This window comes from Salminus brasiliensis, chromosome 23 (assembly GCF_030463535.1).
Source record: "Salminus brasiliensis chromosome 23, fSalBra1.hap2, whole genome shotgun sequence".
In the NCBI taxonomy this organism is placed as follows: Eukaryota; Metazoa; Chordata; class Actinopteri; order Characiformes; family Bryconidae; genus Salminus; species Salminus brasiliensis.
Genome location: NC_132900.1, coordinates 7781788 through 7925966, shown reverse-complemented (window position 1 = coordinate 7925966; position 144179 = coordinate 7781788). Strand labels below are relative to the sequence as shown.

Here is a 144179-nt window from a genome sequence, read left to right as displayed (position 1 = left end):
TGAATGGACCAACAGAAATGCTCCAAATTGACATTGAAGTGCAAAAAAGTCCATTGAAAGTTAGAATGTTTTCGTTCTTTGGTAAAGTTGTATTTTGGAGATACAAGGTTTTCCATGTGACAATGGCAATATATGTGGGAGGATTTAATATAAGAACATTATTTGAGAGAACATTTAGAAGCATTAGATTAATCAGATGCCTGAGAAATAATTTATTAAACAGAAATTAAAAGTATGTTTTATAAATGAAGGCCCTGGTTTCTCTCAGCAGCGCTCTGAACGTTCTAAAGGTTTTGTTAGGACAGTGAGGACATGCAGTTGATATTGATAGACAAAGTGCCTTTTTATTTCAAACATTTGATCCACTTCTGCACCACAGATCACAAACCTACAAGAACAGCATACATATAACATAACTCAGACCTAATGACCATTTCTGGCAGTTAAAGATCTTCGACTCTTCAAAGGTAAACCAGGAGAAGCACTAGACATGGATAAATGGAGGTTCTAATTTAAGCAGCTGCATAGGGAACACGGATTTACCTCTGGATGTAACCTCTGCATTGAGGTTGTGGGGTTACAGTCAATTACAGCGGAGCGCCCAAGTGTGACTGGCTGCCCCGTTTAAAGCACTCAAAGCAAATGGTATTGCTAAGAAACCATGAATTCAGACACATACTGATACTCCCTTTGCCTGAGGGCTAGAGAACTTTAGCTTGTTGATTCAGAGAGGAGGATCTGAGAGACATTTATGGTGCTGACATGGACTACAATGCAGTTGCAGTTCTCAATGCAGTTCCCTAAAGAACCTTTCAGCAGATTCTTCTTTTTCACATGGCCATTTTTGCAATTGATTAATGTGTACAGAACCTTTTTAAAAGTTTTTTAAAGAACTTAACATAAGACTAAGGGAACCTTAACCAGGATCTCTGACCAGTCTTATTAATAAAGGGCCGGTGTGGTTGCATGTGATTCCATTCAAACAATGGTTCAGTAGACCAGAGTCTTACCACAGGATTTAAAGGTTGATTCAAACAACAGTAATAATAAATGGCTGACACACTATGTAGTGCCCTATTTCTGTAAAAGGTAGCTATTCTGAATGCCACTTGACACCAACTGATTAATCAAGTGGAATCAGATGTGCTCTGGCTTGGTTGGAATTAAAAAAACCTGGAGCCTATTTTAATGCAGATGTTTGGTTTTGGATATACGGTCAGGTGGAGTTATGGGGTTGTGAGTAAGTAAGTTGTGGCTACAACTTAGTCAGATGCAGGAGTGAGATAAATAAGTCACGGCTACGACTTAGTTAGATGTGGAAACAAGCTAATGTGAACGATGTTGTGTTATGTTGTGGCCACAACATAATCCTGTTTTACTTTCTTGGGAATGATTTATGTTAGTAGTATCGGCAGAAGCACTGAGAAGCAACACTGAATGCACCCACACCCACAGTGCATTCATAATAAGCATAGGCTCCAAAAAAAGCCCAACAAAACCGAGTGTACGCCGCTACCAACCTCCTCATTTGAATCAGTATTTAGTGTTTTGTATGAAAATCTAGCTTCACCATTGAATGGTACAGTCAGTTATTCTGCTGGGCAGGATTTTCTAAAACCCCACCAATTTTACAGTGGAGAAAAGTGGCTTAGCGCCAGTGTTCTTCTGGACGCTAACTGCCTAAGGCCTGCAGTGACGCTGCGTCAGATCAAGATGTCTTTGCACATCTTTGCCCAAACCCTGATGGGTGGAAGTAAGATCACGGACATGCGAGTGAATGATGTGTATGTTGGATTGAATTAGGCCGGAGTGGTTTGTACAGTAAAGCCAGCATTAGATTAAGAATCGCGGTGTTAATCTAGTCTCAAGTGATTTGTTTTAACTGAACGTAACATGTGGGCTCAGCCTGCCAGTGAGGCTTAATGCTGAAGGTTGTGTAGCGAGGATGGGCATCTGATTCACTTTGATTAATTTCATGCTGAGTGACTTCATTAGATTGACAATAATCTTCCTCCTCTCTCCCCCCCTCCCTATTCACTCTCCTGTCTGTCGCCTTCTTCCTGTCTGCCTTTATTCTCCTTTAGGTCACCTATCGCAGTCAGAGTAAACAGCATGATTGATTTGTCTGAGAGCAGAGTGACAGAGAGCGAGAGGGAGGGAGGTAGAGAGAGAGAGAGAGAGAGGAAGACTGCATGATCAGATAAAGACAGACTTGTAAACATGATTACGTGCATCCAGAAACAGCATCTTGAAATGTCAGGTCTGAATCACACACAAGTCGCCAGCACTGAACAGCAAGGTGCAGAGAAGATAAGGTAAACGGACAGAAATATACAGACAGCTGATCAGTAATAAGGAGGCGGGCTGTGTTTTGTCCTCAGTTTAGCTTCATTTTATCCTGTGAGGCTCCCATTTTAACCCTTTCCCTACAGATACAGAGAAAACAGAGCCTATATTAGTGTGAGCTGCTGGATGAAGGTAATGTAAATGAAAAGCTTTATATAACTTAAAAAGAAAACGCCATCCAGGTGTATATCCCTTTCTACCTCTCTAGCCATAACCAGCTTATGACCAGCTTTCCATGGTAGCTGGTTTCGGACGGTCTAAGCCGGTTATAGATGGTCAAGGTCGTTGAAAAGCTGGTCATCCAGGTGAAAACACACCTTATGCTGGTAAGCTAGCTGGATAACCAGTTCATGACCAGTCTAGTGTATGTTGCATTTGATTTTGGTAATGATTGGTCATGATTGGCGTGGTCATGCTCGTCATACTGGTCGATAAGTGTGGAGCTTGGTGATGCTGGCCATGCTGATCGACGAGAAAGGTCATGCTGGTTGATTAGCTTGGTCATGGTGGTCAACCAGCTTGATGATGCTGGTCACGCTGGTCAACCAGCTTGGTGCTTCATTTTACTCCCTAAACAAATGCCCCGTCCAGGTGTTCAGCCTCCTTGTGGTCTTCAGGGCTTGTTACTGTAAACCGGCTGTGGTAGTGCTTAGCGTTTAAGTGGCTTCCTAATAGCAGCCCAAATATAGTGATTAGCTTGGTAAAGCTAGTGGTAGATCTAAGTGCTTGATACGTGTGGTGTATTCACATTTAGCAACACCATCTACTCCTCTAGATAGGCTTTACATTAGATGTTGGAACATTGCTGTGAGGATTTGATCACATTTAGTCATGAGAGCATTAGTTAGATCAGTCTTTGATGTACCTAAAACACCAAAAAGGTACTAGATGGCACTCCATCACTTTGACAACTGGCATGTTAAGTGTACTAACCAGATAGGCCAACGTAGCAATGTTTCCTAGCAATGCTAAAGATACCACCTCTCGGCCCTCAAGGACACCATAGGGAATGTGTTGTCATGGCAAATTCAAAAGAGGTGAGTTTTATATTATGTGCACTGTACCAGATAAGAAAAGGGTTACAACATTAAATGTTGGAACATTGCTGTGAGAATTTGATTTGGTTCAGCCACAAGAGCATTACTATGGTCAAGTACCGATGTATGTGAAATGCTATTTCAACTAATCCCAAAAGTACTGAATGAAGCTCCATACATGAACAAGCTGTGAACCTCTCACCAACACCACTGCACTCGGACACTTTACTATTGATACTCTATATTTCACTGCTATGGACAACATCACTAAGTCACTTTATTCAACAGGAAGAGACATAAACATACATATTTATATTTAGCTCCACTCTCTTTCAGACTATACCTGTCTCATAAATGTACATATCAAAGAATTTCTACAGATCCCTCCTGTCTTTGTATATTCTGTATTTTGTGTATATTTTGTTCGTATTTTGTATTTATTTAATATAATTTTTATATAACTTTATTTTAATATGTCTAGTATGTAAATAGTTTTGTCCTCCTGTAGAGCATCAACCTGAGCCTCACCACAAGCATTTCAATGCATAAATGTCCTGACATGTTGTGCAAATGACAAATAAACCTGAAACATGCATACATACACACAGATTAGCCATAACATTTGTACTGGTGAACGATTTATCTTTATTATTATCTTCATCTAAAGTGGAATCAAGAGGTGGATACAGTAGCCAACAGGTGAACAGTCAGTTCTTGAAGGTGATGTGTTATTAAAAGCAGAAAAAAATGGGCAAGCAAAATAATCTGAGCTACTTTGACAAGAGCCAAATTGTGACAGATGACTGTAGGGTCAGAATTTCTTCAAAGCATCTGGGTTTTTCTGGTATGCAGTGGTCAGTTCTTACCAAAAGTGGGCAGAGAAAAGACAACCAGTTAACCAGCGACAGGGTCATGGGCACCATAGACTTACTAATGTGATCCATTGAGGCCCCACCTCACAGCTTTTAGGACTTAAATGATCTGCTAGAGCTTGCCAGATACCACAGGACAGGAATGTGTCTGCAAGTTGTGCTTGGCATGAGCGTTCTCCACTAGAACAGTATTCAGTGCTCACACTGGCTAATGGTATAATGCTGAACACTAAAGTGTCCAGTGATATGTAACACAAAGACATAATGACACAATGTCTCTATGAGGATTTTTCATCAGATCGTGCATGTCAAAGGGGGCCTGATCCAAAAGCTTTGCATACAAGCTCAGGAAAGGCTTGTGAGGTGACTAGCTTGTAACATCAGACATGGTTTTGATCTGGCCTTGCTTTCAGAATGAACCATTTTTCAACTTTCAGCTATAGTAAATGAACACTGTAAAATATGACTGAACCCCGGTGATTTAACTGTGTAATAATAAAGGCTTACTCAATAGGAAGCAAGGGTTTATGGGAAATCCTTTCTGGCTGCACGCTGGAACAGTTCTGCGGTGAGCTGAGTGGAGCTGCAGCTGATGGGAAACACAAACACTCACACGCTCTCAAGATGACCCACAGCGTGCCCATAACTCATCTTTATGTGATGTGAGCCTGGCATGCTTTATTTAGAGGAAGAATCTGGACATTTTCAGCTGGATTACGTCTCTGGCATTCCTTGCCCTCAGCTGCAGCAGTGGGAGATTTGATGCTGGCCGGGCAGCAAGCTACTTTAGGCCCTTTTCTTACTTTTACAACTGTTGTCACAAAGCAGCTTTAAATAATTAGTAATTAGTAAAAGACAGAAAAAAAGAATTAACGTAAGAAGACATGAAGGATCAAAGACCCCCAGTGAGCAGCCTACGGCGACAGAGGCAAGGAAAAACTCCCTCAGAGCTGGAGGAATAAACCTTGGGAGGAACCAAGACTCACAAGGGGGATTCATCTGCCTCTGGTCAGAACTATAACTAATTATTGATAAAAGTTACCAAACCATCTAAACTATTGAACTGCTCTGTTCATAATCATAATATATTAATCATGTTGTAATCATGAAACCGAAATATTCTGATTATTTTCTGATATTTACCTGTGGATTTTGAATTTGAATGTGGAAAATAAAGAACTTTCTAGGAACTTCCAGAAAACTTGACAGATTGGACATTCTAAAAATCAAAACTTTCAGACCGTTCATGTAACGTTCATGTAACGTTCTACTAAACACACATTTCCACCTGGTTAAGCCCACTCGTCAGTTCTTCAGTTCCTAATTGCAGTTTTCTCAAAATTAGCATCAATTTCATAGACCCAAAAATAGAACCCTGCAGGACGCCACAAAATATACTAAACTTTTAGCAAATAATTCATAGTAGGTTCTGCAAGGATTCTGCTAGGAAGAGTTCGGATTAAAATACCCCTATAGAATAATGAACCTAGGGTGAAAAGTGTTAAACCATTTTGTAGCAAATTTAATGCATTATAAGAAAAGGACAGTTTGTGCAATACAGTATATTTAGAACTATAATAAATACACTCACATACACACTGTATTATAAATGGACAAGGACTGCTTTGCACATCAGCAAAATATATTTTTAAATGTTATATACATTATATATGTATATGTATGTTCAATGTATATATATATATATATATATATATATATATATATATATATATATATATAATAGTATGATATAGTATATATTATATTATAATTATTATTTTCATGTAATAATACATAACACTACACTACTATTTAAATTACAACTGATTTTGTGATTTATATGTAATAGAAATGGTTATGATATATAACATGTTTTTATATGAGAAGACTAATGTTGTGATTCCAGTACAACTATAAAATGCCTGTGTGATTGTGGTGTATGTATGATTGTATTTTTTGTTTATTAGAATACTGTGTTTTGTAACATCCATTGTTTTGTATCATCCAGATTTTGTTGTGGTTTTTATTATGAGAAGACTGGTGCTTTATATACTGGATATGAATTGTTTTTTAAGGAGAATATTGTTTATGTGATTGGTATACTATACTCCTACAGAAGGTGTTTTAAGGTTGTTATTTTTTTACTTGAAAAATAATTTTTAGATGCTTAAATCTTAAATCTGTCCGGTTAAATATTTCTTTGCAACCTTTTGTAGATGGTTCTATATAAAACCTTCAAAATGATTCTGTACAGCACCAAAAAATGGTCCACTATCCTTATAAGCCACAGAACCTTTTCTAACCCATTTCTGCTAGGAGTGCACTTTGTAGACAACAACATTCCTATGGGTTATATAATGTTGAAGCTTTGCAGTCATTTCAGTCTGTGTCCTCTTTCACATTTCCATGACAAACCTGAGAATAACACTGTCATTATTTGGCATAGTTCTGATGTACTGAATATGTAATCAGAACAGACAGGGACATGGAAATGTTCCTGAATCTTCCAGAATCCTGTTCTTACTGACAGAGATAGAGAAAGGTGTAGGGTTGAGTCCCTTGTTCTTCCTTCCCCTATCCGCTTCTCTCCACCCTCATCCAGGATCAGAGGGAGGCAGAGAGCTGTGCTGTTCAGAGAAGGAGAGAGAGAGAGAGTGAGAGAGGGGGAGAGAGAGAGAGTGAGAGCACAAATGCACCCCAGGCTAACTCCTCATCACAGTCAATTTGATTTTCAAAGACTCCGATGATGGCTTGGCCTCGGTTTGCCATGGCTGCAACACTCCTCTTTTGCATACGATCAGTCTGTTGCCATGGCAGCGGCGGGGAGCTTTGCTGCCGCTCGGCGGAGAATCAGAGCGGGAGGAAGTGCGACCCTTCCAAAGAGGAGCAGGGGCCCGCACGTCTGCATCTGTTACCATGGCGTCGGGGAGGCGGGAGGAGCGCTGGAGAATCAAAGGGGAGGAGAATCTGAGAGGATTGTGCTTCAGTTCACTCCGCACCACACTGGAGTTTACACACCATCACTTACACAACACTTCACACACCTCTATGTGTAGAGATGTAGCATTTGTGTTCACACTGGATACCCAGCACTGGGCCCTCCGCACAGCTACTCGTATCTTCAGGAATAGGCAAGACCCAATTTAAAGCCCCTGTTATTCAGATGTTACAGTGCTGAAATGGAAGGCTGCTACGCTACATCTGACGCTACAGCTAAACAGATTTTCTGCTCACATGGTAAAACAGTTTTATCCAAGATTTACTGCTGACTATATCCCCAACATAGGCCTACACCACAATACACACTTCAGAGAATCAGAGATAACGGGTCTAAAGAGTGTTCTTTGACTACAGGGTCCTGCAAAAATGTGCCATACCCGGCTCCGACGCACCAGCCTGCAGATGCCAGTGACGGCCGGCACCGCAGTAAAGCAATGCGGGGGGAGAACGCCATTTACCCACCCTGGAGAGAGGCTCGGCTGCCAATGGCTGGCAGCATGATCAGGATTCAAACCAGTATCGTGTATAGTGACAGCGCCTCCGTCCGCTGGACCACCCGGAGCCCTGAGAAAGTGCTTTTGCCGCCGTCTTTCGGGTGCCAGTTTAAACGCTGCTTGCTTATTTCTTGCTTGCTTACTGATTGGCAACTAGATACATACTTCGCAAAGTGACATCTTACATAAATAATAGTACGTTTTGGCCACTGCATAGTAAGGCATGGGAACAAGATAATTAAGTTATGGCCACTACTTACAAAGATGTGGGAACAAGATAATTAGTACTAAGTAAGACTACTAAGTAAGAATACTTAGTAAGACGTGGGAACAACATCATTAAGTTATGGTCACAACTTTGTAAGATGTAGGAACAAGATTATTAAGTTGTGGCCACTACTTAGTAAGACGTGGGAACAAGATTTTGTCTTACAGCCAAGTTGTGGCCATGGCTTATCTCATAATTATTTCATTCCCGTTCCTTACTTAGTGGTGGCCACACTTTACTAAGACTCCCACAGTTCTTATTAGGCACAGTAGATGAGATCTTTAAGTTTCGAACTTTTGTATTTATTCCTTTTTTGTTTGTTCATCAAGTCCCAAATCTTGATCACTGACATCGGATTGACAGAGTCTTTATACAACACATCAAATGTAAATATATAGCAGTTGTTTACACATTTTCATCAAATGATAAGGATCAAATCAATATCTTTTCACCTTAGCACCTAACCTAACGTTCTGCAGAAGCTGTCTTTGATGTATCGACTGGACAAGCCACTGTACAAAAGGTTGGGCAGGCCAGTTTACTCTAATTCAGCACTTAAGGTCAGACACAAGGTGAAACTTGCATAAAGATGACATGGGGATAAATTATCACGTTTAGCGCATGTTTAAATCCGCCTTGCTCCCTTGTGATTTCCCTGTTGTTTATGAGTGTAGAGGAAAAGCACTGAGCCAGCATAACCAAATGACTATTTGGAGCTGAGCCAACGTGTTCCCATTGCAACAAGGTGAAGACAGAGTCTTGTATACCTCTGAAACACCCAGCATGGCTAAAGTCCAACACTGTTGGGCCTGTGGAATGAACCTTTGGCTGGCGGCAGTGACCATGGGTGCCATGTGTCCTCCCAGTAGGCTGTAAGAACAGGTGAACTCAATGAGCAAGACAATAGTAGTTTTAATGGCTCACTAAGCCTGTGTAAACACCATTTTGCTAATTGAACCAGAGGCAGGCTATTAGACTGAAATTTATGACTGACAACTCCCTGTAAATCTCCATTTTGCTCGCTCCGTTAGCACTCGTATAAGAGAATTAAACAGCAGGGTGTGAGTACATGTTATGCTGGGTTCACACTAGGCAGTACTGATCAGTACAAGGCCTCTGAGATCTGCCTTATATCCATACTGCTAACTAGAAAGCTTAGCTAGCAAGCTAAACTAGGGAAAAACATCAATGACAGTCACTACAATAACATTTAGCAGTCCTTTGTCCATAACAGTGATTATACATAAATCCAATATACATAATATAGTGCAGTGCAAGCGTATTGGTCCAATTATCATGAACAGTTGCGGTCAATAAAAAAGGACAGGGACAGAATACTCAAATCAGTCATTAAACCAGGTGAACCAAATATTTAAATATATATATATCAATTGTCCACTTTGTAGTGCTATAATTCCAGACTCTAGTCCAGGACCCCACGAGACCACCACAGAGCAGGTAGTATTTGTATGATGGGTCATTCTCAGCACTGCAGTGACACTGACTGCTGTGTGTTAGTGTGTGTTGTGCTGGTACAAGTGGATCATATAAAGCAGTACTGCTGGAGTTTTTAAACACTGTGTCCACTCCCTGTCCACTCCTATCTAGTTGGTCGTCTTTGTAGCTGTAAAGTCAGAGACAGAAGCTCATCTGTTGCTGCACTTGTGATGTTTGTGTTGGCCATCCTTCAGCAGTGGTCACAGAAGGCTGCCCACAGGATGCTGTTGAGCTGGATATTTCTAGTTGGTGGACTATTCTTAGTGCAGCAGCACTGCTGTGTGATCCACACGTACCAGCGCAACACACACTACTAACACGCCACCACCATGTCAGTCAGTGTCACAGCAGTGCTGAGTATGACCCACCACCTAAATAATGTGCTCTGTGTGGTCAGTCCTGTGGGGTCCTGAGCATTGACGAACAGGGTGAAAGGATACTAACAGAGTATGCAGAGAAACAGAGGGACTACAGTCTGGAGTTATAGAACTACAAAGTGCTCCTATATGGTAATTGGAGCTGATATAATGGGCTGGGTTCATTCCAAACCAGAGGTGCTCATAATATTCTGATATGGCCGTGTAATTTGCCCACACTGCAGTGCAGTGCAGTGAACTTCAGACATCTCAAATGGATCAAAGCCAAGAAAGAAAACCATGAATAATTTGAACACACCTAATTAGTTTACAGTGAGTTTTGCCTAATGAGCGTCCTCATTTCAGAAGAATTGTTGCACACTAGTTTTTCACTCTTATGTGCGGCGATGCTCTCTTTTACAGATTAAGACAATCTCCTGTTTTGACATGACTATACTAATAATCATTATTGCCACATTCTGCGTCATATCCATAAACACTTGTTTACTTGTAAGCATACACAAAAAATGTCTGCAGATAAAGATATACTGCTATTGAGCCATTTACACAAGAACAATGCAGCTCTGTCCTGAGATGAGCAAAGGTTAATTTGTTTAGCGAGTGTCTAGCTGATAAGGCAAATGAGTTTGGGAGTTTAGTGGCCCGGTTCATTCCCAGACACTGATTAACACATTTGCATGTGAATAGCGTAATCATTTTGAGGACGTTTTAGATGAGACCTGTCCAGAAAAGGATGATGCCCATAACAAAGGCCACTAAGACTATATTGAGATGTCATTCTGTGGGGGGCGCAACTAATTGGAAACACATTTAGGAGACAAAATCATCTCTATTAACATTTATGACAATGTTAAGTAATCTAGTTGCATTTATTAATCACAAAACAACTGTACACACACATGCCCTGTGGCTGTTCAGCTAATGCAACATCTAAAGTGCTTCTGTCCACAGTGTTGAGCCACATTACCGCTGATATGAAGGATGGGATGGCTAAACATCCATATAGACAGCATCTAATTTCTGTTCTTTTAATTGCCTGGTTTGTTAGTACACCGCAGCTCATTCTTTTCCAATTACACTAGTCTTGCATTACTGCTTGGAGAAAAACCACACACACAGCTCACCCAGACTGTGCCAGTTGTGTCTTGCAGTGTGGTAGATAAATTAATCAGAACATACTGACCTTATTGAACAAACTTTACCCACTATGGAGAGAAACCACAGGTGCTTGTTACCTGTTGTTTACGCCTGTCTAGACAGCTGGAGATAAACTAGATTCCTGTAGCCCCTAGAATTAAGATATAGTTTACAGAAAGAGAGGTACAGAAAGAAAAGTCCACTATTCGTAGAAATAGTGGTCCAGACCACTAGAGAGCAAGCTGAGGGGGAGAGTGGAGAAAAATAGTCTGTAAGCGCTTGAGGTGAAACCGCTGAGAGGAACCAAGACTGACAAGGAAAAACTCCCTACAAGCCTGAGGAAGAAACACTGAGAAGAACCAAGACTCATGAGGAGAAACCCCCTAGGAGCCTGAGGAAGAAACACTGAGAAGAACCAAGACTCATGAGGAGAAACCCCCTAGGAGCCTGAGGAAGAAACACTGAGAACCAAGACTCATGAGGAGAAACCACCCTAGGAGCCTGAGGAAGAAACACTGAGAACCAAGACTCATTAGGAGAAACCCCCTAGGAGCCTGAGGAAGAAACACTGAGAACCAAGACTCATTAGGAGAAACCACCCTAGGAGCCTGAGGAAGAAACACTGAGAACCAAGACTCATTAGGAGAAACCACCCTAGGAGCCTGAGGAAGAAACACTGAGAACCAAGACTCATTAGGAGAAACCACCCTAGGAGCCTGAGGAAGAAACACTGAGAGGAAGCAAGACTCAGAAGCCTACTCTTGCTAGCAACACGTTGTGCTATGCATTTGGGCTAACTGTGCTGGGTTTAAACTAACAGTATGTACCATGTACCATCATACCGTCCAGCATTAGGTTAAGGTGTAGGTTCAGATAATAAAATGACACTGGTTGCTTTGTAACATTTTCTGTTCGAATCGTTTGATTTCTGCATGTCTGGGTTGCGTCTGTACGTTCGTTTTGAGCATTTGTTTGATGGCCTAAATTTTATTGTACGAATCCTGAAACATCTCTTAGTCACATGTACAAATTCCTCTTGAGACCATGCTGAGTCTTGACCCTCTCAATACAGAACCTGAAATGAATGCAAATGTAATCCATGATGTAACTGAGTATAATTATTGGTTTGCAATGTAAGCATTGATTGTTTACTCATATTTCTCAGAAAAGGTCCTATAGGCAGATAGATTGCTTTGGTATGAAACCTGGTCAATAGGCTGCCTATATAGGCCAGATATGGTATGCATGTCCCTTACAGAACAGGCACATTTACTTTCATGTGAAATGATTGCAAAAACACAAGTTCAAAATAGCCCAGTGCTAATTAGCAATTAGCAATGAGTCTACCTGTACCAAAAAAAGCAGCAGACAAGAGGGAGGGGACGCAATCATGTACCAACAGGCCTGCCACTGCATCTCCTCTAGCTCCTGGGTGCTGTGAGGTAATTCAGTGTAAGGTAGTGTCCTACAGTACTGTAAATAGGTTGAATCCCAGATCTCCTAACCACATTTTCATATCCATCTCAAACGTCTGTCATGATTTAGCTGGCTTCATGGCTGCCAATTCCTGCATTCTTGCATAGATTACCATCCATTACCAACCATTAGTTCATACTGAGGAGGTGAGGTTTCAGGACATACATCCCAAAGTGTTATAGCATCTCCACAGATCTTAATCCTAACTTCCTCTTGTGTTGTCTTGTGAAGGTCCACCATCATCAGCACCGCTGTGCAACAGCTGTGTTCTCAGTGCCGGAGGCCCCCTGCAGGCCCCTGAGGGCACTATGGCCACTGCTGCACACGCATGGCTTACCTGGTAGGTAATGCCACCTGACTGCAGTTGTAGGGACACCGGCCCCCCCATCAGCCACACAGAGCCTTGCAGATTTCCATGCATAAGTGACCGTCTGCTCAGGTCCTGGCAGGCTGCCTGACGTCCCTATTTTACCCTTCTCCCTGCCCTCAGTGCACTTCTCCCAGCACATCTAGACACAGCATTCTTACAAGCAGCTTTTATTCTGTGGTCACTAGAGGTTACTAACCATTGAATGGATATGCCATTATAAATACATGCAGTATATGGACAAAATATTGGGACACTGCATTTGTTGTAGTGTGTGTACTGCCCAGGGAAGACTTTCTACTAGGTCCTGGAGCATTGCTGTGAGGATTTGATTGCATGCAGCGACAACAGCATTAGAGAGGTCAGGATGTCGGATGATCACCACCCCACCTCATCCCAACTCCCCAACTCATCCCAAAAGTATTGTGTGGCGCACCAACATCATTCTAGACAACACAGTTTCATTGCTCATCACCTCAGTACTGGGGGGCTTTATACCCCTCTAGCTCACACGCGGCATTAGGCATGGTTCAAATAGGTTCATGTTTATCTTCTCCAGAGAGTCCCATTCTATTGCCAGTGCTCCTTTACATGAACTAGACAAGCTGCGTGTGTGCATTTGCACATCTGTGTCTGTAGCTGAATGCATTCATTAGCTGGCGCTGTATTGCTAATGTCTGGCATGACTGCGTCAGTCTTCTGTGAGAGCTAGGCTTGCTCTGTCTGGCTGTGTCCTTGTTTGTGGCCCACTAGAGAGAGGTCTCCATGCACCCGGTGGAGCCGTGGAGGGAGGACATGTATTGAAGACAGATGTGGAAGCAGTTTGAGCGAGCTGAGTGGAGTGAGATGTAGGATGTTGATGTTAGATGGGAATCAATCCAAGCCCCGAATCCCACCAGCGTGCTTACAATCTCATAAGCACTTTGTGTTATTCCATTCCTTTTCATGTCCTTCATGGCAAATTAATGCAGTTTGATTTCATTCCACTGGAGAGGACCTGCATGGCTCCATGAATTAATTACACGTTGCAAGTGATGATAACCAATGAAGGCTGTTGGAACAGGCTTTATAGCAAGAAGAAGACAGCCCCTTCCTCCCTTTTATCACACATGTGCCCATTTCTGATTGGCATCAGCTAAACTGACAGCGTTTGGAACGTTACTGCTGAGCATTTTATATTAAAGAGCGGCGCTCTCCTGCACTTATGGCTTCAAACGCTTGTGTTCGTATTGATTTGACGGTGGCCTACATTATTGAAAATGTGAATTCTATCCAGCTGGGGTGGAAAGGAAGCTGTCAGTGAATCAGACTTTTCACTTCATTATCATCCTTCCTCTCTTTCTCTCTCTCTCTCTCTCTCTTTCTCTTTCACTCCCAAAAAAAGGAAAAAAAGAAAAGAGGAGATGCGCCTGATGAAAACCTGCATGAAGGTGTTTCAGGATGCATTATGAAACCGTTGCCATGGCTACAACCTCGTCGGAGCGGGCGGCATGCATTCTGAACCAAATCTGAAGCGACAGGGCTCGATCTCTCACTCGCTCCAGACTGCTCCGGCTCCTCTGCCCTGACACATGTAAGTCTTCATTCCACGTCTGCCAAGAACCTAATCTACCGTCCACTCTCACCATGACTCAACATGGCTTTCCCTTTCCTTTCTTTTCTTCTTTTCAGCTGGACGGTGAGAGTAGAGTTTGGGAAAAGGTCTGAAACCTCATCTTTCCCGCCACCAATCCCGAATAATGGTGTTCACCACCTCTCCTCCCCGCTGACGTGACCTAAAATCATCGAGCCGGTGTGATAAGAGTGATGCGCTCTCAGACATTCATTTCATAATCTCACAGCCCTCACCACACACAGAGAGAGGGAGAGAGAAAGCAAGGGGAGAGGAACTGGGAAATGGAAAGATGGAAGGAGGGAGAAAAACAGTGAGCGGGGGAGAGAGACAAGGAAAGAAAGAACAAACATGAGGGACAGAGATAAAGAAAGAGAAAGGATCAGGTGAAAGAGAAAGAGACAAAGGGAAAGAGAGAAGGAGGAAGGATAAAAAGTAGAGAGTAAAAAAGGAGATAGAGAGAGAGAAAGAAAGATATGGAAAAAGGAGAGGGAGATAGGAGAGAGAGTGAGACAGGAGAGGAAGAGAAAGGATATGAGGGAAAGGAGGAGAGAGATGGAGAAAGAGTGATAAGAAAAAGAGGGTGAAGGAGAGAGCAAGACAAAAGGAGAGGCAGAATGTGAGGGAAAGAATGGGTAGCGAGATATAGAGAAAGAGAGGGTAATGAAATAGGTGGACGGAGGGAAATAAAGGAAAAGATGTAAGAGAGGGCAGTAGAAAGAAAGATAACGTGAGGGAAAGGGAGAGACAGATAGAGAAGCAGTAAGTGAGGAAGGAGAGAGAGTGAGAAAGGATGAAAAATCAAGAAGATGGAGAAAAGGAGTGGAGAGACATTGATTGACAAGACAGAGTGAGAAGGAGAGAGAAGGAGCAAAAGAGAGAGAGGAGGAGAAAAAGATTAAGAGAGAGACATCAGGCAGACAGTGGGAGAGACAAGCCTTTATTGGTCACTCATGCAAAAAGCTTGATTGACAGAACAAGAACAGAGAGAGAGAGAGAGAGAGAGTGTGTGTGTGTGTGCGTGTGTGTTCACTGTTCACTACGCCATGTGGCATTCACTACACCACTGCTCTGGCGTAGATAAAAGTTTAAGACCAATAGTCAGGACTAAAAACATGCTCGGCTGTGTCAGACTGTACACACTACATGAGATTGGAGATACATCATCTGCAGCTCATCTGCTGCTGTATCTGACTCTCTGCATGTAGATGGAGTACTGACACAATCATTAATATATAACCCATATATAATGCAGTCTGCTCTGTGGACTTCAAAGCCGAGGCTGGCTGAGGCCTGTAAGCCTTGTCCAGATCACAATGGTGGACTTGTCCAAAGCTAAGCAGTCATGCCTCGCTTACTTTATGCCATTTGCTTGCATATGCAGCACCAGGACATTCTGTCAAAAAGTGAAAAACAGCGTGACGGAGACACACAGATCTGCATTTGACAGGTCACATACTGCAATGAAAGGAAGGGTGTTTTTTATTTGTTGTATAGTGGAGCTAACATTAGCATGGTGGCTTATTGTTGAGCTGAGTTCTGTCAATTCCAGTCAGTCTACTGCACCAAAGTGTGACTCAGTAGCGTGGCATTTAAACCTGGAACTAGCTAGAACTACTCCTATCTCACCATGCTACCAGTGCTGAAAGGAAAATGGCTAATACATACTTCTTCAGAGTCACATGAAGTCAACCAACTGCTTTTTTTTTTTTGAGCAGCATCCTTGGACAGTTCAACACGCTTGGAGGAGAACGCTAACTGCTAATGCAGTCTAAGCTTCAGTTCTGTTATCGTGAAATTGTAGCAGGCTCAGTCTCTGGGAAATGCCATAAATGTAAATGGTGATGCCACAGCTATCACAGCATAATGACGTTTGCTCTCTCTTGGCCGATAGAATGGCCGAGGGACAGGCATTGAGCAGTGGAGCAGTGGAATTGTGTTCTCTGGAATGATGATGGTGCTCCATCCAGAACTTGTGGAATGAGTTAGGGTTGAAGTGGGATGATGATCATCCAACATCCTGACTCACTAACACTAAAAACCTGCAACGCTACCAAAATCTAGCCTTCCCTGGACAGTAGACACAGTTACTCCAACAAAACCCTGTTTTCTTTCTGAGTGAACAGAATGGCTAAATTTGCATGGTAAACATTCTGACCCATGATTCTTACTACTAACAAGGGAGAACAGTAAAGTGCTTTGCCAATACTGTAATTATTAACAAACTTTTCGCAGAAAGGTACTTCCATTTGAAACTGTGGAGAAACCTTCACCTTTAAAAAAACAAAAAAACAAAAATGATTCCTTGAAGGTTCCTCAAAGCACCTTCAGAGGTTCCTCCACAGTTTCAAACTGAAAAACCTCCAAAAGTTCCTCAAGGATGAAATTCTTTGCAAAGAGTTAAAGTTCATTTCAGTGAGATCAATTCGAGGTGTTCTTCACAGTCTAAATACATTATAGTAATATAAAGATCCTCTAGGAACCTTAATTCAGTGTTCAAGGTTTTTTGAGATATTGATCCTGGAAGAAGACGAAGAAACCAAGGCACAACAGTACAGCGCTTTGCTTGGAAGCACTGTAATTACACTGAAACGTCTCACAAAATCTGCAAAAGTTGCTTTAAAGTAGCTGAATTCACTCATTAGAAGGGGTGTCTGGGAGCCTTTTAAAAATGCAGTGAATTTTCAAACTAGCCCCTAGATTTGGTCCCCGGGTCTCATTAGTGATGTGACTAATGCAAGCATGTCATGAGAGATGCATGATGGCTAAATGGCTCTTTAACAAGGTCATTCATAAACACACATACAGAGAGACAGAGAGAGAGAGGGAAAGAGAGAGAGAGAGAGAGAGAGAGAGAGAGAGAGAGTGAGAGAGGCAGACACTGACATAGGAAAGAAAGAGCCAGACACAACTTTCCCCTTAGACCTGACCAAGAACACCTGCTGCAATGGCCCCAACTGCAGCTCCACTTCACCTTCCACTTTCTCTCTCTCTCCATCTCTCCCCTTCCTTCTCTACCTCGCTCGCTCTCTCGGTCTACTCTTCCATCTAATCTTTCTCCGCTGCTCCAGTTCTTCTGCTCTGCCTGCTGTCAGAGATGTATCGAAGGCAAGAGAACAGTTTCAGAGGGAGATTGGGTTTGCTCATACGTCTCCGCTGACCCACAGCCCTCACCACTTTGTCATGCATCTCATTAGTGTGCCCCCCTTCCACCTCCCCTACAAATCCGCCTATCCCTGAGCCTCAGCCTCCTTCATCAGATCAAAAGCGTTGCTTTGCTGCAAGCCTGCACTGGCTTGTTTTTGCGTTTAACGAAGAGAGAGATCCTGATGGGCAGTTATTTGTGTGCGATATGATATAATGAGATGTCAGGTGAAGGCATGAAGGTTTCTATGCAGTGGAGTGTTGGTTGTTATGCACTGAGTGGTGATTTTTTTTTTTTCTTGCTAGCAGACCCATTTATGTCATGTTCGTGTGTATGCATGTGTGTGTGTGTGTGTGTGTGTGTGTGTGTTCTCTGCAATCCACTGATACTTTTGTGTGTGGCCTAGAAACTCTGAATGAAGAAGGTGTGTAGGTACATTTAATGCAAGAGAAAGTATCAGAGTCCATATCACAGCCAGCATGCTCATGTGGGGCTCACATGGGTGGAACGTGGACTGGGTGGGTTCCAGGTGAGCAAGAGCCCTGTCGTCTTTCTCATTCGATGCCTCTCCGCTTATCCACTTAGCTGGTAAGCTGCGTGACGTGTCAGTATGGCAGGTAAGTGTGGACAGAGGCGATGGGCCAGACGTGAGGGACGATTGGGCATACGGGGCAGCTGCTTCCCCAGTTGTAAATAAAGCTTTAGCTCGCCAGGTTTAGCTTTAGCTCTTTAGATTGCTCAGATTTGAAAGGAGGGTGGAGCCATGTTAGCCTTGTAATTTTAAGGCGTATGCTGACAAATCTGATTCCACATGGAGAGGAGAGCAGTACTGGTGAAATACAGCAGACATTTATTAGACTTTGGGAAGATATTTAAAAGACTTTGTGCTTTTGGGCTTTACACTAGGGCCCTGAGGAGCCAGATTAAATTAAAGAGAAAGAAAAAAGAATTCCCAGGGTTCCCAGTGGTTTTAAAATGGAATAAATTGCATGTAATGACTGTTTTGGCTGGATCTTAAGTCAATGAACAGCATCTTAGTTTTGCCCAGAGCTGTATGTGGGTATGTCTTCTGTACGCAAAGCTAAAACCTATGTATAAGCTGTAGGATTGTGTGTTTGTGTGTGTATACATGTGCGAGTGAGTGCATTTTCTCTCTCATAAAGCTGATGCTTTTGTGTCCTCTAGACTCGCGATGAAGGAAGTGTGCAGACGGCAGAAGAGGTAAATAATTAACATAATGATGATCCCATTTCAGACTTGCTAAACTGCTGTTTGCCCTGATCATGCAGCCCTGATGCACCCTTGAAAACTAAAGGTGCCAAAAGGGGTTCTTGGTTTTTCAATGCATGCCACCATTTTTGTAAATGAGGCGTGTGGGATGTGCAAATGTGTGTGGAAATACTGCTACTTTAATTTTCATTTATTGCTGATGCAAATGTGCAGATGCACACACATGCCTGTTGGCATCATGACTAATGCCAGGTGTGAGCTAGAGGGGTATAAAGCCCCTCATCATTGAGCTGTGGAGCAGTGGAACTGTGCTCTCTGGAATGATGGTGCTCCATTCATTTTGGAGGAGGAAGTGGAGATAGAGGTTGGGGTGATCATCCAACATCCTGACCTCACTAACAGTCTTGTTGCTAAATTCAATCAAATTTTCACAGCACTGCTCCAAAACCTAGTATAAAGCCTTCCCTGGACAGTAGAGACAGTTCCTCCAACAAAAGTTAAACTATTTTAAGTATCCTCGATTTTGGAAGAAACATTGAATAAGCAGGTGTCCCAATAATTTTGTCCATATAGAGTATCTCCATATGATATAAAGATTCCACCAGTTTCTTGAAAATCATATCCAAGCTGTTCATAAATGTTCTTTCCACCCCTCTGGTAAGTCTGGCTGGTGATCAGATCTTCAAAGAGGTGAGAGTCAGACTCATATCCCTGTGAAGGCTCTACCACGTTCCTGAAAACCCATATTTATTCCATCCACCCACAGTAGAGTCTGCAGGTGAGCTGTCAGACGGAGCCGATTACCCGCAGGCAAAATGATAGTCCTGGGAAGGCTTAATACAGTTTCATAATGAAATGCTTTGATAGGAGGCCCGGAGGAGCATTGTAGGGGCTTTTGTAGGATCTATCAAGCAGAGCTTAGGTCATACTATAGATGTGGATGATGTGGTTTACTATGTTGCCTACTGTTCACCCAGCAAAATCTAAACTCAGTAGCTGTGTTACAATATGAACCGACTCTGGAACCAACTGTGTTCAGTCAAGACCAGTTTGGACAATGATTTGAACTGAAAAGAATAGGACAATATCTCTGCTAAAGGATGTGGTGATCATCTTCTCCCCCCACTATCCTTTATAGGACTTACTTGGTGAACCCCCCTCCCCCCCACACACTAAAAGCACTAAAAGTCAGAAGTCACCGAAAATCTTCTCTGCACATGCATGCCAACCACAAACCAGACCAGACCTTCATTAAGGTTGAGTAGACTTTCTCATGTGGTTTAACAAGACCTGAATGCAGCTTAAGCAAGTCGAGAGAAGTATACTGGTACAGTGGGTACAAATCAATTTTGGTTGACCACTGGCTTTTAGTGGTTTACCCGTCACATTAGCCTTGTAGCACTGGCTCTAAACTTGCACCCTGAATGTTTCATATTTCGTGAAAAGGGGTTTTAAAGAGTAACACATCTCAGCATCTAGAAGCACCTGATGAACTTCAGCTTGGCCAACACTATGACCTGTACTATTTCCTAATAGCATAGAAGTTAAAAGTCCCACGTCAAGGCTTTTTCATGGACTTTAAAACCCAGACTCTACATTGTTTCTTTGCATTGTGAGGCTGAAAGTGTAAAACTGGGGTTAATCTTGTATTGAGAAGAGATTAGTGACATCATTCTGTACCCACAATCCCCTCTCTAAATGTCACCACTGCCAAACTCCTTTGTCTGTGGATTTCAAAGGAAGGTAAGCTGGTCTAATCCATCATCCCAATGGATCAGGCTTGGTCACAATGACTGAGAGATGTCCACATTGATACAGCATATGATGAATGGATGTGTGAAGTTCAGTGAAGGTGGAGATGATTGTATCTGACCTCTACTGAACAAAGTCTGTGTAGTGTAGAAATGAAGGGAATGTAGTACACTATGGAATGGGTTTTAATAGAGTATTTTAATAGAGTATATCTTTACTAAAATGCCTGCACAAGTTACAATTTTTTTATATAATGATATAATTTGATAGAGGGCCAATGCTGTCTGTACACTCATTGTGTTAAAGGGTGGGATTCCAGATCCAATAGATGTAATACCAACAAGCTTACAACAGCACTAGTTCTTATTTATCTGGTATTAGATGCCAGGTGGTGACCTTCGTCTTGAAGTCACAGTCAGTTACTATGACCAAATACAACAAGAGAACTCGGTTTCAGAGTTTTAGAGTTTGAAGTGTGGGTGAGTTTAGGTGACCAGCTTGCATAAGAGAGTACATATTTTAATTACCATGCTCATGTTCGCTTGTTTTGGGCTTTATGCAAATATGCTGTAAACAGGATATCAGTGGGTTTGGGACTTTGGTCTTAGTTGTGTTCTCCGCTATAAATAACTACTGAAGGAATTCAATTTAAACTAGAACATCTAGGAAAGCCATCTGCCTAGCATCAGGCAGGAGTTCTCCCCCCAGATGTCATGGAGGACCTCACCACAGAGAGCCTGCATTGTTTTTTACTGGACCAGCAGCAGCTGATAAGACTAAGGGCAAAGCTTCACCTCAGTGCCTGGAAAAGCAGCAAGAACCACAGAGGGGTGCACCCAGACTCCTGGTGGGTGTCTTTGTCAAACCAAGCCAAACTCAACACAACACAGCAGGCTTGGACTTCTTCATATCAGGTCCTCCATGGACATCAATGCAGGTCTGCCTACCTCTGTGGACCTCAGTGTACAGGCTGATCTTGCTCAACGCTAAACAGGGATACGTGGGGAACGGTGTAGCCAATTGTTTAAGTGAAACATGACCACTGCCATATGGACAAGATGAAGAAGAAGATATGTATGTGAGCAGTGGCGGTTACATCAGTTGAAACAGACATATTCATTTTGGAACAATAAAGGGAGTAAAAATTAGCATTAAAGTCCACCTGCCACCAGGGATGTTTTTCCTACCCTGTCTATAGCCTTCCTTATAGTCGTCAATGATGGTGTCTCCCTAAGGTACTTTCCAGCGTCTGCTGCTGACATTGTCACTTCAGTTCCTGAGCCTTGGGCACCTCCTGTTCCTGTTCCCAGGAGGGCTCTAGTTTCAGCTCCCTAGTCTATTCCAGTTCCTCTTCTTACTCCTCAGACTGTTCAAGTATACGTCCACGTTCCTTGGGCCATTCCTGTTCCTTGGAATGTTTAAGCTCCAGTACTTGCCCCTTGTGCAGCCCCAGTACGTGCTCCTAGAGCAGCCCCAGCAAGTTCACCTGCCTCTGAGGACATTACTGCAGGCCCAGGCTCAAGACTTTGCCCTGTGCTCAGGAGAACACTAGCTGCGTTCCAAAGCCTAGGCTGCAGCTTAGGAAATGCAGGTTGTCAATAAGACTGTCCTATGAAAACTTCTCCTTACTAGCCTATTAGTCACAAAAATGTATGGCGACATCACCGGAAAGCTCCCACCTCTTGCAAAACCTGTGTGCTTTTTCATTTCTTCATGGAAATCAATAATAATTTTACAGTGTTTAAACAAACTCTTATATGGAGGCTGCATTTCTGGGCTGTCTTTCACTTTGGAACAGCCTTCTAGGACATAGCAGCCGAGAAATGCAGCCATGTGTAAGGTTTACCGCACATTGGTGAGCACTGGCACAATGATCTGCCATGTCCTGCCGAGTTTCCAGTCCTGCCAATGGCCTACAGTGCCAGTGTGCAAGTAAAATAGGCTATAAATGCCCAAGTCTTTTATCAATTCCGTCTAAAACTAACAAAAAGAACACTACTAATAATAATTTGGAACCCAGTGGCATTTGTCTGCTCATTATAAAGGCTTGGTTATAATACCTCTGGCTTTTTACAAAAAACCTTTGCACCCACAGAGATCTGTTATTAAAACCTTAACGCATTTCTAGACAAATTGCTGTGAATACCTCTATTCAGATATTCAGCTGATCAGCTCTCAATTCATGTAAGAAGAAGTCTCCTTGTGTTGGCAGTTAAGCAGTTCCAGTAGCCTACTTTCCTTGATCGTACAGAAGTAGTTAAATGATTGTGACTACAGGTCTGGAAACTTTTTTTCCCAGCACACCCTTTTTTCCAGCCCTTACTAATAGGACACAAGATTACCAGATGATTCCTCCATCGTCCCAGATAGCGAAGAGTAATGAATTCTAACTTTTCTCCCTGCTCTCATATGTACACTTAACGAGGAGGAACAGGTGTGCTTTGGTCTTAAGCCACTGTGCACATTTGCAAAATGTCAACTCCGGGACCGGGAAGCAGGAGGTGTGGGAGGGGGTCCCACAGCTCATTTGCAGAGGCACGGAGGGAGAAGGTAGACTTTTGTTTGAGTTGTGGAATAAGTCGAGGCATGTAGCCTAGTGGTACCTTGGTGATTAAAAAAACACATGGTTCTGAGGTGAACTCAGGCTATGATCAGCATGTAAAAAAACAAGAGGGAGAGAGACTCTTTCTCTCTTTCTCCCGTTCTTTATCTGTGCCTTTTTGTCGAATCCAATTTTCTTACCTCTGTTTATGTACTGTAGATATTTCCTATTCAGCCTGAAGCAGTTTAACTCCTCCTGTTCATGCTGAAGTTCTAAGGATTGATTCACTTTAATCTGCTTTTAAAATGAGACACAATTCAGGACATTCTGGCCTATTCTGCCTGTGTCGTTTAAATAGCAATGGTGCTTGCAAATATATCTACCCCATGGGTGTGGTGGTCTCGAAATTAGGTGTGTTCAGGAAAATTTCTGGCGTATCGCTATCTTGGCAACAGAAAATACAGGTGTGCCACTGACTGACGACAACCTAGTCAGATGTTCATTGCTATCTTGGCAGTGAATTGTCAACACAAGCATGTGCCCACCTCCGCTTTGCGCCGCTGAAATAGCAATCCGCCAAAGTCAGACTGCACCTGGCTCTTAAAGGGAATGGCAAGTGACTTGCTGATTGGTTTATTGTACGTTATGCCCAAAACACACTCATGAATAATTAAGAGTACATGTCTTTTGCGCATTTCTGCCGTGCAAAGCATACTTTTCCCCGTTGTTGCGATAGCAAAGACACTCAGACATGCCCTAAATCAAGCTGCACGTTGCACGGTTGACGGCTTGCCTAAGATCGCTTAAATAGGGCCCTATTATATAAATAGTCATAAGTATAGTCATAAGTATAGTACTGTAGGTACTAGGGATTACATGAGAACTGATACTTCAGTACAAAGTCAATACAAACATTCTAAAAATAAGACTGTTGGGGTGCCATTCTTTTAATTACTTAGTATTTCCAGAATATTTTTGGTCAGGTCCTTTTGTACATGAACTCAAGAGTGTGTTACTCTACTCATTTCTGGTTAAAACCAGTATAGCTCTGACTGACTTAATTTGGCACAATGGCTTTTTACAGCATTACTAACCTCTCTGGCACGAGATGTCTCCTCTAATGACTCTTTCCAGCAGACAGTAGGAAGCATGCAGCAGGTCTCCTGTGCGGGCTGCCTTCCCTCTCTTCTGTGTCTGCATCTCTGAGCTGTCACATTACGTCCATGCACCTGTACAGATCTGTTTCGTGGCGCACCTGTGATTTGGGTCAGTGTCTCTCTATTCCATTCGTCCACCTTGGGAGATCTGCCTGTGACAGCAGCATGGATTACGTCTAAAGCAAAAGTGGCTCTTATCTGACTGGCCCTTCTATTTTAGAAAGGACTTCTGCATTTAAGCTATTTGAGCTTGAGCAGGGATTCCTGCACAGCGTCACCGTCTTGAAGGTGGTGTGCTCTAACAGCTACCCAACCTGACACATACATCTGTCATGTTGGTGTTTCCTCCATCCAGTGAGTCCCAAGTCCACACAGCTCACAGGTCTTGGGTTACAAATGCTGCACTAAAGGCCCAGAACCTCCAAATATGCCGTTTGTTTAGCAGGCTTGCTTTTCCTGTTCAGTGCATTAGCAGGTCACTATCCAAACATCATGAGACAAACTAAGGCCTGGACTCCATCAGCCTTAGCAAAGAGTAAGCAAGAGATTTGAGGAAGCTGAAGGAACAGCCAGTGCTTGGAATGCTGGGAACACTGCAAAGTGATTTGCTTGTTTGAGCTAAAATAACTAAAAACATCACATGTTGAGACCACTGGAATTTAAATTAACAGCCGAAAAAAGCAAGATAGGTGATTTCTGTGCAACCATTGCTGACACAGATGTGAAAATGTGCACACACAGCTTGTCTAGTCCCTGTAGAGAGGTACTGCCAATTGAATAGGACTCTTTGGAGCAAATAAACATAACCTATTGGCACCATGCCTAATGCCAGGTGTGGGCTAGAGAGGTATAAAGCCCCCAACAATGAGCTGTGGAGAAGTGGAGCAGTGTTTTCTAGAATGACGATGGTGCTCCATTTAATACTTTTGGAATGGCCTCACTAACACTTTTGTCACTGAATGCAGTCAAATCCTCACAGCAATGCTCCAAAATCTGGTAAAAAACCTTCTCAGACTCCAACAAAAGCAGGATAATTTTGATTTCAGAAGAAACAATAATCAAGCAAAGTAATGTCCAAATACTTTTGTCCATTACGTTTATGTATCAAACAGTCCAAATTACACATGGATGGAATACAGAAAGTGGTGTGAGGTGGTCAGAGGACGACTGAAAAAAAAGAAACTGCTCATGTGTATGAACCTGTCACGAAATCAGAAGACACTTTGTTCCCGTTATTTTGGACAGGTACCTTTTTTTTTACCTACAGTCATCCGAACATCATCAGGGCTGGATTATGTAACTATATTTACATTCCCTGAGCATGTTTCTGTGTGTGTAACATTTATCCCTGGCTTCCCCTAGTTTGTGTGTGTGTGTGTTTTTATCCCCTTATATGTCCTTGGTCCATATGCTTCCTTGTTAATATCTTTTCTGCTCTCCCCTTGTCATTGCTCTGACTTGTGTGTAGTTTGTAACCACGCCCCCTCGTTTTTGCCCTCAGGCGTTCTTTGTTCTGTGTTGAGTAGTTATACCCTTTTGTTTAGTGCAGATTTCTGTGTAGATTAACATGGAGCAATGCAGAGATTGCTTTTGTTCATAGGTGTAGTAGGTATCTGGCCAGTATACCAGTTAATTACAAACACAATCTCACTACAAATGAGCCACTCCAGAGTTCATTTGCGACTGTTTTGGACTGCATCCAAGTGCTGTATTTACACCTGCCCATGTGAATCACAACAAGGGTGAAAAGGAACCAGGGTTTGATTTAATTGGACTAAAAAGTGCAGGTGTTAAAACACTATGGGCTCTATTTTAGCGGTCTTAGGCAAGCCGTCAACCGTGCACCATGTGACTTGATTCAGGGTGTGTCAGTGTGTCTTTGCCATCGTAACAACAGGAACAAGAACAGGCTTTCACTATGGGTTTGTGCACTGCTGCCTGTCCATGTGTACGTTACAAGCAGGGGGTCGTTGAGCACGCAACTCACTGCCAAGATAGCAAAGAACACCTGGCTGTTGACGTCTGCTTAGGTTGTTTTCAGTTAGTGGTGCACCTGTGTTTTCCATTGCCAAGATAGCAATACACCAGAAATTGACCTGAACATACCTCATTTCGAGCCCACCACGCCCATCAGCTTAGATATATTTGCCAGCACCATTGCTATTTAAACAATGCAGGCTGAAAGTGTGAAATTAGACTAATGGCATGCCGTAAGATAGCAATGAGCATCGCAATGTAAAATAGGACCTTTGAAGTTTCTTCTCTTTTGTCCCTGTTTGCAATAGTGTTTACTTCACCTTGAGTTCACAACCTTTCACATGCTCTCTCACTTACTCACTCCCTTTCCCATGCCACACATACACACTCTCACTCACTTCCATTTCCCAGATTTTATATAGAGGCAAAAAGAAAAATTTCAAGACTTCCTTTTTCTGTGTCACGTTGCTGTGCATTTAAATTTATTGAGAAGAGACTGTTTAATTCCATGGGTTAAAAAGAGGACTATTCTACAATCCTACTGCAGAAGACACTTTTCTGCTATAAATGAAGAGAGCTGTTTCCTAGCTCACATATTTCTTTTGCCTCTACTCACATTGGTACTAGTCTGTACGGTTGTGTTCATGTTTCATACCCAGTGAAGTGCACAGGATAAGACAGTGAATGCATAATTAATCAGTAAGAAAGAAACAATGCTTATCCACTGTGACACTGCACTTTTGCCTATAGGACTGTATTTTGGCATGTGATGTCCTAACACGTGGTAGACTTCTATGGTCAAATGATTTGGTGAGTTGAATCTTTTTAATAAAGAGCATTGTCTGTCTGATGTTGTACTGTTGTTTATTTCCCATGCCTGGCCCTCACATTTCCTTTGTTGTCCAGTTTTCTGATAAACTGGAAATGAATCTATGGCCAATAAATGTTGAAACTGAAAGAACAGCCTGGAAAGCTGTTAGAGCATCATTGCAGAGTGTTAGAACAGAATGAACTGTTAAGAAATATCTAGAGAACAGGAGCTTCCTTAGCACTGAGTTCATCTGTTATGCTGCATTCAGGACAACTGGGAACTCAGAATTTCACAACTCTGAGCTTCTCACTTCTCAAACCTCTTTTCAAATCTTGGCTGTTTAAAGGGCCCATGAACCAAAACAGCCATAACTCGTTTTTACATGACCCATTTTTACATGACCATCTTCCAGCCTCTCTGCACCCCTTAGAATGAAACATGTTGTTTTTATTAGTGTGCCGTTAAAACTGTTAAAACTGTTACTGTGCTTTAAACTCTTGAGAAACTCCAACATTTCAACTGGGAGGTACATGTCATATTGCTGTTCATTGGTCAATATTAGTATCTGCTCCTCCTCCTGCGTGCAAATTCACTGGCTGAACATTCCTCCTTGCGCTCTGGACAAGACAAGACAATCATATTTACCATTTGTGTTGAACACAGATGGACTTTGACCAGCGATCAAACACACAGCGACGGCCCAACAGTGGCAGCTTGCTGAGCCTGGGTATTGAATCCACAACCCTGTCGTCAAGTGCTCTAGTCGCTGAGCCACCGCTGCCCCTTCTACAGTCTGATTGGTCATTTGTATTTTTACTCCTAAAACCTCAAGTCAAGTCAAGTTGGTTTTATTGTCATTTCAACTACATACAGAGTACACAGTGAAACGAAACAACGTTCCTCCAGGACCATGGTGCAACATAGACAGTGCATACAAAACACAAGTGCAACACAGTACAAGATAAGATAAGATAAGATAATCCTTTATTAGTCCCGCAGTGGGGAAATTGGTTGGAGAGAGAGAGAGAGAGAGAGAGAGCGAGAGCGAGAGAGAGAGAGAGAGAGAGAGTGTGCATGTAACAGAAAAGACATCAGTTCAGAAGTTGAGTTGAGTTGAGAAGTCCGATGGCTTGGGGGAAGAAGCTGTTGCAGAGTCTGGTCGTGTTGGACCGGATGCTGCGGTACCTTCTTCCTGATGGCAGGAGGGAGAACAGTCTGTGTGAAGGGTGGGTGGAGTCATCCACAATGCTGGTTGCTTTGCGGATGCAGCGGGCAGTGTAACTTGTCAAACTTTCCCTCCTGGGATTTTATTGGGTATGGGAAGTTCCCATACTCTGCTCTGATTGGTTATTTGAATTGTCCCTTTTGCTTTCAGATTGACTTGTTACATACTTGTAACATACAGTCCTGCCCCTCGATTGGCTGCTTGAATTTCCAACACTCGGTTCTCTTGGAGCAGGAGTGGAATCGGGCTTGATTTAGCCCCTCCCACGTTCTCAGAACTTTGGTTTACCATAGATAGGCTAATACCGATCAGACATGCTCTTGCATGCTACATGTTTCTGCTCTAAGGATGCTGAATACATGCAGCCATACATTTATCTGATACACTTTGAGTGACAGTTGGTTTACAACACTACTGAGAACTATCACAAGCTAAACTGTCAACTTGGTTATTTCCCTTGGTGACAATTCCACACACAAATGCACACAGACACTGATCATAACATTAACACCACCTACATAATACTGAGTAGGCCCCCTTTGTGCCGATCTGACCATTCGATCTGACCATTCGAGGCATGGACTCCAAGACGTTAGCAGCAGATCCTTTAAGTCGTTTAAGTAAGTTGTGAGGTGCATGCATAGCATCAGTGAGGTTTAGGTGCCCATGACCCTGCCGCTGGTTCACCGGTACTTGTACTTTCTTGGAGCACTTTTGGTAGGTACTGACCAAGGAAAAAACCCACAAGACCTGCCTGATGTTTTGGGGATGTTCTGACCCAGTCGTCTAACCATCACAATCTGTCTCTTGTAAAATGTCCCTGCTTTCAACACACCTTCAAGAACTCACTGTTCACTTGCTGCCTAATATATCCACCCCTTTGACAGATGCTGCCACTGTAGATGGCATTTTAGAAGGCACAAGTGCCCTCTGAATCAGAGGGGGACCTGAGTACTCTTCGCTGTATGTTGTGTGTTATGTATGATCTTGATTAGGTTGTTGTTAGAAGGCCATTTCTGCTTCACTCTTCTGCTCGAGTTACTGTTTTCACTCCCCAGCACTGAGCCGCACTTTTACCTCAGTGTGGGCTCAGCTCAGCTGCTCTGCCCGCCTTTCCCGCGTCACTCAGTTGGGCGAGATCAAATGCGCGCGCTCGCCCCGCCCCGCCCCTCCTCGCGCTCTCGGCAGTGTGAGCGGAGAGCAGCGCGAGGAAGCGCTGAAGGCGGCGGGAGAGCGATCTGCGGAGCGCGAGAGCGAGAAAGAGCGATGACCACACAGCCCTCAGTAAGTATCCGTGTGTGGGTGCGCGCGAGCGTGTGTATCATTGCGTGTGGAAGCAGGAACTTTAACTCGACCCTTCATCCATTAGACGTGTCGGTGAATCTCCACAGCGGAACTTTTACGGATGGAGGAGAGAACAGGAGGCGGTGTAACGCTTCCTCCAGCACGGTGGAGGAAACCTACAGGCTACATGGTTCAGTCAGTGGAGTCCGGTTTAGACACCAGCTCGCAGCAGAATCACTGTTACAGTGGTCATTTAGGTCCAGGCGGACTTGGGGTAGACTGTAGGTCTTAATTCAGCATAATGGACCCGGGTTTCCAGGCTCAGATTAAGCCTCAGATTAAGGGTTAAACGCATTTTGAAGGTTGAAGCATTATTGGCACTATTTTTAGTTTCAGACTAGACTAAATCCACAGTAAACCACTCCTACAGACCATATTTCAACACGATAGGTCTTAATATAGATTTTAATTTAACTGTCACTCTCAATTAGGTCTTAATTCGACTCTGCATGTCTGAGTTTAGCTTTATACATACAGCTATAGATCCTAATCCGACTCTGTATGTCTGAGTTTAGCTTTATACATACAGCTATAGATCCTAATCCGACTCTGTATGTCTGAGTTTAGCTTTATACATACAGCTATAGATCCTAATCCGACTCTGTATGTCTGAGTTTAGCTTTATACATACAGCTATAGATCCTAATTCGACTCTGTATGTCTGAGTTTAGCTTTATACATACAGCTATAGATCCTAATTCGACTCTGTATGTCTGAGTTTAGCTTTATACATACAGCTATAGATCCTAATCCGACTCTGTATGTCTGAGTTTAGCTTTATACATACAGCTATAGATCCTAATCCGACTCTGTATGTCTGAGTTTAGCTTTATACATACAGCTATAGATCCTAATCCGACTCTGTATGTCTGAGTTTAGCTTTATACATACAGCTATAGATCCTAATCCGACTCCGTATGTCTGAGTTTAGCTTTATACATACAGCTATAGATCCTAATCCGACTCTGTATGTCTGAGTTTAGCTTTATACATACAGCTATAGATCCTAATCCGACTCTGTATGTCTGAGTTTAGCTTTATACATACAGCTATAGATCCTAATTCGACTCCGTATGTCTGAGTTTAGCTTTATACATACAGCTATAGATCCTAATTCGACTCTGTATGTCTGAGTTTAGCTTTATACATACAGCTATAGAACCTAATTCGACTCTGCATGTCTGAGTTTAGCTTTATACATACAGCTATAGATCCTAATTCGACTCTGTATGTCTGAGTTTAGCTTTATACATACAGCTATAGATCCTAATCCGACTCTGTATGTCTGAGTTTAGCTTTATACATACAGCTATAGATCCTAATTCGACTCTGCATGTCTGAGTTTAGCTTTATACATACAGCTATAGATCCTAATTCGACTCTGTATGTCTGAGTTTAGCTTTATACATACAGCTATAGATCCTAATCCGACTCTGTATGTCTGAGTTTAGCTTTATACATACAGCTATAGATCCTAATCCGACTCTGTATGTCTGAGTTTAGCTTTATACATACAGCTATAGATCCTAATTCGACTCTGTATGTCTGAGTTTAGCTTTATACATACAGCTATAGATCCTAATTCGACTCTGTATGTCTGAGTTTAGCTTTATACATACAGCTATAGATCCTAATCCGACTCCGTATGTCTGAGTTTAGCTTTATACATACAGCTATAGATCCTAATCCGACTCCGTATGTCTGAGTTTAGCTTTATACATACAGCTATAGATCCTAATCCGACTCTGTATGTCTGAGTTTAGCTTTATACATACAGCTATAGATCCTAATCCGACTCCGTATGTCTGAGTTTAGCTTTATACATACAGCTATAGATCCTAATTCGACTCTGTATGTCTGAGTTTAGCTTTATACATACAGCTATAGATCCTAATCCGACTCTGTATGTCTGAGTTTAGCTTTATACATACAGCTATAGATCCTAATCCGACTCTGCATGTCTGAGTTTAGCTTTATACATACAGCTATAGATCCTAATCCGACTCTGTATGTCTGAGTTTAGCTTTATACATACAGCTATAGATCCTAATTCGACTCTGTATGTCTGAGTTTAGCTTTATACATACAGCTATAGATCCTAATTCGACTCTGTATGTCTGAGTTTAGCTTTATACATACAGCTATAGATCCTAATCCGACTCTGTATGTCTGAGTTTAGCTTTATACATACAGCTATAGATCCTAATTCGACTCTGTATGTCTGAGTTTAGCTTTATACATACAGCTATAGATCCTAATCCGACTCTGTATGTCTGAGTTTAGCTTTATACATACAGCTATAGATCCTAATTCAACTCTGTATGTCTGAGTTTAGCTTTATACATACAGCTATAGATCCTAATTCGACTCTGTATGTCTGAGTTTATCTTTATGCATACAGCTATAGATCCTAATCCGACTCTGTATGTCTGAGTTTAGCTTTATACATACAGCTATAGATCCTAATCCGACTCTGTATGTTTTAGATGTTTAACTGTAGTCCTAAATTCAACATTATAGGCAATGCTATACCACTTAATTTAACTCTATAGATGTTAGGTTAACTATATAGGTAATACTATATGACATAATTCGACTCTGTAGGTTATAGTTTAACATTATAGCAGATATTACAGGTCTACAGGACTTCATTCAATTATAGATGTTTGTTCAACATTATATAGGATACTATAGACCTTAATTAGAATCTATATAGCTGATATTACAGGACTTAAATCGATTCCACAGGTCTATAGGACTAATTCGGCTCTATAGGTTCTAGTTCAACATTATTAACGATACTATAGAACTAATTTGGCTCTATAGGTCTTGAAATTATAGCTGCTACTGTAAGACTTAGTTCGATTTCATAGGTCTGTAGGACTTAATTCAGCTCTATAGGTCGTTGGTCAACATTATATATGATACTATAGAACCTTAGTTTACCATCATAGCCGATATTATAGGTATTTATTTAATTCCATAGGTCTATAGGACTTAGGTAAGGTCTAATTTGACACGGTATATTTCTGTCAACATAACAGATAATATTAATGCACTTAATTTGATTCTGTAGGTCTTAGTTATACATTATAGGTAATACTATAGGTCTTATTCCACCACTGTAGACCCCTAATCTCTATTCTAGATAATACTGTACATCAATGCATTGTACATAATTCTAAGGGTCTTGGTTCAGCATTATATAGTATTATATTACCTAATTCGACTCTATAGGTCAACATTATTATAATATTATGGGACTGCAGATAATAGTTCTGGTCTTAACTCATCATTATAGATCGCACTGAAGGCTTTTATTTTTGTAGCTGTTGGTGTTTATTCAACACTGAGCATTGTGCTGTGCCTGGGCTCGTTTCCTTCCTCACAGAGAATAGGTTTTGTAACAGGGTAGCTGTTGCTATCTGGTGCTAATGAAACGCTCTGCTCAGTGCGAGTTATCTTCAGATGTGTGGCATCTTCAGATCTTCAGAGATCATCTTCATCTCTGAACAATAGTGAGAAGATGCGAGCAGACTGCTTAACAGGAGATGCCACGTTTCGTTGAGGTTGTAGAGCTGCGTGTGTGTGTGTCTGTGTGTGTGTGTGTGTGAAAAACTCGTGGCAACTGCAGACGCGTGTGTCTGTGTGTTTCGGATGGAAATCGTGCTCGAGATATGAAGGGATTATCTCTGAATGCTCCGTGGTTATCTTTATGTGTATGGTGAGTTCAGCTATTGTTTGAGATGGAAGTGTATGAAAGGGGTCAGCTGAACCCTTTTCACATACTTAACCTCCGCCGTGCATTATGGAGCTGGATTATCTCCACGTGCACTAACTGCACAGTCCAAATGACGAGGGGGATCTAAAGCTGTAATCTGATGGGTGGGCTATTGTTTAGCTCCACCAGGAAATAAAATAAGGCGTTTAATCCCCGGAAATCAGATAGCAGAAGATCCCGAAAGGACTAAATGAGAACTGCAGGCATGGTAAAGCACTGACAGGCACGTTATGTCAGACGTGGGTAATGTATACTTAATGCTGTGGCTTAGTCTAATGTGAGCACTCCTCTTTCTGATAGCAGCCTGGTCCTGGGAATCCCATTAATCTCAGATGTGCGTGTTTTGAGACTTCAGCACCGTGGACAGGGCCAGGGCCATGTTGTGGTGCTTTAACCCTTGAACTGCCGGCTTATTATCCAGTTATTAACTATTAATGTTATTGTTCAGAAATTACTATAGGATAATCTGTTCACCATGGTCCACCAAAGCAACTGTGAGGCTGGACGATCTTTTCAGAATCTCAGTGGTTTTACATTTGCTGCAGTAGTTCTTGTTTTTTTCACTTGACATAAATGTAATGTGGCTGTTGTCAAACTTTCATGATTAGTGGATCAATAGTGACTTTAAATAAAACCTTTTTTTTACATTGACTTCCACTGAAAGTTGGGAAGGCTTATTGGGTTTTGCCTTCTCATGTAAATTTGCCATTTCGGAGATACACTAAATGGACAAAAGTATTGGGACACACCTCTTAATCATTTATTTCAGGTGTTTTCACTCCAGTGCTCACTAAATTTCAGTGTGGTACTGTAATAGGATGCCACCGTTGCAACAATCACTTCCCTCCCCAACTGTGAGTGGTATTATTGAAAAGTGGAAGCATTTAGGAACCACAGCAACTGAGCCACCAAGTGTCAGACCACGTAAAGTTAGAGAGCTTGTGTATTTAACACAAATGGTAAATTTGGTTTTCTTGTCTAGTGCTTAAAAGTGGCCAATGCTTTGCTGACTCAATAACTGCAGGGTTCCAAACCTGCTGTAAGAGATGCAAAGGAAGGACCACAGTTCATATATTCCATGAATTTAGGATTTAGAATTGGATATATCGTGTACACATTTTTTTCTGTGACGGCACAAAAAAATGCAAACCTGCATTATGGTAGATGTTCTGGAGGAGGGTTGGTGAGCACTGTGCTACACTGCCAAGCTCAACTACAATATGATGTCAAAACTTACTTAAATCAGTCTGGTTAAAAAACAACCTATATTTACTTTAGTTTTTGCTATCTGTACAGTACATTTACAAACTCAAAGAAAATGAGCCTCGCAGTGTGTCATGTGCCACCTCCATTCTGAATCTATAGGTATATGGGGTGTATGAAGGTGCTGCTGGTTTCTCTTTAGCATCTGGTTTGCCTGATGCTGGCTTCTCATTTAGATTTCCATTCCACCTTAAATGGTGTACCAGTTCCATTCTGGTGTCTGTGCTATAAGTGTAATTTCTGCACCATTTAAGATGGAAAATAAGTTTTTTAACACTCTGCATTTTATTAAATGTATATTTATAAGGTCTTGCTTGATTAAACAGCCTAAAACTGGCCTTGAGAAGGGAAAGACACCCATTTCCAGCTGATGAATTTTATACAAAAACACTCTTAAACTCTTAAGAACTCAACAGCAAAAAAAAAACAGCTCTTGGCCTGAGCAGCCAGGTTTATTGGTGTAGAACCTTTACACTAGGTTATTTAGAGGCTCTTTGGGGAGCCATGTGTGGTTGCTCTTTTTGATTAACTGGATCAACTGGATGAGGCATATTAGGTGGTGCTTGGAGCTGGACTCTGCAGGACATTTCTCTAGGTAGATGTTTGTACAATAATAGCTCAACATTGATATTGAAAAATGTGACCTGAAAAACTTCAGATCAGTTGAGTGGAATGAAACAATAACCGTACATTTCACTGAATGATGTTTTAGATTATTACATGTCCAAATGTTTATGGACACCCCTTGTAATGGATGCATTCAGCTACTTTAAAGTTGTACCCATTGCTGACACAGATGTGCAAATGCACACACACACACACACACAGCTTGCATAGTCCTTGTAGGGAAGTATTGCCAATAAAATAGGACTCTCTGAAGCAGATAACTATATGAACCTCTTGCCACCATGCCTAATGTCAGGCATGGGATAAAGGGGTATAAAGCCCCTTGTATTACAAGATGTATTACATCTGAAAAAGTCGTCTTCTATATTGGCACATTCAGTCTGAGTAAGTGTACACATTTTTGGGATCAGTAGCTTTTAAGTCTGTATTTGGGTCAGGGAAGAGGCAACGTCTACATTGAGAAGTTGCTGCTGCCTTATCTAACAGCAGTAGACCGAAACAGCAAAACTGCCATTTCTGCATGCAATAGCGTTTCACCATCCTGCCAGCTGCCCGACCCTTTTACTTCACACCTTTTCCCTCTTCACACTGCTGTTCACACATTAGCATCTCCGCAAGCTGACGTCACTGAACCAGCAGCCCTGAAGCTCCACCCTTCTGCACGCTGACAGGGCTGACAGCTGTGTTCTAATGTGAGAAAAGTAGAGAGTGGTTTAAGTGGCAGATGCCAGAAGCAGTGAAACACATCTTTGTTTTTGCTGTGTCTTAATGTTCTTTGTCGCTGAGTGAGGCTGCACGCCGAGCGCGCTGTCAGGTTCTGTTGTGAATAGCATTATGCTTACTGTCTTCACTGCCCAAGGCCTGAAGTGCCTCCTATGAGAAACTACTGAATTTAACTACATTGACAGTGATTGATCCATGACACGCCCATGTATTCTAAGTAAGGTACCTGACATGCCTGGCGACTGTTAACCTGTGTACTGTGGAAAAAACAGCCATTGGGGACAGGAAACACTAATTTATATATATATATATATTTATCCGGACCTTCACCTGAAGTGCATTTGGGGGACTGTATGCTGCTGCAGCCGGCTGATATCATGCCTGTGCAAAACGTTTTGTGTTTAGGCAGTGGAAAAAACACCTCTCTGGGGCTCCCAGTTGGCCCAACTGTCTAACTGTTGGCCCTGTCACTGGATGATTGTAGGTTTAAAACCTAGTGGTGCCACAGCCATCCGTGGCTGGGACTTGAAGCAAGCATAATTGGCCTTGCTCTCTCTAGGCGTAGAATGGCTCCCCAATGGCATGGGCAATAACATGTGCACCACCTGCTTTTAATACTGAGTAGGTCCCTTTTGTGCCACCACAACAGATCTGCCAGTCGAGGCATGGACTCCGCAAGACTTATGAAGATGTCCCGTTGTTTTTAGCACCAAGATATTGGCGGCAGATTCTTTAAGTCCTGTTAGTTGTGAGGTGGGGCCTCCATGGATCTCATTACCGAGCCTTGGGTGCCCAATTTTGGGAGGGTCTGACCACTACATACCAGAAAAAAAACTCTCTGATGTTTTGGAGATGTTCTTACTCAGTTGTCTAACTATTCCCATTTGGCTCCTTTCAGAGTGGCTACAATTCTTATGCTCGCTCATTTTATCACCTTCATAAACTGACTGTTCACTTACTGCCTAATATATCCACTCCTTGACAGATAACACTGTAGCTAAAGATAATCAATGTTTTTCACTTCCCCTGTCAGTGGTGCTAATGTACTAATGTTAAAGCTGATCGGTGAAGACGAAAAATTCTCAGTGCCAATGCTGCTCTATTCTGGTTGCGGTCTAGTAAAACCTGCAGGCATGCTGTTATGAGCTTCAGAAGCCGACCACATATCTGCAGCATGAACCTGGCTTTTCTAAAGATATTAGAAACAAACCGAATGCGCACTTCCACCTCAGACTCTCAGTTTATACCCTGGAGTTCAAGACCAGTCCAGTTTCCTCATTAAGGAAACTGAACAAGTGAGTAGACTGGGAAATTGTGGTTTGTGCTTCCCGTCATTTCTTAATGTGCAACATTTGGCTGAAAGCCCAGGGCACTCTGTATTAAAATTACCATGAACAGTGTGCATGGGTAACTAAAAATGGGTCGGAAGGCCGAAAGGGCTGTTCTGAACACTACTGCGCACACACAAGGCGCTTATTAAAATTTTGACTCTAGGACCTGCTTGTCTCTGCAGATAAACTGCACTTACACAACAAAGCAGAAACACACCGAGGTGCCAAAAATTTCAAGATCCATAGAAGATAGTTGCTTCATTACTTCATTAATTAATGACTAATGAGTGCTTCATTAATCCCAGAGGGAAACTGCCAGCAGCAGACAAGTTATTTAATATGTTATAAGGGCAGTATCACAAAGAAGAGACTCAACTGAACAATAAAAACTAGTAAAATGTGAAAAATTCAAGCTTAATTTTACAACCCATATAGCCAAGCATACACAAATCAGCCAAAACACTAAACCACCTTCTTAATATTGTATAGGCCCAAATAGCTCTGACCTATTTAGGCATATGAGTTGTAAGTTGTGAGGTTGGCCCTCCATGGATCACATCAATGAGTCTTAGGTGCCTGTCTCACCTTGTCGCCAGTTCACGTTTGTCCTTTCTTGGCCTTCCTTTGGTAGATACTAACCACTGCATACCAGACACACTTCACAAGACCTACCTGACGTTTTGGAGAAGCTCTAGCCTTCACAAATTTTGCTTTTAACAACACATGACCAATAATAACTGACTGTTCACTTGCTGCCTAATATGGGTATACCATCATTTGACAGGTGCCATTGTAATAAGAACTAATGTGTACTTCATATGCACTTCAGCTGTCACTGGTTTTAATGTTATGGCTGGTTGGTGTGTACAGGGATTGAAAAAAACAATACAAGATAAAACATAAGAACATACTAAAGCAGGGAAATACCAACAAATAACAACTATATAAGAACAATTAATATAATATAATATAATATATTTTATATAAGATTGCCGGTCCTGCTGTAGCTAAAACAGTGATCCAGCCACAGGAACAACTCTGATGATCATTTGTGCTATTTACAGTGAGTATTTTTACATGTTTCAGTATTGTATGATGGCATATGACCAGAGAGTGCTTTGCAAATAACCTAAAGTGTGTGCTTAAACCAGAGATGACTAATCAACCTTTTCATGAAGTACCCAGTGATGGGCTATGGAAAACAACCTGAGAGAAAGCTGAGTGATGTACAGAATCTAAAATATAGGGGTATTAGCGAATGCGTATCTGTAAATCATATCACCATCACCCATATATAGTAACGTGGCTTCAGCAATCCTGTTTCAGGTGTTAATCGGAAAACACATTTTGTTTCAATACAGAAAACCACATTTTGCCTCAGTTTACCTGAGTCTTATTATTGTGGTATCTAAAAGTACATTTTCCATCTGGCTGTATAACAGCATACTTATATTCATTCAAATCAAGGCTTTTTTCCACTGTAGAGCTGGACCTAGTTTTCTCAGCACAGTTAGCAAACCATACTTGGGGCAACTTGGTGGGATGGCTTAATGGTGTAGAGGTTTGTTGATTGGCTCCATATTTGCGGCGACAGAAAATAGCAGACACCGTATCTAATGAGAACAAGAGTAGCTTTTCCATGATCAAATTTAGTTCATAAAGTTTAGCATACTTGAATTGGCTATGGGCCTCGTCCAACATCGCTAACGCGGAAGTAGTGCAGCCCGGCTCATTTAGTGGAAACTAGCATTACCTTTGATTACCTTACATAAAAATGAGGGATTGCTGGGTTTTTTTGTATTTAAGGTTAATATGCACCGGCACGGCGTAGTGGCTCGCCCATGATAACCATTTGGCCATGCAGTGGAAAGAGGCCTATGCAAGAATAAGTTAGTTTTGGCATTAAAAGAACATTATAACTGTCTCACTGCTACTCTGATAGGGTCAGAGTCACATCAGCTGAGTGGTATCATCAGCACAGGGCTGCACTTTGCAGTCAACAATGGAAGCTGAGTCAAGTGTAAGTGTAAATTCAATTATAATAAATACAGATGATATTATCCTATTCCTTTCTTGTGTCCAGTGTTTCCGGGTAGGCTCTGGACCCAACGTGACTCTGACCAGAATGAAGTGGATAAAAAGATGGATGGATGGATGGATGAATGTTATTATAAGCAACCCAAAATCTGATGGCAACTAGCAGGAAGAGCCTCTTTCCTAGACCATCGCTGGTTAGTCTGTATGTAACAGTGTAATGCTGCATAACTCAGGTCATAGTCAGGTGAATATTCAGGTAATGTTACTCTACCGCTTTAGTCCACATGCTTCCTTCCCTTCCAGTATCCGTTCTCAGCTTGTCCAGAAAACAGTGTCCCTTAGTGGTAGCTCAAAGTGCAAATTACCCTTCCCTCGAGCCATAATGTTGCTTTATCTGTCAGATTAAATAAATGAGTAAAGTGCATACTAAAAGAATGTAAAAGCTAGAGGGCCGCTGCTGTTTTATGATCATGGATTTCATGGCTATAATTCACATTATCTATTGAACACATCTCTAAACCTAGGTACAATCTATCACTCAGGCCTACTTAAAGTTTCAGTAGCCTGTTCACCAGGTACGTGCTGAACAGGACAGCTCTGGATAGTTAATATTTACCTTGGCTATTCTGGTAGTTTAATGATCCATCCCTGTCTTACCAAAAGCCCCCAGTACGTTCACAGACGTTGGCTTTGTTCTATTTATCTCATTAAAATTTGAGGGGTTGGACCACATGCATGTTTGTATTAGCCACAGCACAATGGGTCAGCATGGAGCTCCCAAGTGGTGCAGCAATCAGTAAGTATTAGCTCCATCATCGAAAGATTGCTAATTTGATCCCTGACAATGCCACAGGTCTCCATGGCTTTGAGTCCATTTAGCTGGGGTAATTCGAATGGTGATCCTCTTCCCCCACGACTAGTGTGATGCTCGTCGATGCAGGTGTTTGTTAGCTGACTAACTAGCTGTTTGTGCTATCCTTTAGTCTCTCATGTTGAAAGTGTTATGTGTGTGATCTAAAGTGGGCAATGTGTGAGACCTAGCCAGCAGTAGGTCAGCATGTAGACTAGAAGCTTTCCATATGCTAATGTGTTCCCTTTCACTGTAATAAAGAAGCTACCTGCTGTCTTTGCTGTTGGATGCATTGTGATAACTTCTGAGCCAGCTGTGTTCAGAACACAGTCCACGTCGCTATGGAAACACAGGGCGACAAGAGTAAAAAGGGGAATGAAGTGTGAAAAATATTGCTATTCAAGTGTTTTCTTGTTCAAACGTTTCTTTGCCCTGACACAGACGTGTCAGGCAAGCTCTTCTACCATAGTGAGTCATCTCTCTGACCCTCTCTCTAAAGGGAGCTACAGGTGAAGACCCCGTCAGTGCACAGAGTCATGTAAGACTTGCAAGTCTCGAGAGCAGGGAACTGTGCTTATGGATCTGAAGCTTTATGTGAACAGCCTTGGCTATATGTGTACCACGAGTGGGAGTGCGTTCGTATTGTTTTTTTGGCCTCCATGCTTTTATACACATTAGGCCTGAGGAGAGGCTTGTCCTTTGGAGAGAAGCGAGAGGCTGCTCTTCAGACGGAGGTGTGCGGTCCGCCGAAATATCACCCAGCAATGCAGCCAACTCGAACGCTCTGAAGACGAGGACTGTGAAGCGTGCACACACATAGCAAGTCCATATGCCTTCTTCAAAGGGCCTGTGTGTGTGTGTCTGTGTCTGTGTGTGGAGGGGGGAGTTTGTGTGTTTGTACTATGCATTGTTCTTCCGCCTTCGCTCTGCAGGAACAGACACAGAGAGACGAGAGAGAGAGAGAGACAGGCAGTTTGATCTCACAAAATATTTTGTTATGTTATAAAATTATGAAAGGAAATTCAAACGGTTGATGTTACGCAAAAAACCTGCAGCTTTTGATGTTCTGCCATTTGTTCCTTACATTGTATCTAAAATTCCATGATAAAAGGACCAATAGAAATGCACTCCAGAAATGACTTGGCAAAATATATATAAATATATAAATATCTGCACATATATATGTGGTATGAAGCAACGTGAGGTCTACTGACTCTGCTGGCTGGCTGAGGTATACGTAGCTTTACCCATCCCCATTTGATTCCAAAACAGCCCATTTAGCTTACAACATTATGTTTTCTTCTTTTAATCGTCACCGGTGCATGCAGACTCTCTCACAGCAGCTTGGTGGTTAAACTGGATCATGGTAGCTTCGGTTCGTCTCAGCGGCAAACAGAGCTGAGCTCCGATGCTGTAATTTGATGAAAATGTAAATCATTTCATAATATAATACATGAACTGCCCTTTGAAAAAAATCCACTTTGCTTCTGTGCTGTAGATTCTGTGAAGACCATGTTTTCTACAGTCATTGTATTTAGTCGTAGGTGCTAGTGCTAGCTTAACTAGCAGATAAAGAGCACCACACCCCACAGAAGAGGTTCAGTGCTTTAATTCTGCTAATTCTTCATTGACGCAAGTTTAGAAGATGAAGATACAAATGGGAAACAAGGGAACTTTTGGAAACAAGGGGATACTTAATTGCTTGTATTATCATCCCATATGAGAAAACTGAGAAAGCTACTTTGGTATATATTCCACATGAGAACCAGTACACAATTCATTCTGACTCTGGAACGTACAGCAAAAGCTCTTGTGTGTGCTTAGATGTATTCTCCCACCTCAGGGAAGAGAGCGGCAACTCTTAGAAGGGTGCAGACACCATTGAGACGCAGCAAAGAAAGCTACAAAGTGGCCACCTGCACCTTTGTTCATCAGTCAAAGTCGCTTTGCAGCAAAAGCTTCAAAAAACCTTAGGAGCTAATCATACTCCATAGTCCCATGTATTGACGTATAGTACAATGAAGTCTATTGTGAATGTGATTAATCTGTTTTGCCTTTTAATATTGGTGGCTCCTAACCCCTGGGCCTGTTATGGCACTCCAGTAGGGGTTTAGACTAGTGCATTCAAGCTCACATTCCCAACAGACTGCCATTCTAAGGCTCTGACATTTCCAAAAAACCAGTGCGCCACGGCAGCTGTGCCCAAAGACATTTACAACATGAATTATTCATGGAACCTTCGCCCTAAGCCACACATAATTATGACTGATTAGGCAAATGGATCACCTACTGGCAAAGGCAGGGGTGAATTGTACATTATTCAGTGCAATTAAGCAATGGCATCTTTGCAAAGTAGTTGGTTTATTGATTGGAGTGTGTATATGCGATGAGGCAGCTTGGGATTTGGCACTTGTGCTACTTGTCAGAAGACACAACAAACAGAGACTTTTAGAGAAAGAAGAAGAGCAAAGGCCTCATAATTAATCATCACAACATCATGATTTATGTATTTCTGTTGTTGTTTTCTCTATGTGTTCAGGCAAAGCCAGAAAGTTGTGAAGTCACGATGTCACTGAAGTGTCCTGATCACTGTTCATTTCAGTGACGAGTCCTAAAAAAGGATTACTAGGAATTACCGACTTTATCATTTTGTGATGTTTTTTTTTTTTGCTGTGTTGCATCATCAAGCTATTAAGGGCCATCTGTATGTTAAAGGAGCTTGTGGGTGGGGGAGGGTAGCTTTTTCAAAGAAATGGCAGACGAGCATGGTCAGGTCATTGCTGTCATGACACATAAGTGCCGTTACAGATGCTGAGCATTTCTCGTATGTATAGTTTTGTGGTCCCTTTCGGCACTGGTGACATTTCAAGCACTGCAAGTGGTGGCACACAATGTGCATTTCTGTAGTCATTCCAGAATAAAGGTTCCTATTAAAGGTGACAGGCCCTTCAATTTGAAGAAGAAGGTCAAGAAACAGTCCTTAAGTTCTAATAACATTCCCCTTTGGGTTTGTGTCATGAAAAGTTTGCCATCAGCTTATTACATCATACAGGGATAATTATAAATACAATGTACATATCTTTGCAAACTCATTTGCCCATTTTATGTGAAGTAATACGCAGGAAGCCTAGGTCTTAAGTCCTCTGTATGAGTGAGGTGAAGCATCTATTCACTTTTTAATGTACCTACCAATTTCTGTTCCCCTGCAGGATGATTAAAAGCTCCATCGTCCAGCAGGCGCGATGATAGCCACAGGCGGCCTCCTGAGGATCTCCCGGCGCCAGGATTCACTCCGCGCCAAGAACCGGGCAGAAAACAAGCGAAGGAGGAAAGCCAGAAAAAAGAGGAAGAACGACATTGTGGTAGTGAAGGGCAAGCTGAACCTGTGCTCTGTTTCAGGCATGGCAGCAGCATTTGGAGTGCTGGTATTGATGGTGGGCATAGCCATGGCTGTCCTGGGCTACTGGCCCAGAGAGAACCTGGCCCATACCGTCAGCTTGAAGAAGGTGACGCCTGTGAGACAACCAGGCAGCTCAGCCAAAAACTCTCAACAGGGTTCCAACTTCACAAGCAATAATAAGCTGCAAGCACAGTGGAATGGCAGTGATGCTACAAGTAACTCCACCAAGCCCATTTCTCCTGCTTCTCGACACGTCGGATTCTTCGAGGGCTTCTTCTCCAACTACCAGTACTCGGACAACCTCAAAGTGTTTGGGCCACTGGTCATGGGCATAGGCATCTTCCTCTTCATCTGCGCCAATGCCGTGCTACACGAGAACCGTGACAAGAAGACAAAGATCATCAACCTGAGGGACATCTACTCTACGGTCATCGACATCCACAGTCTACGGTCCAAAGACTGCTCCCCTTTCAACGGGCTGCTGAGCTGCTCGCAGTCCAGGACCGGAGACATGCCGGGTATGTACGGTAACCCCATGCCTTCCAGGGGCTCCTGGCCATCCAGCATGTCCTGTAAAGGCCTGGACTTCAGGAGGCCGTCATATGCCAGAAAATGCAGCTGGTCGAGGGAAAGGCAGTCGTTCACTGATACAATATACAGCATTTACAGGGACCAGGCCAGGTTCGAGGAACCAGCTTCCACTCCAAAGGACTGGGAAACCCGTTCCATAGTCGCCTCTTCGGTCAACGCGTTTACTTTACCTGTGATCAAACTCAACAACCGGGAAATGGAGGCCAGAGAGAGAGACTCTTCTGGGGACTGTGCCCCTTGCAGTCCGAAAGAGGAGCTGCAGTCATCAAGCCAGAGCTCCGGAGAGCTAATCAGTGCTTCTGTGCAAACCAAGGCGGAAGTGTCGAGGGCAGCTTTGTCGGCATCCCAGGACTCTAAACTCTCGAGTGACGTTCAGGTAGGATTGAAAGGCCACCAACACCAACAGCAGCAGCTCCTGCAGCCCAGCCCTGGGGTCAGGATCTTAGGTTCCCACCTGTCCCTAAACGCTCTGTCTGACCTGGGCGGCGGACGTCACGAAGATAGGTCACGGAGGTTCAGCTGTCCAAGGCTGGACCGCTCGGGCAGCAAGGGCTACATCAAACTGGCCGAGCTAGGAGGAGACTCGTTTGAGGCCCCAGATGGGTCGCCCGAAACAGGACCTGAAGAGGCAGTAATGCAGGCGGAGGGACGAGTCATGAGCGCCAGTACACTCCCCTGTAACTCTCTCACACAACTTCAGACTGATGTTGTGCCGTTGAACTCTGGTACGACTGATGCAGACATAGAGCCAAAGGCTAATCTCTGAGAGACAGACAAAGCAGACAGACTACGGAACGTCTAGCTCAGCCATGAAAGCAAGTCTTTGTAGTCTTTGATTTTTCAGGCTTAGAGACCATTAGCATTTTCGTGTGGAACCAAGGTGTGGACAGGATTGTCAATGAGCCTGTAGCATATCTGAGAGAAGGTTTTGATAACATTTGTACAGAACTTAACACCCCTAAGTACATATAAGTATATTTGACTAAGATGAACAAGACTGGAGCCTCAATCCAGCTTCTGAGGAGATGGCCACGTTTTTTTGGGCGAGGTTGCAGCCAGTAGATTACTCCAAGAGTAGAAACGAGTCGTTCTTGTGCCTTTCTATGATCTGTTATATGCTGTTCTGTCTTACACTGAAGTAGGGGTGGGCGATATGGTGAAAATATTGTATCACGATATTTAAAGAAGACGATTTCTCAAGACACAATATTTATTGCGATATTATTTGACATGTAGACAAAATGCCTCAGTAGTGACAGATTCTTAAGAACTGCTGTTTAAATACTCTCCTATACTCCTACACTAATTACACTCTCTGTAATGTAGTGTGCAGTCGGCCTGTGTTTCACGATATGCTGGCTTACAGTGATCCCGATGTTGATGAAATATCGTCATATTGCCCACCTCTACACTGAAGTAGTGTTGCCTGTTGAGTATTTTTTAATGTAATAATTCATGAGCAATTAATTATTCATGACCTATTTAGTCTATTGATGTGTTTTCCTGAAAGTTTCACCAACTTTTGTTGCACAAATGACACTCTTGCAGTTTCTCTTTACAGCAGATAGTGTTAAAAAAAGGGGGTAAATGAACCTTCACTTTTTCCCTTTGATGTACAGCCTATAATTATGCAACATCATGTGTTTTGTTTCACACTTAGTATCTGGATATTGTTGTATAATCAAACAGCAATAAGTGCTAGAGCTGAATTCTCAGGTGTCACCCGGCTTGCAAACAACGAAGGCCATAAACAAAACATTTAGTCTTTTTTGTTTGTTTGTTTGTTTGTTTGTTTTTCTTTTAGGTAAATTTGTGTTTTGCTTTGGGATTTGAAGTGCACATCCGAACAATGTCATTCACAGCTGTCACTGATCAAGAGTTAAAACAATAAAAAATAACTGAGTTAATATTAATGTCTGATTGTCCGTTTCAGTAGTGGAGTTCCAACTACGCATTGCTTTATTCTCGTGCTCTGGTCTGTGCTGACACCTGGTGGGGATGAGTGGTAGTGACGTTTTAGTGAAGCTCACTGTGGAATATGAAGAACTACACTATCTATCTACTAACTATGCAGCTACTTTAAGTTGCAACCATTGCTGACACAGATGTGCAAATGCACACACACACACGTACAGCCTGTCTAGTCCCTGTAAAGTAGCATTGCCTATAGAATAGTATTTGGAGCATTGAGCTGTGGAGCAGTGGAACTGTGTTCTCTGGAACGATGGTCAGTGCTATGAGTTGGGGAGTTGAGGATGATGTGGGAGGTGATTGTCCAACCTTGGTTCACCGGTTGTCCTTTTTTGGTCCACTTTTGGTAGGGACTGACTACTGCATACCAGAAAAACCCCACAAGTTCAGTTGCCTGGCCATCAGAATTTGGCTGTTGTCTAAGTGGCTCAGATTCTTATGCTTGCACATTTTTTTGCTTGTAACACATCATCTTCAAGAACTCACTGTTCACTTGATGCCTCATACATCCACCTCTTGACAGATGATACTATAGAGAGTGTTTTTCACTTCACCTGTCAGTGGTACTAATATTATGGCTGATCTGTGTGTATGTATCTATGTAGTGCCATTTAATGCCTTTGGGATGTGTTGGAATAGCATTTTAGATACATCAGTACCTGACCTTATTAACACTCTGTATTAACACTCACTGGATGCAATCAAATCCTCACAGCAATGAGCCTTCAACATCTATCAGAAATTCCTCCTTAGACAGTAGTGACAGTTACTCCAACAAAAGCAAGATATTTTTTAATACCCTTGATTTTTAAAGAAACATTGAATGAGCAGGCGTCCCAATACTTTTGTCTATTTAGAGCAAGTAAATTTTTTTACAGTATTTTGCTACTGTTCCTAATATAGTAATGATAATCACACAAATATGTCAGTTATTTTCTTTGCAAAACATTTTTCTGTAATTGAGGCAGCATGTGAGCACAACCTGAGTAAATATATACGTTTATATTTGGTCATGTAATATTTCTAAATCTTCCATGAAATTATAGTAATTATAGCATTATAAAGTCACAATATTCAAATTTAAGCTCTTTGGGAAAATAAAAAATAAGCACTATAAAGTCTGTGTAGGATTTCTTAATGGCTTCCTCATGATATCTCTAATTGAATCCATTCATCTTGTGGGCATTGTTTCTCTCTTCTCAGAGCATCACTGTCCTATTCCAGAGGCTTGTTTCTGCTGAATAAGAGCAGCAGTTCCGTTATCAGGGCTTTGCACAAGACGTGGTTTCAGGAATACTTTGGTTTGTCTTGTCTGCTGTCTGTGGTCCTCTCAAAAGTCTTTACCAACTTCACCACCAGTGTTTTTTGTCTGGCTTTTTAATTTACATAAAGAACCAGAGAGTAGACCTGGACTAGGACATTATTTTTTACCCTTACCATCATTGTAGATGAGGCTGAAGGATTTAATGCATTCCGAGTCAAATTACGACCAAAAGGTGCAGCACAATTTATCACAGTAATAAAAAATCACTGTAAATGAATACAAACACCATCCAGCACATTCTAAACCAGCAAGCACCAGCATCCGGCACATCTTAAAGCAGCTAGCCCGCCAACTGGCACCTCCTAAAGCAACTGGCACACCAACCCCCACATCTTAAAGCAGCCAACAAACCACCTGCCACATCTGGCATATTATAAAGCAGCAGGTATACTATTCAGCACATCATAGAGCAGGCACGTCTAAAATAGCACCTAATAGCAGCAGGGTAACAGGGTCCAGCTCCATTAATCAGAGCAATCGGTAATTAATGCACACCTTAGATGTAGTCATGATTGTTTTTCTCTTTTGTGTTTTTAGTTTGAGTGCTCTCCTGGGCTTTTTACACGTCTGGTACTTTTTGCATTTGGTGCATTTTTACGCATTTTGTGCACTTTTACGCATTTTGTTCATTTTTACGCATTTTGTGCACTTTTACGCATTTTGTTCATTTTTACGCATTTCGTGCGCTTTTACGCATTTTGTGCCACTTTTACGCATTTCGTGCGCTTTTACGCATTTCCTGCCGTTTTTACGCATTTTGTGCCACTTTTACGCATTTCGTACGCTTTTAAGCATTTCGTGCGTTTATATGCATTTTGTACGCTTTTACGCATTTTGTGCCACTTTTATGCATTTCGTACACTTTTACGCATTTTGTGCGCTTTTACGCATTTTGTGCCACTTTTACGCATTTTGTGCGCTTTTACGCATTTCGTACGCTTTTACGCATTTCGTGCATTTTTACGCATTTTGTGCCACTTTTACGCATTTTGTGCGTTTTTACGCATTTCGTGCGCTTTTACGCATTTTGTGCCACTTTTACGCATTTCGTGCATTTTTACGCATTTTGTGCGTTTTTACGCATTTCGTGCGCTTTTACGCATTTTGTGCCACTTTTACGCATTTCGTGCGCTTTTACGCATTTTGCGCATTTATACGCGCTTTTACGAGTGTGGTACGTTTGAAGGCAACTGTCGCAAAACAAAGGGAAAACATGAAGTACACTCAACAAAATTCTCTTTGGCTGTAACATGATGATAAACGCAGTGTGTGTGCGTGCGTTTGTGGGTGTTTTCAGAGTGTTTTCCAAACAAAACAATATGTTCTGTTCATAGTTAGAAACCCCCAATTAGCCTAACCCTAGTCAGGTATCTCTCTTTCTGAGGATTCGTATTATAGTTAATTACCCTAATTTATAGAACAGTTTGTTCAGGCCACGCAAGCTGATAGGGTGGGAATTGTTCGTGCCATAACAGCACGGTTTTATTTTTTCACAAACACTGTGTCACACCCCTGGACGCCCTTGCTATAAATCATATGATGAACCAAAAAGTAACAAAGTAACTGCCCTGAGCAAAAGAAGACAAGAACGACCTAAAACGAAACTAAAGGGATTAAGATAAGGATACACAACAACAGAAAACCAGCAGATAAGAAGAAACTGTGAGTGGGAAACAGAGCTGATGAGAAGGAACTACAAGCTGCGCAGTGAGAGACTAAAGTCCGTTACTGTGACAGACTAAACCTGCTTCCCAGCCAACACGTTGGGCTGGGGCCAGCTCCGTTTTAGAGACTTGGGGACTCTGCATTCACTCAGACTCAGCGCAACCTATATGGGCCCAATGCGGGCTGAGTTTATAGAACCAGATCCATAGATCCACTTTGCCACATCAGGGCAGAGCACTGTTTTTAAATGCCTGCGTCAACCTGAACTGCCCAAATCCGTTAATAGGCTATAGTGTATTTAATGCAGTTGAGCTTTGTCGTGCAGATCTGTGTGCACTGTGTTTAAGGCTTTGTAGGACTCTTATTGGGACGCGGCCTTCAAACGGAGCAACCCGTGCGTCCCATCTTGTGGGCGGGGTTAAGGCGGTTCTAGAACGATACGTAACTCGCCAGCAGCAAATGGTGTTGAAGGGAGCGGGGGAGGGGGCGTGGCTTTGAGTTCCTACCGAGAAGGAAGCCTGCATGCTTGAGGATCAAAGCGGGACTCTCCTCAGGTACAGGAGGCGAGACGAAAGTGCTACAAGCGGTCGGTAGTGAGTGTACATCCGAGACCTCTGAACAAGAAGCGGAGTCAGGTGAGTTTCTTTCTATTAAAACAAAACAACAGCGTTTACAGGTTAGTTTTGTGAGGAACTAGATACCTTCACTGAGTTCCGCGAGGGGATGTAAACAACTAAGTAACGAGGGCTCTTAGCTTTCCTGTGCAGTTAGTCTGAACAATACTGAAGGAACCTCGCGTAAAAGATCCGTTTCTGCAGTGAAATAATAGAAAAGCTCAGTGAAAGTGTCGGGTCCAAGAACTCGCTTCACAACTGCAGAGTTCAACTTTTTCACGAAGCTGAGGCTGCTTGTACCTAATCGATCCGTTCCACCTTAAACGGCGCGGTGGTTGTGTATATCCAGCGGTTCCGCTCAGAACAGGCACCAGATAGGAACTGCTGCACTATTTAAGGTGGAACGGAAAATTCGGACGAGAAGCTGCGAATAGGAAGCCAACATCTGCCAGCAAAGGAACTGAAATTTGTCAGAAGCGGTTCTTCTCCTTTTGGGATAAATTTAGCCTCAAATCTAATCTGAAAACTCTGTTTTGAGAGGTGGACGTAAAGGTGGAAGTTGCTAAAAGGCTATTAAGGGTTACAAGAACGTTCAGCAACGTTTTTAAAAGGTTCCAGAAAGGTTACTTTCCAGGTAACATTCCAGGAACGTGCCGAAAACGTTCTGGAAATGATATGCATCACGTTTTTAAAACGTTTCTCACACAAGATTCTCATTTAGACCAACACGTTTTGAAAACGTTTTAAAAATATTTAAAAATAGAGCATGAATTTATATATAAAATATAATAATATTTACTAATATAATAAAAACGTTTAAATGATGAAATGTTAAACGTAATATTAAACGTGCAGGTCCATCATAGGACTGAATGCAGTGGCTGTCCTGACTGAAACCGTTTGCTGAGCGGTCAGGTGACCAGAGTGGATCTTCTTCATGTGGTTTCTGCTAGTCTGTAGGCTAAGGTTAACCCATGTGTGTGATCTGTGCTAAGTATCTTGTTTGTTTCCCTCTACCATGCTGGACCTGGGGCCCACACTGCTGTTTTGGATCACGGATTTGTGGAACCTGTCATCTTGTCCGATGGGGTAAGTCCACTTTTCCAAGAAGTCCAAGTTATTCAGTGCCAGTTTGCAGATTCGCCAACAACGACCATCAAATCAATCCGTTTTCTAGGAAATTCTCCACATGTGTGGCTCACTGAATGCACCCTCTGTGTGTGCTTTGCGGTGAGGGACTGTCTTTGAATTTTGGGCAAAACCTCTCCTCTGATCTTTTGACTATTTATGGAACAGGAAACCCCCAATGCTTGCCAGGACCATTCTGAATGTAGTAATTATCAGCCATGTTTCTTTTGCTCCATCTGATCGGCCCTCTTTTTTATTGCATCTCAAGATTACTATTCTTAATAGCATCTTGTGATGTTTTTGGATTCATGGTCAGCGTCTCATATTTAATGACAGTGTTTTAATAGTAGCGGCGAGGGACCTTTTTTCTGGTCAAGTGATCTCCAGCTGATGTGTCAGACGTGCTGGCAGTCTGTAGAGAAGAGGAAGTGATCCCCTTTTGCCTCTGGCTTTCATTTCCCGTCTGAAGTCGCCTGGTTGTGCAGATGCAGAACCAGCTTACATCATTGAAACGCTAACTTTAATCTTGTGTCGGCAAAATGGCAACTTTACAGGAGATGGGAAAAATCGTAACTTTCAGTGGAAGTCTGAAATGTGGAAGAGTCATTTTGGAGCATTTCTATTGGTCTGTTCCTCATGGAATTTGGCCGCTATGTAAAGAACAACTGCCAGATTCACATTATGGTTGTAAAAATGGAGATACAGGGTTTTTGTTTGACAAAGAAAATACTAGGAATCAGCAGAGCTTTGCTATGAGACCTCTGATTGGCTGAGTGAAGATCGGGGTGTTAATGCTTGGATGGTAGCGCCTCTTGCTGTTCTTAATAACACAAACTTAACTTTGAGAGAATGTTTGGGCCACTGTTGGGTCCTATTTGCTCTGCATGGTTTTGGCATTACTAAAAGCTCTGCTAACCATAAATTGTAGGGTTGTTTTTAAAAGTATATTCCCAACTAGGCCTTCCTCAGGGGTAACACCATGAACTAGATGAAAGTGGGGTCTCACATTTGATCTTTCAGTGATCTAATCATGCTCATAGTTTCTTAAAGGATCTCCAGCTTTCATCAGTGTCATATCAGAAACCACCTATTGTTATTACAACAAAGGGATTTGAGTATTTATTTGCATTGAAAAACAGAATTAAATCATTTCTGAATTTGCACTGATTATAAGAAAGTTAAAATGATGTGAAGTTCCATTACTTGTTGAAAAATGCCTACCAAATGTGAAATAGACCACATTCAGTTGTGAAAAAAAATAATAAATGTTACTGGAAAAAACTTAAGACTAAAAAACTACCATTTTGCAGATTTTTCCCCTGTCAGCAACAATGTTTTCTTCAGGTCAGATGGAAGGTGTAGTGTTAAGTGTCCTTCTCTGCCCTTGAGACCGTTGCCCTGAGGATGAAAGGTCACGTGAATGAAGCGTCATTGCATTTCTGAGCTCTTATCAGGTCTGCAGGTGATAAGGTGCTGCTCAAAGGTTGAAGATGTCCAAAGTCCATGTTCCTTCTTTCTTCAGGTGATACGTGAAAGTCAAAATGCGAGGAAAGCTCCTCAGTGCTGCCTTTTTTTTCGGGTCTTTAGCTGAGTTGGCAATGCCCAGTTTCACCGGACCCTAGACTTTGCCCACCAGAGCCGGTCTTTGAGCTGACTGTGCACTTTTCTCGCCTCAGACCAGTGTAGGGGGGAATGTGAACTGTGCTGTGTGGGGAAATAAAAAAACACAGCCACTGTCATATCTAGCCACAGTAGTGATAAGGACGCTCCGATTGACCCATCTCACCTCCATGGATGAGCTGGACTCAGTGGCATGAAGCTCCTTTTGACCATAAAAAGAAATGCCGCTTGGGAAGCAAGAACTCCTTATCAATGAGTATTAATAGCAGAGAGAGGTGGACCAGAATGTGCTGATATGTCTTGAAAAGCCACATGAGTGCGCCTGTGTGTTTGCACTGGTGAAGGCGATATATCAGTGCCAAGACAGATGAGGTTTCCCATAATAGAGTATGTTCTCCAGACATAGCTTATTGGCTTTGCAGATATAATTTCCTCAACAGCAAAAAGAGAAGAACCACAGAAGAACCATTAAATAACTCAAGATTCCTCACACTTCCACATACTGCAGGGAAAGTTATAGAAAATGAATGGAAACCCACTTTCAATGTAATTTAGTCAATGTCAGTTCAAATTGTCTTGTGTACTAGTCACATGGCTTACCCTCTTCCAATCTGTGACGTGGAAGCAACATGGAGAACTCCACCACCCAAGCCGCTTATATAATCTCTCATTAATCTTAATCGAGGTAAAATGTACAGTTAATTGGGATACTGATTTGAGGTCATATCACCCAGCACTATTCCCACATCCTTTTACAGCAGTGGTTCCTTTATAGCGTCATTTAAAGACTCCTTTGCAGCACAGTGTAGTGTACAATAGCTTCTGCAATAGACTGCAGACGTAAATAATATAAACTAAACAACAAAAGCTTGTTTTAGACAATGTGGTTATGCACCAATGTCAGAATTCTTAGCTCATGCTGATATCCAATGTATAAAACACTGGAATAAAATAGTAAATTTATTGGTAAAATACAGTCTGAAAAGTTGCATGCATTTTCTGAGAGAAAATAATTGAACAACTCAGTTACAGAAAACATGTTTTAATGCACATTTAAAGTGTTTTGCTGCTGAATTTAATATATTGGAGAAAAAACTGTAAAAAATATGGCATGTTCAAATGTTTTCTTTTTTATCATATGGCAAATTTAGCAAATTAATAGAAATATTGAATTTTAAAAGTTCAGTTAAAATAAGTTTACATGTATGTTTCTAGTAGAGAGATTTGTTAATCTACTGAGAAAATCAACAAAATGTATTATTTGAATAGGTGTGCCCAAAGGGTTTTAGAGGTGTAGCTCTTTTGATCTTTTGGATCTAACAAATGTATCATCAAATAAGCAATCACTTTTAAATTGCAGATAGATTTAAACGTTCGCTGAAGTTAAAAAAAAATAAATAAATAAAATAAAATATAATATATATTATGTCTGCCAACACAGACATGTATAGTAATTATGGCACTATACTGTAATTGTCTTCTTACAACTTTGTTTCTTTAGAAGTTATGGGACTTAAAATGTAATCACTACTTGACTGAAACATAAAATTCTGGATATTAATTGAATTGTTTTATTATTTGTATGTTTGTATATTTGTCTTTTAATCACTCTAGACATTTCGTGCTAATTTCTCGATTTCTTAGTTGCTCAAGGTATGCAGTTTTCTGCAATCCGAATAGATTTGTGTGTATTTATAGCTATTCTGACATTGTATTTGTGCATCATGTTTCTATCAGACAGGCAATAAGTGCCTGCGTTCATTCTAAGAAACAAGCGCTTGACTAACAGTGGCTAAAGAGCGACCTATCATTAGCAGCCTTGTCACCAAAGACTGGGTGACACTGTTAGACACTATTGCTGTGCCATTGCAGAGTTAAAGGTCAGACCAGAGAGGAAATTAAAGCAAAGATATCGGGTATGCTTCAGCCTGCATTATCTTCACTTGTCTAATATGCTATACAGACAGTGGACAGATATTGGTCAGTTGTTGCTGCAGATATGATCTCGTACTGTATTGTATTTCTGTTACAGCACTGATTGCTTTATTCTCAGGTTTCTGGCTTTGCGTTTCATTCAACCTTTCAGCGTGAGATATTTTCTTCATAACGGTAGTGGATAAGGATATATGTGTGTCATTATGTATTGCAGTGTATTTGAGTGGTTTTGAGAGTTTCTGCTGAGGATATTTCCTAAGAAGGCTGACTGTGCATCTCATGATGTGACTAAAGTGCTGAGCTGTTTATTGAGATGTGCACGAGAGGTCATGTGAGCTTCACGTAGATACCCTTGCTGTGTCATCATATCATATTAACCACATACAGGGTCAGAAATGACAGGGGCGACGGGCGGAATACATGTAAAACCCATGTATTAGAGCTAGTAAAACTGTCCCCGGATAACTTGTGTAATCAATCAGTGCAATTAGTATGAATTAACTGGTAAATGTAATAAATCAGTATTGCTTAACCTAATGATCTTTATGTAATAAATCTAGTGCTTAAAACATTGCTTCACCCTCTGATCTTGACCTGGCAGTGTGAATATATGCAAATCAAATAGAGCTTTAGCATTCACCATCACCAGTTCTGGACACTGAAGGGATATTTGAATCTGCATTAGTTAATTTACTCATATTTACATACTTTACTGACTGTTTTTATATGTCTGTTGTTTGAGATCAAACCTCCTTTGTGTATAAAATGCACCTGAACCTTAGTCAGTGAGGCTGAACAGTGTTTCTTCGCAGTATTGACCCCTTGAACCATAGGCCAATGATTTAGCTATTAATCCTAATGCAGAAACTATTGTGAATTCTTTGGTAACCATTTGGTTTAGCTTGTGGAGTCCCACAGGGTTCTATTTTAGGGTCTCTAAAGTGCTGTTATCAGAGTGAAGAACTCACATAGGCTCACATACAGGTTCTTACTGGTCAAATGAGCATTGTCCTTCCAACTGCTCATGATTGTTTTTTACTTTCTTCTTCTCCAGTTTTTTTTTTATTGTGTGTGAGTAGTACTAGTACTCTTCTAGTGTGTTGTCCTTCACACTGTCCGAAAACAGCCGCTGTGTTATGTGCAGAATGTACAGGCTGCAGTTATGTCTGCTATGCAGGGGTTAGAAGCCACATATTGTTTGTGAAGTGAAGTGAGCTCGTTGCTGAAACTAATGATAAAGATCAGTCACACACGTGTAAGAGTCCAAATGTTGCCAACTTATCTGTGTTTTATCTCTCCTTTTATAGTGCAGCCATCTGATTTAGTAAGTTCTGAAAGGCAGATTGCTTCATTAAGGCGTTTCATTTTTGCTGTCACATAAGATCTCATAAGGCATGGGTGGACTTTGCCTTTACCTATGCAACCAAGACTCTTAGGCAATGGCTTTAGACATTTTCGTCTTTCCTGTTCTTTGGGTAAATCAGCATATTTATTTAGTTTATTTTATGCTCAGTAAAGTTTATTCAATATGTTGAAAAGTTTGTGGACACTTGCTTATTCAATTTCTTTTAAAAATCAAGGCTATGAGGGAAGTGAGGAGGTAAGGGTAGTTGTTTCCCCTTTTGATGCAGTAACAGCCTCTACTCCTTTGTGAAGACTTGTGTTAGTAAGTACTGATGTTGGATGGTTCTGAAATGCAGGTCCACTGCTCCCCATTGAAGGTGGGTTGGTTGATGCCGTTGGTCTAGCTGATGTTTGGCATTGGGCATGGTGATCTTGGCCTTGGCATGGTGATGTTTTACTGCTCCAGAGTGTCCCATTCTAATAGCAGTGCTTTTCTATGCTGTGTGTGTGTGAGCGCAATGGAGCACTTGTATAAGCAATAGTTCCAATTTAAAGCATTTGAGGAATTTCATAATTAAAAGGGGTGTCTGAATGTGTTTCTGCATAATGCAGTGATTATATGTATCAGATTTTGCAGTATGGGTGTCACTGAACATTCGTGTGGAAGCAGTGCAGTACATAAAACCATGCAGCTACAGGTGATTTTCACATCATCTTACAGAATTGGGCAGGGCGGGTGCGGGTTGACCTCTATGATTTTGACTGTGCAGTGATTGTTGGTGCCAGAGAGGCTGGTTTCTTGCTGATCTCCTGGGATTTTCAACACAGCAGTCTCTAGAGTTTACTCTAGACTGGTGCAGTAAAGAAAAAAGCATTCAGTGAGTGGCCGTTTTGCAGATGGAAATGCCTTGTTTTTGAAATGGGTTAACAGAGAATGGTCAGACTGGTTGGAGCTGACAGAAAGGCTACAGTAACTCAGATAGCCACTCTGTACAATTGTGGTGAGCAAAAAGGCTCTCACTGTACACAATACGTCCAACTTCAGGTGCATGGGCTACACCAGCTGAAGACCACACTGGGTTCTACTTCTGTCAGCCAAGAACAGACAGCTGAGGTTGCAGTGGACCCAGGCTCACCAACACTGGACAGGATAACTGTAGCCTGGTCTGATAAATCTCGATTTCTGCTAAGGCGTAGGTTGGGGTGGTGGTTGGGTCTGACTGTGGCACGACTAGCATGAATCCATGTAACTGTGGACAGAATATTGAGCTTTGGCCTTAATAAATAAGACTTTGTTTTGCCTCAGTGATGAATAGCTCAGTTTGGAAATTGTTTTGTCTACTTAATTGTTTGATTCCTTTCTTGTTGTTCATGTACTGCAGAATTTATGGCAAATAAGTAGAAAGTAAAAAGAAAGAATGGCAGAAAAAATGGGAAATGGCTGTATCTATATAAACTGGCAGTAGATGTTTTTTTTTTTTTTTTTGAACAGCTGTAGGTGTGGGAACTGGTTTCAGATGTGCGCTTTCTGGCTGCTTCCCACGCACAGCTAATGTTACAGCTTGAAATGTGGAGATTAGCTTCAGGTCACTGTCCTGCAGCATCTCAGTGTCAGGGTGGCACAATGCAGTTTAACTCAAACCAAAACATGAGCTGTGTTCTGTTTGGGTCTTGGCATCAACGCTTTACAATCAAGTTACATGAGCTTCACAGGGAGGAAACAAAAACAAAACAAGCTCCTATTGTATTCTGTCAGTCCTGTTGAGGCACACTCAAGCAGTATAGGCTAAATCAGCCCTCCATCTATGTGTATGGTGAATCTAAATGGGTGGGATAAAAGTAAAGTGTGTGTGTGTGTGTGTGTGTGTGTGTGTGTGTGTGTGTGTGTGTGTGTGTCTCATTAAGGGCACTGTTAACATTTTATTTGAAGCTATTCTTTTCTTTTTTCTGACCTTTGAGGTATTCAATGTAGAATGTAGACTGTAGAAGTCCTGATTCAGGGCCGATCCAGGCATATTTTAGTGGATCCGGGATCAGCTATTATAAGCCAGAGCTAGTTCTAGCAGAGCACCCTCTGGTATCCTCTAGGTACCTTTAGCGGATGTTATTCCCAGCTCACAGCAGTGAGGACTGCCTTCAGAAGATAACAGGACAGTTTAGACTCTGTGTGGAACTACTTTCTGGTGGAACATGAAAACATAACGTAATGTGGTTTTCGTGCTTTGACTGCGTTTGAGCTGCTTTTGGTTTTAAATCAGCACTGAACAGCGCATTCAAAAACCAAGAGAAAACCACATTCACCACTATGCATACACACATCACCAGTGATTTTACAGCAGCAAAGTAACTGGGAGATGAATGGTCAGGGAGGTAATTCAGAATGTGTTGTAACATATTAAACACTGTAAACTTAATAATTGAAATTTTAAATACATTGACTATCAAGCTTATTAAATCAGTATTACTTAGCAGCACACCCTTACCTAAATGACTTAAACATTGGATTAGATCATTATTATGGGCATTAGGGTACTCTGATTGGATCGTGACACCCCCATAGTATTTTCTTATGCTTGCTTTAAAGGAACAGCTCCTTTAGCTTTGCACTGTTGTAGTGAGGTAAGGACTGCAGGTATTTGACAGTGGCATGTAGTTCATGGCCAAGGTGAAGGTCAGGTCAGGCTGTATTAGTCATATGAGGCCCCCTGGTGGGAAAAGTATCAAAAAACATCAACCACCGAAAAAGAAGAGCAAAAAACAAAAGTGTCTAGAGGGAAGAGATCAGGCCATGTCTGCTCTTACTCATTCTGCTGACAAGCACAGGACTTTCCTCCCCTCTTTTGTTGAAGTGATGATTCAGTGGGTTAAAGGTCAATAAGTTTCTTCCCTGATGGCAGTTTTCTTTTCTGAGTTGCAGAGTATAGATTTTCTGCTTCTGGCAGGTTTTCCAGTGACTGCCCAACAGCATGTATTTAATCACTATAGTGCAGAGTGGGATATATCTTATCCTGACTGGATGTTTTCTGATTATGCACTCATAGTCACCTTTGCTGATCCGTGCCGAAGCGCCGTAGGCTTTTGGGATCAATAAAGTGAAGTACTTCTATTTTGACGATGCTTATTGTTGATTATGAAGAACATCATATGTAAGGTTACCAAACTAAATGTTCTGGAATTTATTTATTTTTCCTGAGGAGGCATATGAGGTATTAGATGGTTATGCACCAAAAATATATATTTAATATAATAAAATAAAATAAAAGTTAATTCAGTTTTACGGGACTATTTGTTAAAAGTTTAAACACTCTGTCTTTGTTACTGTCAATATGTCCATAATATAATATAAAATATAATAGCTGGATCTGATGTAAATTAATGTGGGAGACGACGAAGCTCAGACACTATTAGCTTTAATAGAAAAGGTCTTCAAAAATGTTTTTAAAGATAAATGGATGGATCAGTTTTTGGGCTGGATTAAGCAGGCTGAGAGAGGAGTAGCCGTGTGTGTGAGAGAGATGGGGAAGGGGTAAGAGAATGAGAGTTTTATGAGATTTAATTCATATATTAATGCATAATTAAAGTGTAATCTACCATCTGAGTTCAACAGTAGTGAAGCTGTGTTTACATCTCTAAATAAAAACGCTAATATGTTACTAGGCTCTGTAAAGACAGTGACCTACAGCGGGAAGTTGGGGTCACATTTAAGTTACATATAAAAAAAGCTTTTTTAATTGTTATAGTCCAAAACATAAGAAGCAAGAGTTTTATTAAATCAATTAATGTGCATTATGCAATAACTGTACAGTGAAAAGTGTCATCGTTTTTTATAGCACAGCCTCCATTACTGTGGGATGTGGTGTTTAATGACACTGGATCCAAAAGCCAGTATATTTTATATTTTATGTACTATCATGTTTTAGCCTCTTAAAGCCAGCAGAACTGTAGGGTAAAGACAGTAAGACAAGAGGTAACTTCTCCATCCTGGCCTTACCTCCCCTCAGAGATTATAGCCTCAGTCCCAGTCCATAGTCTGACTATGGTTTCTCCTCTGGTTTGACCTGGTTCACTCACCCTCAGAAGACCAGTGATCAAAATAACAGTGATACTGTGTAGGTTGTTATTACGGTAGCCTACATGTGAATTGCAGAGCCTACTGCAGTGTTTGGACTGGACTGTTTAGACTTGGTTCAGTTGATCTAAAACAGACTGTGGGACTTTCCCTAATGAATGCCGTGGCCAAACACACTTGTTCCTGTAATAACTTGGCCTCAGAGGCTAAACTTCTGTCTACAGCCACGTTCTTTATTGCGTGGCCTGCAAGCCACTGGCGGCCTCCAGAGGCTAATGTAGTGGCCTGTGAGTGAACTCCAATGAGATGTAGGGCTGAGCCCTATTCTCCCCCGCAGAACTTTTAGTTCATGGTAAACTGTCATAGATAGATGCAGCATGTAGAGATTTGGTCCAGAATATTCCTTTCATTTCTGGATTGTTTTTTTTTTTTTTTTTTGGCCGATCAAAGTTGATGGCTGTAGCAGAAAAAGTAAAAGTTGTTAAATGTGTCTTGGAGAGACTGATGCATTTTACGCCGTGTGGCTGAAATACGTCTCAGACCACCTTCTAGGCGTTTACTCTTATGTGGCTTGGCCTTATCCAGATCTAATCCTGATACTTAAGATGCATGAAGTGACCAGGTGTAAATGGGGTCTTAGTTTCAGTTTTAAAACAATTTACAATGTGCTTATTCCAGTTTTCACTCAATCATGGACTCCTTCTATCACACAGTGTACTCAGGCTGTTATTTCTGTCAGTTGAGCCAGATGTGGGTCTGGAGTCAACACTTAAGATTACTGGTATTATTTCAGCTTCTGTGTGTAATGTCTGATTAACCTTAACAAAAAAGATTGTTCAGATTTTAGGTTAATGAACAGCACGTGCTACACATGAGAATGCAATGCACGTATTCTTGTTCTGTTAACTTACTGACTTGCATTTAGTTAACTAAAAAACATTGAATCCCACCACCAATCACTGAAAACCTTTTGCTGTGTAGGTTAATGTTCCTAGTGCTGATGTTGGTTGGGTTGGACTAAAGGTGATATATAATTTATATATATTTTTTAAAACAAATTTTAAGTTTTTTTTAAGTATTTTTACAACATACAAATATGCAACACATAAAGTAAAGCAGCACTCAGATCACTTCCACTTATGCAGCTTTTGGTATCACCTCACAACCTCAGACCCAGTTCCTTCAATGAGAATAGCCTTCCTCTAAGAAAAACTGAGTGAAGAGCGATGATCTGCTGCACGTTTGCTGTGGAGGATTGCTACACTCCGAGATTTCACTTCACCACGGAAAAGCCACAACCCTAGTGACGGCACATGCTAAGGACTTTAGCTTTGTCTGGACTGTTCAACTGCTCTAACCTCCTGAGTAAATTCCCATTAGTGATTCCCATAAAACCGTGTTTGCATTTGTTTTTAGCATCATGTGTGTAGCATGTTTGCATCTGCTAAGATGATACATTAGGAAAAGGGGTTCCACGTTGTGGTCAAAGTAAGGGTATGCCACATAAGTAGTCTTTCATTAGAGGGAGATATATATATACATATACAGTTGCAGAGAATAGCACGGGCAGTTAGAAGGCCTGAACATTAAGGGTAACCAAGGCTGCCCAGAAAAGTGGGTTTATGGATCCCACTGTGTAACAGAAGGCAAAGCCCACAAATCCCACTAAAGGCTACATTGACTGGCTTTAATTAGTGTGAGTGTGTGTTTGTCTGTGTGTCTCTGTCTCTCTCTCTCACTCAGACAAACAGACTATACATACATATGTATGTATTTTTACTACTACTACTACTAATGATAATAATAATAATAAATTATTCTTGTTATTATTTATTTTTATTATAACACGGAGAATAATTTATTATTAATAATAATAATCTTTAATTAATTGCATAATTAATTAAATTTTGTTTGGTTATTTCCAAAAACGTGTCCTTTTCAGCTTCTTTCCATTGGCTGTAGTAAAGTCTAACGTCTAATCTCCGGAGCGTATTTTCCTTTCCCACCTATATTCGGCACAACCCCGCCCACCTTCGCTGAGATTGGCTAGTAGTCCATCCTCGCAAGCGGTCCCTTATTGCTGTAAGTATAAACCGCTGGCCAATCCCTGCGCAGGTGGGCGGGACCGCGCCGAATACAGGTGGAGGAGCGAGCACCGCCTTTCAGAATCCAGTGTGGACTGAAAGCTGAGCCTCGCCGCTCTCAGCAGCTCCGCCACCGTGGAAGACCGTGGCTGTCAGAGCCCACGGAAAGGACACGGCATATTCGGTAATGTCCATGTTAAGTGTATACGACTGCTTCGTGCTCGAACTCGCAGCTGTTCGGTGTGTGGAAAGCCGGAGCCCGTGTCGGTGCTGCTGCGTGTTGTTTTCGTCCAAACGTGGAGTTAGCTTAGGCTACGCTAGCAGAGCGGGTACAGCTGTGGGCTGACAGCATATTCTGGCTGGATAAAACCCGCTTGAAATGTGGTCGGTTTTGCTTGATGCTTGATGTGTATCAGAAACGGTTGTGTTTGTCCTCCGTTATGGCTCCGTTTAGTAGGAAATGTGTGGGGAGTGAAGGCTCTCTCGGTAGCGTGTACAGTTGAATGTGGGCTGCCTGCCTGAACGAGGCGCTGGGTCGAGGTCTGACCCTGCCCTGCTGCCACAGTGGATGCCAGCCAGCCAGCCAGCACTGTTTATTTTATTCATTTTACTGTGCTGTGCTGTGCTGTGCCAGTCCGGCAGTGCCTTAAACACATACGATAGTCTGGTTCTCCCTCTGTTAGTACTGATGGGGTCAGAAATTCAGCATGAAATTGCATAGTAGGTACATTATTCATACATAATGTAATACTCACAGATTATTATTTAGTGTTATTGAGGGCTTGCTGTCATATAGGAGCATTGGTCTAACTTCTGGACACTGTCTACAGTGTTTAGCGTGAACAGTAGGCCTATAATGTTTATTTGGATGTAGCAGAAGATTAACGCACAGTATTTTTTATTACAACAAAAGTTACTAGTGCCTGAATAATCAATCAGTTAATCAATCAACCTTTTATTTAATCTTAGGTACACAACACAGTTCAAATGAAACCCCTAAAACAGCCATGAAAGTAACAGAATTGCCAGGAAAGGGAAATCTAATAAGATATTCTAAAACAAATCTATTAAATCAAAAGATTATTAAAAATAAGTTAAATACTAAAATCAGCATCACTTAAAACATTAAACTAAAATGTTAAAATAATCAGAAATATATGTTCATATAAAAATATATAAACTAATACTAATGATAACAGTATAATGACAGTAGAATAAAAAATGATAACTAAAAATGACGATCAGCTGCCTTGTGCATAAATATGTGCCATTTTAGAGCTTACTGTTAATATTATAGCTAATATTTGCACAATGCACAAAGCTTACCTGCATAAATGTATGTTAATACAGTAATGTTTAATATTTAACTTGATTAGAGGACTCAGCATTATGCAAGTTTGATATTTCATTATAATGCGCTAGCTGCAAGCTAGTATATACCTTAATAAAGAGAGTGCTTTTTCTCCCTGAGGTGAAAGGGAAGGTCTGTCCTCATCGTGGGCTTGTATGTTTACATTTTACTACACTTTATTTACTTTAATCAGTAACTTGTAAAGTAGTTGCTCCAGTGTAATAAATGTATTAAATAATACTTGTTTGTAGGGATGGGCAATAAGCCCAATATTGTATCGTATTGTGATGTTATTGTGATACTCAGTATACCTTTCTGAGCATATCAAGAATATTATCAGTGTCTTTAATTATCATGATATGGTAAAAATGTAATATCACCTACCCCTGCTTTTTGGTATTAAATGCAGAGACTCCTGCTGGACGATACAATACCACATGTGGTATTGTTACACTCCTAAGTACTGTATAGTCTGTATTAAGGCTGCACACTATATTTTTTTTTCAGCAATGGCCTTTCAGCAATGCTTGCATGCACAACAGTCACGTTGCAGTATGCACAGTGTCAAATTGTATCAAACACATCATGCTACAACTTTTTCACTGCTTATACAAAACAAAATCCTCATTTTCCATGACACATCTACCAGAGGCAGATAATATCTGCTGAATATTATTTATTTAACGCCAATCTTGTTTGCATATTGTATATGGAGTGTATTATTAATATCATAACATATTGGATCACTGTTTTCTGGTCTTGTCTGGTGAAACCAGTAGGAAATTCTAGAAAAAAAATATTGCAATGTTTATAGTATCCAAAGGCGCATTTGGAGATTCTTTAATTTGAAACTGTGGAAGAACCTCTTATGGTGCTTTGAGGAACCTTCAAGAAAAGATTTTATAAGAAAAGGGTTCCTCGAAAGCTCCTCAAAGCACCCTGAGAGCGCCCTCCACAGTTGCAAACTAAAGAACCTTCAGGAGTTCCTCAAGGATCTCGTACTTTTAACAGTGTACTCTACCGTGTAGTGTGTATGAATACAATATAGTGTTTGCAGTATATGCAGAATAGTGTTTAGTGCAGTGTGTGATCTCTACAAGTAAAGTAAAGCTATGCTGTCGATTGGGAGGGGAGGGGGGGGGGTGCGGCACAAAGGCTTCTAAGAGTGTGAGCATGAACTTGGCCTTGTCGGACAGCAGACAGTGCTGGGAATGGAGTCAGGAGTGATTTAGCGATTAGGATGGAGCATTAAGACTTTAAGCAGGTTTAACCCGTCTGTACCTTTTGTTCACAGGCCGAGCCTAGTCAGACTTCTCCAGCTCTTCATACAGCAGACAAGTCTTTATTCCCGATCCACTGCTGTGCTTCTTCAGCTGCTTTATAGTGTAGTGTAGTCACTGTTATACAATCAATAATGTTACGTTCTAGTGGAGAGGGTGAACAGTCGGTCCTAACTACTTTTCCTAACTACTTCTTGACCTTTTCTCCACCCACAATCTGCCTAGGTCTCCCCTTTGATTGGAGGCATGCTCAGCAGATGTAGTACAAATAAGCTGCCCTATATTCACTGCCGGTGCAATTTGGAGGTCACTGCAGGGGTCACATCTGTTTTGTAAACGGCTTTGATCCATTTTGATTGACAGGTGTGCTTCAGAGGAGGTGACACACCTGCTCAGCACTGTAGCAGGGCTGTAGTAGTCTGAACACTTTCATAGCTCAGCCTGAACGTTTGCACCCTACCTCAGCATCTGGGTGCTCCTTTATTTCCTACAGTCAGCAGCCGGCTGACTCAAACCCCTGCCCACTCATTCAGCAGTGCAAGGCCCTTCTGTTTCCATTGTGGTGTCCCAATAAGACACATTTTTATGTGTGTGATCAGGCTCAGCTGGTGGTGGGGAAGGAGTGGTTTGCATGGTGGACAGTTTGATTGAGTACACTGTGATTGATCAGCTCAAACTAGCAGTAAAGTACCAGAGCAGCTGAGATGGTGGTTGGTGTATTTTCCGTTGTGAAGCTTTAGGCCATTTCTGCATGGAGATTAGTGGTTGTGGCTGTTTGTAAGTTGAATTTCTCCAGTCAGGTTGTGACTGGGAGTTTAGCATGTAGCTTGTGTGACACATGATGAAGCCCACCACACCACATTTCAACAATGAGAGATAGATTTTGTTAGGAGAAAAGGTGTCAGTTAGAGTGGTGTTTTTACATGTGTACCTAGTGTGTGTATTTAGTTGGTTGTTATTAAGTTTGGTTGGAATTTTACATTTGTAATTTGCATTATTAGGTCTGTCACCAGCATTTCATTGGGATACTGAGTGTTGAGCATGACCGATGTGGCAGATACCAATTTTAGGAAGCAAAATGGTTTGCTGTGCAATAATATCAGCCAGTATAATTTTGTTATTAAATTTGATACTCTAGTAGTTTTAAAAGTATTAGCAGTACTGCTTTACTAATTGACATGGTCAACAGTTTCCACTGTCATACTTCGAGAGAAATAAACAGCCTTAAATAAACCATATTGTGGCTCACTTATTCATTAGTCCTGTTTTTAAGCTGTTTTGCTTTTCATGATTGTGTTATGTTCAGATTCACTGTATACTGTCATACAGTAAAACGGGTAAAGCTCATGAGGTTTAAAAGGTTAGATTTTGACCTATTGTTGGGAAATTAGAAGTTCCAGTGATGCATCAATTACTGGCACCATTGCAGTAATATTTTCGCCAGTGATGATAAAATCAAAATCGGCTGATCTTATCAGCCGGCTGATTTCTTCCCTAAAACTGTTACTTCCCTATATAAAACAATGAACCAATATCCTACGTAATATGCTGTTTGGTCCATCGCAATGTTATGGAATGAAATAATTGCACATTTTAATGAATCTATAATGCTTTCATTCTTGTTTATTGCTCGATTAAGGCATGTGCATGGCAACAGCTAACTATAGAGCATGAGACAGTGGACCTCTGTCAGAACTAACATATACATTCACACACACTGTTCGGGTTTCATCTGTGCTCACACACAAGCTGTGTAGCAGATCCTTCTGTTCCTTCTGTGCCTCCACTGGCAGCGTAAATAGATGGTGCTGTGCTGTGTTAGGTTCTGTGCATAGCCATATGACCTTTCTGTTTGACATTCTCTGTGTAGACATTTGGCCTTTGCCCTTGTGTACATTGTTGTCATGTGAATGGGAAATCATTTAGAAGAGGCTAAGGAAAACACATTTTATGGTATTACATTGATACCAGCTGATCCTTAATGTATAATTAATTAAAAAAAAAAAAAAAAAAAAAAAAAAATGTTGTTGTGTTTTCAAGATGGATGTAAAATAAATTATATTTGGTAAATATAATCTGCCTCTGGTAGATTTTATTAGGGGTATATAAAATATCAAATTATCAAAGTATTGCAATGTTATGTTTTGCAGTACAGTACAGATTCTCAACTACAGAATTGATTTTTAATAAACAGTTTACATGTAAAGATTAGTGGCAAACACTAATTCATCTAGTGTTGTGTTTAAAGTCTCTCACTGTTCTGATTGCATAAAAAAATTATTTTCTTTCGTTATCAGGTTTTATACATATGATGGCTTGTTTTTATACCATGACAGATTTCCCAAATTGGGGTTTTAAAAATCGCAATATATCGCCTTTCTTACAGCATCGTAATATAATCATCCGTTTTCTAAAACCGGTACACCACTGCAACGCTAGGCAGCCCTGGTAGATCATGGAGGAAAAAAACAAAAAAAACAATATGAAGTTGTAGCATGACATGTTTGATTTAATTTGCCTTACATGACTCTGCACATCCTGGCATGTCCCTATTGCGTGTGCTCGCATTGCAATGACGATACTGATATGATATATTGTGCAGCCCTAATTCGATGCTGTCATGCCATCTGGAAAAGCAATAGAATCGCGATGCTAGTTGCCTTATTAGTCCATATCATGCAGCTCTGGTTTGTTTGTGACTGAAATGTTGGGTTCAGAGTGCTACACAACCATCACAACAGACCTGCTGTCCTGCCCCTGTATCGCTTCACTAATTTTAGAGATTAAACACACACATGAGCACACACACACACTCTTACATGTGCCTCATTTCTTTTATATTTCTTATATATAGCTCTCTGAAAAGAGCAGATGGCTTTAGTCAGCCCATCTCTCTCCCCGAATCTCTCACTGCTCACTCGTCTCTACGCTGGTCTTATTTTAGCGGTGTGGATTTCATGGCAAACTGGCATAAAATTGCCACAGGAGCTCTGACAGATGTCCAAGTGTAGATTTCACCCAAGGGAACTGCGGCCTATTGTCACTAATTCTGCAGTGCCCAGCGTTCTCCAAGGAGCTAGCTCTGTGGTAATGAGCTAATGGGCAAAGCTCACTACAGAAGATGTTTAGACATTGAGTATCTTTGGAGGAGAATGTATTTCATATTAGCCTACTCTCCTGTGTATCACCAGCAGGCCTGATGGTAGGATCAAGGGGGGGGGGTGCGCTGTGTGAAGTTACAGAGTGGGCACAAACCAATCTTCCCCCACAGAACGGCTGGAGATATGGAGTAGGTGATATTCGAGTAATGCTAATCTGCATAGCATTAGCACAAACTAAATGCAGTAGTGCCATGCTTAACCCTTTAAACTGACAATAAACATATTATTCATAATTCATAGTGGATACTGAAGGATGCAGCATATTTACTGAATAAGCCATAGTAGATGCTGAATATTTGGAGTAGTTACTTGCATAAATCATAGTGCATATTGAATAATTCAACAGGAACTGAGTAATTCAAAGTAGATCATGAAATCTTGCAGTAGATGCTGAAGAATTCATAGTGGCTGCTGGATAATGGGGAGTGGCTGCTGGATAATGGGGAGTGGCTGCTGGATAATGGGTCTTAAGCTTGGGTTCACAGTCTTAAACCGTGGGCACCGCTGTTTCACACTGTGGTGTGCTTTAGAATGTAGCTGATACTCTTCAGAATGTTCATTATGTTGAAACAGTGGGTTGTCATAACAACAATGGGTTACCACAACAACCCGCTACAGTTGCTGTGGTAACTGGTGTCAGCTCTGTCTCCCTAATCGTAAGTGCATGGATGTTCCAGGGGAAAAATGGCCAGTGAGGGGATGCTCCTTCTCTTTACATGGAGAAAGGTTGTAGTAAAAGGATTCGGTTTTGCTCCTAAAAAATTATTCAATGCCGTAGAAGAAGCACTTTTGATTCCATGAAGCAGTTTTTCTATAGTATTGCTCTAAGAACCATTCAAAGCACCTTTATTATAACAGCGTCGAGTCAGTATGTCCATAAAATGTTAATCAGACCTTGGGGACTGACCTCATCTCTGGCCATGAAGGTTTTCTCTCTGACATGCTCCATAAGGTTGTGTCGCTCTCACGCCCATACACTTTATTCTCTCATTACGTTAATGCTGAACAGAAAGAGCATGAGTCGTACAGAGTCTTCGCCCCCTGTCCCTGCTCAGGCCCTTTGGTTTAGTTTGACCTACTTAAGACGCATTAAGCTTGCAGACTAAATGGGATTGGCCTTCTCTCTCCAGCTTTTTTTCCGCATGGACTGCCACATCACCGCTGGTTTCACACTGTCCAACCCTGCGACCTGCCACACAGCTGCTGAAGAGGGAATGGTCTCTATCTCTCTCGCCTCTTCTGAAGGCATGACTGAGAGGGTTCCAACCGTCCAGCTGCTTGCTTTCTTCCTAGTGTTACTGCTGGGCTGTGTGCAGTGAGGAGGCTAGGTCAGCACCTATCCAATAAGTCTCAACACTCAAAATTACTTTCATTCTGTACAGTGTGTGAAAGAAATCAGTGATCCATCAGAGTTCATGTTCGGTATTGATTTTAGATTTGGAATTGGTGTTGTCATTGGTATTGATCGAGTCTTAGTTAGTGATTATACCATTGAAGGTGCCATAGAATGAGTATTTAAGTTGTTTTTGATGTATAAATAGAAAGTGTGTGAGTGTGGTTGGGGTGAAAAATGTGCTGAATTCGTTTTACGTGCATATCTACCACCCTGTTACCTTGCCTTTGGAAGGAAATGCACAGGTTTGCCTTTTACAGAGGGTTGGGGGGGGGGTGTAAGAGCAGAATGTTTAGGTGACGTTGGACTACTGCAAAAGTGTCACACTATTAATGTTTATGAATCAGCATCGACTTCATCTTTAGCAGATGTTTACATGAAAATTTCTCTAAAAACGCCTCTACTTGGCATTAGCTATCCAATACTACTCAGATGTATCATTGCTGTGTATGGTGTTGTCGCTACCAAACAATGATGGGGAGGCACAGAGCAGACAAAGCTGCTCCTATCGCTGCCATTATTGACCCTTAAACATCCTGTTACCCTGCTGGGAGTTATACACATACTTTGGCTGGTGTGCTCAGGCGTTCCTGGTGAAGCAGCGCTCCTGTCCTCACTACACATGCCCATGTGCTGTCCTGGACACACACTCTCATACTCATGCGTAAACACTGAGCTAAAAATAGATATGAGAGAGAGCAACTAAGGAAGGCTGTGGAGAAGCAAAAATCATCCCTTCGGCATTCTGCCCTCGCCAGTAGGAAGGACTTGAGTCTCCACTGTCACGATAACCGCATGTTGACTTTAATAGCAAGTGAAGTTTCAGAAGGCTCCAAACTAGACTGTGTCAAAACATGTAATACACTTGCCACCATCTGAACATTTTAATTTCACTCTATATCAAACACAAAACCTATCAAATGGTGCATATTCTATCCCTCAGAGTCTATTTAACATCAACTGACATGAGTACCCTATAGTCAGAATACATGTGGATAATGGGAATATACTGATGGCCTATATGAATAAATAACACATTTATTTATTTATTTATCTGGCAATTGTTTGTTACATTGTCAGAATTTTGTAGATTTAAAAAATGGCTTATAATAAACTGTTCTTACATTGACTCCAATGAAAAGTTAGGAAGGTCTCCTGTAACGTTGCCACTTTGGAAGTTTATAAGCTTTTTTTGACGTAACAATACCACCATATTAATATTAGCGTTTCCCTTTGTGTATAAGGAACTTCTTAACAAGCCTAAACAAAGTACCATTTATGCTTTCAGATGTTCTTTGCATCATGAATTTGTATAGAACAATTGCCTTTACTAAGGAACCCTGTTTTATCCTGTTTCTGGGTTAAAAAAAGTAAATAGGACTAGGCAATAATAAAATAAGAAAATAAATGTATCACTATACACAATATTTACCACAATACATGTAATCACAGACTAAATTCATCAGTAGCAACAGAATAATACTAAGTACAGTAATTATTATTCAATGTCATAATTAAACCAGACTAATTACACTGTTTCTAATGAAACCTGCAGCTGATCAGTGTTCTTTAAGCACTGACAATATTCTCCATATGCTTAAAAAAGTATATTGTGTATCACAGTAGCAAAATGTATTACGATACGATAAAATGGCCATATTGCCCAGCTCTAGTACTGAATTTCTTGTATTGCAATATTGAAGTACCAAAGATTTTGTTTCCTTTGTAGGAAAAGCTGTGTAGCACTAAACTTTCGATGCATTGTGCAACACCACTTTCTGCTGTTTGCAGAACTGCTGTTAGTGGTTCCCGGTGTAGAGGGGTCTGTTTGTTGAGCTGTTTGGATAGCTGCCTCTCTAAATGACATGCTTGTCCTGACATGAATAGTTCCACTTTAATTGAAACGCGTGTTGTATAAATATTTGCCAGTGTTCAGAGCGTGTTTTTCATTCTCTCGCAGATTTACCCCGTTTCTACCACCTTAAAAATTCCTTATTTGTTAAGACAGCCCCAGTTTGTTTGCAGGTTGGACAAGAATGTAGTAAATAACTCACCCTGCGGAGCCAGTAATGTCGGTCTGAAATGTGCAGTGTTGTGTCTCATGAACTCGGAAAGGGGGCGATGATGACTTGGGGTGAAAAGTTCAGAGCTGTATGTGGCATTGACACTCATTTAAGCCTCAACAGAGTGAAACATGCCCTGAGACTCGAACGTGAATATTGTGGCATGTATTGTAGTACACAAAGTGGAGTGAGATGAGGTGGAACAGGGAGTGTATGGTCAGAGGGAGTGGTAGGTAATTGGTAATTGGTAAAAACAGGTAATTGGCTGTTTGTCTAGCGGTAACGCGGTTTGTCTAACCGTGGATTGATGTTCACAAGTCTGTAGCAATGCTTTTGTAGCCTTTTCCATCTTGTTCCTCACAGAAGACTCCAGAAGTGTCCGAGGAAGATCACAGCTACCCAAAAGTAGACACAGTGAAGAATATGAGCATTACGTAGCCTGTCATTTTGTAACATGGACGATTTCTCTCCTAATTACAGTGTGAATTGCCATGACTGCTGATGCAGGCCAGAATTTCGAAACCAGGCAGAATCAGAGTCCGAACCAGCAGCCCGAATCCGCCCAGGCACTTCCCACACCCAGCACACCACACGTGCCTTCTGCAAGTGGACACACCAGCCCAGCCACATCACACCAGGTGAGACTGCTCAACACACGCATGCACTTCTCAGCACCCTTTTGGACAGGAATAGGTGAGCATTCCATCATGCAGTCAAGCCATCTGTGTCCTTCTCTATTAGATTTAACATCTGTATATTATTTGTAGTTAGAGGTTAAATATCAGTGACTTGAGCCAGCTTCCTAGTCCTTAATGAGAAACTTTGCAACTTGGGCAAAGGTGAGGTGTCCGTATGTTCATCTGCAGCGTCCTGCTTATGTAACAAAATATACTGTTAACTGTAGTAGAAAAGCCTAAAAATGTAGATGTGAAGGTCTAAAACCCATGCCTGTGCCGCTATCCATAGATCTAGATCATCCCTCTATGATTGTTTCTTGGCACATGTTTTGTTGCTGGAAGTGAGGGGACTTTCCAGGTGACACACTGAAAATTGGTTTAGCATAAGAAAACAAACACTTCCTTTGGCTAAAAGAAATGCCTCTGAAACAACATGTAGGTTTGTGACCTTATCTTGTCACTAAATTGAGCGCTTGTTTCCGTATTATTCATTTACATGTTGAGCTCAAGCTGAGTAAAGAAGCACCTGTTGAAACAGGAATCGGATTCTGGAATTTGGTTGATATGCTTCTTTAAAATTCCCTAGCAAGCACATGATCCTAGCTAAATCTGTGAAGCACTCAAAATATCCCTGTTGCCACAGTATAGGATTAAAACACAGTCCCGTTTTATACAACAGCCCCTTAAACCATTTAACAGTGTGTTTTGTTTTTTGTTTTGTTTTTTTGTTTATACACACACACACACTCGACTAATAGAATCATTAAAGTTCAACTCAGGATCAGTGATCAATAAATCTGAGGCTCGTTTCTTGGGGTCATAAAACCTTGTTATGGTTAGTTTTATGAATAATTATTTTAAATAGAAATGGACCGGTCATAATTTTTGAGGCCGATTGCCATTCAGCTTGATCCTGTCAATCACTTATACAGATCAGGGGTGGGGCTGGATGCTACAACTTTTCCAGGCAGACTTGGTAGCGCCTCATTGTGCAGGGTTTTTTTTTATTCTTGTATTTTTTTGTTGTTTTTGTTTTATAGTTGAACAAAAAAAGGCTGTTTAATCCAAACCAACCATTTCAAATGGTTTTGCTCTTTTCTATAAAAGAGAATATAAGTTTCATACTGTAGTACTTTAGCTCTGTCCTTCAGGCTGAAGTTTATCTTTACTAATGATAGGCTCGTTATTTAAAGATCACAGGTCTTAAGTTTTTTCGGTTTTACTTACTGTATATACAATGCAATGTCTACAGATAAAAATGAGGCTAAAGTAACATTCTCTGTTAAAAGTTAGGACCTGAAGCGACTTGTGAACACGTTATAATGTACAAACTACTGTATGATTATTAGTCAAGTGCTCATATCCTATTATCCTTAGGAAATGTTGTTTTCATCTGGGGCCTTAAGTGTGTTTTGAAAGTACAGTAATGTAAGTAAAACAGGGTATTGTTCTGATGTTATTGGGAAGTAAAATTCAGACTGTTGGCATCTTTTCACATTTTCTGCACATTTCTCCCATAAAAGGATACTCAGTATTTTCGAACTCGATGCCCTGCTTTAGAGAGACAGTAGGAGGCTCTCAGTTAAATGGATTGACCAGTTGTGCTTGAATTTAATCCCTCACAGAGGCACTGCTGTAGCACACTGTTTCTTCATCTATCTAGATTACGAGCGCTGAAATTACGCGACTCGATTTGTTAAATCCCTTTTGACCTTGATTTGGCAAAACAGACGAGGGCACTTTGGCTGAACCTGCAAAGTAATGCTACACAGAGTAAACTCCTAGTAGTTTGACTTAAATTCTTTGAGTGTAATGCATTTCAAACCATTGTTCTAAACCTGAAGACTACAGGATTTCGAATCATGGATTTTAATGTTCAGATTTCCAATACGTGTTAATAATGTATTAAACCTCTGTTATGTCTTTTCAGCAAAGCGGAAAAGAGAACTACATATCCCAGACGTCTTTGAGCAGCAGGCTCTCCAGGACCCCTCTATCCAGCACCCGCGAGCTGAAAAACATGCAGTGCAGGATCACCCTGTTAGACGGCTCCGACTACACCTGCACAGTCGAGGTGAGTTGGGTAGGGAGGTATCTTATTGCTGCGGTGACGTTCCAACCCGGTTAAAAAGTGAAAGAATTTTTTTTAACCACCACTAATTGGCCCGCTGACCGCTCAGCCCATCACATACAGCTGAGACAGGGCTGTTAAAACTGCTCTAAGACAGCTAATAAATGGGAGGGAAACTCTAATTCTGTGCCGTGTGGCCCAAGCGTGCAATGCCATCCTCAGGAATTAGTGCAAAACAGGAGTTTATGGACACACTGAATAATTGTCCTGTTCCTTTATTGACTTTCCAAAAACAGCTTATGAGTTCCAGACTCATCCTCTGTTCCTTCAGCCCATAATGAGTTTAATGAAGTGTGTTCTAGGAAGAACAATACTCAGCTATGCAGTCCTATGACCCTGGAGAACCAGAGAAATCTTCAAATTCAAGATAATCCGTCTGTCTGTACCTCTTGATAGCCTGTCCCAGCTCACTTTAAAGCTTTTTGAAGTTCTTTTCCTGGAAAAACGAGGCTGTGGTGCAGTCGGGGTTAAAAGGCAGCACTGCTTAACGCAGAGCTCCTCAGTGCCAGGGTGGATTTCAGCTGGAGATTACGGAGTGATTGTGAGACTTTAGGAATTAGTGTTTTGGCTCTGGGAAGATGTCTGATACTTATTATTGTGGTGTGTGTATTATGTTTATTGTAGAACGGAGGTTTTAGCTGTTGATCTGACTGAAAGAGTGGTCAAACAGACCTGTTTTAAATTAATTATGAAATGCTTACTGTGCTTACTGTTTCTCCTTAGCAGACAATGTGCCAGCATGGCACTTAGAGAATTAGAAAGTTATTTTAAGGTAGCTACTTGTGTTTCAAAATTTTAAATTTTTGCTTGCAAATACAAACAAAATCGTCACATTTTACATTCCTGTTCAAAAATAAAAACATTTCCACTGTGGCCCGGGGGGCAAGTTTGCAGTGTGTATGAGAGGGCACAATTGGGCTGTGCTCTTTCCAGGGGGGTAGATGGTGCTCCTTCCCCTCATTGCTCTTAAAGCGATGTTGGCTGGCACAGGCGTCTGTTAGCTGGTGTGGTGAAGCATGTCTACTGCCCGCAATGCCACATTGGTGGCAGTTCGAAAGTGGCGGTGGCTGGCTTTGGCTTTGAGGAGACATGTTAAGTCCTTACTCTCCTAGTGTTGGGTGGGTTTATTTTTGCAGTCCCAAAATAGGAGGAAAGCCAATTATTACTTATACAAACCAACAAGTCACTGACCTCAAGTGACCTTAAGCACCCGTGCACATGCTTTCTAGATAAGCAATATACAGTACCTTGCGTTGTGCTGAAAACATACTGGGGAACACCTGATGAACACTCATGATTTGCCATTATTGTTATTATTATTACTGATAATAAATTGGCTTATATAATCTTTGATAATAAACATTCTGTGATTGGAAATAGATGCATTGCAGACTTCTTTGATGTCAGTATTATAAATAGTATCATAAATTGTGTGTATTATATATTATACAGCCCCAGTCCATCGAAATTTGTTCTCTCTTGTAGAAAAGCACTGCATTGTTTCCCAGCCTGGATGCATGCAAGTAGCCTAATCTAAAATCCAAACCAGCTGAGTCTTTGTTTGGAGTCCCACTGTTTTTGTCCTCTGTAAAGCTCTGGTATCCCAAATTCTAGTTGGCAGTTTTGTGCACAATCAGCTACATTGTCCCAATTTCATGATTAGTGTTCTGTCCATGAGCATTGCTTATTGGATTGCAGCTAGTGCTTTTATCTTGGTTACTTTGATGCTGCTCAGTCCAAAGAATATGAAATGCAAGAAATCCTAGCAGTGGGGCAGAGCAGGTCACAAGCTAACACTTGGTAAAATGCTCCACGTCAATCTAAAGGTCATCATGCCTAATGTTGAGCGTCAGCTAAGAGGGTATTGAGCCTCCAGCATTGGGATGTGGAGCAGAAGTGATGGGGCTTCATCCAGTACATTTTTAGAATGCGTTGGAGAGACATTTGTGATCCAGAACTCCTTATCCAACGTCAGTACCTGACCTTACTGATGCTCTTGTGGCTGAATGCACTCACATTCTCACCGCAATGTTAACATGTAGTGTAAATCCTTCCCCAAAGAGAAGAGATGGTTACTTTACCAAACAGGGGACCAACTTCTTGCAATATCCTTGATTTTAAAAGGAACATTGGATGAGTGTTCCCAAACTTTTGATCGTAGATTATTTTTTATTTATGTGTTTAGGTTGGAAAGCCCATTAGGATCAACAACTTAGGTATATTTTATTGTATGTAATGTAATGTAATTCTATGTGGGAGGTTGTAACATTTGCAGTTAATTTTTTTTTTTCTGAACATGGTCAGAATTGTGTATCAACAATGATTGCATTTCCATGTGTATCAGACATGTTCAGGTTGTGTCCCGCTCTTCCATTCTACACGTTTGCACTTTTTCTATGGTGCTTGGAAAAAATACGAGCTAGGAAAGTTCACTAGCTTGACTCCACACTTCCCAACATGGAGAGTGTTTGACTGTAGGGTCTTATGCCTGGCTGTTCATTCCAGTTGTGAGCAAGCTCAGCAGTGCAGCAGATTATTTTGATGGGACATGGTGTTGCTCTAAGGGTAGCAGTTCTTGTCAGATTAGGCCTTCAACAATTTGACCTGTGAGGCACACAAACACAAACCGCTGTGTGTGTGTTTGAGTGGAATGATGTTAAGTGGACTGGATTGGACTGGACTGGAAGGTAGTTGGACCCTAAGCCAGATGCGTATGACTTTGTAGGCACAATGGAGCACATGCTCCACTAAAAAGCACATGCTTAGAAAAATAATAGGAAGACATTGAGCTTTGTTCTAGAGAACTAGAAGAATAAGCAGTTTGATGCAGTAAGAGTTTTTTTTTAAACACTAATGCAGGGGTCACCAGTCTTCTCCACAAAGGGTCGATGTGGCTGCTAGTTTTCTTTCCAGTCAGGCAAGATCACACCTTAAATAACTTCTGGGTTGTCTCCCAAATGTCAACTTTACAGGAGAATGAAAAAACCTCAACTTCCAATGGAAGTCAATGTAAAGATTTTATTGCAAGTAATTTCGAAGCATTTCTGTTTTTTCCATTTATCATTTTAACACAATGTAAGGAACAGTGGCAAGAAGTAAAAACAACAAAATAGAAATATAAGATTTTTGTGGGACAACATCAAAGTGCTGCCGCTTGATTAGAATTAAAACCTGCAACCAGGCCTGGCCTTTTGCAGATAAGATTATTGAGCCCTGCATTAAATCATATCAAGCAGTCATGTTTGTGTCTAATTTGCAGGTCCAAAAGCACTGCCGTACCATACCATGCTACCATTTTTACCATTTAAATGTAATTTGTAAGGGATTTGACTGGCCGATTTGGGTCATGATATTCTCAGAATTACCACAGATAGCCTGGATTGGAAGGTCATGTCTAGATATTCTGAATTGTTCTGATTCACTTTTTAATGCAGCAAAATAGAGACAGTCTTTCAAAATACATTTTCATTGTCATCACATGTACCCTTATGCTCTCTGTTCTGTATTATTTCATCAGCAGAAGAAAGTCAAAGGCCAGGTCCTTTTCGATAAAGTATGTGACCACCTCAATCTTCTAGAGAAGGACTACTTCGGCCTCACATACCGTGATGCAGAAAACCAGAAGGTAAAAGTTCCAGGCTTTAGTCATTATCACTTCTTTTAACTTGTGAATCTTATGCCTGATTAGATCTTAAATTTACATCGTACATTTGTGTTTTTTTCACAGAACTGGTTGGACCCTGCCAAGGAACTGAAGAAACAAATCAGAAGTATGTTCTACAGATGATTTGCTGAGAACAACATAAAGATCAACTGTTTATTGTATCTCCTACTGTCTTAGTTAAGTTCCAGTAAACCTGCACAATGCTATAGACAGTAATTGCGGTGTGTTCCTATGTTTGTTAGCTGGCCCCTGGACCTTTGGCTTTAACGTGAAGTTCTATCCTCCTGACCCAGCACAGCTCTCTGAGGATATCACTAGGTAAGGTTCAGTAAACAGTTACAGTTACAGTTTTTTTTTTTTTTTTTTAATGGTTAGTGTTAACTGGTTTTCCAGTGGTTATCTAAAATAGCCGGTGCTAGCATCAGGGTTAACAAAATACTTCCAAAGAACAGTGCCAAAGCAAACTTTGATCAACTGTTTAGCAAGATTTGCAGAGATGGAAACATGTCCTACATGCATTCCCATCTAAAAACGAATCGCTCTGCAATAACCACTGGATTTGCTGACAATTCAATGGTATAGGTAAAATCCCACTAAAAGGTTTGTGAACCCTTTACCTTTTTGTGTTTTGTATTTCTGCACAAATTTGACCAGAAATGTGATTAGATCTTTATTTAATCACTGAAATGAAAGAGAACCCAATTAAACAAATGAGACAAAACATTTGAAAAATGAAAATAATCCAACATTTAAAAATCTTTGTTGGGGAAAATCAATACAAAACTCTAGGATGTTCATTTAAAAGGGTTGTTAAATTCGAAAAGCGTTTCAATCAAGAGGATGTCAATCAGGTCTGAGTTTAGCAGGGCTTTCCATTTTTAAGAACATAAACTTGAGTCTTGACCACACAGGTTTATGAAAATCTGCAAAGAAGTGGTTAAAGGTAAAGGTAAAGGTGCACGTATTTGTCACTGTACAGTGTACAGCGAAATGTAGAGCAGAGAGGGTAAAGGGCCGTGCTCAAGGGCCCAACAGTGGCAGCTTGCCGAGCCCGGGAATCGAACCCACAACCCTGTTATCGATATCCCGGCGCTCTAACCGCTGAGCCACCACTGCCCATCTGGAATGGTCAGTTAAAGCCCAGACCTTATACCAATACAATGTTTTGGAAGGACATAACTTTCCTGAGTTGAAGCAGTTTTTCGAACATGCTCTTTTTTTCTCTCTCTCTCTCTCTCTTTTTTTTTTTTTAAATTAAATATTTTCGATCTGATGACATTTTACATTTATGCGGAAATTGAGATGGTGGATATTCATGTAAGGACCATGGAGTCAAGCTAATGTAGTTGAATCTAAATAAAGCAGCAACATCATTAACATCATTCAGTTTTGTAGACTTGGTTGGGGTCACTTTGTTTAGTTATAGAATGGTCAAAGCAAAGCAAGATAGAATCATAAATGCGTTTTCTTTTTTCTGTCAGGTACTACCTGTGTCAGCAGCTGAGAGATGATGTGGTGTCCGGCCGTTTGCCGTGCTCTTTTGCCACTCACACTCTCCTGGGTTCCTACATCGCTCAGTCTGAGGTGGGAGACTATGACCCAGAGGAGCTGGGCAGTGACTACATCAGTGACCTCCGTTTCGCCCCCAACCAGACCAAAGAACTGGAGGAGAAAGTCATGGACCTGCATCGCAACCACAGGTAAGTGAACAAGAACGTCATCAACTGCATGATTTAATTTTTTTTTATTAAGTTAATTCAAATGATATTCAATGAAGTAGACACTGTTGGGCCAAAAAATGTTTATTTTTTATTGTTGTAACAGTCTGTATTCTATATGCAATCTGTCTAAAAGAAATAAAAACTGCATTCACCCCATAACAGTAGATCCAGTAGATCTATCCCAGTCCTTTGTGATTGTTCTAACCACAGAGCATTTCACAAAGCCAGCACGTGAGGTCTGTGCTTTGTGTGTGTTCGGCTGAAAGAATAAGTGCCTCATTCATTTATCGATGAATGGATAAGTGCAACCGAATGTCCGATTACACTAAGCCACACTGAGGTTTTCACTGCGTCCCTGTCTATCTACAGTCCACTTCTTTGTTCTGGAAGGAGTCTATAGTGTCTCCAACACAAGTGAAGACTGTGTGTGCGTAAGTGTGCAGGAGCTTGACACTGTTAGTTTGTGCATGCACATCAAAGTCTTACAGGCTCAAGTCTTATACGACTGTTTCTGGTTAGGGTTCTTAAACTTTTTGCTAGAGATCAAATACATCTTACTGGTCCTAAAAATATCGAGAATGTTGTTGATGACCTTCTTGAGTTTCTGATGTGTTCTTGAGCACAGCTCTCATTCAGGGTTTTATTGTATACTGTCTTTCTCATGCTTTCTTTCTCGCTCTGCTTTTCTTCAGAGGAATGACTCCTGCTGAGGCTGAGATGCAGTTCTTGGAAAACGCTAAGAAGCTCTCCATGTATGGTGTAGATCTGCATCATGCCAAGGTGTGTGAATGTGTAGTGTATGTACAAGTAAGGGTGGAGGACAGGACCGAAATAAAACATCTTTGTGAATACATGTTTACAATACATACATGTTTACAGCAGCAAAACACCAGTGCAATGTTAAAAAAATGCACAAATACTTAAAGAAATTAATAAAATGAGATCATACGTAAAAATAGCCAATTAGATGTCAGTCCATTACAGTATGCAGTGAATAAACATGGCTTAAGATTGTTTACAGGCTCCCTATAATTGGTCTAAATCAGTCTTCATTATGCATGAAGTATTTCAATGTTCTACAAGTACTGGTTATGCTTTGAAGACGCTCAGAAAAACGTACGACAGATTGTCATCATAGCGATAATAATAGCATCATAACGCCTAAAAATGGTAAAAGTAAGGCATTGCAATGATTGATTCTGACTGGGTGTGAGATCAGATAGTCTGTTTACACAGACAGTTAATCCATTTTTATCAGTCTGTTCACTGATGTCTCATCAGCTATAGTTTAAATAAATGATTCCACATATCAATCAGATCTGGTCAACATAAAAAAAAAAGCAGACCGGAAAAAATAAAGTATGCAGTCTGCTGTTAAAAGTGTTGTGTTGCACCATGTTGACCAAACGTGCTTAATGAGCTTACTCATGAGTGTACTAAAGAAGCATGCTGACAGTGTGCTAAATGATGTTTCCAATAAGCGTGTTGAGTGTGCGGGCCCTCACGCTGGACACTGCAGAACTATAACTAACTAGGCTGCTGTGCTGGTGCTGCCCTCGCCCACTGCTGACGTGCTGTTGCTTCACTCTGTATAAGAGCAAAAAGAAGGTTTTGCTGAGGCTGACAGGCACTGATAAGTGTTGCCAGTTTATTAGCTACAGTAATTGCCCACTTTAACATGGGCACATAGTCGGTATACAGTTACAGTGATTGTTGGACATTTAATAACAGCAAAGGTGAACATAATTTATTGTGTGCATATGAAGAACAAGTAAATTAAGTAATAGGTTTTGTCTAGGTCTGGGCTGAACAGCGTAGCAGGCAGCTATAAAGCAAATCCTTGTCTAACTGTGGGGTATATAGCTGTGGGATAATGGGCTAAAATCATTTTTTTTTTTTTTTTTCTTCTTCTTTTAGAATTTGTTTTTCAAATCAAATTCTCACATTTAGAAGTGATTTTTACTCACTTCCACTTTTTAAATTACAGACTTAACATATTAGTTGTTTAATTTTATCTTTATGCCAGTAAAACTGTTTTAGTAGCTTTGAAAAAAATTTATATATATAATATACTTTATATATATTTATTTTTTTATATTTAATATATATACTTTATATACTACATACATACATACATACATACACACACATACCACACACACACACTTAAGTATAAAGTATTGTTAGTAGTATCATTAGTTTACAGAATCACTCGTTACACTATCATCAGTGGTGACCTATGATATTGATAGCCCTAATACTGCTTTGCATGTATCAAGACTGAAGTGATTTCATTGCAGAATATTAAAAACACTGGTAGCCAAAATACTGAGATCAGTCAAGTTTATTTACTAAAATAAATTACAAGAAATGCCTTGCCTCATCTTACCTAATTTAGATCAACTTCTATGTGTACATAATGCAATGTTATTGTTTCTGTTATGCAAAAACCTTGCATCTCCAGTTTTGCTGTTGACATCATTTATATTTCTTTTACATCATTTTAACCTTTTTGAATTTGGCAGTTCTTTATATTGTGCCAAAATTACATGACCAATAGAAATGCCCCAAATTTTTCACAAGGCTTTTTTCCTTCCCCTGTAAAAATGCCATTTTGAAGATGCAATGTTTTTGCATAACAATTTAAACATAATGTGTAATATAATATAATATAATATAATATAATATATAGGCTACTGTCAAGTTCTAGAGGGGGACAGTTTAAAGTTAGTTTAATTTTAAGTGAAGCTATGTTAAAATGTGACTGGAAGAATAGCTGTATCTCTCCTTGCATCCTCTCCTTTATGTAAATACATGTCCTCATTCCACCCTGCTCTGGGCTCCGGCCAATCTGCGCATCTCTCTCCCTCTCCCTCTCCCTCCCCCTCCCCCTCTCCCTCCCTCTCTCCCTCTCTCCCTCCCTCTCTCTGCCTTTTTTTCTTTTCTTTTTTGCCTCATCAATGACGTAGTTGGTAGGGAGGCTCTTTGAGTGCTTAGCAGCAGCTAAGGAAGAGGTAAGGTGCTGTGCTGTTGCTGTAATGCTGTGCTGTTGCTGTACTTGGTGTGTGTATGTGTTTTTAAGCATGTGTGTTTGTGTGTCTGTATGAAGTGATGTTAATGTACTTGACTATTCAGATACATGTGGACATTTAGTGTAAAGTGCATTTGACATTGTGAATGACTCCCTCTTGCACCTGCAGTGGTTCTTTACTGTAATTGTCTGTCTCTTTGTGTGTGTGTGTGTGTGTGTGTTCTCTGCATCAGTGAAATATTGAGTAGTAGAGAGGCTCATTTACTACATGCTGCATTGCAGTGCTGTGCTTGGCTTTCATCACACTCCTTTTGTGAGCTTAGCTTCCATTCATTACTGCAAATGCCTGAATTTCTTTATAATGCCTATGTGAAGGTGTTGTAAGCTCACTTAAGACCATCATAAGTGGGATCACTTTGACATTATGGAGTTGACTGGGTACTTATGAAACTCTTAGTAGGGTATTGTCCAAGTCTAATCTCCTCATTCCTCTTTATTTCTGCAGTTTTATATAGGAGAATGCAAAGGTACCAAGGGTTAAATCATGCGGCTAGATGACCTTCCCAGTTATCGATCATCTTATCAGTTTATTATCTGAGATGTTCCCTATATCAAATTGTTCCTATATATGTTCCTGACCATATATCAAATTGATTTTTGGAACAAGGAGATGGAAAGGGGGCTTGCTCAGCCCGCTCCATGCATCCGCCTGGTATTGCAGTAACTCTTTATTTGATTCGAGATCAATGCTGTCTTTCTGTCTCTGTCTGTCTCTGTCTCTTTCTGTCTGTCACGGTCACACAAAAACCTTATCCTCCTTTTTGTCATTTTTAATTTTTGACGTAATGTTAATCTGGCAGTTGTTCTTTACATTGTGAAATTTCATGATGAGTGGGCCAATAGAAGAGCTCCAACATTACCTTTTTTTTTTTTACAATGGCTTCCATTGAAAGTTGAATTTTTTTCCAAAATGGCCAAAAAAACATTTTGGAGATGCAAGGTTTTTGCATGATGTGTGTGTGTGTGGGGGGGTGTATATATACCCCTGTATTGCTTTCCTATTAGATTTGATACGTCACTGAGCTACTGTGTATACTGCAGCACCTCATCTGTCTGACTCCATCTCTTTTTGTACCTCCATCTCCTTTTCTCCCTCTCTCCTTGTCCTACTTTGTCTTACACAGGACACAGGAAGTGAGAAAGAGAGGTTATTTGGCCCTCTCTATTACGTTATTTGTTTAACTCTCTCGTTGTTGTGCTGACTGTTTCACTGACTCCTTTATCTCACCCTGTCTCTCTCTCACTGTGCAGGACTCGGAGGGTGTGGAGATTATGTTAGGAGTGTGTGCCAGTGGCCTCCTGATCTACAGAGACCGTCTGCGCATCAATCGCTTCGCCTGGCCTAAAATCCTCAAAATCTCCTACAAGAGGAACAACTTCTACATTAAGATCCGCCCTGGAGAGGTAAGGGGAAGAGTGATGCCCACCTCTGTTTTAACTGCCACTAGAAATCTCCTAGTAATATTTGTGAAAGAAATATATATTTTATAGATAATTGCATTGTAGTTGTGTGGTAGTTTAATGTGCACTGATGCTTTTCTGATTTTGAATTTGCATTTTCGTCTTTCTGAATCTGCATTTGTTCTATCTTCTAGCTTGAGCAGTTTGACAGCACAATCGGTTTCAAACTTCCCAATCACAAAGCATCCAAGAGACTGTGGAAAGTTTGTGTAGAACACCACGCCTTTTTCAGGTAAGCTCAAACTCAAAGTAAGGAGTTTCTGAGCTGTGACTGTTGAATACTGGATAGCAGCTGGAAGTACTTATTATACAAAAAGCTTAAGGTATTGGTTTTATCATCTTTATTCATTTGTTACCTGAATGTAGTGTTTTCTGCTGAAGCACCCTTCAGCTCTAACTCTGCTTCAAGCATGACACTGCCTCCAGCTCCTACCATCTTTTACTGAACATAACCCCCGGTGCTCTTTTAAACACTGACCACATGTGACTTAGTCAAGGTTCAGCTTATATAGTTTGATTTCTGATTGACTGTACCTCTTTCACAGGTTGGTGTCTCCCGAGGCTCCTCCTAAGAGGTTTATGTCTCTGGGCTCCAAGTTTCGCTACAGCGGCCGTACGCAGGCACAGACACGTCGGGCCAGCTCCCAGATCTCCCGGCCCGCACCACAGTTCCAGCGCTCCTCCAGCAAACGACACACCACCTCCCGCAGTCTGGACGGAGGTGTGTAAAACCACCCTGTTTTCTTTTTTGTTTTTGTGGGGTTTTCAGGGGGTCTTATACATAAACACTTGGACTTTTGTGGGTGGTCATTTTTTTCAGTGTTTTATGCCCTGCAGGGTGACCTGGAATCCTTGCTTCAGTTTCACGATGAACCATATGTGGCTAATGGATTCAGTATTGGCACATTTCTTTTTGATTCCCTAACAGAAATTATCAATAGCAGCTCACAGGAGTTTGCTAGATTTTTGAGGGAATCAAAATATTAGATACATGTTTTGATTTAAAAGCTATTGTGATACTTTATACATACTGTATTACATATTGTTTGTCTGAGAAATATGTTGACTATGTTTGTCTCTATTGAGCATTTTACTCTTTTGTGTTACTGGTCTTCAGTAAAAGATATAACTGCTGTTGAATACTAAAATTGTCGCAGTAGGGCCAGCTTCCAAATGCAGCTTCTTAACAGCCTCTGTAAAAGGAGATTTCCAGGCTGATATAAAGGCAACCAAGCAATCACTAATGGCATGCTGTTCCTTTGCACATATAGTTCTCTCTCTCTATGGCTGATGCATTAATGTTTTGCTAACATTAAGTACACAAGTTTGGCCCAAATTTGTAACAGTTTGATGAATTACTACTAATCTGTACTGTTACATTAAGACTTTTCTCCTTCGTCTGTGGGCATACTAGCCAATAATGTCATTTAGTACTTGGTGTCTTCCAGAGGGGGAAGACTCATTACTTTATTGGTGTAGTTTGTCATTGTGCCATTTTATTAATTCTGTGGAAATCATATCCTAGCCATTTTTGACTTGTGGAGAAGTCACCTATATCTAGAACCCGAGATCTGGCATGCAACCCTCACCAGTGGTAACAGTCTCAATTGCCAGGCACAGTTATAAATAGAGCCGCAAGTATGTAGTCAGCCTTGCCATCAAGTCTAAAGGATCATTTTTCAATACAAGCCGGTCAGAATTATTTGCGAAAGATATAAGCACAGAATAATGACAAAGCAGGATTTACTTTCCTGTTTATCTGAGAAAAGAACCTGCAAGCAGTCAGATATTTACATTCCTCATGAAGTGGAACAGTGTTCACCTATAGATCCTAAACACACACTGCTTTCTTCCAGCACCAGCCATGGCCAACAATGATAACCTGATGAAGAACTCTAAACCTGTTACCACTGGTACTCTCATCACAACGGTAACGCCAGAGAAAAAGGCTGAGGAAGAGAAAGCTGCAGAAGAAGAAAACACTACTGCTCCTACTGCAGAAACATCCGAACCAGCAGCTCCCACTCCTGTTGTCAAGGTAAGAATGCTGGATTGTCCCAAATTGTTGAGTCACAATTTGTTGATTTCTTATTGTGAGTCGGGAACAGTGAATCTCACCGTGTCACTGCAAAATAAACACCAGCCAATTTCATCCTTGTTGTACAAACCCAAATAAAGCAAAAGAGTGTCTGCACCAGGTTTTAAATCGAAGCTTGACTTAACATGACAAAATTCACCACACACCCTACTGTAGCAGAGCAAAGATGACTGTAGCCCATCAAAATGCTTAGGTGATGCTGAGATACTGCACTGAAATATCTGCTTTTTTTTTGTTAGTTTTTTTGTTGTTGTTGTTTTGTTTTACTGAATTCTAATCGAGATCATAGTTAATCCCATGTCTTTTTAAGGGTTGTTTCAGCCTTGACTAATATGTACATGAAAAATTCAGGTTACCAACATCGACCCATATCAAGCCGTTGAGTAGTCTGGGCCTTTCGGTTTTAGACAAAAATTTCAAGCTCTTGTACAGAAGTATTTGTATTGATGTGTTTGACTAATTAGCCTTTCCCTCCCTGCCCTTTTTCCGATCCTCCACCGTGTTCATACACCCATTCGTTCTTATTGTCCACCTGCCATTTATGCTCTTCCAACGGGCCCTTTTGCCCACCATCTCCCCCATTCTCATTTCCCTCGCTGCTCCTCGTCAGCGCTCACCCTGTCTGGGGTCGGAACTTTCCCTACCTTCCTCACCGGTCTCCTCCACTAAGGTGCGTCGGAGACGCAGGGGAAGCGGGCGCAAGCGGGCGTCCTCAGTGAGCCCAGTCAAAAGCGCTGCAGGTCTCCAGCAGCAACAGCAGCGACAGGCACGGGCCGATCGCGCCGCCGCCCTGCTGGAAGAGCGTGCTCTTCTTCTGTCGGCCCGCAAACAGAGACTGGACCAGAACCACCGTCAAAAAGGAGGCACACTCTTCTCCTTCTCCCTTCACCTACCAGACCTGACCTCGCTGCTGGACGACGACGGCTACCTGAGTTTCCCCGACCTGTCCGAGCTCAACTTCCTGCCTGAGAGCTTCCAGCACTTCCTGCCCATCAAGTCTCCGTCGCTCGTGCCCTGCTTTCTCTTCATCTTCTTTTTTCTCCTGTCCACCTCTTTCTCAGTGCCCTATGCGCTCACTCTCTCCTTTCCGCTGGCGCTCTGCCTCTGCTACCTGGAGCCTAAGGCGGCGTTGCTTGGCGCCTCGCTCACACACACCTTCCAGGACAGCTCAGACGACGAGGTCTGTTTTGTGTGCGTCATTGTATATTTGTATGTATGTATGGAAAAGTTTGGACACACCTACACACTGGTTTTGAAATCACTAGGGCTGGCCCAAATATCAGAGTTTTACTGGAAAACTTCCAGGTCAAATTAAAACAGATGCAGGCAAAAATAAATACAGTAAAAAGTAACAAGAAGTTCTCATTTTGAAGAAAGAAGGAGAGCTTTGAGGATGTTTTAATGTAAATGCTATTTGTATTTAATGTAATAATAGTGTTGACCACTGACCACATGAAAACGTGTCCAGACAAGGAGCTTTTTACACGGATAAATGTTTCTCTTTTTAGTTTTCAAAAACAGTAAACTTTGTCACCAAAGGCCTTTTGTGGAGGGATTTGTTAATATATGGAAAAGGTTAAAAGTCAACAAACATTAATTTGCAGCATCACCAGTATACACTACTACGCTTATCTACATGATACAACACAAAAGTAAAGCCCAGGTCACTCTGAACGGGACCGGAAATCAGCTGTGAATACAGTGCACCATTTTGGTTTAGCAGTTTCACAAACCAGCTAACGCGGAAAAGCTCAGAAGGAAAGATAACTTCTAATCCCACCTCCCGACTGATTTGGTACCATGCCGCCTCTTGCTGGTGTTTGTATTTTGCAATCCACACAAAAAGAGTGTAATATCATCCATTTTTAAAACTGCAACAGTCAGCGCTTCCTCCATGTTGACTCAGACAGAGCAGAGACCGTAAATTGGTCAGAGAAGCAAATTTGCGTTTTAAAGTTCACCAAAGTTGAACTCTATTCGCAGGTGAACTTTTTTCACCCAGAAGTACGCAAAATTCACCTGCCGCTGCAAATCTCATGAATGAACCTCATGCATGGAATTTGCACATGGAAATTTGCAGCTAAAACACAGTGTGACTAAGGCATAGAAATAACATATATGGAATTTTCAGTGGTCCAAAGTTTAGATTTATTTAACGTGTTACATAGTAGGTTCTTCAAAGTAGCCTTTCTTTGTCTTGGTGCAGCTTTGCTCTTGACACTGTCTTAAGCAGTTCTATAAGGAGCCACCTGGGATACTTCACTAGCAAGTCTGAAGTAGCTTGGCATGCTGGGACCTCGTTTCTGCGTTATATTATATGGGCTATATTGATTTATTTATTTATTTATGTATTTATTTATTTTAAAAGGTCTAAAAAAGGTCTTTAAATCTCTAGAATTCTGAACAGTATACATGTAAAATCAGGTGTGTCCAAATGTTTATTATTTGTTGGACCATGTGGAAACATCTGTCTTGATCTTAATTATTGCGAACATTGTTTGAATCATTTCTCAGACCCATCAGTGTCATCCTGTTGAAAGCTCTTCATGTGCTGGTACACATTCCACCATTCTATACAGTGCCATCTACCAGTCATGCATGCATAAGCACTGAAAGAGCTGCATAACCAACTGGTCCACTGCATGACTGAGGAATGTTCATATCAGTGACTCCATATCGGTAGACGTTCTGAAAAACCTTCACTTTCATCAGTTATTTTTAAGTCTGTATAAACTTAACACAGTCTACGTAAACATGAGACCGTCTGCAGAAACTCCAAACAGTCTGTATACTTAAGACAACATGTCAATGGCAACATACGCTGTGTGTAATTCAGTCTATTTGGATATACGGTCACTGGAACTTCTGGACCGCATGCCAGAAAACCAAGCCAATGGAAACAACTAATTGTGAGGCTGTTTTTCTGCAAGGCCGAGCAATTAAGTGTGATGTCTCTTTATACCTCTTTTTCCACAATCGGGCCACCGAGCATTGTCTGCTTATATGTCAACTACAGTATTAACGGTGGCAACAGCACAAAACAAACATCTGTATCCTATTACGTCTGCAAACCATTCTGCATCACAGAGAACATGGTTTATTTGGGTGGTGCATGTCAACCATGCAGCAGATATTTAGTGCTGTTGCCATGCAAAGTCTTTGAATGTGGTTGTTCTTTACATTGTGTCAAACTCTAGGGATTAATGGACCAATAGAAATGCTTCAAAAGTCCCTTGACACTTAAAAGTACATTTTCCATTTAAAGTTTTCTTTTTTTGGAGACAAAGGTTGCAGTGTGACAGCAACTTTAATATATTTCCTCAGAATTTAAAATGGGTGGTTATTCATTTTCATATTTGAGGGCGTTTCCACACCTGCAACCGGTAAAGTCAGACTCTGGTTCATTTTCACCCTTGGTGCTATTCATATAGGCAGGTGTGAACACACTCTGATGTGGACCAAAACAACCACACTCTTGGTGGTCTTGGCCCGGTCCCAGATGAACTCTGGAGTGGATAGTTTGTGGTGAGAACATGACATGACCTAGATCCGACCCAACGATCAGGTGTACTCTGCAAGTTTAAGCTAAACAGGCGTCCAGTTTAACCTGACATGTTGCCCAGATAATTACTACAGCTATGAACAAATGCCATCTCTGCTATTGCTGCTCAGAAATCTGCACTAGTCCAGAACAAAAGACCTTCTTCCTGTATTTATCTTCTTGCTCACGCCCCAGACAGTTCTAACCAATAAGCAGAGAGAACGTTCACACGTGGTTTGTTGTGAGGCATTTTGGTGCACTTGGATTTTTCCCTGTGTAAACACACCAAGGGGAAAACGCTCTAAGTTTACACGCTTGTAAACTGATTCTGACCAGAGCAAAAACGAGGATGTGAAAATCTTAATCGTATTGTTAACTGTCCTGTTCTTTCAAACATTTTGTTCTTGGTTTTTTGGTTTTCATTGTATCCATTTTTATGTATCCTCTTTGGGAAGGTTTCCATTCTCTGCCACCTACCTCTTCGTACAGTTCTGCATCCCTGTTTGTATTGTTCCACCTTTAGCATCTTTCATCCTGAGAACCAGAAGTGTAACGTAATTCCTTTTTTTCTTTTAATGCTGCTTTCCAATGGAAACTCTTCTGGCTTTTGTCAAATGCGAGCCAGACGGACAGTGAGCAGACAGACTTTGGTTGTGATGACGAGTCAACAGCGACTGAGGTGTGTGTGCATTGATGTGTTGCAGGCTTTAGTTGTGTTTAATACCAACATATGAATCTACGATCAGCAAACTAGGAAGGAACAAATTATTAGATGATCTGACATTTCCTACGGGGCATTTATCCACATGAAAATTATGGAGATCATGTGTGAGTTAACCATTGTTTTGCCTTCTCAACATTTCTAACCTTTTGGCATTTAGTCTGAGCCGGAAGAGTCTGAAGAGATGGCACAGGTACTCCATTCTTGATGTCATATTAGCCATTGTGACTGTACTCCACTGTGATGTTATATTGGCCATTTTAGTTTTACTCCATTGTGATGTCATATTGGCCAGTATGACTGAACTCCATTGTGAGGCCATATTGGCCATTTTGGTGTTACTCCATTGTGATGTCATATTGGCCAGTGTGACTGTGCTCTGTTGTGAGGTCATAATACCCCCCCATGCTGCAGTTTATTTATTTAATTATGCAGTGATGTAATAATAGATAATGGATGCTCTTGTCACATAATAATGTTGCCTTGTTGCCACTGTTGTTTCAACAGTTATTTGCCATCAAACCCCTTTTTTATTTTATGCTGCTCTGCATGTAAAATTTGTGGCTGGGGTATCTTGTTTTGTTTGTTGTTGTTTGCACTTCTGAGTTTATTTTATTTTCCTGGGCTGAACACAGCGTTCTTCTCGCTGGAAGAGACACTTTCTCATAACTCTTCCATGTCTCTTCCCAGAATAGTTTCGTAAGACGGATAAAGGGCGACAATGTCTTTATCAAACACAGTAATCTCATGTTGGAGGTTTGTAAAGTACCGACGTTTACAGTGAGTGACTGAGATTGCGAGTGTTGGGTTGTTAAACCTCAAGGAAGGCTCACATGCATGGGGTGAAATAATATAAGAGTATAAAGTGAGCAGCACAGCTGTTAATGGACAGGTTTAGACTGTACAGCTAAACTTCACCTATTACTAAATTAGTGAATGAGTGTTCCTATTGGATTGTATTATACAGCATTGAATAACAGATTCTAACATTAATAGATTGAGGACAAATCCTGCTTGTTTGTTGGGAATTGGGAGTGCTGTAGAATCATTCGTTTGCATGAAACACACATATTTTAGCTTTTATTTATTTATGTTTGACAGATTAATGATGCATGGATGTTGCTGAGCAAATTCTTAACCTGTGTGTGTGGTAGAAGAAATGAATGAATAGAAAGGGACATAAACAAATAATTAACCAATAGAATTGCTACAAAATGGCTTGGAATAAAAATGTTTTTACATTGACTTTCATTGAAAGTTTTAGAGATACAAGGGTTTTGTGTGACCGCAACAAGATATAGAGATATAAATATTAGGGATGTCCCGATCAAGTTATTTTGCCCTCTGAATGAATCTCTTAATACCGAGTATCAGCCGATACTGAGTATTCTAGACTGATTGATTTAGTTCAGCAGAGACCTGATTCTTGAAATGACTGTTTAATAGTGTGTTTAATATCTTAGAATCCTGTCTGACTCACCTTCCTGACCATTCAGCTCCCAGCTCCTTTAAAACACTGCAGTCTAATCACTTTGTGTTCAGTGCTGGTTTAAAAACATGTGCTTCTCCCACCAGAAAAATAGCATTTCTTTAATAGTTTTGTAAAGGTTCATAATTTGTTCATAAAATAAAGCATCAGAACAGGATTGGGATTAAAATAGCCAATGCCAGATTCATTAAGTATGCTTGCGATTCACTGGATCGGATTGGCACATCCCTAATAAATATAAATAATTCAGGGCTTTGAGTGGCTTCCACTATGGCCCGGAGGTCCCTACCCTCCTACAGTCAGGGGCATAGCTGGTGATAGGGGGAGCTACAAAGGGGTAGGTTAATTGGCAGTACTAACTTCTAACAAATGCATTACTTTTAAATAGGAGTCATTTTTAAGAATATTTTTCACACATTTTAAAGTAATAGATTGTGTTTTCCTGCTGAACCACAGAATTACTCAAAATACCAAAAAAGTATATCAGAAATATGAATATGAATAAGAAATAAAATTGCGTGCCTCACTTCTTCCTCCTGTCCATGTGCTATGATTGGCGGGTCAGGAGACTGACACCCTGGAGGAGCATCTCAAGAGGCAGACAAACATCAATGAGTTGAAGAAGTTGTTTTTGGAGACCAGGCCCAAGTGGTCAGGAGACAGTGAATGGGAGAAGAGACTCCCCTCTTCCTCTGCTCGCTCTCTACGACGGGACGACACACCCATGATAGAACCTTTCTTATCCTTACCAGAAGTAAGACCCAGCTAGCGTGTGTTGCACTTGAAAGTCCAGCACATGCATGCTGTGTGAAAGAGCCAGTATAGACCACTGTAGTAGCTGATCTAGAATTGTAGATGTAGAGCGCTTTGGCACCTTTTGGCTTTATAGAGATTGTGCTATTAAGTTACAGATGGGGTGTTGTTACTACCTCTGTGATGAAGGTAGTATGAAAATATGAGTTGCCGTTGCTTACTTTGATTTGTTGACTCTGTTGTAAGTAAGTTGCCGCTGGTTGTTAATTTGTCGTTCTAAAAGAGGCTTAGCTGTGGCTAAGTAAGTATTTGTTTATTGCTTAAGCTGATTAACAAGCTTGGCATGAGCAGATCAGCCTAGATGTTTTTGGAAACAAGATTTGACTTGTTTAGTCCATTGTTGTGAGTTTTTAATTCACTTTCCTTTGGTTTTTATGTTTTGTTTTGTTTGTTTTTTTTTGTCCTCTGTGGCCTGCATGATTCTTCCCACGTCCCATGCTCCATGAGGGCCACATTTACCTAAGCCAGAACTAACAGTTTTAAAGTAAACTGTATGTGCTTAAAGGTTTCGAATGTTTCTCATATGGTTTAATTTCTGTCTCTTTCTTTGTAGACTGCAGAAGATGCCAAACCAGAGCCTCCTCAAGAGACTGCAGAAGAAAAGCCTGAGCTTCTGGAGGTTGACTCAACTGAGGTAAAGTCTTAGCTGTTATTTTACTGCCCGGGCATGATGTGTTCTGCATCACTGCTAGTTTCCGTGGCCTTGCTCTTTTGTGATGTTTGTGTTTGGAATTTTTCGTTTAATGGCCATGTCTGGAATGGGAAGTAGTGTTATCCAGACACTGTGGGGGAGGAAAGCTGCTAAAGTTCCCCCGGTTCCCACAGTTTGCTTAGGTTTGTCATTGAAAAACCACAGAATGGTTTTAGCGTGATATCATATTGATGTCTGGATTTTTTTTTTGGGGGAGAGGAATACATGCTTCTCTGTCTACAGATATTTTTAGATATAGAGCAGAAATGTTATCTTTCTCTTAAGTGCTGTGCTATATTTAACTGAGTTTATTATTTTTCATAATTCCATCCCCTGGAAAAGCTCCAGCTAACTGCAAAGCAAAAAGCAAAAGTGCACTGTTAAGATGGATAGTGCTGCTTATGTTTCCAAAACAGTTTAGCCATAACCAGTCATGATGTTTAGACAGTGGTTCAGAATCCTCTGGAACATGATGTGAAAAAATCCTAAGACCGAATTTCCTCTCTTCGGCTGATTATGCCATGCTGGGTCAATTAAATATATATTATGTGGGATAGGTGGGTGCATGTGTCTATTTATAGTATTTTTGCCCTGATCAAGGCCAACAAGAGAACTTCAGCTGCGACTGAACCCATGACTTTTCCAAACCCTTACAACAAGCCATGTGATGAAATTGTCATGGATATCACTGGTTGCATTTTGTCTGGAGAACCTTAGAGAACCTTTCTGCATGCAAGACATAGATTTTTTTTTTTGGGACAAATTGACCAGTATGATAGAAACTGTCTACAACATGCAAGACTCTGAGCTCAGTAAGGCAATGTCACCAGCCACCATAACTAACCAGATAGCACACCAAAGCAAGACTTTAACCTTATCAAGATTCCGCTAAAGATGAAGCAACGTACAAAGTAATCAAATAGTCTGATTGACTATAAGAGATGAGAGCTTATCCTCACCATTTCCTGCTAGTGCACATAAAAAATGTTACCGTCTTCTGTCTGTTCTCGTAATCCATGTCCATCTCTTTCCTTTTCTCCCAGTATAAATGGCTTGCATTTCAGAATGTCCCCGACAGCATACAGCATAGGTCTTGTCTGAACAAGACACCAGATCAGTGAAATCTATCTGGTTCAAGTGCTTTTCTGCAATCCACACTGCATAGTGTGTTTCTATGCTGTGTGCCTCAGTCATTTACAGTAGAAGTCCTGAGATTATGGTGTAAAGTGTCATTTACCTCTCACAGAGTTTAGGTGACCAGTGCGAGGAGACTGCAGTTATACAGGAGGTGCTAGAGGAGGAAGAAGCAGGGGAGAATATCAAGGAACAAGCTTCATATGAAGCTAACGAGGAAAAGTTACCTTCTTATGAGACTCTGGAAGAGAAGGTACCTCCAAATGAGGCTCAGGAGGAAAAATTACCTTCTTCGGAGACTCTGGAGGAGAAGTTACCTCCGAATGAGGCTCTGGAGGAAAAATTACCTTCTTACGAGACTCTGGAGGAGAAGTTACCTCTCTGTGAAGCTCAGGAGGATAAGTTGCCTTCTTACGAGAATCAGGAGGAGATATCACCCTCTTATGTGACTCGGGAGGAGAGGTCACCTTCATATGAGGCACAGGAGGAGAGGTCACCTTCTTACAAGACTCAGGAGGCGAAGTCCCCTCCCTACGAGGCTCAGGACAAGATGTCACCTTATGAGGTTCAGGAGGTCAAGTCATCTGATATTGAGGTTCAAGAGGAGTTATCAGCAGCCTCTATGAATACACTGACACCTGAAACTCTAGAGAATAAGGAAAGCACTGGTAGACAGAGTGCCTCACTCCCTCTTCATTTGGCACCTACTAATAGGCTAGAACAACCAAATGATGAAATCCAGTTCTCAGAATTAGAAATGTGTGCCACTGCAGTGCAGTCTTTACCCCCCTGTGAGGAGGTTCCAGAGGTTGTATGCACTGTTGTATACAAAACTGAAGAACTGTTGCCACCAGACACTCAAGCGGAAGTATACAACACTGCAGGGTTGTCCAAACAAGAGGAGGTGCCAGAGGAACTGGGAAAGCAGACCACAGCATCTGCAGGCGTGCCCTCAGAGTTGAAATGTGAGATCACTGCAGATTTGGCGCATACTGAAAATGAAAGCTCAACACCAGGTTTGACTGAGGAATGCGGAAACCACGAGAGTAATGAAAATGCTGCAATGGCACCCTCTTCTGGTAAAGCTCTTCGGGTGCACATTGCAGAGGAGGCTCTTATGCAGGCTACACCTGGGGTGAGTAATGTTGCACTGGTGCTTATTGCCCAGACCCTTACTGAGGAGGATGGGAGTCCTGCTCAGACCCTTATTGAGGAGGGTGGGAGTCCTCCTCTGACCCTTATTGAGGAGGGTGGGAGTCCTCCTCTGACCCTTATTGAGGACGCTCAGACCCTTATTGAGGACGCTCAGACCCTTATTGAGGACACTCAAACCCTTATTGAGGACGACGGGCGTCCTGCACAAACCCTTATTGAGGACGACGGGCTTCCTGCTCAGACCCTTATTGAGGAGGATGGGAGTCTTGCTCAGACGCTTATTGAGAAAGCTGAGCATCCTGCTCAGACCCTTACTGAGGAGGGTGGGAGTCCTCCTCTGACCCTTACTGAGGAGGGTGGGAGTCCTCCTCTGACCCTTACTGAGGACACTCGAACCCTTATTGAGGACGACGGGCGTCCTGCACAAACCCTTATTGAGGAGGATGGGAGTCTTGCTCAAACGCTTATTGAGAAAGCTGAGCGTCCTGCTCAGACTCTTATTGAGGAGGATGGGAGTCTTGCTCAGACCCTTATTGAGGAGGATGGGAGTCTTGCTCAAACGCTTATTGAGAAAGCTGAGCGTCCTGCTCAGACTCTTATTGAGGAGGATGGGAGTCTTGCTCAAACACTTATTGAGAAAGCTGAGCGTCCTGCTCAGACTCTTATTGAGGAGGATGGGAGTCTTGCTCAGACTCTTATTGAGGAGGATGGGAGTCTTGCTCAGACTCTTATTGAGGAGGATGGGAGTCTTGCTCAAACCCTTATTGAGAAAGCTGAGCGTCCTGCTCAGACCCTTATTGAGGAGGATGGGAGTCTTGCTCAGACCCTTATTGAGGAGGATGGGAGTCTTGCTCAGACCCTTATTGAGAAAGCTGAGCGTCCTGCTCAGACCCTTATTGAGGAGGATGGGAGTCTTGCTCAGACCCTTATTGAGGAGGATGGGAGTCTTGCTCAGACCCTTATTGAGGAGGATGGGAGTCCTGCTCAGACCCTTATTGAGGAGGATCAGTGCCCTGCTCAGACTGTTATAGAGGAGGAAGAAGACATAGAAGTAGAGACTGAAGGTATAGTCAGTGAAGCCAAAAGTGCTGTGCAGATTGAGGCTTTGGTGAAGGTTGCAGACCTGGACACTGTAGAACCTGCTGCTGTTCAGCTCTGTGATCAGGTGGTGAAGGTTTCAAAGGAAATACAAGACAAGGCAAAACACTTGAAGGGAGATACCAACGAGATTGTAGAAGCCTCTCCTGATGAAAGTGAATGCATGAATCAGGAATATGAGACATTGTGGACTCCCAGTATTGAAGAAGGACATGTCTGTCCTGAGAGCAGTAAGGAGAACCAGAACCAGGAGGAGAAGGAACAGTCTGCAAGTTCTGGAAGCTCTACCCCTACCAGGAGGTCAATCTGTGAAGAGGCTGAAAGCTCAGAGCTCCCTGATCAGGAGATTGTGATTGTTCATTATCTCCGCTCACCTACAGATGTGCTAGAACAAGCAAGTGTAGACACACATGATGAAAGTGACCGGTCAAGGTTGAATAATTGCACCACTTCAGTGCAGTTTGTACCACCCTATGAGGAAGTTCAAGAGGCTGCTGTGGAAGAACACTTGTCTCCAGAATCCCAAATAAAAGAGGGCAGTTCAGAAACAGCTGGAACCACCATACCTTCGGAGGCATATGTATTGCCCTGGGAAAAGGAACAGGATGAAGATATTGATTCAGAATTTGGAGCGAAAGATGAGGATGAAGTGGAAGAGGTCTCTCAGAAAGTGGAGAAGATGAAGCAGGCAATGGGCACAACTAGTGCAGTTGCCATACCTCTCCCAGAGGTAACCCAACCCTGAGGGACCTGGGTGACCTAACCATTCACAGAATCTTTCTTTATGCCTGGCACCAGCTCTGACTAATACCAGATACCCCTGATACTCTGATTTCATTATAAATCAGGAAATATAAGTCACCAGATGTTTCTTTACACAGTGTCGATGTTTGCATGAACACAGATGTGATTGTGCCACACACATTTGTATACATTTCAGAAGGAACGTGCATTGATGTCACTGTGAATTGAATTGTCACATTCACTGTGTAATAGATTGCCAAAGGCATGGTATTTTATGCATGGTTATAGTGTGTTTTTGTGTTTGGTGCATGGCGTGGCATGTGTTGTGTTTTGTCTTTATGTGCCTTCTAAAATGATGGAAATAGTCTTGTTTGGATCGGAAAACATTTAAAATAACCTTGACTGTTCCAGAAACAGTCTTTTAGGATTTTACTATGAGTGTATGTTAAAGTTATCCTCTTGCTTCCAGTCCCTGATTGTTTTCCACAATCTTTGCAGCAGACAGAAGAGCCAGCACAGACGGTGATGACCACTGAGGTGCCTGTAGTTCATACCGAGACCAAGACTATCACATACGAATCTGCTGAGGTACGCCATCATTACCATTACAAGTACCAGTATAATTGAGCCTGTTTACACCTGGCATTAACATGCATTTTTGCTGATCGGTCACGTTCAGATTTTGCTTGTGCTGTACTACAAAGTAAAATTGGATCTCATCTGGTCACACTGGGGGCACATTTTAATGACTAATGCAAACAGAATCTGGTCAAAGTAGATCCAGAAACTAGAATCAGGATAAAAAACACATGTAAATAGGCCCAGAATTATTGTTGTTTTTGCCAAAAAGTATATTTTGATATGTTACTTGTTGGTATTGTAACAATTTAACTTTTTTTTTTTACAGTTTAATTTAACAATTAAACTTTATTTGAGTAATTTCAAGTCGTTGAAAGTGCGGATAGATGCACATGTACAGCACATGTTGTGCTGGACAGTATATCATAAATATCAACATTTACTCTAAACCATCTTATACAATATATTAAAAATGACTGTCTTACCATCTGTGTGCTATTTAACAACAGAGTATAGTCTTGTGCACATTATGCCATAAAAACCTTGAAATTAAAGGAGCGTAAATAAATGAAAAACAAATTACTTGGATACACTGTTAGATATTTGCTACTTGAATGCTGTGTTTTTGGTGTTACAAATAAATACTTTTATTGATCGCTCAGCCCTACCATTCATAACATGTTCGCTAGATTAGATCTTACATATTTGGACTACAAGATGATTTTACATTTAATATACATTCATTGTGGTACAATGTCTGTACAGAATTATGGATTTCTTAATTACTGTTCTTTATGTGGCTAAATCTAAAGGTTGATGCCAATGGTGACACAGACCCTGGAGTTCTGATGAGTGCACAGACCATCACCTCTGAGAACAACAGCACCACAACCACCACACACATCACAAAGGTCAGTGAGCCACACAAGGGATGCTTGATTGCTCATGCTTTTTTTTTACCAGCCTGCCTTTTCATCAGAGTTCTGTAGTTGTGGTTCTGGGACTGTTTTGACCTCACTCTTTTCTCCTGCCGTTATTCTCATGTCAACCATAAACAGTTAAACAGCAAGTGTGGGATTTTTACAGATTTCAGCCCAGAGATGATTATGCATTTTGGTCCCTTTAGGGTTGGTTTCCCAAATTAAGTCTAATTCTGGACTATATTTTTCTTTATAATGAATCCACTCCGAATGACATTTAGTCTGGGACTAGGCTTAATCCTTGTCTGGGGAAACCTTCCCTTAATGAAGTTGAGTAATATCTAAAATCTTGATTACCTCATTCATAGTAATATAGAGAATGAGCATCAAAAACCTGATCGTTTTTATCCATCATACTGATCATTTGCATGCAAACACAATGTTGGTCTTTTGTCTTCTGCATTGCATTCCTGTAGCATTATCATTGTGAGTTAACCCCATTCAGTCATTTCTCTTATTTATTCATTCATCCATTCACCGACCTGCTCGTCCTTCTACTCATCCATCCTCCATCCATGCATTACTAATCTTACTGGTTGCTTTTCGCTGCCCTGTGGATTTTTGTATGCTTGGTAGTGACGTTGTGTGATGGCTTCATGCACTAAAGGACACGTTCTTTTCTCCACATTTGTATCCCATTTCATCTCCCAGACGGTGAAGGGAGGCATCTCAGAGACGAGGATTGAGAAGAGAATTGTCATCACAGGAGATGCAAACATTGATCATGACCAGGTACTAAAGCCGGCTAACTCTTCTATACTCGCCCAGTCTGGCCTGCATTGTACTGTAGGCTCTCTCTATTCAGAGAGACAGAGTGACCGTGATTTCAGGTTTTTCAGAACATTCTCTTGCATTGGACCAGTACAGTGCTGGAATGAACAGCTTTAAGGTTTCTAGACCGATGGGGACTTGGCGAGAGCCATTGTAACGTATCAGGAGTAATGATTGGACATTTTGACGGTTTCCTGCAGAACTGACCTCCTGACTCTGCTTGTGTCCTAACATTTTAAATAAACCTACCAGATTCCTAATCTTTACTAATCGCAGTTGTAATCCAGTTATTACTCATTATTTGCTCTGAATCATCTGGGTTACTGCTGACTTGTAATCATGGTTTGTAATGCACTATATGGACAAAAGTATTGGGACACATGCTCATTCATTGTTTCTTAAAAGTATTAAACCAGTTTATCCTGATTTTGTTTAAGAGGCTATCTCTCCTGTCCAGGGAAGGCATTCTACTAGATTTTAGATTTGATTGCATTAATCAACAAGAGTATTATTAGGCCTGGTGCCAATAGGTTCATGTTTTTCGGAGAGTCCTGTTCTATTGACAGCGGTGTGTGCATTTGGGTACAACTTAAAGTATCTGAATGTATTAAAAGGGGTGTCCACAAACATTTGGACATATAGTGTATGTGCATAGTGCAGTGTTTAATTTAAGCACCACTTTAACAATGTATCATTAATTTAATGATTGATTGATTTTATTCTTCCTTGCTTGATTCTGATAATCCTCCTATGTGCCCTGTGTCCTCTGTCTCCCCCTGGCGCTCTTGCATGGGATTGCTCTGAGCTAGGCTCTGGCTCAGGCTATAAAAGAGGCTAAAGAGCAGCACCCAGACATGTCGGTCACCAAAGTAGTGGTTCATAAAGAGACGGATATCTCACCTGGCGAAGGTGGCCAGTGACGCAGGTAAGGGAGGGACGCAGCTGTGCCTCCATGAGACTGTAGGTCGTCCGCTACACACTGGACTCTGCATGCTAAGTTCAGTCTGTGCTTCTTTGGCTGTGTATGGCTTTGTGTGCGTTTGTGTCCGTCTTGGTGCAAGGCTGTTATTGTCAACAGCTAGGCTAACTTGCAGTGCACAGTGCTTTCTCTTTATAGCATTATTTCCCCTTTCTATTTTCTGCTCTTACACATTAAGGAAAGATACAAAAGCTTCCTTATTCTATAGATTTTCCAGTTAAGCATTTTATCCATCAGAAAGCACTTTTTATTTAAACAATCATCAAAAGTCCACCATTTGTCATCAAGAGGTTATGGTAAAATTATTTCTTTTACTTGAAATGATGAGTGCTGAATAGTTTCTCTGCAATTTCTGCCTGACCTTCACTAGCCAACTTTTAAAGACTTTTTAAAAATCTGCATTTTTTAGTTATCATTTACTGGAATGAACGAAGTATGTCTTGTGTTTCACTTTATCAGCAGCATTGCGTTCAATCCAATATTTTCAGACATGTTTGAGACGTGTCCATATGGGTGATTAGAAAAAGCACCAATGAGGACTATTCCAATTCCGAGAACATACATGCCTGGAGAAATAGCATGTGGAGGCTCCCCAGATTATCCCAAGATCATACGTTCTGTTGGCACTTATACATGATGTATTTCAGATTTCCATCTTTGATGCCTTTATATTTCATATATAATTTCATTTTAGTTTGATGATTAGCCAGTAATAATGTAGGTCAGTACTGCTGTAAGTCAAGTTCTTTCAAGCAAAATGTCTTCCTGTATTCAAGTACTTAGTGTGCTTTCTAGAGGAAAGTGGTGTTGGTGTTGTAGGGCTTGTAACACTTGCAGTATGCATGCACAAGTCTATCTTTTGGATTCTGAAGGATTCTGAATGCATGGTATTCACAAAGAAGCTTTTATTTTCTGGCAGTATTTATGTCTTCTCTTTACGTTCTGCTCATCCTGCTGCATCTTTCCTGTATCCCAGTGGAAAACTGTTGTGTTTGTGTGTTATTTTTGGACTCACACTAACATATTCATCTCTTGGCTTTGGAATGAAACCTCTGCATCCCTCTCACACTGCACGGATGAGGGCAACATGACTTCTATCTACGATCTGAAAATAATAGGCCTTCCAGATCTTCTGCCAAACCTAAATCTTGTTGTGTCTATGTAAATATGTGCCGATGTGGTGTTTTGTGTGTGCAGAGACACGTGTCTGTATGTGCATTCTTAAGTCTTTGACTGCTAATCTGAGTCCTGACTCTGAAGGATCCATGTATGTTTGTACATTGTGGCATTGGTCTTGAAGCACTTAAAGGAATACTCCCATTAATTATTGTCTGTGTTAAATTCTTTTCATGATTCTAGTGTCATTTAAGCTGTAAATCGGTATAAATAAATAATTGTTGCATATGTGTAACTAGATCTCTTTTAAAAAAAAAAAAAAAAATAAACTGTTTACAGCAACACAAGCATTGTTTATGGTGTTGCTTCAGAGTGCTAACGCAATGGCATCTTGGGGAGTAGAGTGGGTTAAGAGACTTGCTTGTCCCTGAACCCAGGTATGAAACCCACAACCTTGTCATTAATTGTCTGGTGCTCTAACCACTAAGCTAGCACTACCCCTTATGCCACCATAAGGTTATTATTTTTATTTTTTTTGTCATGTCCGTATGCCATATGCTATTGGCTACGCTGCCCCCGTGATTTTCAGTAGTGCTGCTCTGTTCAGCCCGTATGTCACTGTATTTTCTGTTACACAGTATAAACCTAGTATGAAAACGGGAGTATTCCTTTAATCGTTCTTGCTTTCGTACCGAAGTAAATGGTTCACGAATAAGCAACCTTTAGTTTTGTCCAGCATGCTCTGTAGCTGGTATTCAAGCCGTGTGTGCGGACTACATTGGGTTGTTTCACTGTATTTGCCTGGCTACGCTGACTGTCTGTCTCTTTTATTTAGGAGTAAGGGCCAGTTTTGACAGAGGACAGTGGCAATTTCCTGTGGACTCCTGCCACCTCCGAGACGTGACTTTTGACCTCAGACATCGATAACGCAGTGGATCGCACCACTTGCATGCTGGGACAGTGGAGCAGCAACTATTCAGATCCACTCTACACATCAGCTTGGTACCCACAGTGCCATGACGAGGATGCCAGCTCTGCTTTTTAATGGAATGATGAAACTTCACTACTAGCAGCAATAATATCAAGAGGCCATCAACCCCTCCAGCAGAAACGCCACAGTGAGGGAAATGGTCTCAAACGCGATTCGTTCAACTGCCTTAATCAGAAATTTTTAATCGTGAAGTGTTTAATTTATGCAGCTCTGATTTATTTATAGTCCAGCACTCCAAATGTAGAAATTGTGGACTGCTTCCGAAAGGATATTTGAATATGTATGAGATGAAATGAGGTTTATGCAAAACAGCAGACATAAAATCTCCGTGCCAACTTGCATTGCAAGGCTGCAGATCCCCTCACTTCAGTATTCCAGGACTTTTTTCAGAGAAAGCCAGATTTGCTCACGCAAGTTAAGCCAAGTCCCGATCGGCTAGTGATTTTCAATGGAGAACTTCAACTGGCAGTTTCATCTGTATGTGGAAAACCAGCACCAAAGTTTAAAGATGCTGAGTTTGAGTCTTGTATATACAGTATGTATGCTTGTTAGCTAAAATAGCATTGCGTCTCTTTACGAAAACGTTTGTACCTTCACCATAAAAATGATTGTTTCACAGTTTTTATTTTCTTCTTGTCAAATTAGATAGAATTGCATACAAACAGCAAAAAACCTTCTAGAAAGAAAACTATGCCACTATTTAAAGGGCTGCTTTCAGTTTACTTGGAAACCAAACCCACACACCTTGACATGGACCCCTTCCTCCCTCCCTCCACCATCACTGTTACTCTGGTGAAGACACAGGATGGACCACAATTGTATGTGTGCTTGAGGTTGACCTGACATTTCACACCGACAGGTTAGAAATGAGTGGGGCTTTATGGGGTTTTTTTCATAACTAAGCCAAAGCTGTCAGTGGTTCCAAGTGGTTCGTATTCCTCCTGGTAGAACCTGAACTCTGTAGCCCTCTTATTCCCAAGCGCACAGCCTCAGTAATACAAACAAGTACACAAAAAAACAAACAGGAGTCTGATGTGATTTTTTTTTTTTTTTTTTTTTTTTTTTTTTTTTTTTTTTTTTTGTTTGTTTGTTTTTGTTTTATTTTTGAATAAAATATCATTGAAATCAGAATTGTTACTTTTGTCAAGGCGTCAGGAATATCAAAAGTATTGTGCCACAAGCCTTATGTTCACTGAATCTACTGAAATCAAGGGTATTAAGAGTTGATCCTGCTTTTGCTGAAGTAACTGCCTCTACTGTCCAGGGAAGAAGGCTTTCTACTAGATTTTGCAGGGGTATTGCTGTGAGGATTTGATTGCCTATAATGACAAGAGCGTTAGTGAGGTCAGGATGTTGGGTGATCATCACTTCACCTCATTCCCACCCCAACTGTTATTAGGCGTGGTGTCAAAAGGTGCATCTGCTTCAGATAGTCCTATTCTATTGGCAATACTGTGTGCACATCCATGTCAGCAATTTGTGCACCTTAAGGTAGCCTAATGCATTTGTTAAGAGGGATGTCCATGACTCACTTGCTGCTGCTTTGATTGTTTACCAGCAGGTGGTGTTGTAGTGCAGAGAATGGGTCTGCTGCTGCACGTTTAAACGCAGATCCTTTGGCAGATGTTCTTGCAGGGGTGAAACATACAGGAGTAAGATGGGTAAGGACCAGTATTAGCCATTAGGGGCTGGAGCCTACCTGTAATCATTGGGTGCAAGGCAGCAATACCCCTGGACAGGGCACCAGTCACTAACCAGTCACCTGGGGTGCACTTGGGGTAATTTTAGGCTGACCGATTCAATTACCATATGTTTGTGGGAGGACACACACACAGACATTGGGGGGGGGGGAAACACACCAAACCCACAACCCCAGGTCCTCTGAGTTACCCGCAACCCAACAAAGAAGCAAACTAGCAGTTGTACCATTGTATCATTGAAGCATTAACATGCTACCAAGGGTTCTGTGGAGTGATGCCACAGAACTGAGTTTGAAAAATTTATATGGATTATTAATTATGAGTGTGAAGAACCATGACATATTGTGACTGTTAACTGTAAACCTTCACAAACCAGTTTAAGGTTAAGATTTGTAGAAGCTATAACCTCTATAAAATATGAAACCGTGCCCTATTCTGTGCATCTATTTAGTGCATTCTGTCTTTTTGAATGTTCAGTGCACTGTAATATATGTGCTACGTGCCAAAGTCTAGGCTACAGCCAGCGTCCTCAGTAGGACTGTCCTATTAAAAACTCCTCTTAGCAGCCTATTAGTCACACAAACGGAACAGTCACCAAAAAGGTCCCACTTTCTGCAATAGTGTTTTTTTTTTATTAAGCATTGTATGTGCACAGAGAAGTGTGGGTAACTGAGGGCTGGGAAGCATCAGTTGTATCCTCTAAATCACTCCAGACTCAGGCTGCATTTCTAGGCTGTGTATGAAGGGTCCTTCACTTTGAAACAGCCTTCTATGAGGCTCAGGAACGCAGCTGCAGTATACAAACAGCACACGCTTAACAGACATGGACTCCTCATTACCATCAGGATGTTTGGTTTGAAGATTCACCCATTTTCAGAGCGATTTGGAGGAGGCAACTGATGAGAGTGTCTGTTGTAACCTAAAGGCAGCTTTAGAAGGGTTTTTGGGTGGGGGGAGTGTGTGGGGGGGTTGTTTGAGGGGTTGGCTAATATAAAAACGTTCACCCTATTCTCCGTGTCATATACCTGTCCATTTCAGTAAAACTACTGTTTTATTATTAAAAATGTAAAATTAGGATCCAGTGCAGCAAATTAGATGATGAGAACATCATTAGTAAGGATTTTGGAGGAGCCTGTCTTATTTAAACCTGGGCCATGTTTGGTTTGCTCTCTGAGGCCTGTAGATGCATAAGAGGCTGGAAAGATCTCAACACAATTAGAAATCAGCTGTTCAGTGTCACTGTCAGCAAAATAAACTGCCGACATGCTCAGGTCAGGCCGTCCTAGCAAGTTCAGCCAAAGAGCCAAACCACAACATGTGTAAAGAAGCCTCCAACAATCTGTAACAAAATCTTAAAGACAAAGGTTTTAATGGGGTGTCCTAATTTCTTTACACTCTGAATTAGAGCCTCAGCTAAATGCTATAAATGTAAGTCAGATTTCTAGTAGATCGCTGACGGCCAGGCTTTGGGGTCTGATGTGCAAGTAATGTGGGGGCAAAATGTTCTGTATGGAAAAGTGATGTCAGGCTCCGAGCGAGATGGAGGGTTTTACTTAGAGCGGTGCTGGTGGCAGTGTGTTCAAATGCAGATCTGCTTTCTGCGTTACACACACACACTGGCAGTACATTACAGTGTACCACAAGTCTGCTTTCTGCATTTCTGCACCTCTCTGATCTAAACGGCCCAGTGTTCGGAGTAATGAGTGACATAGTCTGAGTTTTAAGACTGTGTGTGTGTGTGTGTGTGTGTGTGTGTGTGTGTGTGTGTGTGTGTGTGTGTGTGTGTGTGCGCGTGCGCTCATTCTGTAACATGGCCTCATTCTTGGCTTGAAGGGGGATAATAAGAAGCTAGCGTTCCTCGTGTCTTATTGCAGCGTCTGAACCAGTTTAGGATTGTGTACTGGGTTTGTGGACGAGAGTACCTGTATTTCAATCGTTATCTGTGTGTGTGTGTGTGTGTGTGTGTGTGTGTGTGTGTGTGTGTGTGAGTGAGAGAGAGAGAGCCGGTTTCCATTAGCGGGAGGTTGTTCCCCCTGTGCCAGACCTCAAGGCTCTTGTCTCCTTCTTGTCTCCGCCCAACTGGGACAGAACCACAGACGTCCCCAAGTACACTCCACTCCACTCTTTATTACTTCATTACGCTCTAGTGAACTACAGAAGGCAGACCTCTCCACAACAGCACGGGACATCTTTTGACATCAGAAAGACATCAGACTTTAGCATTGGACAGACACTGAATTTTTGCTGAAAATGAAAATAGCGACTTTGAATTCTGGTTGGAAATGTAAGTCATATATCCTTAAAAAACAACATTTTGTTGCCATCAAGCTCCAACATTGTACAGATGTTGAATTTTGATTGGAAATCTAAGTCACATATCCGACCAACATTAGTTTGACAAGTTCCAACATTAGACAGACGTTGAATTTTGGTTCATATTTTACTGTGTGGTCATTAATATAATGAAGTTTAGCAGATGTTAACTAAATGTTGGTATTTCTCATCAATATGATGTTGATATGTCAAAATGTCAATTTTGGTCGCTTAACATTACAACTTAAAACCAACATAATATCAACACCAGCTGTCCGCACTGTTCTACATCAAATTGCCATTGGCATTAAACGTTGTCCTGACATTGAATTTTGAGCCACTGGTATCCCTCATAACCACAACACATTCTATACCACACTAATCAAGACTCTGCACTACATTACCCAGCAGCATTCTCCAGAATGCAAACAGAGCCATAGGCATCCAAAAAACTGGGCAGACGTGCAGCCAGAATTTGGGCTGCTAGTGTTTAAAGCTAAAATCCATCCATATATCCCCCCTCTAAACCGCTTTCATTGAGTCAGTCAAGTCACGGTGAGTCTGGAGCCTACCTGGAATCAATGGACGCAAGCCAGGAGTACCCCCTGGACAGGGTGGCAGTCCATTGCAGGGTAACACGCACACCCATTGACTCATAACTAGGGTAAATTTAGCACAGTCGATTCACCTAGCTTTTGTGATGACCTCTGGAACTAAAACTGAAGGTCTGAACTTCAATCACGTCTTGAGTGCTTCACTCTAAGTCCACTGAGGTGGTCCACAGAGGTAACACTGCAAACATTAGGCCGATGTCCAAATACTTACAAACCTGACTTTAACTGCAATGGTATTATAGCGGGAACTGGTCTGAGACTATGTTTGCTCTTGAGACAACACAAAGCCCCACACACACACACACAGTGCATAGCTGCAGCCATCTCAGTGTGGGACCATGTGTGTGTGATCTGTGGTGCATATCTCTGTTTAATTAAATTCCTCAGCTTCTTAGTCCCTATCTCCTAAATCACTCAGAGAAGCTGGTCTACCTCTATGAGGGACAACAGGGTCTGTTCATTAGGCTATGTCGTCACTATGAGCGTTATGAATACTAATACGCTCCTCTTTATGAACAGTACCTGTGTTCGGATGAATCCTCGACGCAGTGTGATTGGACAGCTGAACACGCTTGCAGGAGAGCAGCCAGCAGAGCTGCACTGGGTAGCACTGCACTGAGTGATGGGGGGGGGGGGGCAGTTGTGCGTTTTAGGAGGCCCTGCATGGACAGCTGTGGCATCACAGGGGATGAAAACTGTGATCTCCTGATAATAGAGCCAACATTCAGACAGCTGAGCCACTCAGTGTGCCCTTCATGGATCTCCACTTTTGATAGGTATTGACCACTGCATTCCAGAAACCCCCACAAGACTTGCGTTTTGGGGATGCTCTGACCCAGTCATCTAGCCATCGCAATTTATCTTTTGTCAAAGTGGCTCAGGTTCTTATGCTTACCCGTTTTTTATCCTTCACCACCTTCAAGAACTCCCTGTTTGCTTGCTCAGATCTGTCTCTGACTTTACATCTACAAGGTGGACCAACTTAGTAGGATTGTCTAATAGAGTGGACAGTGAGTGGACCCAGTGTTTAGAAACTCCAGCTGCACTGCTGCTGTGTCTGACCCACTCATACCAGTGCAACACACACTAACACACACACCACCATGTCAGTGTCACTGCAGTGCTGAGAATGACCCATAATATCTGCTCTGTGGTGGTCAGTCCTGTGGGGTCCTCAGCATTAAACAACAGGGTGTACAGAGGCTAGCAAAGTATGCAGAGAAACAGATAGACTACAGTCTGGAATTATAGAGTCACAGTGTGCTCCTAGATGGTAAGTGGAGTTGATAAAATTCCAAACATGGTCATAATATTCTGATATGACTGTGTAATTGGTCAAAATCCTTCCTGAACTTATTGCCTTCAGGAAACATTTGGTGGAGGTGATTGCTGCTAAACGGGGATCTACGTATTAAGTCAAGTGATCACTTACTTTTTCTAGCCTGCACTGTGGATGTTTACAGTGCAACTGAACAGTACAACTGCTTGTGTGTTATTATGTGTTGTGTTGAACAGCAAAATAGCACTTAATGAAAACTTGTTATCTTCATATTCACCACTGTTTTATTATAATCAGCATTAGAATAATATAAAAGTGTAGGTCCACTGCTCACTTGAGGTTTTGTGACATTGCAACCCCTGGTTCCTTTCACCAAACCTGAATCTGTAAATTTCTCTATAGGGAACCATTTCACATGAATTCCTCCATTAATCTTCCCACTTCTCTATCAGTTCCCAAAGTAACCTCAGTAAAACTAAATATCGCAAGGCTTGTCATGTATTGTGAAAATGTATTTCAGTACAGTGATGATGTACTTTTGCTATAACACACACCCTTATTTCATACTGTGCGCTTGCTGTGAGTTATGTCGTCTGTCTTTGCCAGGATTCAGACTCTGTTCTTTGACTTTGCAGCTCGAGCTGAGATGAGGTTTTCTTGCTGTGGCTTTAGGACTTAAATGCCCCCCTGAAGACAAACTTGATTTAATGCTCCTCAGCAGGCTAAATGGCTCTAATGTCATTAAAGACAGTTCTGGGAAGAGTTCCTCTCATCTTCAGCCGTCATCGTGCAGTAATCAGCTCCAGATATGCTCACACAGCAATCAGCACTCACAGCCTTCTCCAATTTTACATCTAGTCTTTCTTCAGGCGTTCTTTCTCTTCTCGTCTCATCTTCTGTCATCTCCTCTGCTCTCTTTTTCTGCCAGTTGCTGTCCTCTCCCAGTCTTTGTGTAAAGTTCAGATATTATAGGCCTAGGATAACTGTTGTAAATTACCTATTTATTATTATTTTAGTTAAAAATGTGCAGCACTGCATTTAACTAAATAAGCATAATTATGCTCTCCGCTGGCTTTTCATGTGAAATATTCAATGTTCATTACAACTTTTTAACGTTTTATATCAGGAGCAAGAGCTGGGATTGGCTGAGGATTTAAGGCTACATAGAAAAGCTAGTCTCAGGCTAAGGAGGAGAGCTGGGCTCAGGCCGAGAAGAACAGCTAGGCTAAGGCTAAAGAGAGCTGGGCTCCAGCTGAGGAGAGATGGGCTCAGGGCAGAATGGAGAACCAAACTCAGGCCAAGAAGGAGTAATCACCTCAGAAGAAAAACAAGAACCAACCACAGGCTGAGGATCAACGATCATCTTAGGCCAGAGAGAGACCAACCACAGGCTAGGGATGAACAATCACCTCAGGCCAGGGACAACCAACCACAGGCCAGGGATGAACGATCACCTCAGACCAGAAATAAGAACCAACCACAGGCCAGGGATGAACAATCACCTCAGACCAGGGAGAACCAAACACAGGCCAGGGATGAACGATCACCTCAGACCAGGGAGAACCAACCACAGGCCAGGGATGAACAATCACCTCAGACCAGGGAGAACCAAACACAGGCCAGGGATGAACGATCATCTCAGACCAAGAATAAGAACCAACCACAGGCCAGAGAGAACCAACCACAGGCCAGGGATGAACGATCACCTCAGGCCAGGGAGAACCAACCACAAGCCAGGGAGAACCAACCACAAGCCAGGGATGAACGATCACCTTGAGCCAAAGAAAACTACGCTCAGGCCAGGGAAGCGTAATCAATCACCTCAGGCCAGGGATGACAGATGATCTCAAGGCAGGAAACAGAGCTAGGATCTGGTTGCACTGGTTCTGAATGGTTCTGAAGCAGGAACATCAAAATGCTGGTAGGTAGACTTGAATTTTTTCATTTTTAAAGCCAACTGTACCCTAGCATGCTAACCTGCTAAGGCAGTACTAATGGGGTAACACAAGCAAACAAGGCTCATCTAATACAAATATTCTTCTCCGTGGTGAAAAGCCTGCAGTATGTGCCACCATAGTTTAAACGTTTTTGTAGTGCTCAGGGATATTTTTGCTAAGAGTACAGTTCTCAATGTGGTTTAAGACTCTGAAAAGCTAAATAGGACAGATCAAGTCTAATGAGAGCTTCTAGAGAAGATCAGTCATATCAAGTGTTAAAGAAAGGATTGTGATTATACAGTCAAAATCTCTGCAATGCTGGCCTGCAACCACTATAAAGAGATCAAACCCCCAAGGAGCTGAGCTCAACATCAACAAAAGGCTCTCAGCAAGAGAGAATTACTGCCAAAGGGCCAATTCAGAATGGTAATTAAATCTTAAAACAATGTGGATGTTAGCATTAGAAATAATAGAGGCTCTGTTGAGGATCTCAGAGGGAGAGATTTGGACTTGCTCAATAAGCACCCAATTATTTAGAAAGCGTCCTATTGTATCACAGATAACACCATTTCCACACACTTTGAAAATACCAAAAAATCAGGACTTGGAGACACGTGTTAGTCACACTTTACATTACAGTGTAATTAGGCTCCATCTCCATCCAAGACCAGAGAGGTCCCCACAGATATCATGATCTACAGGGTGTAGTTGAAGTTCACTGAGGCTATTCTCACACATGCATATTAGACTATTCTTAGAAGTTCAGAGTTGTCAGAGTTGTTGTGGGCTGAAATTTAAATGTAACTGAATACTTAAACAATAAATGACCCTAATGAATTACACTATGTGGACAAAGGTATTGGGACACCTGCTCATTCGTTGTTTCTTCTGAAATCAAGAGTTTTTAAAAAATTAGTTTCTCCTGCTTTTATTGGAGCAACTGTCTCTACTTTTTTTTTAGAGCACTGCTGTGAAGATTTGATTGCATTCAGTTCAGTTAATCCTATTCTGTTGCCAATACTTCTCTACATATACTAGACAAGCTATGTTTGTGTGTGCATTTGCACTGTTGTGTCAGAGAAAGGGTGCCGAAGAGTTGTCCACAAACATTTGGACGTATAGTGTATAATAGTTGTAAGGGTTCTTTCTAGAACCTTTACATTGGCTCTTTACACACTGACATATCTTAATTAATTAGGGTTAGGGAATAACTGATCTCTGTTAGGAGGAAAATGATATGACACGTCTGCATCAGCAAAGAGTGCAACCAAACATAGTCGATTGCATTACATTAGTATGAGAAGGGATGTCCACAAATATTTGGACATATAAGCTCTATCTTCTTGTCTTCTAAGAAGCATATATATAGCATATATAGTCAAACATATAAAGTTTAGGTCACATGCTAAACACTCATTTCTTCACTTTTTGGAGATTTTGTGGGTCTGTTCTGTTTTTGCCTGGTTAATACGAGCCGCCCTCCAGCTGCTGTCCCACTGAGAGGGAATAAATGATAAAGCATATCTTCTGTCACCATCCTCACGCTCCTGCTGAGTTCCACGCTCTCTCCTGCCAGTCCTGCTTTTCCGCCCTGTCTGAATGGAGCTTTGAAGGACTGATGATGATCTAATGAACGTGACCTCGATGACCCGAGTGAAATCACTGCGTCCTACTTGGCTCCTTTGCTCCTTCTCCTCAAACCATCTGTATCAACACGTATTGTTTTATCAACTTGGATGGGCTTAGCCTAGCTTTTAAAGCTCTACAGGTTGTGTATTCTTGCGCAGTGCAATGCAACAGTTCAATATACACTTTCAATAGCAAGAGAACCAAACAGATCAGACAATATAGACAATGGCAAACAACAGAAAGATTAGTTCTAAATATTGTGTGAATAAAAGGTGAATAGGATGTTTTTTGTCCATTTCCTGCAAGAACTAATTTGAGTGTTTTTGTCATTTATGTGTAAAAAAATATATTTTAGCAAATTAACACTGTACAACGCCACTGTACAATGCTGATTTTCTGCTTTACTGGGGTTTTTTTTGTGTGTGTTGTGAAAAGTAATTGATTCAAACTCAAATGCCTCCTCAGAAAAATTATTGATAGTTTCTGATCATGTTTTAGACTTTAGACATAGATAGATTGACAAAACGACAGACAGACAGACAGACAGACAGATAGATAGATAGATAGATAGATAGATAGATGAACAGACAGACAGACAGACAGACAGACAGATAGATAGATAGATAGATAGATAGATAGATAGATAGATAGATAGATAGATAGACAGATAGATAGATAGATAGATAGATAGATAGATAGATAGATAGACATATGTATATATAAATAGACAGACAGACAGATAGTGTGTTAAAGTCTCTACAGACGTTAAGTTTGCTCCTTTCAGATTTCTTCAGTTTCAGCTACATAAGAAGTGTGTTGTGGATTTGAGACAGCTCGCTGTATCCTCGCTTCACGGGAGAGTGTGTTTATCAGAGCCATTCCTTCATTCACACATGATTAAATAAACCACATTTCTCATTTCTCTCTGCAGACTGACTGTCTGCACCACGCCTGCTGCACATTAACATTAATCAAGAGCTCCAAAGAGCCTGCTGTTATTAATCCAGCACATCAAACTGGAGGCTAATTAGAACGAGAGGGGTGGGAGGGAGATGACGAACTGAATAAGCACAGATATTACACTGGCATTGCAACGACAGCTTAAAGCACGGCTTATTCAAACATCGAAATCTCACTGTAACGGGAGAGAATGGAGGTCGTCATAGCAACTTAATGTTCAATAGAACAATGGTACAATAGAAGCCTTTAAGGGAATGTTTTCATGACCATTACGCCCAAGAACCACAAGACTTGCAGAATTAAGCACACACTCTCATATCTCAGTGTTCATGCCAGCTTAGGACTAGAGAGCACACAGAGCAGTGAGGAATCAGAGCAGGAACTACAGGAGTCTTGGTTCTTCTCAGTGTTTCTCACTAATGTTCAACAAGCTTTCTGGTTCCTCTGAATGGTTCTTCTTCATGTTCACTGAACAATTTCCATTTGAGTCTGGTTCCTCTTGGTGGTTCCTCCTCATGTTCACATAAAATTATTTTCAATTTGTGCATGGGTTCTTTCTCATGTTCACAGTGATATGTCACCAGTGTGTTGCATTGTGGGATATACACTTTGCGCTAATGGTGTGTTTAGCATGTGTTTACTGTGCCTTCACACGTATGAGAAATGGGACACACTTGGACACTTACCAGAAAGCAAGCAAACGCCCTCACAAGTACACAAAACCACAAGCGTGGACTTTAAGAGTGACCGACTGTCTCCACAGCACAGCAGCATTAGGGGTCTGGACCTGCCCTTCTGTAAAGCTGCTTTGGGAAAATGTCTGCAGAAAAGCGAAAACCGAGCAAAGCTTTTGTATTTTTTACTAGGCAGTGGATTATATGTGTCTTGTTAAGTAAAACATCTTGAATTTAATATTTCTCAGATTGGTTTATGACTAATCAGGATTATACTATTATGCCACTGATGAGTCCACAGCAGAACCACACTTCGTCCCTTAAAACCTTGGAATGATTTGTTACACAGCTATTATCTTCTCCATGCTATACACAATACACAGCTATCTAGTCCATGAAGAGAAGTACTACCAATAGAATAGGAGCAGATAAGCATGAACCTGATGAACCTAATGCCAGGCATGTGCTAGAATGGTATAAAGCCCCCCAGCAGTGAGCTGTGGAGCAGTGGAACTGTGTTTTCTGGAATGATGGTTGAAGAATTGGGGTTGAGGTGGGGCTGTGATCATCCAATGTCCTGATCTCACTAATGTTCTTGCCACTGATTGTTTGTGTGTGAGGAACTCCATATGAAAGGAGTGTGTGTGTGTGTTTGATTGCATTTGATTGCATTCAGCAACAAGAGCATTACAGCAAATGTTGCATTATCACTACCCCACCTCACCCCCAACTCATCCCAAAAGTATTGAATGGAGCACCATCCATCATTCCAGAGAACACAGTTCCACTGCTCCACAGCTCACTGCTGTGTCAGCTGGGTGCAACTTAAAGTATCTGAATGCATTCATTTGAAGGGGTGTCCACAAACATTTGGACATATAGTGTATATAAAACATAACAATACAAGTGTTATTATTTGTGCAGTCTTATACCTGCTCATGAGATTTTATTTATTCTCTATGTTTGATACTTAAACTTGTTTTAATGGCATTTTGCGTGCACATTTATTTATTTGTTTGTTTCATTCATATAAGTATTATCTTCATGTGTAATACACTGTTTGCATATGTGATTAAATGTGCTGAAAATTCAAATAGTTATTTTTTATTAAAGTTACTGTTTTTCTTCTTCTTTAAAGTATTTCTTTAAATACAGGCCAGAGGTAATGGTAATGAGATAAATAGCTTAAATAAAAAGAAGCTGCATTCTTTTATCTTCAGAACATATTATACAGTTGAAAGATTTGAGAATCTTATATGTATTTCATCTATGTACTGTAATGATAATGAGACACGTTCGGTTTCTGACAAATAATTAAAACATCTAAAAAAAAAGATCAGAACAAAAATGTAACAAAAAAGAAAAAAAATGTTATGATAATAATTATATCTTTATATAATGATATAATTATATATAATATTATATCTATAGAGAGACAAGTTAAGAAAAATGATCCTTTAGAAATTATAATGTAAATCACATGACTCTTATGTACAGCTTCAGGAAAAAATGAAGAAACCACCCTACATGATCAGTTTCTCTGGTTTCACTATTTATAGGCAGTGTGTTCAGGGAAATTAGCATCTGCATTGTATTTCATAAACCATGGACAATTTGCCCTAAATTCCAAATACAAATATTACTATTTAGAGCATTTATTTACAGAAATGCAAATAATGCAAAGAAATGATGATAATAATTATAATGCAAAGAATTTATTATTATTTAGATTTAAACACAGTACTAATATTTGAACTTTGAGAGCATTCAAAAATCCCTAAGGTGAAATAGTCTTGACTGCCAATCACAGCTCTCATGTCTTGGCCGGCTCTCCACTAGTCTTTCACATTGCTGTTGGGGCTTTATGCCATTCATAGTCTGCAAATTCAGGTAACTCAGCTTTGTTTGATGAAATGCCTGAAATAAAATGGCTGTCATACATGTAGAGATTCAAATTTAGGGACAAATTTAAGTAGTCTCTCATTTTTTCCAGAGCTGTATAATTCTACATCCTGTCATTGTATGAAAACAAACAAATACGTGTGTAGGGGGGTGTATTAGACAGAGAAAGCGAGAAACAGAGAGAGAGAGAGAGAAATGTGAAGGACGCTGTGTGGGTCATAAATCACTGTTGCTCTGCTGACAGACAGTCAGGAAACACTTCACATCAAACACACAGGGTCACATGCCTGAAGAGAGAGAGAGAGAGAGAGAGAGAGAGAGAGAGAGATTTAGAGAGTGAGTTAGAGAGTGTGTGTGCACATGTAAAGACTGTGTGTTTGATAAAAGCGCAGTGGGAGACATAAGGAAAGATTGTGTGTTGCAGTACGTGAGCACAGTGCGGTTCTCAGCTCTTTGGCCAAAGCTAATATTTTCCCTTTCCTGTTGATGCTCATCTATCAGCAGCCTTTACAGCTCTGTCCTCAGCACAATAATACATTACCATTCAATAAACGCTGAACCTGCTCTGTTCCGGCACCTCCCTCCGCACAGAGTCCAGCAGGAGGGTGTCAGCACTTAAGAATGCTCTCTTTGTGAAGTACCTGCATGTAGTTAGTAAATAATATATAGTAGTGAATACTACTTACTGAATAATAGATATAGTACTGAATCATTTATAGTAATAGTAGTTGTTTGTAAAAATTACTTAATCATTTATAGTAGGTCCTGAATAATATGTAGGAAAGAATACGAAATACTAAATAATATATATAGTACTAAGTAATGTATAATAGTAGTAGCTATTTTTTAATAGCTACTAAATGATATATAGTAGGTACTAAATGAATTACAGTAGTTACTAAATGATATATGGTAGGTACTGAATCAATTAATAATACAGTTGTTGTTGAAGAAGATATAGTAGTAATGAATAGTTCAGTAGTTACTCAGTAATTTATAGTACTGAATGTTTTAGAGTGAACACTATGGACCCCAACACTTCTGAGCTCTTAGGTTATTTTTCCAGGGTCTCCGACTTTAATCACCTTGTCCGGGCCATGGCCTGCTCAAAATCATTTGACAAACATATACCCCAGTTTGAAAGTTTTAAAGACCTTCAGGAAGATTTGGCAGACTCTGAAGTGGTGGTGCACTGTTCTACTGTGCAGTGACACCTGCACAAATATGTCCTTAATGTAAGAGTCATCAGAAGAAACCACAACATTTAGCATCAGCAGTTTTTCAGAGAAACATCTAAACAATGCTAGTGTACTTAGGAAACAGGTTAAAATAGAATGTTTTATCTGCATTGAGGAAAGTGCTGTGAGAGACTGGATGTCTGGAGAAATTTCATGAAAGGGTGCAGAATTTCGTGAAAAGAACACCTTTCCAACTGTTAAGCATGGGGGTGGATAGATTCATGTCTTGGGATTGTGTTGCAGCCAGTGACACAGGGAACATTTTACTGGTAGCAGGAAGAATGAGAAAAATCTGGAAGCAAACATCACACCATCTGTAAAAAAGCTGAAGATGTAAAAAGGATGGCCTCAACACAATGGTCTTCACAGTCTCCCAACCTCAACTTCATTGAAAGCTCTGTAGCTAGACCTCAAAAGAGCAGTGCAGCAAGATGGGCCAAGAACCTCACAGAACTAGAGGCCTAGGTGGAAATCCATGACTAATTTGTGCTAGTTCAATGTCTCCTCATCTCAAACTATATGTTAAAGCTGTGTGATTTGGACTCACAAATGAAAGTCTTAAGTTTAATAAGTAAACAAAAAGCCTGTAGTTTAAGCCTTTATGTGTGACACCAAATTCCTTCACAGGGATCCAGAAGAAGCATTCATCATCTACCAAGGCTACCAGGAGTGAAACCTGAGACAGACAGTGAATATCTGAGAGTGCATTAAGCGGTGTTAGTAATGTATGTAAATGGCGTTCAACCTCTGCACCCCAAATCCTTTTTGTAACGTTAGTAGAGAGTCTTTCTCTGCTGAACTGCTGAACACAGATCAGCCCCCAACACAATCCCCACCCCCTGCGTCTGAAGAAGACAAGCTAAATTAGAGAGGCTGCAAAAATGAAAGGCAGCTTCATTCCTCCGTACGGGACGGGACGGGTCGGGTTGGGGCAGAGGAAGGGGTGGGAGGGAGATCAGTGTTTAGGCTGCCCTTTAATTTAGCCGATTGCTCCCTTTGATTCTGGCATCTCCCTAATCATCTCCAACGGCCATGCTGGGGTGACCCCGAGGGTGAATGTGTGTGCCTGTGTGTGCCTGTGTGTGTGTGTGTGTGTGAAAGAGAGAGAGAGAGAGAGAGAGAGAGAGAGAGAGAGAGAGAGAGAGAGAGAAAGAGTTTTGCTGTCTGTTTGTACCTTTGTGTGTAAGCATGTGTGTGTGTGTGTGTGTGTGTGTCTAGTGGACATGTGTTTCTGAGCTAGTGTCAAGGCCACTGACCACATGGCTCTTTCTGAGCTGCTATCAGTCAAACTGGATAGCCTCTGTTTTTTCCAGCCCTGAAAGAATGCAGACGCTACCAGGGAGGAGCAAGAGGGGGGCGAGGGGTGGCAGAAGAGGGGGAAAAATGAAACGCTGGTGTAAAGCTAGACTCTTTAACCCTGGTTTGACCTCAGCCCTGGTCAGACCCAGGTGTGAGCTTACTGTCGGGAACTGACTGAGTCAGGAGGAGTGAAGGCCAAACAGCAGCACTGCCCACTGTTCAGCACACTTCAAATTCTGACAGGGACTTAAACTGTTGTCTCAGGTGGTCCCATGCAAGTGTGTTAAAGGAAACTTTGACTGTTAAGGCCTCAATATGGTGAACATGTCCACAAAAATACTGTATTCAGTGCTAACATTAAACAAAATACTTTTCTACTAAGGTGCCAGTTTTGCTTTTGCGAAGAATTGCTTTATTTCCTGTATATTGATTGATATTAATATATAATATATAATGCAGCTTTTTCAGCTTTAGCTAGAGTGTGACCCTATGACCCTATAGAACCCTATAACCCTAAAGAAACTGAGTTACAGCTATGCAGCAGTAACAATTCCAAAACACCAGGACAGAGTGAGTGGAGGTACCTGTTGAGCCCTGTATCCAAGATAACGGCTGATGCTGTGAGGCTCACGTTTTGTGGTACGGATAGAGCCAGAGACGATATAAATAAGAATAGTGGCCACTGGTTTATTGAACGGGAGTTCTCGCTATACTCAATACGGCGTATGTTTACGGATTAAGTCCCGGCCTTCAACAAAAAGAGCCAATCAGGTTACTGGTTATGCCACGAGTGGAGGAGGGTCGACATGCTAGTGGAGAAAGCCCCCATCGATGTGGAGATCTGCGCAAGTGCATGATCCAGAACAAGGCAAACAATCTGAAGCAGGACGCTACAAACTATTTATGAGGTTCTGGAGATTTTTATAGATCTTTATTAAAACTCTGTCGTTTGATAGACTGTTTAGTTGTTTACATTATGAGGGTTAGAATGTCCATTCTGATCATCTGCTCCGTCTGAAATGTCCAGTCGCGTTAGAGGTCCTGTGGAAAGATATTAACAAACACACTCCGCTTAACCCACTCCTGTCTACGGCTTGCTGGGCCCCAATGAGACGGAACGTTTATGGTACACACACATACACACATGTAAACCATCTGGCACTAGCTGTCCTGGGTGAGATCTAGACTGAGAGAGACTGAAAACTGCACAGGGTCTTTTTTCCCCTGAACAGGACAGAAATGAGGAGGAATGGCACTTTGAATACAGAGCAGTTCGAATGAATCCAGTGAGCTTTACTGCCCTGACTGTTAGCAAAGCATCGCTGCACTAATAGAGCATTTAAGGAGGATTTCACTGATCTAAGTCATTCACAATGTCTACAACACAAATATAGCCATTTAAATTACTGCCCAAAACCCCCTGTGACGTCTTCAGAGTGTTATTTGTAATGTTGACGATGTCAGGTGTGTAAAATAGTGACACACTTGAAAAAAAAACTTTTAGGGGGACAATTTATTATCTGAACGCAACGGATGCATTTTTTCCCCAAAAAAGTCCAAGGCCTTCATCTCAAAACTATTATAAAACACTGCCTCAGGCCTAAGACAACATATACTGATCAGCCATAACATTAGCACTGACAGGTGACGTGAATAAGGAATATACACAGATCTTCATATACACTGGCATCATCTGTCAAGGGGTGGATATATTAGGCAGCAAGTGAACAGATGAGATTCCTGTTACAAGCAGGGAAAATGGTCACGCATAAGAATCTGAGCAACTTTGACAAGAGCCAAACTGTGATCTCTAGAGGACTGGGTCAGAACATCTCCCAAACATCAGGCAGGTCATGTAGACATTTTCTGGTATGCAGTGGTCAGTACCTACTAAAGGTTCTCCAAAAAAGGGACAACCAGTCAACTGGCGTCTGGGTCACAGGCACCTCAGGCACACTAATGCGATCCATATAGAGGTCCCACCTCACAACTCACAGGAGTTAAGGGATCTGCTGCTAATGTCGTGCCAGATACCTCAGGACACCTTCAGAAATCTTGTGTAGTCCATGCCTCGAATGGTCAGATCTGCTGTGGCGGATCAAGGGGGACCTACTCAGTATTTCACACCAAACCCTCTCAACGCCTTTGTTTACGTTTTAATTATAAAGGCATTCATAGGACTCCCCTTTATTAAGGAAGCCATTCAGCCATTCAGTGCAATTTAGAGGCTCAGCAGAAACGGAAACGAGAATAAGACCAGCCTAAGACAATGTCTCTCAGTGTCTTACAGCAATTCAATTTCTGTTTACCAATAAACATCAACAACAAGACAGGCTTCTCGTTTTCACTGAGTCACAAAGGATTTTACAAACAGTCAATAATACACCAGTATCCCTGTTACACAATACCAGCACTGTTCACTCTTCAATCTGTAAGGGAGCTGGTCAATAGGCCAGGCCTTTCTCTCTCTCTCTCTCTCTCTCTCTCTCTCTCTCTCTCTCTCTCTGTCCCTTTCCCTCGCTCTCTCTCTCTGAAGAACAGATGCAGGCGATTAACTGTGGCTCCTTCAGATTAGCCTCCTGTTTGAAGTTCAAGTTCCTTTTTTTTTTTCATCTCTGTGACATTTTCCTTTCGCACCCACTGAAGCTGTGTAATCGGAGAGCAGAGAGCAGCGAGAGGGGGCGACTGCAAGAGAGAGAGAGAGAGAGAGAGAGAGAGGGACAGGGTCATTCTGGGTGGTCTGGAGCGCTGAAAGGAAAGCTGGCTTTTTGCCCACTGAGCTGATGCAGGCTGCACTGGCGTACTGATATGTGTAAAAAAGTAATAAAACTCAATAAAACTAATAAAAATGGCCACGGCTCAGCCTGTTTACAGCAAAGTCACACAACTGCACAAATAACACACGGGTAAGATTATGGAAAACATGGAAAAGATTATTTATGGAACAGCAAAGAACATCATTAAATAAACGTCTGATCCAAATTCACTCACAAGACTAAACCAGGTACTGTGATGTAGGCCTGAAAATTATATTTAGCCTATAAAGCACACATAAAGCATTCATCAGCCATAACATTAGCACCACTGACAGGTGACGTTAAAAGCACTGATCATCTTCATCTTCATTGGTATCTGTCAAGGACTGGGATATACAAGTTCAGTACAGTCAGTTCTTGAAGGTGATGAAGGTTAAGAATAAGCATTAGAATCTGAGCCACTTTGACAGGAGACCAAACTGTGATAGCTAGACAACTTTAGGGTGAGAACATCTCTAAAATGCAAGGCAGGTCTTTTGGGTTTTATTCTGGAATGTAGTGGTTAATATCACATTAATGTGATCCACGGAGGCCACACCTCACAACTTACAGGACTTACAGGATCTGCTGTTAACGTCTTAGTGGCTGATACCACCATAGGCCACCTTCAGAGGTCTTGTGTCTTGAGTCCATGCCTTGAATGGTCAGATCTGTTGTGGCGGCACATGGTGGACCAATTCAGGGAGTGCAAATGTCCTGGTTGATCTGTGTATTTCACTTTGTTTGGATACAATTTACCACCCTGTTATTCTGCATCAGAATGAAACACACTGATTTTCCTGATGGAAATATGAGCTCTGCTTTTATTGGCTGGTAAATGCCCCTCACACAGCCTTGAAAACTTTGTATGAACTCCTGGGTCGTACTGGATATTGTTGCCAAGATGCTGAGTTAGTAGTCCAGTCAGTATGGTGTGCACTAGCTGAAGAGATTGTAGTAGGGTCTGGTAGGGTTAGCTATTAGCCTAGCACCTGGCTAGCATCTAGCTTGCTTCATCAACCTCTTGGGCTTGCTTTCTCAGGCTGGCCACTTTGGCACTTTTTTAAGAAAATACTAGTTCCATCCAGCTAGCATTTAGCTAATGCAATCACCCGTTGAACCACCTGTCTTGGTTCAATGGCCATACCGACCATCGCCTCTGATGTCTTCACTCCTTCATTGCTGAAACTTTAGCAAAAATAAACAACAGCTATTTTGATCTCTGACATAATATGCTCAGTTTTAGTCGCCGTCGTTTGTAAAAATGGCAAGAGCGTCAACACAGTGACACTGTGACCTCCACACCAGACTCTGTTTTGGCTGCAGAGTGGTGTAGATGCAACTACGCATTATACGCAGAAGCATGGCCTCACAGTGTAGGCCACTCTGCATTCTCATTGCTATCTGGGGAGTTCACCTCTATATCACCTATGATTACGATATTTTAAAAGTAAAATAATTGTGTTATTTTTTGTAGTACAGTCTGTCTATAATGTAATTTTATTATTTGCACAAGACCCTAGCCACTAGCCCCAATGCTCCTAACAAGGTACTGTATAGGCCTATACACCTATCCAGATACCACTACACCACTGGACTGGACTTGGCTTTTTAAAGAAATTCTCTCTGACCAGTAACTATCTAACTCATTTTCTTGTTCATATGCTAAGAGTAACAGACGTGAAGACGTGGAGATATTAATTTCATTCAGACCCAGGTGTTCTTCCTGTGTGTGAAAAGCGTTAGTGATATCATTGCTGACATAGACGCGCACACGCATACATACACAGATGACTGTTTATCTAGAAAGATGAGAGGCAAATTAGGGATGTTTTTTTCTCCTCTGTGGTTTTCGCTTAGCTCCACGAAGCCAAGAAAAGTATTCACAACGTCTTCCTTTAATCAGATAAAAGGAGCATAAGCACAAGCTTCAAAAGATCACCATTAAGCCAAGTTTTCATTCCTTTTCAACTTCTAGCTTTGTTTTAAAGAGGCACAAAGACAAATGGTGATTATCCCATAGAGAGACATTATACACATTACACACAAACACAATACACACTCACACACAGACAGACACACACAGTGGCAGGTAACAACGCTTGAAAGAGTTGAAAGAGGAATCTGACACTGCTTTACTAATAATCGACTGCAAGCCTGGGCTTGCTATTAATCCCATAACCACTTCACAGTTGATGAAGGGGATGATGGGGATTTTACTATATTAAACAGCGTTTCCCAGCATATGAATGAGCCTGTATTCAAGTAAACTGACTCTTTAACTGACAACAGAACTATCCACAGTCTGGCTGAGGGCTATTGGAAGTCCCTCATCCTTCAGATTTGGATTTACACAGGTCACAGTATGGGCTAGACTCTTTTTAAGGCTGGTATGCACAGGGCCTTTCAACGTATCTGTATCCAATAAAGGCCTAAAGCCAAGAAAGACGACTCTAATGTCGACCAGTGCCTGTCCATCAGTCATTTTTTAGCTCTGCCCGCTCATACTGCCTCAGGATAATGGACAGTTGTTTATTGATGAGATGCTGACTGGAGATTGTTCAAGGTCATGTAACGGAATCTGCACTGCTGTTCATAAGTTTACAATCGCTTGTCATGTTAAAGGAATTGGTCTCCTATATAGTTTAGAAAGGCTGTTTTTTCTCCCAGTTTGGTACTGCCAATTGACCCATTCATTCAAAGCCACTCCAATGCTCCTCACATTAGGAGGGTAAGGACTTAACACGTCTTCTCAGATACATGCTGGGCCAGACAGTGGCTCTTTTTGTTACCTGTTGTCGATGTGGCATTGCCAGGTAGCCGACACGTTTGGAGGAAAGCACCGGGTCCCTGGCTCCAGCGATCTAGCTAACAGACGGGAAGAGAGCAGGGAAGGACCGAGTAGTTGATCAGATCTGAGCAGGAGTGTGTCCTTTCAGTCAGGACACACCTCTCCACCTCTCACCACACTGCTGTCAGAATAAACAATAGTGTAGTTGTGAGTGTTTGAATACTGCCCTGGCTCGAGCTGTGCACACACACACCTGTACTTCAGAAGCCCATTTTTCCACAGTGTAGCACATATTGTACCTTCTGATCGAGAAAGCAGCTTTACAAAAGTCCAATCAGGATGGGTTCCCTTTTTCCTCTTAAGATTTCATGCGGTAAAAAGGGGGGGGGGGGGGTGGCTGGTTCTTTCCACTGTCACCACTGGCTTGCTAGAATGCTTGGACCCAGTCTCCTTCAATGATTGCTCTCCAAACCCTCTGCAGTACCTTATTTTAACATCCGTAGTGTATGTAAGTATAGCACTGAATCTGAAAACCTGCTCTCAGCAGAAAGGGCTCTACAGTACTGAAGAAAACCAATAGCTTCCAACAGCGACAATATACAGCACTTAAACCCTAAAGACTGTAGCCTCAAACAGCTGCAGCACATCAACATTCTACACAGAGTACAAACTGTAGTGTATTTCTCTCTCTTCCCCTCTAAACACTGCATTGACACATCACTGTAATACTATTTGACAAATGCTGTTCTTTTAAACGGCTCCAATATCGGTTTATCCTCTTTACACTCAGGACAGTATTTAGGCAGCAATCGCTGGTCCTGGAACTGCTTAAAAGTGCAGAGCATTAATAACTGTGGCCTCCCAGCCGCATCCCGCTGGCAAGAGGTGCCATCCGAGCTCGATGACAAACAAGCCTGAAATATGACATGTTTAATCCAGGCCTGCATTGTATTGGGTATCTGTGATGGAGGCCTGATCCCGGGACAGAGACAAGGCCGTGCTTGTATAAAGCATGTCGGGCACAGAGCCTCTCTTCAGCTCTCTGAGATGCTATCGAGCGCCCTGTCAGCGCCAGAACCACAGGCAGCCCAAATAGAACTTCATACGCCAGTGGCACGCGTGGAGGACGCTTATGGATACGAAGCACAAAGCACACTTCATAAGTAGAAGCACACATTTCTTTAGCCTGCGATGCCGAAATCGAACATGCGCTAAATGTGTCAAGTCTGCATTTAGTACACAAACAGTTTAAATCAGTCTGGAAGTTCATTAGTTTGACATCGCTTATTTTTTCTGTGACAAAATATAAAAAAACACCATATGTCCAAATGTTTGTGGACACGGCTTCCAATGAATGCATTGAGCTACTTTAAGTTGCACCCATTGCTGACACAGAAGATCATCTCTTTTCAGCGATCAGATGGTCACTGGTTCGAATCCCGATCATTTCTCGCTTAAAAGCTACTTAGTCCTTCAATGAAAATCACTTTAAAATCACTTTTAGCTTGAAATTCATATTTTTTTCTAGTCCCATCACCATTTCCCACTCTAAAAGGCTCTCAACAATCTGTTTCCCATTGTACAGATCAGTGCATACACATGAACAAGCAGACAGCCAATCAGAATGCTAAGTAACAAGTTAGACATATTTTGCTCATATTCACCATAAAACACCAGTAAAGGATAGTCAAACCAGTCGTGGTAAACTCTTTAGCTACCTGTTACTGTTCCTAACTTTAGCTAACAAGTTTTTTACTGGTGTTTTATGCTGAATCTGAACACCTGTTATGTCCCAGGAGTCCCAGGAATACATCTATTGAAATGTTGAACCGGAGAGTGGTCAACCCAGGTGGAATGTCATTCCCAACTTCGACATCCAAGGTGATCGAAACGCAGCAGAACTACAGATGTCAGATTTTTTGTGTATGTGTGACCATGCATCTGTAAACTGTTTCAACTTGATTTTTACCGAAATCTTCTTTTAAACTGTCCTGAAGTTACTCTGAAGTAACAAGACCTCCAGAGGCTGAACCAGCAGGGCTTTCTTACTGATTTTCACTGACTGGTTATGAAATGCTGACTTGCTGTCCTTTATAGATCACATGATCTAACTGCATCTTCAGATCTGTAATACGTTGTTTTGTTTCCCATGAAAAACCTGTAAATATACTCAGTAAGAGTCAGTGGGGCATTACAGTTAAAAGTGAGTCAATACACCCACATCATATGGTGGGTAAATATCCCTAGACGCTTCCGAAGTAATTCATTTTTCCATCTGTCTCCCTTTTGACAAACAGTTTTATTAAATCCCGTCTGTCCTGATAAAACCCCATCTTGTCTGGCTTTGGCTCCTCGCGAAATGACTTTAAAGGAGAACATTTCATTTAACTCATTCTCTCATTATTTCTCTCTCTCGCACTCTCTCTCTCTCTCTCTCTCTCTCTCTCTGAGGTTCTGGTGGGTTTTGGTGTTTGGTGAACATCTGGCAATGATAAAGCTGAAAAAAAGTTGTTTTGTAGGCACCCTTGCTCTCTCGCTCTCTCTCTCTCTTTTCTCATAATCAGTGTTGAACATATGGTAAAGAGAAAGAGGCCTACACCACATCGCTGGTCGTATCCACACTGTGTCCTACCAAGGTGATCTCAAACCTCCACTGGCTCCATTCATCCGGTCCTCAGTGATCGCTCACCGTTGCACAGCTCTCATCCTGTTTCCTCCTGTTTAAGATTTGCAACCTGTTGTATGAAGCAAATGCAGATTTTAGCGTCACATCTTCACACCACTGATTCACATTTAGGCTGTCTATATGCTTGGAGCGTTAACTGTAGTTCTACTTCACTTCAGGGCCAACACAGTACCATGCATAATAACGGTCCACACTAAAAATCGTCCAAACTCGTCCAACTTGTCCAAAAGTTTGTGGACACCCCTTCTATCGAATGCATTCAGACTCTTTAAGTTGCACCTATTGCTGACACAGATGTGCAAATACACACAGACAGCTTGTCTACTCCCTCTAGAAAAGTACTGCCAATAGAATAGGACTCTCTGGAGCAGATAAACATGAAGCTATTGGCACCATTCTGCCTAATGCCAGGTGTGTGCTTGAGGGGTATAAAGCCCCTCCAGCATTGAGCTGTGGAGCAGTGGAACTGTGTTCTCTGGCAAGATAGATGATGGTGCTCCATCCAGTTTTTTTTTTTTTTTTTGGAGGAGTTGTGGAGTTGTTGATGAGGTGGAGTGGTGATCATCCAACATACTGCAGGATGAACTCTTCCCCAATGTATTGGCCCAATACTTTTGTCCATACATACAGATGGAACACATTTTTACATTTACTCTTACAGTGAGGGGGTGAAAGAGTCTTAGTGCTTAGAAGCTTTTAGAGGCATTAAACACTTCAGATATCTGGTTCCTATCACCAACACTGTGAACTGAGTTTGACTTGCTAAGTTTCTCTGGAACAGAAAACACTCTGGAACCTTTTAAGTAGAAACTTCTACTAGAAGCCCAACAAGTGTTTCCAAGACTGAGCTAAAAGCAAGATGGACCACAGCCTGCTTCACAAACGGCACATTATCTCTGCTAACTGCTGCTAAGTGACAACAGTGGGAATGCTAAGCTGTTTTACATATTATCATGATTATCATGATACTGTGAAACTCAAAAAGACACATGAAATTAGTTACATTCACTCAGTTCTAATTTGTTTTGTCCTTTTCTGAGATTTAGCTAATGCTAATTTGCCTTGACAGACTTTAAAAAAAATGTCATTTATTTCACATAAATTGAGTTAATAACTTCTCTTTTGGCTTTAATTTCATTGCATTCACTCAGATATCTTTCTCAATGCTTACACTTCTCACTGTTCAAAATTCTTTTCGCATTTTAGTCGCAAGGGTCCGGGACTATAGCTTTTGCTAGCTACTTTTATCTCTAGTTCAGCCATTATTTTATTGCAGTAACACTTTTACACTTAGACTGGCTTTTTCAGTCCAGTCTGCACTTCTTCTCCCTCACGTCAGTCGTGTCACCGCACCTGTGGGAAACACGCTGAGGAGCGAGACGAAAAAGAAACTGTCCGCTGACGAAGAAGAAGGGAAAAAGCGTCGGGACGGCGGCGAGTGGAGCCTCACAGCTCATCAGTAACTAGACTGTTTGACACTTTGGAGAGGCCCGGAGGAACATAAACGGACCGTCCAGCCGAGATTCTCTCTTTAAACCCTCACAGCTAGCACCCCATATGTCACAGCACATGCTCTGTTTACAGATAAGAGCTTACAGGAGACCAGCGGGGTGGGTAGAGCAGCCTAAAACCAGACTGAGTGAAACAGTGAAAGAGTAAAACAGTAACTCCCAAAAACTCCCAAAAACTAGTAAAAATGTATTGCATTCAAACACTCCTCAAGTGCTGACTTTCCAACTGAACTACAGTGAAACATCTTAGTACATATCAGATCTATTAGCACAAGAACTGAAGTTTGCTAGGCTGTAATTCTGCTCTTTTTAAAGTGGAATAAGATGCTAAAGCTAAAAAGTGAGCAGTGTTAGCAATAGCAAAGCTGAACCAACAGAACAGAATGAAATTAAACTCAGAAGAAGGATTAAATGGAATTAAAATAGTAAAGTTTATTCATCAGAACTTTATTAAAGTACTGAATGAACCAAAAATAATAACTGCACTTGGCATACTAATGATTAGTCTACTTGGAAGGGTTAGTAATATCTTGGGCCAGGAACTGTGCACTTTAATCAACATGAGGGCAGATGAAGATTACAGCTTTCACTTGGCTAGTGTTGGTGAGTCAGTACCCACTGCAGCCTCAGCTTTCTGTTCTTGGCTGACAGAAGTGGAACCCGTCATAGTCTTCTGCTGTTGTAGCCATTACATCTGCTGTAATAAACATCTGAATAGTGACTTAAGTATTTCAGTACTGTTGCTTGTTAGGCAAGTACTCAAGTACCTGGTTGAAGGCCTGGACACTAGGCCTATGGTTATTGAAGCACAGAGCTGAATGAGTCATAATGGACCTATGTAATGAATAGTATAGCTAAACGACTCCTGGGTAACATCCTATGTTGGCATTTTTAACAACCATCAAGGGTCACAGTAAGACCAAGACAAAAATACCACCATAACTTAATGCAGCATATAAGGATTCAGTAAGCTGACCCCCCCCCCCTCCCCCTGTCATGATAAGTTTATAACCTAGTCTTAATAAGATGCAGATTCTGCATTCCTCTGCTGGAGCTCGGGACTCTGGAAACATATTGTTCACATTGAGCCTGAAACATTTTTTGAAAATGACAACCGTCCTGTGGTCTCCTGGGGAAAGAGAAGGTTCCAGGAAGTGTCTGTGGAGTCAGCATACAGTGTGCTGTCCATGAATTCAAGTCATACAATGAATACCATTTGGAAAACCTGGTTACCATTCAGTATGAGGCTTCATCTGATACACTGCAGGCCTATGTCCGTATTACTACCATCATGACTTGGTGGGTCGAGGAGTTCAGAAGGAGACATGCTCACCGGACACCTAATTACGTAGAAATCTCCTCATCACCCTCTCCAAACTCCCTGAAAACATCAAAAGTGAAGATTTAGAGACGTGTGTTAGTCACACTTTACATTAGTGACATTGAGCTCCACCTCCAACCAAGACCAAAGAAGTTTCCCACAGATCTCCTGATATACACTGTATGGAAGATGTGGATTTGGACTTTCCTCACATACACTCCCTCTCTTTCCCTCTCCTTTTCTCCTCTCTCCCATGGTGAGGCCACTGGTCTTGCCGTTTATGTGGTCAGTCTATGGACAGTGATCTACAGCTTCCTGACTGCAGGAAAACACTACAATGTCAGCAGAAGCTCATAAATCAAACAATAATGAGATTTTATAGTGGAAGTTGGCATATAAACAGCGAGAGGAGAGACAGACAGTCAGAGGGACAAACAGGGAAGAAGGATTTCGAGAGAGAGAGAGAGAGAGAGAGAGAAAGAAAGAACGAATTGGAGAATGAGCTTGAAGCTCCTCCAGAGGTTTTTCCGTCCACTTGTTAAAGTTATTTTTTGTCATTCTTTTTCCATTGTTCTCATAAAAGCTCATTTTTGGACACAGATGAAACAACATAGCCATTCTCACCCTCTCTCCGATTTACAGTAACATCATCTTTCAAATGAAAATGGCAAAGACAACACATGATCCAATAAAACGAATGATTACCATCCTCCTAATGGCCAAATTCCAGCATCTGGGAGTTTACACTCTCTCAGTTTAACGCTACATTTCTGCAGGGTTTCTGGAAGTTGAGGAGAGGAGTCGGGAATGATAATATTTGCTTTACATTAAAAATGTTCGGTTTCCATGGCAACAACAAGGATGGCGGCATTGGCCCATATCCATTGTATCTATTATCCTTATGTGTATTAATAACATTTGAGGGACCCACTGACCCCACTAAACTCTAATCGCTCACAGTGTTGCTTCAAAATCTTGCAAAATCAAGTTTTCTTCCCTGGACTGTAGAGACAGTTACACCAGCAGAACATCCTTGATTTCGGAAGAAACAATGAACGAACAGGTGTAAAACCAGTACTTTTGTCCAAAAATGTTGTCCATATAGTGTATATGTAAATGACCTCTGACCTGTTTGGCTGCCCTGTTTCTGTGATTCATTTAAAGAGACTGTTCAGACTAAGAGAGATACAGCAGTCCTCTTGGTTGTAGTTAACTGGACAGGTGGAAAAATGGCATTTTTGTAACATCACAAAACAGTTCATTCAAAACAGGCTTGGTTTGCATCTTCGTTTTCATTTATGGACCATTTGGCTTCAGGAAATTCTGAAACATCAATTTACACACTACTTTTACACACTACATTTACACACTACTTTTACACACTACTTTTACACACTACATTTACACACTACTTTTACACACTACTTTTACACACTACTTTTACACACTACATTTACACACTACATTTACACACTACTTTTACACACTACTTTTATACGCTGCTTAAATCGATTTATATTCCAAAAAAAGGTATGAGCCCTTTAAAAACATGCTTTCTCTGACTGTCTCTCTCTCCAACTCTCTCTCTCGCTCTCTCACACAGACACATACGGAAAGTGTGTGGGCAGCAGAGTGGGGCCACTTTTTTGTGCATAGAGGAACTTAAAAGTAAACTGCGTTGGCATGAAGGCTGTTTTTTATTTATGTATGTAGGCTAGAGGCCTCCAGCAGCAGCCAGGGCCATCTGCTGCTCCTCCGACATTGTGGTTAAACCTTGACTGCAGTGCCACTTTGGAGAGAGAGAGAGAGAGAGAGAGAGAGAAAGAGAGAGAGAGAGAGAGAGAGAGAGAGAGGGAGAGGGAGAGAGAAAGAGAGAGAGAGGGAGAGACAGAGAATTAAGGACAGGAAGGAAGAGAGAAGTCTGGGAGAAATCTTCGCTCACTCACAGACCGCAATCTGACGGCCTTTATGGAAGCAATTGTGGCGCACATCTTTTGGGTCACACTGAGAATCGATAAATCCCAGAAGCCTGTGCAACTTGACATGCGCTGATAGGCTTTGAACCGCTCCACCGCACTAGCTCGGCCTTGAGCGAGCACACACACACACGCACACACACACAGTTACATAGCTTTGGGCGGTGAGTTGTGATTTGAAAAGAAGAATCTGAATCTGTGGAGCAACAGAAAAGACCCAAACTCTCAGGCATACATGACATTTACAGAATGTTTAGTTTTTTATAAGGTTTCCATTTCAGAGATACAAGCTTTCGGTACAGCTGCAACCATGTCTTGGTTACCTTGTTGAAAATAAGGTCAAAGCCAGAGTGAGACGCTGTTTGGTAGATGCACCAGAAGTTTCAAGGATGATATGATTGTAAAATATGATATTATACCCAATACAGCATATGTATAGCAGCTGAGTGTAATGTACATATTACATATAGACCTGAGGTAAAGCACTGAGAAACTGGAATGTATTCCGGAAAAGCTATGTCTGAAAAAAGAGGTTTAAACAAAGAGAATCAAGAAAAAATAGAATTCTGATCCGTCTGTGGAACAAGAACTTTCAGTAGATGAGTGGTATTATGAAAGAATTTAATTTTGGGAGAAGGAACATGCCTGAAGACCCTTCTCTCAACATCGTACAATATGAAGTCCCACCTTCTCACCTACCGCACCCTTTAACCCAGTCATATCTCTCAGTTCTAGTTCTTCAACTCATCCGGCCGGCCTTCTAGCTCACAGCAGAAGTTGCCAGAACTCCAGCCCAAGGTTCCTCTTACATCATTAAATCCTGATGGTATAGCCCAAACATGCAAAAGTTTATTGCAAGATTATTTAAGTTAAATAGTCTTACAACTATCTGCCAATTAGAAGTGTTAGATATTTAGAGTAGATTTGAGATGATTCACTTTGCTAAGATGTCACTTCTTTGCAGTGTATGGATGAGTCACTCCATCCTACAAGTGTAAGTGTTTACAGGCCTGCAAAATAAATACCAGTTGAAATGATTAACACGGGACATCTATTTCATTCTATTTGCTAAAGTTTCTCCATATTTCATTTTTTGTTGTTGTTGTTGTTTTCAAAATTATAACAGTTGCTATGAAAGAACACATTTGTGGGCGGAGTTTAAATAGATCCACTGCGCACTAAAATCCCTGTGGCAATTTCCTGCAAACAGCCCTCACATAAACTGTGCATAGAGAGAGTCCCTATAGACCACCACGCAGCCGCATGCACATACGCACACACACATGCGCTCCAAGCTGGTGGCAGGTCCCCGCCTGCTCACCTGTCATGCAGACTGTAATTACACATGTGCAGAAGCCAGATCAAGTGGAAAGTGATCTGTGGAGAAGTTTCATTTGGACGATGTTTTGGGGTTATTACAGAGCTGACTGTTGCGTTTGGAAAAAAAGGCCGGAGGATCACTTACAGTCAAACTCTGTCATCTTCCTGTCTGGGCTGGAGTCTTCACCTTCTGATATGTTTGAGATTGAACCGTGATGCTCACAGTGTGCCAAAACTACACACACACACACACACACACACAAATGACAAGGGCGTCAAAAAGGATTGGCATTTTGCCATAGAAACCATTTTTGGCTCCCTGAGGAACCTTTCTGGTTTCTTCAGTTCCTTGATGAACTGGCTAACTAAGTTTTAGAACCACTGCTTTAAAGAACCATTTTTATTAATAGGAGTGTGAAGTTAAAGACCATCAACATTTTATGGAGGTTCTCTGAAGAACCTTTAAAAAAGTATTTTTAACAAAAAAGGTATTGGGACATTTCTTCTAAAAATCAAAGGTATTAAAAAAAGTTGATCCTGCTTTTGTTGCAGTAACTGTCTCTATCCATCCAGGGAGGGAGGCTTTCTACTACATTTTGGATCATTGCTGTGAGGATTTGGTTGCATTCAGCAACAAGAGCATTAGTGGGTTAAAGATTGTTAGATGATCTCCACCCCACCTCATCCCCAAATCTCCAACTTGTCTCAAAAGTCCCGGATGGGGCGCCATTAATCATTCTAGAGAACAGTTCCACTGCTTCACAGCTCAGTGCTGAGGGGCTTTATGCCCCACTAGCCAACGCCTGGCCTGGGTGTCCACAAATGTTTGGACATATAGTGTATGTATACACATACTGAAGTAATGTAAAGACCACCCATTTAAGCATCTTCAGGTAAGTGTTCCTAAAATAAGTGTTCCCAGATGGTTCTTGGCCTTTTACTTGGCATAGAACCTTTATATTAGGGTTCTTCACATTTCATATGCCCTTAAAAATGGTGGCAAGTGGACAATAGAGAGAGCAACCAACTGATGCTGAACCTAATAAACCAAGTTTTTTGCTTATGTAGGATTACACATTAAACAGTCTGGGCTTCCCTCCCGACAACCCAATGGAAACATCTGCAGTTAAAAAAGTTCTACAGTGAACTGAAGTGGTCTCTGTGAGGAACCCTGACTGGCATTTCTATTCTTGTAGCCTTTCATAAAGATCTTCACTATTATGTTTAAGAGGAAATTTATTTGACTGATACACTATGTTTTTTCAGAGCTCCGTCTCAGATAGCGACGATCTGCATGTTAAATGGGACTCATTATCCAGACAGGAGGGTGTGAGTGTGAGTGAGTAAGTAAGTGTGTGTATGTGTGTGTCTGTGGAATGTTAGGGGGGCCAACCTTCAGCGTAATTTCAGAGAGAAGTGTTTCCTCTCCTCCCCCACGGCATGTCCGACACTTTGATCTCGGTGAAGACCTGTCACTGACTGATCTGAGCAAAGTCCTGACAGAAAGAGGCTGTTAAGAACTTCCCGCTTAAGAGCAAAAGAAGAGCATGTTGGACTTCCACACGTTAGCCTTCAGCAGGGACATTTAACCCTTACGGTATGTATCCACTGCGCTTAGCCTAAATATCCCTCTGCGCTTCCTTCTGTAGTGCCTCACCACCTGGAGGTGCATCTGTCTGGCTACAGCGCAGGATGCAATGAGCTTGTCAATCTAAAAAACAGACCTCTTAAAATAAACATTTATGTGGAGTTTGATGGACTAATATGGAGTCAAACCAGGGGCTAAGCTCTGCTTTAGGGGGATTTGGGGGATGGTTTTCCCAGAGAGGCCCCAAAACGGCCCCAAAACAGCCCCAAAATGTCAAAGCAAAAGGGAGGGCTTGGTTGTTAACAAACCCAAGATAATTGTAATTTAGGGGCCAAAATGCATGCATTGAGTGATTTTACATTATTGATTGATGTATAAATAGTAAGTATGTGATTTTGGATGGAGCAATGCGTTCTAACAAGTCTGTTTACCAACCTGTTATTTTGCCTTAGAATGAAAACACTGGTTTTCCTTTTATGAGCTGGTTTAGGTCACTGTGGCAGCTTACAGAAGTCGTACATTATAGCAGGATGCGCTCTGTTTGTTGTTAGCAATCTGAAGACATTGTAACTGGATTGCTATTAGCCTAGCATTCACTCACTTCCCCAGGCATGATTTTCTCAAGTCATATGGGTAAAAAAAAACCTCTGTGTGTTTTCCCAGTGTCGGTATATGCTGTATATTGGCGGAGCTGACTAGCTTCTGGATCCACATGTCTACCAAAATCTATGAGAGGTTATTTTTTAATACTCAGAGCTTGTGTGTATTGCGTGAACAGCACCACCTGTTAGAAAGCTGTGAAGCCGACCAGGCAGAGTTTGCCACCCTGTTTTCATGGCTCAGATGCCAGATCCAGTGCTTGGCCAGACATTAAACATCAAACATGAAAAAGAGAGAAAGACATAAGCTTTGACAAAAGTTCTCTCGCCCATGGAGGTCTAACCTTGCAGGGCGGTGGTGGGGCATTGTGGGATTGTGGATACACTACAGAGGAATTCCAGCTCTGGCACAGAGAACATAAGGCCAAACTCTGGGCCACCAGTTCTCTAACAGGCCTGTGTGACAGAGAGAGAGAGAGACAGAGAGAGATTCAGTTCATATCAGTGATGATATTGAAACCACTGACAGAGGAAGTGAATAACACTGATTATCTGGTAACAATGGCGTCTACCAGTGGGGTGGGATCTACAGATTAGGCAGTAAGTGAACAGTCAGTTCGTGAAGGTGAAAATGGGTGATCATAAGAATCTGAGCCACTTTGACAGGAACCAAATTGTGTTGGCTAGACGACTGGGTCAGAACATCTTCAAAACATTAGGCAGGTCTTGTGGGTTTTTTTCTGGCATTCAGTGGTCAGTACCCACCAAAAACGCTCCAAGGAAAGGCAACCGGTGAACCGACGACAGGTGATGAGCAGCCAAGGCTTATTAATGTAATCTATGGATCTATTCTTTCCCTCTCCCCTCTCTCTTTCTCTCTCTCTCTCTCTCTCTCTCACTCTCTGTCTCTCTCACTCTCTGTCTCCTTCCTTTTTATCCTCTCTCTTTTATGACCCCCCACTTGTTTCTCTCTCACACTCTCTGTCCTCTGTCCCTCTCTCTCTGTGTCACTCTCTCTTCCTCCCTCTCCCTCTCTCTCTCTCGTTCTCTCTTTCTCTCTCAAATCTGGATTTATTTAGGCATGTCTCAGGCATGTTCTGTACAGATGCTGGCCATATTGAAGTTCAGCTCTAGCTTGACGACCGCCAAACTGTGTTGACTTAATCCCCTCCTCCTCAGCCTCCTCCTCAGCCTCCTCCTCACTTCCAGAGCTTTTTATCCAGCGCTCACATTCTTCCCAAAGCCAGGAAGGTGGTGGTAACGGCTGAGTTCCACAGGTTTCCATCCAGCTCCATCCTCATGTCTTTATTTATCTGTGTTTTCCTGTCAGAGTAAGATCAAATGTCTTATAGGAATCAAACCACAGTTCCGAACTACAGCCAACCTCTTACAGCAAATGCAGTCGATGAGTCCGGACATGTGTGGTGTATGAGGATTAACCATTAGCTCACAAGCAACTCATGAAACGACTCGGATTTAAGACTTGCAAAAATTAGGACGTCAACCTTCGAATACAGTGATAAACTCTTGCATTTTTAAATCTGCATTATTGTGCACTGTATTTTTTAACCACTCATTAGTACTCTCCCCATCACATGTAATGATCTGACACTGGCAGGGTGAGGACTGACACATGCCTCTAATGACACACGCACAAACTGCTAGCGCCTCCTTTTTTTAAGACAACATGGCAACCAACACGCTTGGAGGAAACCACCAGGTACCCGGATCTGATACATCGGCCAACTGTAAAGTGGTGTGGGGAGAGAGATAGCCATCTACCCACCCAGAGAGAGCAAGGCCAATTGTGCTACCTCATGCTATGGCTGCTGATGGCACTTGGAGCCTCTATGCATTGCATTATGGGTGTTGTAGTGAACTTATCAGTATTGATACTGTAAATTATTTAGACATTCCAGAGACTCACAACCTTGACTCTGACTCAGACCTCAGAGAATCGAGACTCAACTTGAACTCGCACCTCAGAGACTCAAGTCATGACTCTGACTCATATCTCAGAGAATCAAGACTTGACTTGAACTTGAACCTCAGAGACTCAAGCCTTGACTCGGGCTCATAGAGAATCGAGACTCGACTTGGACACACACCTCAAGTCTTGACTATGACCCAAACCACAAAGATTCAAGACTCAAAGAAAACACACACTTCACATACTTGAGGCTTGATTTGGATTCACACCTTAGAGACTCTAGACACAGACGGGCACTCCAGAGACTCGAGACTCAACTTGGATTTAAACATCAGTCACTCAAAACTGGACTCAGACTCACCTGGTAGGCTTGAGATTTAACTAGGCCTCGCATCCCAGAGAATTGAGACTTCACTTGAACTCACACCCCTAAGACTCGAAACCCTTCTAAGACTCGCAGCCCCCAGATTTGAGTCTTGAATAGGAGTCTTATGCTAGAGTCTCTTGACTCTGATTCACAAACAAAACACCTGAATCTTGCCTCACACTCTTACCCAGAGACTTGAAAAGTACTGCATTCTCTGAATGTTCTGAAAGGCTGTTCAGCGAGGATGTGTGCCTCAGCTCAGAGAAAACAATACAAAATAGGCAACAGTTACAAAGAAAGCAGTGTGGTTTAGGCACATGACACTGTTAATGAATTAAAGCTGTGTGTCACTGTAAAGTGTTTAGTATCGCCTTGACAAAACATGGAGCAACAGCCTATGTTTCACAGATTTGAACTGCCAGCAGATACATGTCTGCAGTACCTCTTTAAACTGACGCTGATTAGCCTCCCTGGAAAAATATGCTAGTGTTTAATGACACATGCCCAAAGGGACGAAGAAAATATGAGCACAAAGACAACAGATTCATCAAGAAATAACCACAGCATGCACTTAATTAAAAGCAACACAATGGGAGTATAATGGATGTCACCCACAGAGAATCTGCACAAGACCTCTGACAAGTTGGAAAAAGATGCAACAGCAATTAAAGATTTCCAAATGTTGTGACTCATCTGCTGGGTTAGAAGTTTCATCTCGGCCTCTGAACCTGATCACATTGGATCTGTACTGAAACGATTTTACTGGATAAACACCCTACTACACAGAAAACCTATGAAAATGTCTTTTAATGCGTTTTCCAACGAAACCCCTTAAATATCAAGTTATCCAAGGCATTCTGAGGCAGCGGTGAGGCAGCATTCTCACTGATACTTTTATTAGAGGCCTTCTGGTAAAAGCTCCTTAAGCACATCCTGATTCTGAAAGGGGAACCAGAAAGGCTTTGATTAGTGACCACAGACACAGCTAACGCACCATGACCTCTCTGTCTCCCTACACTCCCCCTTCTCTCATTTCTAAGCCAAACTGGTAAATCCCTCCTGTCTCCGAGAGCGGTGTTCCAGAGCCTGGCCTCTGCCTATCCGGAATCTGGGAAAAGAAAAAGAAGCAGGACAGAGGAGGGAAGAGTACAGAGAGAGAGAGAGAGAGAGAGAGAGAGAGAGAGAGAGAGAGAGACGGACAGAGGGTGAGAGTGGGGGGCCGTTGCTGCCTGGATTTGTGGGCCATGGCTGCCCGGATTACGCAGATCACAGGGGTGATACCGTGGCAACCTCCATGGAAACGCAACAGGAGAGGAAATCCCCTAAACAATGAGATTAATTAGAGACTCTGGTGGTGAGCCAAAGCCACTTAATCATGACTTTATGAGAAAGAGAGACAGACAGACAGAATGGCAGACTGGCACACGGACAGAGGCCTAAAAAAGCATTCTGACATAGAGAGGCAGTGAGGTTAAAGCTCATAAAGAGACAGGGATAGAGGCAGAATGTAGGGTGTAGAAGTCTGGGATACTCTACGGTACAACAGAACATCTATAATTATTGTAAAATGTCTCTTTTTATACAATACTTTGGATCTCTCCAGCTGAGCAAACTTGTAGTTCTTCATGTTCTAGATAATCCAGGCAAAAAATAGAGATTTAGAGATATTCATGAGGATGCTTTCAGTGTTTCTGCAATTGAATGATCAACTCACAACATCACCCAGAAAAGCAAGTGTAGTTCTGCTTTGCTACTGACCTTCCCTCAGTGACCGCAGCTGTGAACTCATGTTTTAGCCACCTGCAGAGCCGTGGGCTGAGCTGGGCAATAACTCAAGCCATCAGGCTTTGCAGTAACTGAGGTTGGGTGGTCAGTGTTTGCTTTGGCTACCAGAGAAATACATTTAGTTTAAAGACATCGGAGAGGGTGAGTAAAAGCTATCTGTGGAACAGAGGTCACACATACACACACATATGCACACACAGTGTTTTCCAGGCAACTATTTGTAATAATAATTAGTCCCAAATGTATGTTCTAAGTCTAATTCTAAACTTAACCCTAAACCTAACTCCAGTATTAAATGAAATGTTTTTGTTAAAAGCACTTAAAAGTCTGGAGCATTTTCTAGTGGTTTCCTACAAAGTGTGTATGAATTCCACACACACATTCACACAGTTACAAAGCAAAGATCAAAAGTCAAAGGTCACAGCAGAGTGTGGTGTGTTTTGGGTTTAACCCCTTAAGCCCACACTTTCTTACTTTCAGAAGTTACATCAGTTTCATAAGCCCCAAAATAGAACCCTGTGGGACGCCACAAAGTGTGGTAAGCTTTAGGGCTTTTTTACTGTAGTATTAATAACTGTATCATTCAGCTAGGGTTTAAGGGGTTACGTGTGTGTGAGGGGGGTTGGGGAGGGGGGGGGTCCTGTGTGAATTTACATCATGCACTGTTACTAAAACACATAAATATATATTTACACTATATGATAATACTTGCTGCTCCAGCAATGGTTCATAGACATTCACAAACCTGCGTTTGTGGGGATGGAGTCATCAAAGGAAGGTTGATCCGCCCCCACAGGAAAACCCTGCAGACAAACCCGGCCTTCCTTTTATTGTAAAAGAAAACAGGAACTTATTGGATCAGGCGATCTTCTTCCATTCCTGCAAGGTCCAGGTCTGGCTGACACTGATGTGTCCATTGTTGGCACTTGTAGGGACAGGGGTTAGGATCGGAATCAAATGATGTAAAAAAGAAAAACTGGGCTCTGAGTGGTCTGAGCACTGCCACTATGACCTGAGGATTGCTGAGGTTTGATTCCTGGGTCATGCTGCTTGCCATCACCGGCCGGAGCCCAAGAAAGCACAATTGCTGTGCATCAGAGCTTTGGCTGTCCGGTGATGTTGCATTGGTAGCAGTTCGAAAAAAGAGTCAAAGGAAGGGTGAGTTAGTCCTCACCTTCTCAGTGTCAGGAGCATTATATGTGACTGTAAATGGTTAAATGGTTCTTTTCAATGGTGTACCGGCTTTACATGATTTTAAACATGGCTCCGTATAGAACCCATAAAGGTTCTGCTACTGTTATAAGTATACATAAGTGATCCAGGTTTCTTTTTCAAACTGCAATAAGATGTTCTGTGATTTAAAACTGCAGGCTCATATTAAATCAGCCTTCCTCTGACACCAAGAAGAGCTCCTCCACTGCGAGGTTAGCTCATATCGGGGTGAGGTCAATGGAAATCCAGCGATAATAACACAGTACTGCAGCCGTTTTCATTCAGGCCAAGTGGGATCTCTTATCTAGGCTTGTCTGTACTTACTGAGGCCTTGAGGCCTGTGATCACAGGCTGCTATTCTCCAGAAAACATCACAGAAAAGTGTGTGTGCTGTGTCTGTGTGTGATGGTGGTGGAGTGTGTGTGAGTGTGTTTGGGTGTGTGTGTGTGTGGGGGGGGGGTAATACTATTTAACAGTAATACCTGTGGTTTTCCCAAGGAGAAAACATTTAGTTAGAACAATGGAGAGAGTGAGAAAAAAAGACAGATTTTCAAAGAAACAGACATGCATGAAGTCACCAGTTCATACTCCCAATAATCCAGCTGCACAGAGAGGAAATGAGAGGGGAGCAAAAGTGACAGAGAGGGGAGAAAGTTTGAGCGAGAAAAACAAGAAAAAAAAAAGGAAAAAGAGAAATAGAAAGAGAGAAAGAGGGGAAAGAAGAGAGAGAGAAACACAGAGCAAGAGAGAGAGAGGGAGAGAAGGAGAAAGAGACTAGAAGCAGAGGGAGAGAAGAGGAAAAGAAGAGCGAGACAGAGAGAGAGAGAGAGGCAAAGACAAATAAGGATAGAAGGAAAGAAAGAGAAAGGAGAGAGTGAGAGTAAGAGAGAGAACGAGAACGAGAACGAGAGAGAGAGGGGGGGAGGGAAAGGGGAAAGAGAGGGAAAGAGAGAGGGGGGAAGAGAGGGAGGGAAAGAGAGAGAGGGAGAGAGGGATAGAGAGAGAGAGGGAGAGAGGGATGGAGAGAGGGGGGGGGGGGGGGGGGGTGGAGAGGGAGTGCTGCCTGGTTGAGGCCAAACCAGAAGTTCTTTGAACTCACAGAAACCAAATCCAGAGTCAGTCGGAGCGTTTTTTCCTCCATATGGTGACACAGTTATCATAGCTGCTAAATGAAGGGCTGCGTCTTCACAGGAAAGGAGCACTCTTATATTTACCAGCCATGGCTGCCTTCATTAAGAGTGGAACCCTTTCAGTACAGAAACAAAAGAAACAGATACTCAAAGCAGAGTGTCAGTGTCACAACTGCCTCTCTGATACACCCTCCTGATCTCCTCTTGGGCTCTTCTGATTGGCTGCCCTGTTCTGTACCTCAGAATACACTTCTAAAAGTATAAGATCCTTGAGGATCTTTTGGAGGTTCTTCAATTTGGAACTGTGGAGGAAGTTCTTTAGATTAAGGTTAAAAAAAAAGTTTTTAGAAGAGGTTCCTCCACAGATTCGAACTGAAGAACCTCCAAAGGTTCCTCAAGGATCTGATACTTTCACCAGCGCGTGAACGGGTGGGGCTGACGCGTGTAAATGTTTAAATAATGAATTTAAAGAAGGTCTGTTTCTGCAGCTCCTTAATGAAACACTCAGTGGTTGCACAGCTTCACTAAGCTGGTTGCACATGATCACTAAGGTGAAACTGTTTTTGCGTGGTTGTTGCTATAGTGACTGCTAGGTGGTTGCTAAGGGATCTCAGATAGTTGCAATGGTATTGCTATGTGATTGCTATGGTGTTACTTAGTGGTTGTAGCTAGGATGTTGCTAGGCGGATGCTAGACAGTTGCAATCCATTGTGGTTGCTAGGATGTTACTAAATGGTTGCCGTGGTACCCTGTGTGGTTGGTTGGGTGTTATTGCTGTATTCGTATCATCAGGACAGAAATGTCCCCTAGAGGGACAAAATTCTGCAAAAATACGTTGCAATGTGTAATCATAATGAGCCGGCCCACAATGAGGGCAGGCTGTCCCTCCTCCACCTTTACTCTTCCATAAAGTAGCCCATTACTACTGCAGTTTTTCAGGCCCTCTTGATTTTTGCTCTAGTAAATCTTCATTTAATTGTATTGAATCAAATTCTGATCCTCTACAGCTGTAATAAACTGTTTTTGTTTTGTTTTAAAGGAAAAAAAATCATCATATTCAAAATTACACTCTGAAAATATGTGCATTGGTCTATACTGTACTAGACTACACTCTATACTATGCTGTGAATCGTCGCTGTCCTCTACAAAATGATCTACAAAATGATGACTTTTCAGGAATGAAAAGCTTGAATGGAAATCAATTTTATTGAGTTTATTCCAAGTAATATAGTATTGGTCCATTCATCCATGCTTATTTACACAGTGTACAAAGCAGCTACAGGGTTCAAATGATGGAGAAAACTAAAAATGGACAAAAATGGAGATTCGTGTCTTAAGCAAAATACTGTAGAGCAAAAACGCTGAGACTGACGTACACATCCTCCAGCTGTCCTCTTCCTGTACATTACAAAAGGCTGTCTGAAAAAAAAAGAGAGGAGAGGTTTTCCTGTCTAGTCTCAGGTTAACTAGTTTTGACACTCTGAACATAAAGGAGATTATCCTGCAGCGATCTGCAGCGGGCCTGCGTTAGATATTTCAACAAACCGCTTCTTTGTCAAACTGGGAGCTTCACAGGCTTTCTGCCATGTGCACAGACAGTGCAATTTAAACAGGAGTAAGAGATCAGATTTCCGCCTGATGTGGAGAACCTGGAGTTGAAAACTTTTAATACTGGAACACAGGCAATCTACCCATTTTCAGGCAGCCCCCACCCCTTCTGCGCTGGGATTGGGTGGGAGTACCTACGAGCAGCCTGGCGGTCCTGAAATCAAAGCTGTGCCTCGTGACCTCTCAGTGCTTCACTGTGAGCTCTGTGTGTATCTGCTATAGCGGGTTATTATCAGTATAGCCTGATGGCGTTTGCACAAGAAGAAGGTAAAAGTAAAAGATTTGGCAAAGGCATTTAAATACACTGAATTGCTTGTGGTGGGGCTTAGCTAATTGCTTCTTAAACACAAGCACATTCAAATATAGATACATTTTCATGCCAAAGCAATGAACAACAACAACAATAATAATAATAATAATAATAATAATGATGATGATGATGATGATGATGATTATTATTATTATTATTTTTATTATTAATAATAATAATAATAATAATAAAATAAAGGTTTCTCTCTCTGACACGAATAGCAAATACATCTATAAAAATAACTGACCTAAATGAAGTTCATTTTGATTTACAATAAAATTGTATGTAATAAATATATTTAATAAATGTTAATTTTTTACAACCATAGAAATGCTAAAACAATGTACATGTATAAATTGGTATGGCATGTAAAATAAATAATGGCTGCTCTTACATGTGTTAATTAAATTTAATTAAAGTAATAATAATAACAATAATAACATAAATAAGTTTGCCTGTAAAAAAATCCAACATGTAAATAAAACAAGTGACAGTTGAAAATGAACTGAATTTTAATTCTTGCTACTAATAAAAGCATTTTGCTACAAAAATTAAAAGCATTTTACATTTCTTTTAAAAACCAAAACACGTTTCTCTCAGTTTGAATTATTAGCCAATCAGAGCGCAGCAGGGGCGGAGTTTTGCCTGAATACGGGCGGGAAAGCAACAGCAAAACAAGGCACCACTGGGGTGCGATATGACCCATACCCCTCAGCCCCACACACACGCGATTCAGTGATGCAGGAGCCGAGGAGAGGCGAGCGGACACTTTGAGGGGAGCCTCGTTCC

General features: G+C 41.5%; 3 protein-coding genes across 15 annotated transcripts in view; all 3 read left to right on the top strand.

Annotated features, from left to right (window-relative positions):
- Positions 1-29510: 29510 nt before the first annotated feature.
- Positions 29511-46176, top strand: tmem200cb (transmembrane protein 200C, genome duplicate b). 2 transcript variants are annotated; one of them, XM_072668735.1, is made up of 2 exons: positions 29511-29606; positions 43488-46176. In XM_072668735.1, exon 2 carries the CDS (start codon positions 43521-43523, stop codon positions 45033-45035), a length of 1515 nt encoding a protein of 504 aa, XP_072524836.1. In that variant the 5' UTR covers positions 29511-29606; positions 43488-43520; the 3' UTR covers positions 45036-46176. The 2 variants fall into 2 exon arrangements, with proteins under 2 accessions (XP_072524836.1, XP_072524837.1); XM_072668736.1 differs by lacking the exon at positions 29511-29606 and adding an exon at positions 33048-33390.
- Positions 46177-49749: 3573 nt separating this feature from the next.
- On the top strand, positions 49750-103949 carry epb41l3b (erythrocyte membrane protein band 4.1-like 3b). Of its 12 annotated transcripts, none has more exons than XM_072668646.1 (22): positions 49750-49864; positions 71779-71909; positions 73879-74022; positions 77597-77704; positions 77807-77849; positions 77986-78061; positions 79225-79443; positions 80157-80244; positions 82434-82478; positions 83807-83959; positions 84151-84248; positions 84562-84737; positions 85873-86054; positions 86725-87294; positions 90281-90334; positions 90537-90569; positions 93232-93312; positions 97999-98088; positions 98892-98990; positions 99711-99791; positions 100640-100755; positions 102761-103949. In XM_072668646.1, the coding sequence occupies exons 3-21, from the start codon at positions 73969-73971 to the stop codon at positions 100748-100750; spliced, it is 2361 nt and encodes a 786-aa protein (XP_072524747.1). In that variant the 5' UTR covers positions 49750-49864; positions 71779-71909; positions 73879-73968; the 3' UTR covers positions 100751-100755; positions 102761-103949. The 12 variants fall into 12 exon arrangements, with proteins under 12 accessions (XP_072524747.1, XP_072524741.1, XP_072524742.1 ...); XM_072668640.1 differs by lacking the exon at positions 49750-49864 and adding an exon at positions 62118-62207 and having other exon boundaries at positions 71752-71909; positions 77600-77704; XM_072668641.1 differs by lacking the exon at positions 49750-49864 and adding an exon at positions 62118-62207 and having other exon boundaries at positions 71752-71909; positions 98002-98088.
- Positions 103950-144118: 40169 nt separating this feature from the next.
- LOC140545795 (protein APCDD1) overlaps positions 144119-144179 on the top strand; it is an 18150-nt gene continuing 18089 nt past the window's right edge. Inside the window, exon 1 of the mRNA XM_072668773.1 lies at positions 144119-144179. This exon is cut by the window's right edge and continues 336 nt beyond it. The gene's annotated coding sequence lies outside the window, so the exon portion shown is untranslated.

Coding starts and splice junctions, on each gene's coding strand:
- epb41l3b (XM_072668635.1), top strand. CDS start 95,054: ATGTCACCTTATGAGGTTCAGGAGGTCAAGTCATCTGATATTGAGGTT. Junction 98,089..98,891: donor TCACATACGAATCTGCTGAG/GTACGCCATCAT, acceptor CTAAATCTAAAG/GTTGATGCCAATGGTGACAC. Junction 99,792..100,639: donor CAAACATTGATCATGACCAG/GTACTAAAGCCG, acceptor GCTCTGAGCTAG/GCTCTGGCTCAGGCTATAAA.
- tmem200cb (XM_072668735.1), top strand. CDS start 43,521: ATGATAGCCACAGGCGGCCTCCTGAGGATCTCCCGGCGCCAGGATTCA.